We start from the raw sequence: 144,179 nt of genomic DNA, 5'->3' as shown, positions 1-144,179 counted from the left end.
AAGTACCCCCACTCTATGCTTGCGTCATGCTGCTCTTTCTACACAAGGAGTCTATGCATACTCCAATACATAGAAAGTTAGCGTAGTGCTGCAATTCACATGATGGATGACTGAACCCTATGCATGTTCCCATTGCTGCAGTCCTGTCACTGTTCTTGTAAATCACCCTTCTGCACTAGGCTGCTTCAAAGATAAGTCCAGCCCGTGATAGCAGGGTAAACCCTTGCTCCCTCCTAAAGTAAACCCATCCATGTCTTGCACATGGTCATATATAGTGAACCCTGCTGCCCCATGGGAGACTCTCTCAAAAAGTGTGGGGCACATGATATACTATATAAATCACTGCCTCAGCAAAATGGTCACCCAAAACTTGCAAGATTTCAGTGTCATTCACACTGCTCTTTCCAAGGAGGCCACTAAGATGGCTAAATCAGTCTTCTGTAGTGTTCCTCTGTTGCACAGAGTCTGGAAATGGTCATGTGAATGCTCAATTCTCTGTACATCAAGTGATCACCGGGTGTAGTACTGCCAAACATTACCAGATGGTGGATCCAAGGATGAAGTGCCGCAACTAAAGGTACCATACCTGCCCCCCATGTGACACATTCTTACACTCTCATTCTTACACTTACATTCTTACCAAAAGTCCCTTTTGGTTTTGAGGTTTGTAAAGGAATTCTAGAGGCTTGCAAAGAGCTCAGACCTTAACCTTAGGAAGAAAAGAACAGTGATTGGAACCGGGTATTTACATCCAGCATCGGTAATTGACCTCATAAATGCCCTCTTGGCTGAATGGGCACTAATTAATACAGATACACTGGAGAATCTAGTGGTAAGCCTTCCAGCCAGAATGAAGGCTTTTTATAGCCGCAAAAGAGAGTTCTGGTGATTTCTCCTTATTAACCTCCCTGACGGTATTCCCGAGTGTGGCTCGGGGTTAAATTTCAGCACCATTAGCGGTAACCCCGAGCCACACTCGGGATTACATCTCAGGATCCTGGTGCGGTGTACTTACCTTGTCCCCAGGATGTCCCCCCATGGTGTCTGAGGGCTCTGTCCTCCTCCGAAGCCTCTCTGTGCCAGGCTCAGTTCCCTGCGAGCATCGCAACGCACGGAGGCAGAGCCTGGCGGCAAATTTTAAAAAGTGTAAAAATCATAACACATACAGTACTGCAATCTTACAGATTACAGTACTGTATGAAATTATTTCACATCCCTTTTGTCCCCAATGCTTGGCCCATGCCCTGCATGTAGTTTTATATTATATATACTGTTCTTTCTGGCTGGAAACTTGAGATTGTCCATAGCAACCAAAAAGTGTCCCTTTTTACGTCAAAAGTGGCTTTAGACCAGCTAGAAAACAGCGATAGTAAATTAGAACACTTGCAGAATTGAGCGATAGTGAATCGCAGGGAAATTTATTATAATATTATTATATTATTTTTTTTTATTATTTATATTTATTTATTATATTATAATTTATGATTTTGTGTTTCAAACTTCATCATACCCGGGATCTCTACTAGACTCTTGGTGGACAGATCTAAGTGTGTTATTGCTAAGAATTACAGGCCTACAATATAAAACGCCAAATTTCTATGCAAAATAATTGTAGCGCTTTGAGACGCAAAAATCTGAAATAATCATACCGCCAGGGAGGTTAATGCCTGTAGTTTTGGAGTTGGATGTCCAACAAGCATAGGTGAGATGGTCAAGTGTCCACAAACATTTGACCTTACAGTGTAAAGGAATACCTATTGTGATGTTATGGAGTCCCTGATAAGATATTGCTATATTATGGTCTGTTAGTTACATTGCAAATGTGTGTAGCTGATAATATTTGGAGAAGTGTGACTTGTTGAAAGTCAACGACCACAATCAGTTTCCCAACATTTCATATCATGAATCAGTTGATATATATTTTGATCCACATCACAGGTTGTATTTGCAGCTTAATAAGAAATGATGTGTGCGAATATTTTATAGAGTATATACTATATATATAAATAATGGTGTGGGCAAATCTATATAAATGCCCCAGGTTTTGGACTGAGATGTGCAACAAGCTTGTATCGGTGTGATGGTTAGGTGTCCACAAATATTTGACCAAACAGTGTAGATATACTATATATTAGGCATGAGTCAATCTGCAAACTTTGAGACAAACTCCATTCAAGTCTTTGAGTGATGAATCCTGTTATTCAATTCTGGCCATTTGTAGGGCTAATAGGCAAGCTATTGTCAAACATAGGTATAGAAAGTTGGACACCAACATGGTGGGCATGTACCAATGCTAAAAAAAAAAAAAATACCATACAAAAAAGAAAGAACCTTTTCATGAGGCTTTGAGGGCTACATTGAAAATTCGGAAATCCATTCAATTTCAGGTTTGGAGGGATGCCTTAAAGATATACGACAATACATGGTTTTACAACAGCACAATTTTCATGGACAGCCTTAGCGAAAACACACTCTGGCAGTGCATATTTGACTGTGGAATGGCTTTTTTTCTTTTACTATTAGCTTGGCTTATACACAGCAGCAGCACTCCAATCTGATTAATTTTTTTTTTTTTTTGCAGTGACACATGCATTTTCATCAAGCTGTAATTGGCCCACTTCGATCATTGGATAGAAATCAGCCACTAGGTTCGCTGAAGTCGATCTTCTTGGTGATAAAAAGCTGTTCTGCCACTGGCCAATTTCTATCAAACTTACATTAACTCCTTGGAGCTGGCCGCACGCATATATACGGCCTCTTAGTGGGCCTTAACGCAGAGAGACCGCATATATGCGTACCTAAAGGTAAATGGACCTGTGCCGAGAGCGCACGTCGTGCGCGCTCCTAGCACAGTTACCAGTGGCTAACAGAAAGCTCCCAATCTCTACTTGCAATCAAGAGCTTTCCAATCATGTGACTGCTTTGACAGCCAATCATGGTGGTCACATGATCACAAACCACCTCCTGCCATTTAATAATACCCCTTAAAATACCAGGAGGTGCCGGCGCCAAGGGGTTAAGAATTAGGAGACTGCAGATGGTATAATAGTGTAAAACTGTCCAGCAACAGCACATTTTGCATGAGGGAGAATTAGATGAAATCAGATAAAAACACAATGAACAGGCAAGGGCTTTAATACAAGAATTAGGAGACTGCAGATGATACAGCACTGTAAAGCTTGCAAGACTAAGCTCCAATGTAGTTGTGACAATTCATGTAATGGCATCCCGGCCAGTGCTCTTTAAGATACCACAGAGGATACAGAGGATGTAAAATTGGCCAGCAACAGGACAGTTTTAATCATGTATAATGGGTTCAATTGGTGTGTACCTAATTTTTATTTTTACTATGTGGCTTAGCAGTGGTGTAGCGTGGGTTGTCAGCATCCGGGGCAAGGCAAGTAATTTGCGCCCCCTAACCTGCGGACTTTTAGCACTCCCCGAGTCCCTTCAAATATAATAGTACTGACCTACCTGATTCCTATACTGACCACTACACTGTCAACTACACTACATTGTCCACTACACTGACCACTATACTATACTGTCCACTATATTACACTGACCACTATACTGTCCACTACACTGTCCACTATACTACACTGACCACTATACTAAACTATGCTGACCACTATACTAACCACCATACTACACTGACCTCCATACTAAACTACACCATACTGACCACTATACTATACTACACTAACCACTATACTACACTACACTGACCACTATACTACACTAACCACTATACTACACTACACTGACCACTATACTATACTACACTGACCACTATACTACACTGTCCACTATACTATACTACACTAACCACTATACTGACCACCATACTACATTACACTGTCCACTATACTACACTGACCACTATACTATACTACACTAACCACTATACTATACTACACTAAACTGACCACCATACTACACTACACTGACCACTATACTGACCACCATACTACACTGACCACTATACTACACTGACCTCCATACTAAACTACACTATACTGACCACTATACTATATTACACTAACCACTATACTACACTACACTGACCACTATACTACATTACACTGACCACTATACTACACTGTCCACTATACTGACCACTATACTACACTATACTGACCACCATACTACACTGACCACTATACTACACTGACCTCCATACTAAACTACACTATACTGACCACTATACTAACCACTATACTATACTACACTAACCACTATACTGACCACTATACTACACGACACCATACTGACCACCATACTACACGACACTATACTGACCACCATACTACACTACACTGACCACTACACTGTTCACTATACTATACTATACTGACCACTATACTACACTACACTGACCACCATACTACACTACACTGACCACTACACTGACCACTATACTACACTACACTGACCTCCATACTAAACTACACTATACTAACCACTATACTACACGACACTATACTGACCACCATACTACACTGTCCCCTATACTACACTGACCACTACACTATACTGTCCACTACACTGACCTCTATACTAAACTACACTATAATGACCACTATACTGACCACTATACTACACTGTCCACTATACTACACTGACCTCCATACTAAACTACACTATACTGACCACTATACTATACTACACTAACCACTATACTGACCACTATACTACACGACACTATACTGACCACCATACTACACTACACTGACCACTACACTGTCCACTATACTATACTATACTGACCACTATACTACACTACACTGACCACCATACTACACTACACTGACCACCATACTAAACTACACTATACTGACCACTATACTGTACTAACCACTATACTACACGACACTATACTGACCACCATACTACACTTCCCCCCCATACTGACCACTACACTGACCTCTATACTAAACTACACTATAATGACCACTATACTGTCCACTATACTGACCACTATACTACACTGACCTCCATACTAAACTACACTATACTGACCACTATGCTAACCACTATACTACACTAACCACTATACTGACCACTATACTACACTACACTGACCTCCATACTAAACTACACTATAATGACCACTATACTACACTACACTGTCCACTATACTGACCACTATACTACACTACACTGACCACCATACTACACTACACTGTCCACTATACTGTCCTGCCTACAGTCTCTCTCGCCCCCCCCAGCCAGTAACAAGACTCTCACTCACGTTCTTATCCTGGCTGCATCGATCCGGAGGAGGAGGAGAACACAGCGGCGGCTCACGTTGTTTCTTCTCTCCCCTGCGCTCTGCCTGCTGCCATGTTCAGTGCCCGGCGCCCTGTGATTGGGCGTATGGGGGGTCATGTGCGGAGGCGGGACTTCAGGAGGACAGGCCAGCCCAACGCCTCACATGACCCCCATACGCCCAATCACAGGGCGCCGGGCACTTAACATGGCGGCCGGAGCCCGGGGACACAGGAATTTGAAATTAGGACGAGGCAGCCAGTGACACATACTGGCGCCCCCCTAAATGTCGCGCCCGGGACCACGGCACCCCCTGCACCCCCCACGCTACGCCACTGTGGCTTAGGGATAAGCTGAACTGCAGTGAGTTTGGTTGGAGCAAGGTTCAGTGAATGTCAAAATAGAAAACGCTAAGTTTCTGGGCTAGTTAAGTGGATGTCAGAACAATAGCTTGGGGGGAAGTGCCCTAAGGGAACATGCACCAATGCAAAAATATTTCTTTATAAATTCCATTTGGCCAAAAGCAGTGATTTTTTTTTTAGATGCTTAAAGTTTAAAAATTGTCTAATTCCTTTAAATAACATAAGGGGGCATCCTTATCCTGCCTGGGTTGTGGGGAAGAGGCCCTTGCCCTCATCAATATGGTGGACAAAGTGCTTTTTTGGAGGGTTCCCCTTTGCAGGGTACACACCAATTTTGAGAGAATATGGCATGGTATGGTTCAGAAGAGGGGCTCGCTCACCCCCCCCCCCCCTTTCCTGACCTGCCAGGCTGCATTCCCAGATAAGGGTCTGGTATGGATTTTGGGGGGGACCCCACGCCGTTTTTTAAAAAAAATGTAGCGAGGAAGCCCATTGACAGCTGATGACTCATCAGTTGTTAAGGATGCCGCGGCCAGCTTCCCGGCCCCGCTACTTAACAACCTGCTTACACTGCGCCTTGACTGGGCAAAGTGCAGAATGCACTGTGCAGCGCAGGATGTTTGGTGGAGTGAACAACCTGCTAATACGGGTGTTGGGTGAATGGTTCAGCCCGAGCATGATTTCGGGCTGAACATTTGCCTGTTCGACCATTCGCCAAACACTACAGGGCAGTGTAAAACGGGCTCAAAGTGAAAAAAAATTTAAAGGTAGAACAATTTTATTTTCATTGTGGGTAAAGTAAGGGAAAGTTATAACCCTTATCAGTTGTTTTTCTTTCTTTTTTGCCATCCGTGTCTTATTGGGGAGATTTCCCTTCACATCCTTTCCCATAGTCAAAACAGGAAATAAAAGGCACAGCCATTCTTTTCTAGGCGTAGCTTTATGCAAAACTTGGACTAGCTAAGCTGGAAAAATACACCTGAATTTACAACGTACATCACAGGGTGTCTATGTGTAGGAGGCCTAATGTGTCAAGAACCTTTACCTTTGTGCTGTTGTTACCCAGATACAGCTTCTGTGCCAGGAGTGCAGTACTACTGATAACTCAATGGTCTGTGCACTTTTGTAATAAAGGTTTATTGTAAGGTTAAGATCAAATATATTATACAGCATATAGACATCATTAACATAGATATGTACAGAATACAGTTGCAACAATATTAAGATGCTTTGTATAAAATAATCAATTTGTATAAAAATAATACAAATAACAGGTCATGGTTGTAGCAGCAATACAGTAATACATATTAGACTTTCGAGTCAAATTAGGTATATAAAGAGTTCCTAATGGTTAAGATGAGTTTTTATTCGGAAAAGGGAAATTAACTTAAAAAAAAAGAAGTAAAAATGAACATACAGTATTTGATAATCAGTGGTACTTAGAATTTTGGTGTAATAGTTTGTAGATGGTAAATTGTGAAATGTAAGGCCTTCAGATCAATTAGTTTCTTGTAATCCTGTGAAAAGGTACCAGTGTCTCCACATTTTATGAAAATGAGATGTGGATTCCTCTTTAATTGCAATGGTTTCTTCCATGTCGCATATTGAGTTTGCTTTTAGTAACCAGTCTTTAATGTTTGGAAAACTAGACAAGTGACAATGTATAAGTATTAATGCTTTGGCTGCGTTTAGAAGGTGCCTAGCCTTTTAATTTTTATATTTTCTGTAGAAAAAAAGAGTTGATGTGTAAGAGACAGCAGACATGGTTGAGATTGAGTTGTGTGTCGGTGATGTAAATTATCAATTTTTTTATTTGTTGCCAATATTGTCTAATTAAAGGGCATGACCACCAGATATGTAGGAAAGTCGATTTGCCTGATTGGCATCTCCAACAAATTAGACCAATTTTTGACTTTGGTAGGAGTGATATACCATTGGGTGCATATTTTAAATGAGGCCTCTTAAATGTGAGTACTCAGAACATTTATGGGTGAAGACACATGCCTTCTCTCATTGTTCTTGTGAACTTTCTTCTTTACTATTTTCTGAATGGAGTTAAGGCTAGCATACATTATACCATTTTCTGTTCCAATTTCCTTTAGATTTACCTTTATGTAGTTAAAGGGCCTGCCTGACTGCAGCAAGCTGAAAGTGTTTAGGTTTGACCTCACATTATATGGTTGTGGTAAATCTAAAGGAAAATTGTATAATGCATGGCCATTTGCAAAAGTAGACTGTGTTTTGGCTGCGGGAACCCCATCCCTTAATGTGGGGTGAGTCAGTAATGTATCCATGTATGTTTATAAATTAAAGATGATAAAAAAGGGAAATAAACATCACTTGATAAGTTTAATGTATGGCCAGCCTTAGTTGCTCCACGTTACTGTTGCCCAGATTTCTTTTGCAACACCTAATTCCATTCCGAAAATAGTGGGGACTAGATGTAGGAAGTACACCTACTGGAAGCATGGGCTAATGGTAATGCTGTGCTGCACGTTTTTCAGGGAGCTATAACTGTGAATTGACATAATGGATGTAAATGTAATTGAAATGTCACATTGTCCCAATGCTGCCTTTATAGTAACTGTTTATTGTTCCATATGGTATGGTATATACTTCTGAATAGAATACATTTCCTGCATATAACACTTTTATGAGCTCTTTTATTGTTAGTTTAGGGGCAAGAAAAAAAAAAGTTGTGTTTACAATTTCCAGTCAAGTATTAGTATCATTTTAAGTTACCGTATATATTCGAGTATAAGCTGAGTTTTTCAGCCCATTTTTTAGGCTGAAAAACCCCCCCTCGGCTTATACTCGAGTGAGCCGTACAGCAGCCGTACCTTTGATTGCTAAAACAGCAGGTGTCTCCCGCTGTGTTATGCAGTCTCTTCGGCGGCCACCCACTGTAACAAAGCCCCGCCTCCTCCTCGTCCGTGATAGAGTAACACTGATACAATGCTGGGAAACTGCTGGGAAAATCAGTGTTCCTCTATCACGGATGAGGAGGAGGCGGGGCTTTGTTACAATGGACGGCTGCCGAACAGACTGCATAACACAACGGGAGAAACCCGCTGTTTTAGTAATCAAAGGTACGGCTGCAAATGGGCACAGTGAGGCTGCAAATGGGCACAGTGAGGCTGAAAATTGGCACAGTGAGGCTGCAGATGGGCATTGTTTACTCAGTAGCTGCTGCATTTTCCCACCCTAGGCTTATACTCGAGTCAATACGTTTTCCCAGTTTTTTGTGGTAAAATTAGGTGCCTCGGCTTATATTCGGGTTGGCATATACTCGAGTATATACGGTAATTGAAATTTTTTTGGGTTAGTAGGTAAAAACAAACTAAAAACTACAATCACAAAAGAATAATAATAAGAAGAAGAAAAAAAAGAACAAATCACAAACATAATATAGTAATATATGAACACAGCCCAGCCAGTAATTGACCACGTCTAATCTACCTACAGTATACGCTAATAGTAAAAAAAACTGTATTTTGTTAAACCCTAGATAAGATATTTCTTTCCTACATATCACATTTTTAAGAACTCCGTTTTTGTAAATGAAAAACCTTTTGTGTGCAGAGTTCTTAAAAATGTGATATGTAGGAAAGAAATATCTTATCTGGGGTTTAACAAAATATGATTTCTTTACTACTAGTACCTTATTACCATTTGACCACATCTAATCTACCCATTTATGTAATTACTGATCATGTTCATGTTTTATCCTTATTATTATTATAATTACAGTACTTTATGATTGTAGCTTTTTGGAGTTTTTATTGTAACTGCTCAAAAAACAATTAAAACTCACTTAAAATGATTTTGATGCTCGATTGCAAACTGTCCTCAAAAGGTTTTTAACTTACAAAAACAGAGTTCTTAAAAATATTATTCTTTCTCCTCCCCCCCTTTTTTCTTTTCTTTTCTCTCTCCCTCCTTCCTTCTCCTTTTCCTCTCTTTCTCCCCCCCCCCCTCTTTTTTCCCCCTTTCCCTCTTCCCCCCATTTTTTCCCTTCTTCTTCCCCCTTTCTCTCTCCCCCCTCCTGTGTTTATTTCTTCCCTTTCCCTTCCCAGTCATTCTTTTCTTTTTCTCATCTCCTTCCCTTTTCCTTTCTTCCCTCCCCCTCTCCCTGCCTCGTCATTCCCTCCTTGGGTTTGCCCTTCCCCTCCCTCTTTGTCTCTACCTCCCAATTGGCCCTTATGGTTATATACTTTCTTATACCTATACCATTTTTATCTACTTCAGATAGCCACCCATTCCTTGCATGTCCCCTTTAGTCGTGGGGGAACCCCGGTGGTGCATTGACCCCTATCAGGCTTGGGTCCCGGGTAAGCGACACTGCCTTCTTTTTCCCCTCCTTTTTAAATTTTTGTAAAAAACTTTTGGTGCCGTCTATCTTATACACTGTTATAATATAAAATCTGATATTTACCATTTTAATGATTGTGGCATTTAACCACTTCATCAGAAGAATATCTGTAATCAAACTTTGTTGAGGATAATGATATCCGTGAAAATCCATCATATCCTGATCCTCCTTACTAGGGGACATGAATGCTGGTGATCTACATGGATCGTTTATGTATACCTTTTATGATATGTATCCCTAAATATTTGGATATTTTGTTATTATAGTCCTTTACATTAATAAAAAAAAACAAACTCAAAGTATGATAAAAAAAAAAAATATTTTATGTTAAGTTGTACTGAGATAGCCCTTCATACAACTTTCTTATAGATAATCGAGTGGGGACCGATCTCCCAGTCTTTTTCCCATATGTAGGAAATAAATATTTTATCTGGGGTACATATTAAATATAATAAGATTTCTTTGTCATTAGCTCCCTTTTACCATTTGTCCACATCTAATCTATATAGTTATGCATTTGGTAGTCAGGTTCATGTATTAAAATTATTAATATTTTATTTATAATTATATAATTATTATTATTGTGATTCTAGTTTTTTTTTGTTTTGTTTTTTTGCTACTCGCTTAAAATGTTATTAATGCTCGAATGTAAACTGCACACAAAAGCTCTTTCGTTTACATGTTACATAGAGGAAAGCAATACCTTATCTAGGGTTTAACATAATATGTTTTTTTTGTTGTTAGTTCCTCTTTACCATTTGCCCACATCTAATCTATTTATGTAATTACTGGTCTTGTATTACTATTTATTTTGCTGTTTTCAGAGTTCTTTTTTTTTTAACTACTCTAAAAATTTGAATTCACAAAAAAAAAAAAAAAATCATAAAATGATATTATCGCTCAAATGGAGACTGCACACAAAAGGTTTTTCATTTATAAAAACAGTCTACATTTGTGCATCAATGAACCTGACTACCAAATGCATAACTAGATAGATTAGATATGATAAATATCATAAAAGGTATACATAAACTATCAATGTAGATCACCAGCATTCATGTCCCCTAGTAAGGAGGATCAGGATATGATGGATTTTCACGGATATCATTATCCTCAACAAGTTTTGTGGCATTTAACAGCTTCATCAAGAGGAAATCTGTAATCAATCATTAAAATCGTAAATATCAGATCTTACAGTATCACAATATATAAGATAGACTGCACTAAAAGTTTTTTACAAAAATTAAAAAAGAGAGAAAAAAAGAAGGCAGTGTCGCTTACCCGGGACCCAAGCCTGATAGGGGTCAAGGCACCACCAGGGTTCCCCACACGGCAGCCAAGGGGGACGTGCAAGGAATGGGCAGCTGTCTGAAGTAGATAAAGACAGTATAGGCATAAGAAAGTATATAACCATAAGGGCCAATTGGGAGATAGAGACAAAGAGGGAAGGGGGGGAGAAAAAGGGAAACCCTAGGGAAGGAAAGACAAGACGGGGGGGGGGGGGGCAAAGGAGATGAGGAAAAGAAAAGAAGGGAAGGGAAAGGGAAGAAAAAAAGCACAGGAGGGGGAGGGGTGAGAGAAAGGGGGGGGAGGGGGTAAAAGAGGAGGGGATAGAAAAAAGGGGGAAGGAAGGGAAAAAAAGAGGGAAAGGGGAAGAAAACAGGGGGAGGGAAGAGAAAAAGAGGAAAGGGGAAGGAAGGAGGGAGAGAGAAAAGAAAAAAAAAAGGGGGGAGAAAGAATAATATTTTTAAGAACTCTGTTTTTGTAAATGTTTTTGTAAATGAAAAACCTTTTGAGCACAGTTTGCATTCGAGTATCAAAATCATTTTACGTAAAGAAAATGGCTCATGGCGCCCAATGATAGACGTAACCTACTTGATCAAGTTTACAAAGTATTCAAGATTCAAATGTAGACCCTGTCTACCATCCAACAAACCATGCAGCCAGGCGACTGGCTAGTCACTGAAGAATCTGAAGAATTACCGACAAGCCTTTTTGATTCATAGGCGTATGTTCTATTGAATCCACACTCTCTGGTAAGCCTCAGTGTTATTGGTGGCGGTGCTCCATCTCCCCTTTTCATGCACGTTTTGCGGTGGCTTGAAAATTACCATTTGGGGGGTCAAGATACATAGGTTTTGGACATTTCCATTTATCAAACACTATATTTTTTTTTCTTCCTCACTCACATCACTCAGTGGATTTTGCTTTATTGCTTTTGAGTTTATAAATACTGTAAGTTGTTCACTGTAATATATACATTGGTTTAATCACCTGATATCAGGTGATTAAACTAATTTATACCATATATATATAAAATGCAGTGATATCATTGCATTTTATATGTTTGGTATACATTGGTTTAATCACCTGATGTCATTATTTCAATACTGCACATGTATACTGTTAGTTTGATATTTTCACTATTATTCTAATTTTGATATATTTAGATGTTTATTAGGTTATCTATGCACTTTAGATCACCCATTTAACCACTTAACAACCGGCCCATAGCCAAATGAAGGCTACAGGGCGGTTGCTTAACTCTGGGAGGGCGTCCAGGGACGCCCCCTAGGGCGCGCACTCGAGAGCATCCGTGACCGCCGGGTCACAGATCTCGGTAAATGGCCGCTGATCGTGGCCGTTTACCATGTGATTCCTCTGTCAAATGACAGAGCGATCACATGTAAACAAACCGGCATCATGTCATGACGCCGGTTCCTCTCCTCCCCTCCTGTGTACCGATCGGTACACTGTGAGCGGAGAGGGGGATGGATGGATGGTAGCAGCGCTGTGGGCTGCATCTGTAGTGCCCACAGCGCTGCACAGTGACATCCAGCCATCCATCCATCCATGCTCAGCCATCCCTCACTACTCTGCAATGCCCTGCAATGCTGTGCAATACTCTGCAATGCCCCACAATACTCTGCAATGCCCCACAATACTCTGCAATGCCCTCTGCAATGCCCCACAATACTCTGCAATGCCCCACAATACCCTGCAATGCCCCACAATACCCTGCAATACCCCACAATACCCTGCAATACCCTGCAATACCCCGCAATACTCTGCCATACCCTGCAATACCCCGAAATACCCCACAATACTCTGCAATGCCCCACAATACTCTGCAATACCCCACAATACTCTTCAATACCCCACAATACTCTGCAATACCCCGCAATACTCTGCCATACCCCGCAATACTCTGCAATACCCCGCAATACTATGAATGCCCCACAATACTCTGCAATACCCCGCAATACTCTGCCATACCCTGCAATACCCCGAAATACCCCGCAATACTCTGGAATACTCTGCCATACCCCGCAATACCCAGCCATACTCTGCAATACTCGGTGATACCCAGCCATACTCTGCCATACCCAGTCATACTCGGCGATACTCTGCAATACCCAGCCATGCTCAGCCATGCTCAGCCATACCCGGCCATGCTCAGCCATACTCGGCCATGCTCAGCCATACTCGGCCATGCTCAGCCTTACTCGGCCATGCTCAACCTTACTCGGCCATGCTCAGCCATGCTCAGCCATACTCGGCCATGCTCGGCCATACTCGGCCATGCTCGGCCATGCTCGGCCATACTCGGCCATGCTCGGCCATGCTCGGCCATACTCGGCCATGCTCAGCCATACTCTGCCTCTGTATGTGGCCAGGCTGTGGAAGTCTCACACATGTGGTATCGCCGTACTCAGGAGGAGTAGAAGAATATATTTTGGGGTGTCATTTTTGGTATGTACATGCTATGTGTTAGAAATATTGTATAAATGGACAACTTTGTGTTAAAAAAAAAAAGCGTTTTAACCACTTCCCGCCTGCCGTCATACGACGTCCTTGACTTTGTGCGGGGATATCTGAATGATGCTTGCAGTTACAGGCATCATTCAGATATCAGCTTTTTCAGCCGGCGATTCCCTACATCATAAGAATGATCATAGTGGCTGTTACACTGCTTGATCATTCTTATGGGAGGCGAGAGGGGACGACCCCCCTCCCGCCGCCCTCTGGTGCTTCTACCAACTCACCGCTACGATCGAAGCCAGGATCGTTTTTTTTTTGTTTTTTTTATTTCAGGCACAGCCTAGAGGTGAGATGTGGGGTCTTATTGACCCCATATCTCACTGTAAAGAGGACCTGTCATGCCATATTCCTATTAAAAGGGATGTTTACATTCCTTGTAATAGGAATAAAAGTGATCAAAAAAATTTTTTGGGGGAAAAAAGTGTCAAACTAAAATAAATAAAGTAAAATGAACAATAAAAAAAAAAAAAAAATTTTAAAGCGCCCCTGTCCGTGTGCTCGCATGCAGAAGCGAACGCATACGTAAGTCCCGCCCACATATGAAAACGGTGTTCAAACCACACATATGAGGTATCGCTGCGATCGGTAGAGCGAGAACAATAATTTTGGCCCTAGACCTCCTCTGTAACTTAAAATTTGTAACCAGTAAAAAATTTTAAAGCGTCACCTATGGGGATTTTTAAGTAGCGAAGTTTAGCGCCATTCCACAAGCATGTGCAATTTTGAAAGGTGACATTTTAGGTATCAATTTACTCGGCGTAACTTCGTCTTTCATATTATGCAAAAACATTGGGCTAACCTTACTGTTTTGTTTTTTTTTAAAGCACAAAACATTCGAAAAATTGCTGCGCAAATATCGTGCGAGATAAAAAGTTTCAATGACCGCTATTGTATTCTCTAGGGTCTTTGCTAAAAAAACATATATAATGTTTTGGGGTTCTATGTAATTTTCTAGCTAATAAATGATGATTTTTACATGTAAGAGAGAAATGTAAGAATTGGCCTGGGTGCTCCAGAACGCCTGAAGGTGCTCCCTGCATGTTGGGCCTCTGTATGTGGCCACGCTGTGTAAGAATCTCACACCTGTGGTATTGCCATACTCGGGAGTAATAGCAGAATGTGTTTTGGGGTGTAATTTCTGGTATTCATATGCTGTGTGTGAGAAATAACCTGCTAATATGACAATTTTGTGAAAAAAAAAAAGAAAAAAAAAAAAAAAACTTGATTTTGCAAAGAATTGTGGGAAAAAATGACAACTTCAAAAAACTCACCATGCATATTTCTAAATACCTTGGAATGTCTTCTTTCCAAAATGGGTCATTTGGGGGGTATTTGTACTTTTCTGGCATGTTAGGGTCTCAAGAAATGAGATAGGCTGTCAGTAATTCAGGTGTGATCAATTTTCAGATATTGGCACCATAGCTTTTGGACTCTATAACTTTCACAAAGACCAAATAATATCCACCGATATTTTTACCAAAGATATGTAGTGGTATAAATTTTGGCCAAAATATATGAAGAAAAATTACTAATTTGCAAAATTTTATAACAGAAACAAAGAAAAATGCATTTTTTTTTACAGATTTTTCGGTCTTTTTTCTTTTATAGCGCAAAAAATAAAGAACCCAGCGGTGATTAGATACCACCAAAAGAAAGCTCTATTTGTGTGAAAAAAAGGACAAAATTTTCCAAAAAGTGTTGCATGACTGAGTAATTGTCATTCAAAATGTGAGAGCACCAAAAGCTGAAAATTGGTCTGGTTATTAAGGGGGATTAAGTGCCCGGGTTTAAGTGCCCAGTGGTCAAGTGGTTAAATTTCAATTTGTAACTAGCTCTGCACCATCACTTTTTCACTTTTACTATTTTCAACTGTCATTTGCGGTGCTGGCAGAATCCCCCTTTCTTTGGACAGCACGGTATTTAGCACTTTTTTTGACTGGCTAGTTCCAATCGACTTAAGAGAGGACTATGTCCACGTGCCTGTAGTGGAAGAGTTTTGCAAATACCTCTGGTTTGCGGTCGGGCAAGATCATTTTTAATCCACTGGCCTCCCTTTCAGGCTGACAACCTCACCTTGGTTTTTTTCTAAAGTTCTTCTGCCCGTGGTGGCACTCATCAGAACAAAAAAGATATAGCTATACCATTAGCTGCTCTTTGTCTTGGGATAGTAACAGAAGGTCGTCGAGAAGCTGTTCCACAGAGCTCAATTCATCACCACACTGCTCGAGTTTGGTTGGTTGCTAAACCTAGAGAAAGGTCATCTGGAACAGTACAGCGCCTGGAATAACTAGGATCCCAGTTTGACATTATCGAAAGCACTTACTCTCTGCCAGAGGAGAAGATCCTGGTCATATGGGAAAGGGTGTCATGAACTCTAACTTCCTCATGCTTGAGGGCCTCGCAGTGCCTCAAAATCATCGGCAGGTTGGCCTCTGCGACCCCTATGGTCAAATGGTCTCTTTGGAGGCTGCATCCCTTTTTCAAACAGGGTTTCTCCAGCAGTGGGACTCAGTAGACAGCAACTAACTCATCTGCATAACGACAGTTATGAGGAACAGCCTTTTCTGGTGGCTACAATGCAGGAACCTGCTCACATGCCACTCCATCGCCCCCGTCTCATGGGTCATGGTCACGACTGACACTGACAATACCAGCTGGAGAGTCCATTGCCGGCCGGAGCTTGCTTAAGGCTGTTGGGATGCCTGTCTCCACATACCAGGCTCGAATGTCCCAGAACTGCAGGCATCCTGCGACACCCTTCAGGCCTTCACTTATTTCCTGAATGGGGAATCAGTTTTATAGAGAATGGTTGACACCACAGCGGTCTCCTAAGTGAAGAGACAAGGGGGGATTCGGAGCTCCACCCTGCCCTGAGAAGTCGAGCCTATCGTCTCATGGACCCAGAAGAATCTGACCAATATCTTGGCAATCTTCGCTTCTGGAGCCTAGAACATCCAGGTGGACTCCCTATTCCATATGCAGCTGGACAAAAATGAATGATTTCTCCACACGGAGACGTTCAAGTGGATCTTGTCTGTGGACATCGATCCCAAAGTAGACCTGTTTTGCATCCTCCTGCAATTTCAAGATCAAAAAGTATTACACCCGGGGCCGGTACAGCCAGGCCTTTGGAGTGGATGCCCTGCCTGATCGGTGGAACTTCAACAAGGCATATGCCTTCCCCCCATACCCGGTCGTTCTCATTTTTCTGCAGAGACTTCGAGCAAAGGCCGTAGAGATGGTGGTAGTAGCCCCTTACTGGCTGATCAGGCTGTGGCTTCCCCTCCCGAACCTGTTCAGCTTTTGGGATCGGGACCTGGTACCCCTTCCCCTCAGTCTGGATCTCTTATCCCAAGGGGCAGTCCGGCATCCTTGCCCAACGCTATTGAAGACTGCCCATCTGGTTCTTGGGAGGAAGAGGCTGGAAGCCCTTGACTGTGCATCAAGCGTAATTTCCACCCTCATGAGTTCTAGAGGAGCAAGCACGGACAAAGTCTACGGAAGAATTTGGGCCAAGTTCTTGCAATTTTTCATCCTCTGCAGGAAGATCATTCAGAGATCCTGGAATTCAGGACATCCTGGAATTTTTACAGTTAGGTCTAGATCTGCCTCTGTCCATCAGCTCCCTCAGGGTTCAAGTCTCAGCCCTGTCAGCCTTCTCTGGAGTATCATGGGCCATTCACCCTCTGATCCAACAGTCCTTCAGTGGGGCGGCAAGACTCAGGCCCCAAAGGAGGCCAAGGTTCCCCAAGTAGGATCTTTCTCTTGTTCTCGACTCACTTGCTGGACTTGATACCACGAGAACCGACCTGGTTTTTATCTAAGATCTCTCCGCAGGAGCCGTCTTCCTCGTGGCCATCACATCGGCCAGGAGGGTCCCAGAGATCTGGGCTTTCAGCCATAAAGAACCATTCTTGACTTCCTTTCCGGACCGGGTGGTGCTCATTCCTAGGCTCGGTTCAAATCGATTCTCATGTCAAACTGACATGACTTTAAAAGAGATTATCCTGCCTACATTCAGGGCTCCAAGGGCCGCAAAGGCTCACCCACTGGATGTAGGGAAAATACTGAAGGAATACCTGCAAGCTACTTCCTCCTTTAGATGCTCAGATCATCTGTTTATCCTACACTCCAGGAGTAACAAGGGAAAATGTGCATTGATCAAAACGATTGAGGTCTTGATCATCCAAACCATCCAGCAGCCTTATAAGGCTAAGGGCTTAGCTCCTCCTGAGGCGGCGATGGCAAATTCAACCAGGGGCATGGCGACGTCCTGGGCAGCAGCCCGACACATGGCTCCAGAGGTCATCTGCAGGGCAGCCTTGTGAGCCTCCAATATTACTTTCATGTCACATTATTGCATAGAACCTGCATCCTAGTTTTCTATAAAATTTGGGCTTAAGAATCTTGTTGGTTGACTGGGCAAATTGAAGCTCTGTTTCCTGAGCAGGATACCCACCCATGTGGTCTGGCTAGTTTTTTCCCACACGTAGTCTGCCATGGAGTCTGTCAAGAAAACTGAAGATTTTCTATTAAATACTTACTGTAATTTTCCTTTCCTGATGGACTTCATGGCAGACGGAGTTCCCAACCATCTGTCAAGAGTTTGCTAGTTACGGAACGCAGTCTCTGGTCAAATTTATGGGAATGGGGTCCTATAGCATTGGAGAGGAGACGGGTTTAACCCACACATAGTCTGCCATAGAGTCCATCAGGAAAGGAAAATTATGGTAGGTATTTGATAGAAAATTTTCCATTTGAGCATCAATATTTTAAGAATTATTTTTGTGAATTTTCATTTTTGTGTGAGTAGTTAACAAAAAAAAAAAAAACTTCTAAAAATACATGACCAGTAATTACATAAATAGGTAGATTAGATGTGGGCAAATGATAAAGAAGAACTAATGATGAAAAAAACGTATTCTGGTAAACCCCAGATAAGATATTGCTGACCTATAAGTAATATGTAAAAGTAACAGCTTTTATGTGCAGTTTTCATTCAAACATTAACAACATTTTAAGTGAAATTTTATTTTTTGTGAATAACTTAAAAAAAAAATAAAATCATAATAATAATTTGTAATATATGAAGCTGGCTACTAAATGGATTGGGGTATAATCCCCAATCCTCATTAAATTAGTAGGTACGATGCCCGGCGGATGTGGAGATGCGACTCGGTGTACATCTTGCGGCATGTAGGCATTCCTTGATCATCCAAGGGGGAATACTGCTGTGCAAAATGTAAGCACATTGTTTCCCTGGAAGCCCAGGTTCTGAATCTGGGGAAGCAACTGTCAGCACTGAGAAGACCCTCCATATTAAAGGAGAGCCAGGAACATACACGGCAGGGGCCAGCACAGAGGCGGGTGGAGACAAAGAGGTGCAGGCACTAGGAAAAAGTAGATGGGTGACAGTCAGAAAGGGTAGAGGGGAAAGTGCCAGGGAGGCTGATCCAGGGCTGGAGCATCCCAATAAGTACGCTCCATTGAGTGACATTGGTGAAACCAGTCAGGGACCAGCACTGCTGGAGCTGAGGGACTCTCCTAGCTGCCAGAAGAACTCCTCCAGTGAGAGTGGGGGGGTTAGTGAAGGGGAAGAAAAGACAGATTCTGGTGGTAGGGGACTCAATTCTTAGGACAGAGAGGGCAATCTGTAACAACATACAGCTCGGCGCTTCAGGTCTTTGTCTACCAGGCGCTCGGGTTCGGCACATCACGGATCTGGTGGACAGATTACTGGGAAGGGCTGGGGAAGACCCGGCTGTCATGGTGCACATTGGCACCAATGACAAAGTCAGAGGCAGATGGAATGTCCTAAAGAATGATTTTAGGGACTTGGGAGCTAAATTTAGTAAAAGGACCTTCAAGGTAGTATTCTCAGGAATACTAACTTTACATTGAGCTGCACCAGAAAGGCAAAGGGGGATTAGAGAAGTAAACAAGTGGCTAAGGAGCTGGTGTAGTAAGGAGGGGTTTGGATTCCTGGAGGACTGGGCCGACATCTTAGTCGATCACCAGTACTATAGAAGGGACGGGCTGCACCTAAATGAGGAGGGTGCAGATCAGCTAGGAGTAAAGATGGCCAAAAAGTTAGAGGGGTTTTTAAACTAGACGACGGGGGGGGAAGGGCCCAGAGGGAGAGATAGTCAGAGCAGAACATATTCCAGAAGGTAGTATTGGGTTTATGTGCTTTAGTCAACCTATCACTAATGCCCCCAAGGTAAGTATAGTAACAAGTCCTAGTTGCAATCTCGGAACACCCAATAAGAGGATAGTATGTGACCTGTCTAAACTACATGGCATGTTCACCAATGCCAGGAGCCTGGCGGACAAGATGGATGAACTAGAGATACTGTTGTACGAGGAGGATTTGGATTTTGTGGGAATTTCAGAGACTTGGTTCAACAGCTCTCATGATTGGCTGGCAACCATTCAAGGGTATACCCATTATCGCAGGGATAGAGAGGGTAAAAAAGGGGTAGGGCTATGCCTATATATCAAGAATAATGTACAAGTGAATGTGAGAGATGACTTCACTAAGGGAGCTAGAGAGGAGGTGGAATCCTTATGGGTAGAGCTCCAAAGGGATGAAGCTAAGGGGAAAATAATACTGGGAGTATGCTATAAGCCCCCTAACCTGAGGGAGGAGGGAGAGACGGATCTCCTATCACAAGTTGGATTAGCAGCAAGGATGGGAAGTGTTTTCATAATGGGGGATTTTAATTATCCAGACATAGACTGGGCGGAGGGAACCATGCATTTGTCTAAGGCTCGCCAGTTCCTAAGTGTCTTTCAGGACAATTTCATGGTTCAGATGGTAGACGCACCAACTAGAAATAAAGCGTTACTGGATCTACTGATTACCAACAATACAGATCTGATCACAGATGTGGAAAAATAAAAAATACAATGTTGAGCGATCATCATCAGCATTCAGACTTTATAAAGAATGCAACAAGAAATTTAAGGGTGCAATTAGAGCAGCTAAAATAGAACACGAAAGACGCATAGCGGAGGAGAGCAAAAAAAATCACAAGAAATTCTTTAAGTACATAAACAGTAAAAAAGGAGGACAGACCATATTGGCTCCATAAAGAATGAGGAGGGACATCTGGTTACAAAGGATGGGGAGATGGCGAAGGTATTGAATTTATTCTTCTCCTCAGTCTTCAAGAGGGAATCAGGTGGCTTCAGTAACCAAAACTGCAGTGTTTATCCTCATGACACATCACAGGAAGCACCTCCATGGTTAACAGAGGACAGAATTAAAATTAGACATGGGAAACTTAACATTAATCACGGAGACCAGGTGGCTTGCATCCGAGGGTACTTAGGAACAATGGTCTGGCAATTACTTGACTGAGTTCCCTAATTTTTACTGACAGTCTACTGACTGGAATGGTACCAGCTGATTGGAAAAAAAGCCAATGTAGCACCAATATTTTAAAAGGGCCCAAAATACATCCCTGGGAATTACAGACCAGTTAGCCTAACATCAATAGTATGCAAGTTCTTGGAGGGGATGATAAGGAACTATATACAAGATTTTAGTAATGAAAACGGTATCATTAGCAGTAATCAGCATGGATTCATGAAGAATCCTTCTTGCCAAACCAATCTGTTAAATTTCTATGACGAGGTGAGTTGCCATCTAGATAAAGGAAGGCCATAGACGTGGTGTATCTGGATTTTGCAAAAGCATTTGACACAGTTCCCTATAAATGTTTACTGTACAAAATAAGGTCCATTGGTATGGACCATAGTACATGGATTGAAAACTGGCTACAAGGGCAAGTTCAGAGGGTGGTGATAAATGAGGAGTACTCGGAATGGTCAGGGGTGGGTAGTGGGGTCCCCCGGGGTTCTGTGCTGGGACCAATCTTATTTAATTTGTTCATAAACTACCTGGAGGATGGGGTAAACAGTTCAATCTCTGTATTTGTAAATTATACTGAGCTAAGCAGGACAATAACTTCTCCGCAGGATGTGGAAACCTTGCAAAAAGATCTGAACAAATTAATGGGGTGGGCAACTACATGGCAAATGAGGTTTAATGTAGAAAAATGTAAAATAATGCATTTGGGTGGCAAAAATATGAATGCAATTTATTGGGGGGAACCTCTGGGAGAATCTAGGATGGAAAAGGACCTGGGGGTCCTAGTAGATGATAGCAGTAGCTTGGTATTGCATGCCATTGCTGAGCCTAACAAAGCAAACAGAATATTGGCATGCATTAAAAAGGGGATCGACTCCAGAGATAAAGTGGTAATTCTTCCACTCTACAAGACTTTGGTCCAGCGGCACCTAGAGTATGCTGTCCAGTTCTGGGCACCAGTCCTCAGGAAGGATGTACTGAAATTGGAGCAAGTACAAAGAAGGGCAACAAAGCTAATAAAGGGTCTGGAGGATCTTAGTTATGAGGAAAGGTTGCAAGCACTGAACTTATTCTCTCTGGAGAAGAGACACTTGAGAGGGGATATGATTTCAGTATACAAATACCGTACTGGTGACCCTACAATAGGGATAAAACTTTTTTGCGGAAGGGAGTTTAACAAGACTCCTGGCCACACATTAAAATTAGAAGAAAAGAGGTTTAACCTTAAACTACGTAGAGGGTTCTTTACTGTAATGCCCCATACACACGGTCGGATTTTCCGACGGAAAATGTGTGATAGGACCTTGTTGTCGGAAATTCCAACCGTGTGTGGGCTCCATCACACATTTTCCATCGGATTTTCTGACACACAAAGTTTGAGAGCAGACTATAAAATTTTCCGACAACAAAATCCGTTGTCGGAAATTCCGATCGTGTGTACACAAATCCGACGGACAAAGTGCCATGCATGCTCAGAATAAATAAAGAGATGAAAGCTATTGGCCACTGCCCCGTTTATAGTCCCGACGTACGTGTTTTATGTCACCGCGTTCAGAATGATCGGATTTTCCAACAACTTTGTGTGACCGTGTGTATGCAAGACAAGTTTGAACCTAGGATTTTGTTGTCGGAATGTCCGAACAAAGCCCGACCGTGTGTACGGGGCATTAGAGTGACAAAGATGTGGAATTCCCTTCCACAGGCAGTGGTCTCAGCAGGGAGCATTGATAGTTAAAAAAAACTATTAGATAAGCACCTGAATGACCAGAACATACAGGGATATACAATGTAATACTGACATATAATCAAACACATAGGTTGGACTTGGTGTCTTTTTTCAAACTCACCTACTATGTAAATGCATAAATAGGTAGATTAGATGTGGACAAATTCTAAAAAGGAACTAATGACAAAGAAATCATATTATTGTAGTTTGCATTCAAGCATCAATATCATCTTAAGTGAATTTTAATTTTTTGTGAGCAGTTTAAAAAAAAGACAAAAAGCTACAATCATAAATTACAATATTAATAATAATACATGAACATGATCAGTAATTACATAAATAGGTAGAATAGATGTGGGCAGATGGTAAAGAGAAACTAATGACAAAAAAAATCTTATTGTGCTAAACTCTAGTTAAATATTTTTTTCATATATATATATATATATATATATATATATATATATATATATATATATATATATATATATATATATATATATATATATATATATATATATATATATATATATATATATATATAACACTTTTAAGAAAAATTTATTTTGTACATTAAAGAAATGTTGTGTGCAATTTCCGTTTGTATATATGAACCCGGGATGGAAGCATGCCATTGATATTTAGTTCATGCGACTGGTCACTTTCTTTTGTTTACAATTTCCGTTTAAGGATTAATAACATTTAAGCAAACTCTATTTTTTATGTTTTTTAAATGAAATACCTTTTGTGTTTAGCTTCCATTAAGTGAAATTTAAATTTTTAGCTTAATAGCTTAAAAGAGTTTCAAAAAATTCAATCACAAAATACTACTTCTACTACTACTGATAATAATAATAATAATAATAATAATAATAATGTAAAAATAGTAGTATATGAGCACGATCAGTGATTCCATAAATGTATAGATTAGAGGTGGGCAAATAGTAAAGAGGAACTAATAGCAAAGAAATCGTATTCTGTTAAACCCCAGATAAGACATTTGGTACAACCAATAAGTATAATAAAGAGAAGAACTTATGAAATTATAACTGAAGTTCACATTATCTCAACAGCAATAAAATAAAGCTAAGGTCGTTGACCTCCTGCAAGGGTTTATTTATCTACACAACACCTAAAGTATATTAAATAGAGATTCAGATGTAGGTTGCATTGCACTGCATTTGGAAAAATAGCACAGAATCTACTTTTATTTGCATTGAGGGGTGCATAATGTAATCCTTTTCAACACACAAAAGCGCATTCCTTACAGTGCACTGTAGCATGTCAAAAAGGAACAATAAGTTTTTTATCCAAGGATGAGGGGTTCTCATTAGAAGGCACCACCTCCCCATAATAGAAACATTAATAACAAAGTGCGAAAATTGGAGTTTGTTGATTAATTTGGCACCTTAACCGCTTCAGCCCCGGAAGATTTTACCCCCTTCCTGACCAGAGCACTTTTTGCGATTCGGCACTGCGTCGATTTAACTGACAATTGCGCGGTCGTGTGACGTGGCTCTCAAACAAAATTGACGTCCTTTTTTTCCCACAAATAGAGCTTTCTTTTGGTGGTATTTCATCACCCCTGCAATTTTTATGTTTTGTGCTATAAACAAAATAAGAGCGACAATTTTGAAAAAAATGCATTATTTTTTACATTTTTGCTATACTAAATATCCCCAAAAATATATAAAAAAAACATTTTTTTTCCTCAGTTTAGGCCAATCATATTCTTCTGCATATTTTTGGTAAAAAAAAAATCGCAATAAGCGTTTATTGATTGGTTTGCACAAAAGTTATAGCTTTTACAAAATAGGGGATAGTTTTATGGCATTTTTATTAATCATTTTTTTTTTACTAGTAATGGCGGCGATCAGCAATTTTTATTGTGACTGCGACGTCATGTTGGACATTTTTGACACATTTTTGGGACCATTGTCATTTATACAGCGATCAGTGCGATTAAAAATGCACTGATTACTGTGTAAATGACACTGGCAGTGAAGGGGTTAACCACTAGGGGGCGGGGAAGGGTTAAGTGTGTCCTAGGGGAGTGATTCTAACTGTAGGGGGGATGGGCTGTGTGTGTGTCACTACGCCGATGACAGGGAGCTGTGATCAGTGACACTTGTCACTAGGCAGAACGGGGAGATGCTGTTTACATCAGCATCTCCCCGTTCGTCCTCTCTGTGAGGCGATCGTGGGTATCCCCGCGGCGATCGAGTCCGCGGGACCCGTGACCCGACTCACGGAGCTCCCGGCCGGCACGCGCCGCCGGCGGCGTGCACGCAATGGCACGGAGGGGAATTCAAATGGACGTACCTGTAAGTCCATTTGCCCAACCGTGCCATTCTGCTGACGTACATTGGCGTGCGCCGGTCGGGAAGTGATTATTTAATAAAATTTTGTAAATTTTGATTTAAACAGTAAAAAAAGTTAAAATCATCATATGAAAATTCATACGATAGTAATATATGGTATTTTAAGATCTACATGTTTCGCCATCAGCATGGCTTCCTCAGGAGCTTATTATAAACCTTGTGTACAATATCACCAAACTGCAAACACCTCTCCAAAGGACTACCAGAACCCCCAAATGGACAGTCTTTGGCAAAGTATAAGTATGTCACAGAGAGGCCATATACTCCTTAATTGAACCCTGTAGTAAACCCAGGGAAGCAGAAAAAGGCCTCACTAAGCAAACACCATGTCAGAAAAGCCACATCAAATAAACGTGTATGACTTGGGGAAAGCATATAAACTAGATACATTAATCTTTGAATGCCAAAAAAGCAACGATTCTCTTCCTATGGCATTAACAGACCAGCAGGACAAGATAAATCCAAATCACTAGCCAAGACAATGAACAGGAAACAAGGCTCCATCCAAAGAAAGAACTTTCTCCTGCAGGGATCAAACACGGTGGACGGTAGCATCATGTCAATAAGACTTTTCTTAACCACGCCAGCTCCGGGAGTTTTACCCCCCCTTCCTGGGCCATTTTTTGCGATATGGCACTGCGTTTACTTGACAACTGCTTGGTCGTGTGACGCTGTACCCAAATAAAATTAATGTCCTTTTTTAACCACAAATAGAGCTTTCTTTTAGTGGTATTTAATCACCTCTGCATTTTTGTTTTTTCTTGCACTTTAAATAAAAAAAGACCAACAATTTTGAAAAAAAACCCCAATATTTTTACTTTCTGCTATAAAACACATCCAATAAATAAAATGTAAAAAATCTAATTACTTCATAAATTTAGGCCAATATGTATTCTGCTACATGTTTTTAGTAATAAAAAATCCCCAAAAGCGTATATTGATTCGTTTGTGCAAAAGTTATAGCGTCTACAAACAATGGGATAGATTTATGGAATGTATTTTTTTTTTTTTTTACTAGTAATGGCATGGATCAGCGACTTTTAGCGAGACTGTGACATTGCGGCGGACAAAGCGGACACTATGGGGTTTATGTACTAACACTAAAAAGGGCAAAATTAATCACAATTCTGCAGAGAAACCAATCAGCTTCCAGGTTTTATTGATAAAATGTTTAAACAAGATGAGGTTAAAAGCTGATTGGTTTCTCTGCAGAATTGTGACTAATTTTGCCCTCACTAACTTTAGTAATAAATGATAAACCCCCAAGGGACACTTTTGACACTTTTTTGGGAACCAGTGATACTAATGCAAAGCGCATGCGCGCAAAACGCGTTGTCATGCCAACATATTAGCTTGCATTTCACGCTGGTCCCTGGGTTTTCTCCTCCCCTGCACTTCCAGTTGATACCGCTCGTCATCCACCGAAGATTCGGCTCCTCCTGGCTTCTGAATTCTGGATCAGGGCTTCAGCCGATCTGATGGCTGATCCTCTCAGGCCATGATCAGCATCTATCAGGTAGTACCATCAGACTACTCTCCCCGGGCTTTTGGATTTACTTAACATCCAGTGGTCCGTAACAACACCAACCTTTAAGCCAGTCTGCACTACCATCTGCTGCCAGTGAGCCCCCTTCCTGCTACTGCTTTCATCCTGCACAGCATGGATATTGGCGCCCCCCGTGCATTGCAGATCTCCGGATGATGTTAACTCCTCACTACCCAGGAGACCTTCAGTGGTATCGTAAGCTCTTTTTTACCCACATTTCTCTATTGGAATTTTCACAACAAGTTTTTACTGTGCATCTAAGATAATAAAAATTGTCTTTACATTCATCATTTAATGGTCCTATTAATGGGTTAAGTCTAATGGTAATCCCAAACGAGTGCTGTCCACCCACAACCTTCTTGTATGCCACAGTTCCTTATGTTTTTCGGTCAGCTGCACTGGGACTGGTTATTCTTCAATGATTCTACCATACTTTTATTCCCGTTCCATGGTTTTAGCGCTTGAGGTTTTTTGTTTCCTTTTAGTGATACTAATACAGTGATCACACATTTATTTATGATAAAAATTGCACATGTATACATATCGAAAAACATACAAAACACACAAAGGCTGCACATAAAACATAACCAAAACCATCTAGTACTCCTTGAATACAGATTCTCGGTGGCTCCCCAATAGTAGAGCACAGTGAGTTGCTGTATTTTCAACGCTGTTTGCGTTTCGCAGGAAGTAACCCCCTTCTTCAGGAAAAGTTTCAGCAAGAACACTCACAGTTAATAGTCAAAAATGTCAAAATAGAAACACATTGAATGGTCCTCCTACACATGGTTAATCGTTACCCAACGAATGCCACAGGACGGTCCTCCTCGTTTTCCAACATAGTCATTAGATCCAATGTAATTGGAACTAAGTATCCATAGTCAAATCGTATAGTGTGCACCTAGTGATATACAAGGTGTTGTATTAGGTAGGTAAAGAGGTTCCCATCATGTCGTTCCTCAGATCAGCATGGAGTGTGATAGATTTGACTATGGATACTTAGTCATTAGTTCCAATGTAATTGGAACTATCTTGGAAAACGATCACACTCCATGCTGATCTGAGGAACGACATGATGGAAACCACTTTACCTACCTAATACAACACCTTGTATATCACTAGGTGCACACTATACGATTTGACTGTGGATACTCAGTTCCAATTACAGTGGAACTAACAACTATCTTGGAAAATGAGGAGGACCGTCCTGTGGCATTAGTTGGGTGACAATGACCATTTTTAGGAGGACCATTCATTGTGTTTCTATTTTGAAGTTTTTGACCATTAACCGTGGGTGTTCTTGCTGAAACTTTTCCTGAAGAAGTGGGTTACTTCCTGCAAAATTACAGCAACTTACTGTGCACTACAATAGGGGAGCCACCGAGAATCTGTATTCAAGGAGTACTAGATGGTTTTGGTTATCTTTTATATGCAGCTTTTGTGTGTTTTGTAGGTTTTTCAATATGTATACATGTGCAATTGTTATCATAAACAAATACTTTTTGATACTTTTTACAAAAATTGGGTACCGTTATAGTCCTTATACAAAATAATGGACCCTAACAAACTAAATAGATCATTGATTAGGATGAGGTACCAGATCTACAGGGTCTATCAAATGAGTGTCTCTTATGGAGGCCTTCCTCTCAATCTTCTATTTTTCATAATAGAAAATAAAAAAAGTATGTATAGGGCGCACAGGACTAACGTAGTCTGAATAATGTCTCTATGTAAAAGGCAGTCCAAAATAAAAATGAGGGTGCTGGTAAAGGTGATAAAAGTTGAAGGATGATAATCTTCAGCACGAAGGGCTGCAACTTTAAAAGACTGAAGCAGGATCTATAGGAACACAAAAAAACAAACAAAGGCGCCTCTAAGTGCAGAAGAAAAACAAGTTTAATGCCCCAACTGGGTTCAAAAACACTTACAAGATGGAAGGTGTATTCAGGCACATCATAAGTAAGGCTGCATTGGAAGGGGTCACGGTGGGAGGAAGCATACAGAGCGGATGGATGTTGTAACTAGCAGCAGCAGAGTGGAACACAGGGAGCCGCTGTGAAGCCGGCGTCGTCAGCATGGAGAGACGGCGTACCCGGAAGTGATGTCATCCACTGTGCGGCTCCTTGACCAGCCTGGACCGCAAACAAACAGCCAAAGGGAGGATGTGATGTCATCAATGAGGGACGCGTTTCGGAACCGTCAATCGTTCCTTTTTCAACCTATCTTTTTTTTTTTTTGTATTTTTCATAATACACTGATCAGTGCTAAAAATATGCACTTTCACTGTACGAATGACAGTGGCAGGGGAGGAGTTAACATCAGGGGCGATCAAAGGGTTAACTGTATGCCTAGGGAGCGCTTGGTTACTGTGTGGGGGGTGCTTGTACTATGGGAGGGGAGGGATCCGTGTTTCTGCTTTTTAACATGGAAGAACCCTTGAAAAAATGATTTGGCTTCAGGGAAACACTGCTAATTATTACATTTACAGCTCACAGTATATTAGCATGACGGTCAGAAGGAAGAATGCTTCTTGCTTTTGTGGTCATTGAGAGGAATCCCCCCCCATACAGATACTTTAGCTAAAAAGATCATTGGTATCAGTGGTTACTCAAAAAAGACAAAAAATGGAAGGCGCACACACCTAGTGCATTACCAATGACATTTAATAAATAATAAAATTAATAAAAGGTGAGGCACCCTCTTCCTCAGAGCTAGGTTCTAGGCTTATCAGTGGTTACTCATCTGAGAGGCAGAAATTGCTTATTGATCAAGGGTGATAACACTCACTCACCAGACTGGAGTTTCGGAATATTCACCACATAATGGGACTACAGAACACATTCCCCTCTTCTTGTGTCGATACCACAGGGGGAGGTGTTCTGTAGTCTCAGTGGTTGGGACCAATTCAGCTGATAAAAGTACAAAGCAGGCAAGTTGTCAGCTCACATGACTTATGGCAGGATCAGCAGGTATTTTTTTTATTTCAATAATTCTTTATTAGAAATTGAGTATTAAGAGGTGAAAATCAAAATCAACACTTTAACTTTTCTTTTTCTTTTCTAACAGATATAACAAAACCCATTCAGCTGTATATTTAACCAAAATGGAACACATAAGAAAAGTTCTTTGTCAGGCTTTACATACACTTTAATTAGACTGGACTTTTCTCCATGTAAGAAACACACAGCTAGTCTTTCTCCTAGGTAGGATACAGATTACATTACAACAGCTTTTGTAACCTGCTACAATAGCGGCAGGTGTGAAACATTAATAACTATAGAATGACAGGATATGACTGCCATAGAAACCTATGGGACCACAAACTACAACACTAGAGTACATGTAATAAGAACCAAATGCCTGCTGCTGAACGTGTCTGTATATCATCAATGATCAGACCTGTTATCATTGAAGTAATATATAAGAAGTACGGTTTTGGAAGGCCGGTCTACCTTGCAGTCTTGACCACCAAGAGGTAAGTCTCTTCAATTTTTTTTGATCACTTTGATTGCTGTAACAATGAATATAAACATCCCTTGTGATGGCAATAGGCAGTGACAGGTACTTTTTATGGGGAGATCTGGGGTCTATAAGACCCCCAATCCTTCCTGTGTTTCTGAATGCTTGTGATTTTCAAAAAATGGTGCTAATGGTTCATGAGTATATCTGAAGTGATTTCATGTCATCACTTCCAGGTTACTATTATGTATTCTTGAAGAGTAGAGATTGCGCTGGACTGACTTGGTTGGTCACTGGTTGTAGATAGGAGGTCCAAAAGGCAAGGTAAGAAAGGTTTCTTTCCAGAGTTTGATGCCCGACTGTTTTGTGAAGATGATAAATCCTGTTATGGGTATGGGCTGCTTCCTCAAGTGTGACCAGGTGGTCACTTCCATAGTGATCAAAGGAGCGCCCAAAATGCAGTAGTTGTGAAATAAACTGCTTTATGTGAAGTACAGATGGTAGAATATAGCCAATGCATTTTTGGTGGACAAAGGACTCCCCCTTCCTCAGGGCTGATGTTTGAATATGGATCCCATTAGGTTCTGTTTGGGATCTGAGCATCAGGTCTGGGAATGTCCAACCATTAACTGAGGCTTGAGAGGCAGCATTGACTCAATGGAAGGGGGAGTCCTTTGTCCCCGAAACGCGTTGGCTATATTCTACCATCTGTACTCCAAATAAAGCGGTTTAAGGACTCCCCCTTCAACTGAGTCAATGATGCCTCTCAAGCCTCAGCTGAAAGTCGGACATTCCCAGACCTGATGCTCAGGTCCCAGACAGACCTTAACAGGATCCATATTCAAACAGCAGCCCAGAGGAAGGGGGAGTCCTTTGTCTGCCAAAACACGCTGGATATATTCTACCATCTGTACTTCAAATAAAGCGGTTTATTTCACAACTAATGCATTTTGGGCGCTCCTTTTCATTCACCTCCTTAGGTTACTATTATGGACTGCTGATAAAAGCCACTCCTGGCTTTGTTCGGCTGTCCGGCCAGCCGGTGGATGCATTGGCTGGTCACTCGGGTCTCTCAGTGGGATGGGAAAGCCTGAGGGAGCCGTGGAAGGTGGCGAGTGGGACATCCCCTCCTGCTGCATGTTATAGCAATCGAAGCGGCTCATGAGCCACTCGATTGCTATTAGAAGACAGCCAACCGCTGGCTCTAAATAAAGGGTATGTCGCTGGATGGGAAGTGCCTAATGTCATTTCAAAGGTCATTTTCATTACCTTTGCTAATGTCAATACAGTGTTCCAAAATGACAGTGTAAAACAATGAAATGACAGTGCAAAGCAGCGACTTAACCATGTGATATCAGCACTAGACATGTGCAATTTGTTTCGTAACGAATCAAAATTTGGCTGACTTTTGCATCTTTCGGACATTTGAATGCATCCGAATGTCCAAAGAAAAAAAAAAATGAATTTCAACTAATAGGAAAGAAATTATAGTGAACATAACGAATTAATTCTGGAAGATTCATTAATTTGTTAAAGGCCTAATTAAACTGCAGGTTGACTCGGAGTAAATCTTACAGTCCAATCAGCTGATTTTGTGCTGGAGGTTGGATTAATAATACTGACAAAGTGCATTCCTGAGAACCGAGTAAGAAGGGTGTTGTATTTGAGCAGAGGAGACGGGTTTTCAGAAGCAGCAGAAGAGATATTGTGTTTGTGTGTGCTAATGCAGTGCTTCTCAACCTCAGTCCTCAAGTACCCCCAACGGGCCATGTTTTCAGGTTTTCCTTTAATTTGCACAGCTGCTTTAAATCAATATCAATGACCTGGTATTGATGAGAGCTATTTTATCTAAGGGGATTTCCCAAAACAGTCCACAAGTACCCCCAACGGGCCATGTTTTCAGGTTTTCCTTTACTTTGTACAGCTGCTTTAAATCAATATCAATGACCTGGTATTGATGAGAGCTATTTTATCTAAGGGAAGTTCCCAAAACATGACCCGTTGGGGGTACTTGAAGACTGAGGTTGAGAACCACTGCACTAATGGATTCAAGCTCTAAATATCAGGTTTCTCCTAGTTACCAGCACCATTGACACAGCACAACCACTGGCAAAGAGCATTCTTGGGAAGGATGTTGTATTGCATTTGAGCAAAGGAGACGAGTTTTGAGAAGCAGCAGAAGAGACATTGTCATTGTGTGTGTTAATGGATTTCAGAATTACAATTCGTTATCACAAACATGTATACATAAATAACAAATGATCCAAAAACAAAACAATTATTCAATAAAACAAATCGATTTGTTATAACGCATATCTATACTAACAGGAATAACAAATTATCTGAAAACTAATTAACGCAACATAACGAATATAACAGAACTAAATTATGTATTTTACGTGGCCATTTACTTGGTTCAATATATTTGTCTCAATAGTCTAGCGCTCTTCCCTTTTCTGTTTCTCTTGCATACCAGAGCCAGCTTACTGCTCCATGCAACAGCTTGCCCTAATGAATCGGCTTTATGGGAAATGCTAATGACGTTTATATTGCTTAACTGATATTGTCTGTGATGAGTGCTTATCCATATGTGCCTACTTCTCTCTGTTTTTTTCTTTTACATACTTCCTACTCCTGCACCTTTTATGTAGGCTCAAGTTCAAAGTTCCTCCCACCGCACAATTTCGAAAAACCAACCATTTGCTGCAGCAGGCTATTCTGGCCACTCTGCTCCCATTCTTATTTAAAAGCTCCCAAATAAAAGTTTTTTGTAACTGTGAGTGGTAAGGGAAGGGGGTTGGCACAGTTTTTTTTTCTTTTTTTTGTGGCCTGAATTGATATTTTATTTTCGCAGTGGGTCCTAGACTAGGCTGTATTGCATAGTCTGTAGGAAGGTCTTGTCTGGACTTTACCAAGTGTAGTATTTAGCTGTTTGCCTGGAGTTCAGACATAAACAATTCCGTCATCCCTGTCTTTTACATATTACACACAATTATTATGTGTTTAAAGCTTTGCAATACATCTCACTTATAAAATGGTACCAAAGAAAATTATATAATGAGACGTTGTTGTCATCTTATGGTCAGTTTTAAAAATGCATGGATAAATCTTATTATTATAGAGAAGCATACATTCTTATTTTTTTATTTATTTGAATGTGCAACACTTTTTAAAGTTAATGTAAATATAACAAAGCCTTGCCTTATGTTTTAAGTCTAAAAAATAGCATTGTATAATTTTATTTATTTTATGCTATTATATGTGGAGCATTCTTGTCATCTAGTGGTTCATATAATAAACCCATAAAACAAAATGTATTATTATATAATGATATATTTCTAAATTAACATTAGACATGCGCATTTTGTTACGAATTTGTTTTCGGATGAAATTCGGCATATTCATTCATTCGGAAGCATCCGAATGAACGAAAGACTCTTTTGACGAATGCACACGAAAATGAATTGTCAGAAAGAAGGAAAACCTGAAAGATTGAAAATCCAAAAAAATAAAAATACAAAAATCCGGAAGAACAAAAAAAGATTCAAACTACGAGTTTAAAGAAACAATTACATTTGCATAATTTTGTTTTTCTTATTTTCTATTATAATTAAATTGTTAACTATTATTATAGTTTTTATTATTGTTATTATTATAATCTATTAAATTATAGGTAAAATAGCTGAAGTCAGTAATTATTTTATTCAGGTCTCTGCGCCATAGCAGCTAATTTGGGATAGATTAGATTTACATTTTTATGGGAATTTCTTTTCAAATTTGGCTAAAGTAACTGTTAGCAAACGTAACGAATATGAATGCAACCGAAGTTATGAATTATCCGAAGTAACGAATGCCACATTTAAACAAATGGAATGGAACAAATACGTATGCATCCGAAGTAACGAATGGTGATCATAACAAATGAACTGATAAGCGAAAAAAAAAAACGAATGAAACGAAAACTAAGCTAAACAAATTTTTCGGTAGTGCGCATGTCTAATTAACATTACCTTTATGCATAATAACAGGATTTGTTTACTTAGCAATGTCTTGTTTTCCTCTTTTAGGACATTTTAACAATGGCCTTAGCTCTAAATGCTGTTCGGATACCCTTTGTTTTGGCCCCCCAGTGGAGCACATCTTTAACATATCCAGCTGCATATACGAAAACATATTTCAAGGTATTTCTGAATGGACAACCAAAAGCTCTGGGGGTGAGTCACAGGGAAACAGATGCACAATAGAAGCTGTAAAGGGGTTATATTAAAGGGAAGCCCTCTCTGAAAATGCATGTTTCCTGTAAAAATAGAATTGATTGATATGATTATATAAACATATAAATATTCCCTGAAATTATGTATACACCTAAAAAATCCCTGGCACGCTGCGCCACTTTTAGAATGCAGGCAAAACAATTTTGCAAAATCTGTCTGTATGCCAAAAGAAAGTTGATCTTAATCTTAATTAGCTTTACTTTTGTAAGATAAAAACTGTTGGCATTTTATTTTAAAATTGGCTCAGGTGTTGCACCACAATGGAGAAGTGTTGTTGTCAGAACCAAAACAGTTTTTTGAATTATGTTGCGTACACACGGTCGGACTTTTCGACCGGACTGGTCCGACGGATGCCGACGGACCAAATCCGGCGGACAATCCGATCGAGTGTTGGCTCCACCGGACCTTTAGTTGACTTTTCCAGTTGCAAATCTGACGGACTTTAGATTTGAAACATGCTTCAAATCTTTATGTCGTAACTCCACCGGACCCAGAAATCCGCTCGTCTGTATGCTAGTCCGACGGACAAAAACCGACGCTACGGCAGCTATTGGCTACTGGCTATCAACTTCCTTATTTTAGTCCGCTGTACGTCATCACGTACGAATCCGTCGGACTTTTGTGTGATCGTATGTAGTTAAGTCTGTTCGTTAGAAAGTCCGCCGCAAGTCCACCAAAAGTCCGTCGAAAGTCTGTCGGACGGGCTGTCGGACTTTTGTTGCCGAAAAGTCAGACCGTGTGTACGCGGCATTAGGCGCAACATATTAACAAGATCAATTAACACCAGGAAAGCGGTGCAGCAGTTTTTTAAATTTCCCCCATTATCTTTCTTGAGTTTATATTTCCTAATCAGGGTATAAATGCGTGTATGCAGGGTACAATATTTAATCTAAACATATTAGTTACAATGGGGAAAATAATTATTTATCTACTGTATATACTGGTCCTTTTAGATCAAATTATATACAGTGGAGGAAAAAATATTTGATCCCCTGCAGATTTTGTAAGTTTGCCCACTTAAAAAAGGGTCTATAATTTTTTATCATAGGTGTATTTTAAATGATAGAGACAGAATGACAACCAAAAATCCAGAAAAAAAGCAAATGATACAAATGTTATAAATTGAGTTCAGTGAGTAAAATAAGTATTTGATCCCCAAGCAAAACATGACTTAGTACTTGGTGGAGAAACCCTTGTTGGCAAGCACAAAGGTAAGATGTTTCTTGTAGTTGGTTACCAGGTTTGCACACATCTCAGGATGGATATTGGTCCACTCTTCTTTACAGATATTCTCTAAATCTGACTTGAAATTTCAGCTCCCTTCCTAAATTTTCTGTAGGGTTAAGGTATGGAGACTGGCTAGGCCACTCCATGACCTTAATATACTTCTTCCTGAGCCACTCCTTTATTGCCTTGGTGGTATGTTTTGGGTCATTGTCATGCTGGAAGACCCATCCGCGACCCTTCTTCAGTGTTATGGCTGAATAGAAGGTTCTCATCCAAGATTTTACAATACACGGCCCTGTCCATTGGCCTCTCAGTAGAGCAAAGTCGACCTGTACCTTTAGCAGAGAAACAGCCCCAAAGCATAATGTTTCCATCTCTGTGCTTGACTGTAGGGATTATGTTAGGGTCATAGTCAAAATTTTTCTTGCTCTAAACACGGCTAGTCAAGTTAATGCTAAAGAGCTCAATTTTGGTCTCATCTGACCACAGCACTTCCTTCTAATCATTCTTTGAATCATTTAGATGTTCATTGGCAAACTTTAGACAGGTCTGTACATGTGCCTTCTTGAGGAGAGGGACCTTGCAGGTGCTACAGGATTTCAATCCATGGAGGCGTATCCGAGGCTTTGTTTAATCTCAAGGCAGTTGGGACCACAGTTACCATTCACAAGCTCCTACTGTGTAGTTTCACAGCATTAAAAAAATTACTGCTCCCGAAAAAACAGCAATTTTTAAAAAAATATTTTGCATTGATACATGTCCCCTGGGGCAGGACCCGGGTCCCCAAACCATTTTTATGACAATAACTTGCATATAAGTCTTTAAAATTAGCACTTTTAATTTTTCATGTACATGTTCCATAGACTTTAACAGTGTTTGTGTGTTCTGACAAATTTTTTGCCTGTTCGCATGTTCTGCTGCAAACTGAACAGGAGGGTATTCGGCTCATCCTTACTGTCTACCTATAGAAGTCTCAGAGTCTGACAATTACCATTGCATCTACTCAAGGGTGTCCTGGCCCTAACCCTCTCTCCCACAATTCTGCTAAGAGACAATAAATCTCTTGTTCGCATTCAAAAAGTGACTGGTGCCCATTATTTCACCTTGCATTACACACACCATACATGTTAACCACCTCTACAATGAAAGATGTCAGCTCTGCCTAACTGTTGAGGTCACCATTAGGCCTCTGGGGCCCTGTGACCTTGCTACAAATATAATTAAATATATAATATAATATAATATAATATAATATAATATAATATAATATAATATAATATAATATAATATAATATAGATAGTGTGGGGGAAACCTTACAATTTCTCTTAGTTCTATTATTTCTGTCTGTGACCTCACTGGGAAGATTTTCTTCTCCCTAGGATGCCTATACAAGAAATGGGGGGCTGCGGCCATCACCGGTACAAGAAGGAATGGGCAGGAATGAAAAAAATTGCCAGGTGCTATAGCCCTCAATATAATACAATATATTATAATATAATATGGGAAAGTTACAATTTCTATTAATTATGTTATTTCTGTCTGTGACCCCAGGGGGGAGAATTTCTTTCACTTTCTCTCCCTGGGGTGCCCATACAAGAAATGGGGGGCTGTGGCCTTCACGACAGGAAAAGAATGGGCAGGAATTTAAAACTTGCCAGGTGCTCTAGCCCTCACTATACTAAACATGTGTTTTAGAATTTGTCCTTGCTTGAAAGATTTTCCATCACTTTTATTTCTGAGAGGAAGCCTGGGCAAATGTCTTCGTAGGAACAGAGGAATAAATAAAAATGGAAAGAGTATCTACACCCAAAACTTTGTTGTTCAGTTTCGGATGGCGTAGGCAATGAATAGGACTCCTATCAGGTTTTACCGCTGTCAGAGGCTCTATTGGAGAGATTCCTTCACGTCCGATCTGGTAAAAAGGTTGTCCCTGATAAAACATTTGGGATACACTTTAACAGAGAATTCCCTGCTTTAACCAAAATGAAGTAAAAGATTTTGGCTAATGTTGGGTTTTAAATGTGAATACAGAGATGGCTCTTAGGCTATGTTTACATGGACATTGAGTGTAAAAACTGAAATGCCTACAGCACTAGACTGCATTTCAGATGCACTTCGGAGTTGGAAGGAATTTTGATGCTCTCAGAACATTTTGGAAAGAAAGACAGGCATAGTGCCTAGCCGTAGTGGTAAGACGAATGGCAAATTCTAAGGACGGCTTAAGCCCCATACACACGATCGGACTTTGTACAAACTTTCCCTTGGATTTTTGTACAAAGGGTGTTGCCCAAAAGTTTGTCTTGCATACAGACGACAGGACTTTTCCAGCCAACTTTCACCGAATCACGTGGTTTTTCAGCTCTTTACCACCACCCTTTGGTCAACTTCTTTATTGTTGTCTGATATTGTGTCAATCTCGCCACTTTTATTGGCGAGTTTGACATCTTGCGAGCCGGGTAGACACTGGTGCGGGGATCCGACTTGGATCCCCGCCAATACCAGGCACTGTGTTTGGTATGAATCTTGAGGGGGAACTCCACGCCAAATTTTAAAGAAAAAACCGGCATGGGTTCCCCTCCAGGGGCATACCAAGCCCTTCGGTCTGGTATGGATTTTAAGGGGAACCCCCTACGCCGAAAAAACGGCATGGGGGTCCCCCCAAAATCCATATCAGACCCTTATCCGAGCACGCAGCCTGGCCGGTCAGGGAAGGGAGTGGGGACGAGCGAGCGCCCCCCCCCCCGAGCCGTACCAAGCCGCATGCCCGCAACATGGGGGTTGGGTGCTTTGGGGGGAGGGGGGCGCAAACACATTGTATGTACCAGACCATTTGCTATATATTTAATAAGCAGGCACTTGTTTTTCAAAGCCTTTGTAAACCCACGTACACACAAACGGGATTTTGGTCGGAAAAAGATATGATGGCTTTTCCGACAGGATTCCGTTCAAGCTTGCCTTGCATACACACGGTGACACAAAAGTTCTCTGAACTTTCGACCGTCAAGAACGCGGTGACGTACAACACTACGACGAGCCGAGAAAATGAAGTTCAATGCTTCCGAGCATGCGCCGAATTGTTTCCGAGCATGCGTAGGAATTTTGCGCTTCGGAATTGCTACAGATGATCGCAATTTCGCATAGGAACTTTTTCCGACCGAAAAATTAAGAACATGCTCTCAATCTTTTGCTGGCCGAAATTCGGCCAGCAAAAGTCTGATGGAGCATACACACGGTCGCATTTTCCGACCAAAAGCTCTCATCGGTCTTTTGCTGGCCAAATTTCCGATCGTGTGTACGCGTCATAAGACATTATTAATGGGAAGCAAATGTCGGTTTATTACACCAATGTGAATGAAGCCTTATTCAATCAAATTCCTTTGGCTAGTTATAAATTGCCAAGATGTTTCCTTTTCAGACTTTGCAGATTTCAGCGGCCTTCATACAGATCTCACTCGGGGTGATCCTCTACTTTGTGTCCTTCTTCAGCTATACAGACCTTACCATAAACAGTGGCATTCCTTTCTGGGGACCATTTCTTGTAAGTAAAATCTGGAGTTAATCAGACACTTTTCGTAATGAAGCCAAACTTTAAAAAAAAAAAGAAGAAAAAGAAAATGAATTAATCAGCACAAGGGACTATACTTACATTCAAGTGTTTCTTGTGCTGCTTACTGCTCTCTTAGTTTAAAGTGATACTAAAGTCTCTGTTTTTTAGTTAAAAATAATAAACATGTTATACTTACCTGCTCTGTTTTAGTGGATTTGCACAGAGCAGCCCAGATCCTCCTCTTCTCAGGTTCCTCTTCGGTGCTCCTGGCCCCTCCCCTCCTGTTAAGTACCCCCACAGCAAGCAGTTTGCTATGGGGGCACCCAAGCCGAGCCACAGAAACCTGTGTCCATTCAGATATGGAGTCGCAGCCCAGCACCACCCCCTTTCTCTCCTCATTGGCTGACTGACTATGACAGCAGCGGGAGCCAATGGCGCCGCGTTGCTGTCTCAGCCAATGAGGAGGGGAGTCCTGGGCAACCGAGACACTCCTGCAACATTGCTGGAACTAGATGGGGCTCAGGTAAGTATGAGGGGGGCTGCTGCAAACAGAAGGTGTTTTATCCTAATGCATAGAATGCATTAAGATAAAAAAATCTTCTGCTTTTACAACCACTCTTACTTTTAATCAGCACAAGGGACTATACTTACATTCAAGTGTTCCTTGTGCTGCTGGCTGCTCTCTTAGTTTAAATCAAATGTCCTCTGCCCCACCCCCCTTACCTGTAATCTACCAGTGCCACAGGGTTAATGTGAGCACTGCATCTGTTGTAGGTACTTGTCAAGGAGTGTTGACTATGTCCACCCTTTCCATCCTCTCCTCCCCTGATAGAAGCTTTGCTATAACTCCATCAGTGAATATCTCTGTATGAATGGAGGAAGGGTGCATGAATAAAACGTCAACTTCCTCCATTCATAGTTCCTTTTTTTATTGATGGAAGCTATAATACAGCTTTTAAGAATGGAGGAGGGAGCCGGAAAGGGCAGACATAGTCAACACTTGTGATTAGTGCCTATGACAGGTCCAGCGTCTCATATTACCAACACACTGTCGTAAGATTATGGTTGCATGGGGTATGGTGGTGGCAGAGGACTTTGGATTTTAACTAAGAGAGTAGCCAGTGGCGGTTGGTGCTCAAATTTTTTTTTTTTTGGGGGGGGGGGGCGCCAAAAATTTTTGAAAAAAATCATCAATTGCAGCCACTGTGCCATCAAACACTGCCACTGTGCCCATCAAATGCTGCCACTGTGCCATCAATTGCAGCCACTGTGCCCAAACGCTGCCACTATGCCATCAAATGCTGCAACCGTGCCCTCAAATGCTGCCACTGTGCCATCAATTGCAGCCACTGTGCCAAACATTGCCACTGTGCCATCAAATGCTGCCACTGTGCCCAAACGCAGTCACTGTGCCCATTAAATGCTGCCACTGTGCCCATTAAATGCTGCCACTGTGCCAAGCGCTGCCACTGCGCCAAACACTGCCACTGTGCCCAAACATTGCCACTGTGCCCATCAAAAGATGCCACTGTGCCATCAAATGCTGCCAGTGTGCCCATCATATGCTGCCAGTGTGCCCATCAAATGCTGCCAGTGTGCCCATTAAATGCCCCCAGTGTGACCCCCGCCTGCTCGCCGTCTGCCCGGGACTTACCCTGTCTTGGTGGGGCAGGGGGTGATGGCGACAAGCGGGGTCCTCCATGTATCTCCTGCCGTCCTCATCTCCCGTCCTCTCCTCCTGATAGGCGTCCAATAGCAGCGCCTGTCGTTTCATCCAATCAGGTGACAGATAACAGATCCAAGTACCTGATTGGCGGAGAGGCAGTTTAGTGTTAGAAAAGCGAATGACTTTCCTAACACAGGTACTTTCCTAACACAGCTGAGTGACCTGCAGGCGCCATGCTGGGTCACCTTTTTTGACGCCTATTAGCCTATGGCTCTAATCAGGTGCTTCAAAAACACCCCCTCGCCGAAAAGGGGCCGGGCGTCTGAATGGGGTGGCAGCGGCAGACATAGATAGATTCATGCAATGCATGAATATATGTATTGGTGCTAGAGGGGTGGCAGGAGAGAGTGGTGGCCCATGGGCCGCCACTGAGAGTAGCCAGAAGCACATGGGACACTTTGCTTTGAATGCACATGCCATTCGTTGTGCTAAAATAAAATAATAATTGTTAGCTTTTAAGAAACTTGTCTGATAAGACCAAAACATTTTAATTTGGCTTGTTGAACCAGTTCTGGCAGTTTTAGACAAATTGACAAAGTGTGAAACTGTTCTTGTAAAAACTTAGCACCACTTTTTGTAATTTCAAATATAGCAGACCATACACTAATCAAGGCAAGGACCCGACTAATTTTGATTAGTGTGTCGTTGTCCCTGCTCATCAGAAGTCAATCATATGTTGGACTTCTTTTAAAGGGGCATGTTGGAAATGAGCCATAGTCAGAATATAGGGGTTGATTTACTAACATTGAAGAGTGCAAATTCTGGTGCAGCTCTGCATAGAAACTAATCAGCTTCCAGGATTTTTGTCAAAGCTTAATTGAACAAGCTGAAGCTAGAATCTGATTGGCTACCATGGACAGCTGCAACAGATTTTGCACTCTCCAGTTTTAGTAAATCAACCCCATAATGTCCCAGTGGGGGGGATTCTTCCATCCACCCCATTTGTGTAGATGGAGGAACCTAGGAACCTGTTCATTTTTCTTAGCCAGCTTATGTTTAGGTGTGTGGGCTGATAACTGTTTTGTGTGGATTGCTTTGCTCAGAGAACAGGTAAATTGTCCAAACAAAAAGGGACAAGATAGGTTTAAAAGTTGCAGGTATTAGGATTTGTTTAAAAGGAAAGAGAAAAGCCTTGAAGCATAGAAAGGAAAAAAGTTACAGACATTGTCCTTTTTGCAGCTTTAGAATTTAGTCAACCCCACCCTTAAATTAAAGGTGTAGGGAAGAGGAACGAATTGGTTAAGGATTAAGGGGCAATTAGCCAAGAGTGTGGTTGGCATTCATATTGGAAGGATTCATTTTTTTTTTTTGTCTCAGGAGGGTGAAAGGCAGGTCCTTGGTGGTACATAAAGAAGGTTGAGTATAAATTTGGAGCTTCAGGACAACTTGATTTATTGTCAATGGTCACCAATTTATTAACCTGTATAAGGGCTAATGTCACATGTTTGCAGGTTGCAGTGCAGAAATGGTATAGTGTAACTCAGCCATTGAATGTACAGGTATATTCATGTGTGTGCCTACTGAGCTGGTTATGTATGTCAAGTGGCTGATATGGGTCTTCGTCTTCAACATAGTTTACTAAAAGGGGGCCTTGTCAAGGACCAGCTTTACTGTTGTAATACTGTTATTATTTAATGTTATTTATTGATATTCATGGTTCGATGAATAAACTTTATTGGATCTGGATATGGCCGAAAATTTTCAACAGTTGAATTGAGTGTTTCTATTCAGGGCTTTTTTTCTCAGAGAATAGGTGCAGGAACTCCCCTTTTCTGACCCACCCCTTTTCTCCACCCCTACCCACCTCTGAGCAACATTCCTTGGTTCCATACCTACCCACCTCCCAGTACTGCCCTTTTAGACAATACAGAACCAAATATCAATTTGTGGTGATAATTATAACAAGAAAAGCAGTAAAATAGATCCCCTGCAGCCAGTAACAATAGAGCCCCCACCAGCAACAATAGACCACCCCGCACACAAAATCCCCCCCAGCAACAATAGACTCCCGGCAGCAATAGCAGATCTCCTCACAACCAGTATCAATAGACTCTCCGGCAGTCAGCAACAATAGACCCCTCCCTCAACAGTAGATTTCTCCCAGCAACAACTGACCCTCCCAACAATATAAGACCCACCCCCAGTAACAGTAGGTCCCCCACCAGAAACAATAGACCCCCATGAAAAAATAGATCCCCTCCAGCCAGAACAGATCCCCCAGCAGTGAGCATCAATAGACCCTATAGCACACCCCAGCAGCACTTGCCATTACATACAGTCAGTGGTGAATGTCCCGGAACTGCGTTCCCCCGCGTTCCCACTGGAAAAAAGGCCTGTTTCTATTTCAAGGAAGTCTTCCTAGATTAGATGCGTCAATTCATGCTGGTGACAGAACTTTAATATAAAAGGAAAGACACAACAATTTAGGGAATTATATACTACAGATTGAAAATAAAGCACCCTGATTTTTAGTTCAATATAACCAAATCTTTATTCTTCTTCCCAGTATATCATTTCAGGCTCTTTGTCTGTGGCTGCTGGAAACCGTGAGTCTAGTTGTCTGGTAAGTCATGGAACTTTCTAAAGAACATTGTCCACCATCCATAGAATGATCACAGCTTGGTACCCCATTTTTTTATGTGTTCTGTACAGATTGAAGGTTGTCTGGCCATGAACGTTATAAGCTCTTTGGCATCCATGTTGGAGCTTGGTCTTCTTATTTCAGACATTTCTGATTTTACCAGTGACTGTAATAATTCAGCTCTAACTCCCTGTGTGGACCACGTGGCTGAAGCAGGGGTGAGTGTACTTGTTTATGATTTTTTTTTTTGCACTGATCGTAATTAAAATATGATCAGCTCCTATACATTTGAGGGCATCAAGATAAAATTAGTTTCTAACCACCAATCTTAAATATAAGCCTCAGTATAAGCTTCCAACCCATACCATCAAGCTTAACCTTCTTCCTGTGCCCTGGACTTCAAAAAAAACAAGACTTGGCCTAATCCTAAATACTTTCTCCAACAGTATTTGGTAAACACTACCCTTAACCTAACTAAAACCCTTTGATTTCACCCTCTGTCTAACCTAAAGGAGCATCAGAGTTAGAAGATCAAAATGTGAATGGTTGCTCCACTTTCTTGGTAATAAATATTGCAAAAAAAAAAAAATATATATAGAGATTCCCTGTGAATGTGCATGCCATCATTTAAGTATGCTGCTCAATATTTTTATATTTGAGGAAAGTGCAAAGGTATTATATTTTTTATTCACCGATACGTGTTCAATGTATACAGTTCATATTTTTTCCTGGGTGGCCATACCATCTTATCACTGTAGACCTGAGCAAAACTTATCTCCCAGGAGTCAAAGAACGCTTTGCTAGCTTCGTCAAGTAGCTGTTGTTAGTCTAATTGATATAATGAGAAAATGGATGGTTATTCATATTTTGTTAGGGTGTCAGAACCACATATGTATTGGGCTTCTATGGAAAGGAAAGTCAGTTTCCGTTAAAAGTGATCCATATAGTGAACTTGGTGTTGAGTTATTCACTTTTAGGTCATCACAGAGGACAAGGGGAAATCTGGAAGAAAAAAAGATTTAACCTTCACATAATGTATAGAAAGGCTTCCTCACAGTAAGAGCTGTAAAAATGTGAAATAGTCTTCCTCAAGAACCAATTATGGCCAGATCAGTAGGTTGTTTTTAAAAAAGAGATAATTGCATTCCTAAAGGCTGTACACATGGGCATAATATCAGTCGGTTCAACAGAAACAGTCCGACATTCAGCCAGTGTGTACAAAAGCCTGTCCAGCTTTTGTCAAATGGAAATGCTGGAAAACCTTTGGCTGTGATCAATGTATCCTGGCAAGGGCGGCAGTCCCCCTGTCAGAACACAATAGCTCAGCTGGGAAAATTGCTGCACTAACATCAATTAGCTAGTACGGCAACCTCTCAGTTTTTTTTTTTTTTTCTTTCATTCAGCTCGCTGGGTTGAACGAATAAAAAAACGTATCATGGGTATCTATTATTAATGCACAAAATATAACTGGATATTAACCACATGCCGAACCAGCCGCTGCAGTTGAACTGCAGCAGAATGGCACGGCTGGGCGAAACACAGTTATGTAATGTTGCTTCGCCCTGTGGCCACTAGGGGGCACGCGCGCCCGAGCCGATGCAAGTGCCCAGCGGTCTCGATCACCGCCAGGCTTCCGCGATCGCTCGGGGCACACGGAGAACCCGGAACTGTGTGCGTAAACACACAGTTTCTAGTTCTCTGAGGGGAGAACTGACAGATCGTCTGTTCATACAGAGTGTGAACAGCGATCTGTTAGCTTCCCTGCACAGTCCACATTCCCCTTCAGTTAGAATACAAACTAGGACACACATTAACCCCTTCACTGCCCCCTAGTGTTAACCCCTTCACTGCCAGTGACATTTTTACAGTAATCAATGCATTTGTAATCACACTGATCGCTGTATTAATGCCAATGGTCCCAAAAATGTGTCAAAATTGTCCGACGTATCCGCCATAATATCGCAGTCACAATAAAAATCGCTGATCGCCACCATTACTAGTAAAAAAAAAAAATTATTAACAAAAACACCAAAAAACTATCCCCTATTTTGTAGATGCTATAACTTTTGCGCAAACCAATCAATATATGCTTATTGTGATTTTTTTTACCAAAAATATGTAGAAGAATACGTATTGGCCTAAACTGAGGAAAAAAAAAGGGTTTTTTTATATATTTTTTGGGGATATTTATTATAGCAAAAAGTGAAAAATAATGCATTTTTTTCAAAATTGTCACTCTTTTTTTGTTTATAGCGCAAAAAATAAAAACTGCAGAGGTGATCAAATACCACCAAAAAAAAGCTCTATTTGTGGGAAAAAAAGGACATCAATTTTGTTTGGGTGCAACGGTCGCACGACCGCTCAATTGTCAGTTAAAGCGATGCAGTGCCGAATCACAAAAAGTGCTCTGGTCTTTGGCCAGCCAAATGGTCCGGGGCTTAAGTGGTTAACATTTATAGGTAATAACACCAGAAATTGTTGCTCCAGGGAATATCTGATTGCCGCTGGCATAAATTGGACCGTGACTTTTGGGGTATAGGATTCTGTATATGAAGGCCAACTGTGGGTATAGGATTCTGTATATGGAGGTTTTCAATGTATTTTTTTTTTCCCTTTGGTTGAACTAGATGGACTTTTTTCAACCTGACTAACCATGTAACATTCTCTTTTATTGCTTGTATGTTTCTGCAGATTTTTTATTATAAAACAATTTCCTGCTTTTTGAAGGTGATGAGCTTTTAATATATCATTTTTTTTTTTTTTTCAGATCATCAGAATTATTGTTTTAATATCTTTGATAATTGTCAGCTTGCTGGAGTTCTGCGTGGCCATTTCGATGTCTTCTTTTGGCTGTCATGCTCTGAGTTATAGGTCCGTTGACTCCTTGCCGCAGGTGAGCTAGGTGGAATTAATGTGATCATATACCATCTTAACCATCTTTAATTTTTTAGAATTACATCTAAATGATTCTCTCTCTCTTGCCATCCCTCCCCCTCTTATACATTTTTCTTCATTCTCACACTCCTCTCTCTTATTTTTCCTTCACTTCTGTCTATCTTGCTTTCTCACAGTTTCTCTATACCACTCAAGCTTAATTGACAGGACCTACCATATTTTATAACTGCCAAAATAATTGGGAATTAATTAAATGTTAGATGAGGATTGCCATAAGAGTATAGGGCAGTGATGGTGAACCTTGGCACCCCAGATGGTTTGGAACTACATTTCCCATGATGCTCATGCACTCTGCAGTGTAGTGGAGCATCATGGGAAATGTAGTTCCAAAACATCTGGGGTGCCAAGGTTCGCCATCACTGCTATAGGGGATATTAAGGGATGAATTCTAAGCCATCATACTCTTACACATACTCACAGCTATCATTTGTTATGTGCAATGCCACCACTTTCTTGTCTTCCATTAAACAAACAGTTATGCCGCGCACACACGGGCGGACTTTTCGACCGGACTGGTCCGACAGACTTTCCAGCAGACTTTTGATGGACTTTTGATGGACTTCTGACGGACTTTCTAACGAATGGACTTGCCTATACACGATCACACCAAAGTCCGACGGATTCGTACGTGATGACTTACACCGGACTAAAATAAGGACGTTGATAGCCAGTAGCCAATACCTGCCTTAGCGTCGTTTTTTGTCCGTCGGACTAGCATGCAGACGAGCGGATTTCTGGGTCCGGCGGAGTTACGACGTAAAGATTTGAAACCTTTTCCAAATCTAAAGTCTGTCAGATTTGCGACTGCAAAAGTCCACTGAAGGTCCGGTGAAGCCCACACACGATAGGGTTGTACGCCGGATTTGTTCTGTCGGCGTCCGTCAGACCAGTCGAAAAGTCCGACCGTGTGTACGCCCCATAAGAATACAAAGAATATTTACTTTATTTAAAAGTACAATGAAAGTCAGTGAACAAAGCCGACATATGTTGGGATTCTCAACATCCCCATTATTGGGGTTTGGAAAAAAAATGCGGACAGAATGGACTCTGAAGAAGTCCAACAATGATAGAGCTTTACTTCAGTATATGTAGAGATTAGAGAAGACTCATCTATGACTCAACTCTTAAAGTCAGAATAAACTGTAGAAGTATCTGGACCAACACAATATTTTTTTGGGCATCTTGGCTTACCCTTCAGAGTACCCTACAGAAAAAAAAAAAAAGGAGTGGACACACATTGAGTGGCCCATTTATAATGGGGAGCAGATATTACTATATATGTCATGGTGTCCCAAGCTCTCCTGGTAACGCTTGCTAAACTGTGTGACTAGGGGAGAGGCTCTCCACCTGGAATTATTTCACTCTAAGGCTGGCCATACATGGTCGAATCTCAAAAGAATTTTCTAGAGAAAATCAGAAATTTCATGCATTTTGTCATTCGAAGGTGCTACCATTGATTTTTTGAAATTTGACCAACCAAGCCTTCAGTTTCACCTCCTGTTGCTACAGAAAATTATTTTTGTGGCTGTGAATCTTTTCTTTATGGGAATTTTCTTTTCTTGCACATGCGCATTTCTTTTTCGATTACATTTCTCGCACGATTCTCCCCATCATTGATTAGAAAATCGTTCGTTTTTAAAAAAAATTTCCAACATGCCTGATTACTCAAACTCGATGGCTGCACGAAAATCAGCTGTTGCTGCAGCCCACTAATGGTGCGAAATTTGAACGAAAATTGTTAGGGTTGAGAACCACTGATCCATACCACTCCTTTATAAATAGACCACTTAGAGTGCAAATGGACATTTGGACAACAGAGATTTGCACCCCAAGGTTTGCTTTTTAAACAGTTTACTGCCTTTTTTTCTTTCTTTTATAATTTTTCTCTCCTCCTCTTTACACAAAGCAAACAAACCACTACCACAGAAAGACACGTAGAATATTTATGCTTGAGAATACTTTATAGATAAAATTTACAGAGCAAATAGAGTTTACAATATATAACTCTACTTATAGTTAGATAGACAAAGTAGTATCCTTGATTGAAAGCAAACCTTCAGCTCAGTGGTGTAACTTAAACCTTCAGGGCCCTGGTACAAGAAACCATGAAGGACTTCCCTGTGAGCATAGTGGCTGAACACCAGGGCCCGGTCACAAGTGCAACCTTTGTGACCCTGGTAGTTTCACCACTGGTATCAGTAGTTTTTAATTTTTGTTATTTACTTATTTTTTTTTTTTTTTTTTACAATGGTATTGTTTCAATTATTTTTTACAATTTTTTGGGAGCTCCGTTGGGAGCTTTGGTGAAATATCAGGGATCTAAACAGACCTCTGATGTTCCACTATTTAGACAGAGAAAGGAGCCCTCTGTCCATCTCTGCAGCCTCATCGGCACTGAATGAATGCTCAGGGATAGTCCTATACATATACAGAGCTTCCCTTCCATTTACAAACTGAAGCACAGTACAAGGAAGGGGCCAAAAAATTACAAATTTATTGGCCCCTTTCCCCACTCTCCATCCTGACATATCCCCAACAGCAGCCAGCGAGAGAGGGGAGTGGGGAACCCGGCAGAGTTGCAGGGGACGAGGGAAGGAGTCAGGAGAGAGCACGGGGTCTCGAGAGCACACAGGGGACAGCAGGAAAAAGTTGGATAGGAGGAGTGTTGGAAATGATCCCTCCATATTCCTCCTGCAGCCGCTGAATGACTGCAAAAGAGAGAGAGAGGAGGAGAAGTGGCCATTCAGAGGCTGCAGGAGGAAAATGGGGAGATAATTTCCTCTATATGCAGCTGCCTTTACTGCTCCTCCTATCCAGATGTACAAGGGGGCCACATAGGCCCCCTGCAGCATGGGGGTCGGGTCGCAACTCTTTAGGTACACCCCTGCTTCAGTGCAAAATAGTTTTAAAGTGGAATCCTGGTCCGCTTTTAAAAATTTAATTTCGGTATCCCCTCCCCATATTCTAAGGGTATAAAGTATGTTTAGTCTAGGGGATGTAACAAAAGAATCCTTAACTTATTTCATGCTCCCAAAAAGTAGGCATTCTTCAATTCCTCTCTAGCTCCAGAATGTGGGTAGGCCCTCAATGCCCTCACATTCAATGCAGGACTGCTGGTTCTGCATTGTATGTTATGACATCAGTGATGGGCCAGATGCATAACCAACAAAAAGGAGTGGATACTTGGAAAGGTCATCCGGGGGGGGGGGGTTACAGGAACAAGGAGGTGGCCACACAACCAGCAAAGAGGAGCAGCTACTTAGGAAGGTAGTTCAGTGGAGGAAGCCTGCCGGACCAAGGAGGTGGTTGCATGATCAATAAAGAGGAGTCTTATGGAGCAGGAAATAAGGTCCTTTACATGCCCCCTAGACTAAACAAACATTAGAGCCTTACTATTTGGAAAAAGCAACAAAAGATAATTGTTTTCAATAAAAAGACAGTTAAAAAAATATGGTAGTCTAGGTCCTATTGGGAAGAATACCTTCATTTCCTGTCCTGACAAAAATGGCAGAAATAAGAAGGCTCTATAAAATAAGAGATATTTGTTCCTAGATGGTTGACATGGGGACAAAAGTTCAAATTAAAAAGAATTCTCTCTATTCCTGTTCTGGTTACAACTTAAAGCTGAAGTTTAGGGATTGATATTTTTGGATAGTTACATTGGTCCAACTTGAATGCATGTGCCACACCTGTCCGATACCTCTGGAAGCTGGAAATAACTGCACCACTACTACAGTGATTGGCTAGGGACCAGGAAGCCAGCGGCAATCAGCTGCCCTGCTGCGTAATGAACAACAGGAGTTTGCTTTTTAGACTTTTTAGATTTTTCCTCTCTCACAGACCCAATGACATTAGACAAAAGGACACATAGCCATCTTTAAAATAAAAATGAGTATTTAATCTTTTATAAAAAAAATATTCTCCACCCTCAATGGCTTCCCTCCTATTTCTAAATGTCTTAATCTAACAATCTCCAGCTTGAATTATTTTTTAAACCAATAGCAAATTGTGCTGTCTCTAGATTCAAGGAACGGAGAGATGTTGAGGAGAATTGTTTAGGGCATCTATGCACAGCTTTGACATAGACTAAGGGTGCAGAGCGGTGACCATACATAGAAGTAGTTCCAGACTCAGAAAACGTGGTCACATACTTTTTAGACTTAAATAGCCATAATGCATGTAGAATGCTGAAGTAGCTTTAATAATGCATGTGTACAGAATCTTCTCACTCTTTTTTCATTTTTATAGTGAGAACTATCACTGTAATCTGTATTATTATTTAATGTTTCCAGCAGGCACTAATAGTCAACAATGAATGTTGGATGAGACAAGTTCAGCCTACCTATCCTTACACTTTGATGCCGAACCCTGCCCCTGTTATTTCTCCTCCTCTGTATCCAGCCGTTCATGGAAGTCAGAATTGTACCAGCAACTCCGTACCAAACCCCATCATCCCGCCACAACTTATCTTTCCTTAACCAGAATCTACTGGTGGAAGAAAAATATGCTGTATGTGTGCAGTGTGCTTTTGTTTAATGCCTTAGTGATAGAATTATCTTCCTAAAGTAAGACAAGCCTTTAAAGGTCTCATTGAGTTTACAGAAAAAAGAAACTGCCAGCTGCTTTGCTTATAACAAAGGAAAGTGAGTGTGGAAGGGGCAACCATACTGTACAATTCTGATACTTTTTTAAAGTGGTTCCAATGTCTAAAGGTTTTCTACCTTAATGCAATCTCTGCATTAAGGTAAAAAAAACTCCCCGTTACCTATCCCACCAGCCCCCATCCCTAAACTCCTACCTGACTTCTGTCAGGGCTCCAGTGTGGTCTCCAGCTCCATTACCACTCCCTCAACTTCCTACTTTCACAGGAGAAGCTGAGGGTAGCAGAGCTACCTCTCTGTGCAATATCGATGCACAGATTGGGGATTACCTCTTTTTTTTATTTTGAAATAAAAATATAACCTTAGTATCACTTTAAGGACTCGGTTAAGCATTTTATGTGTCTAAAATTCCTTTTATGTCCTGCAGTGGAAAACGCATGATAATGGCTCAGTTGTTCTTAGGTGAGCATTTAGTGAAATTGGTTTAACCAAGTGTGAACTGTCAGTATTGTTCATAGATATGTGTTTTTTAAGGGCAATAATTAAAGCCCAGTTCTAGGATATTAGCAACTCACCCCTCCCTCTCTAACTAAACCACTGGTATGAAAAAAAAAAGCTCTAAATGCCCATTTTACATACCTGAGATCACGCACGTTCATGTGATGATCCTTCTCTCTACTTCTTGGGATTCTCCTTCAGGTGTCCACATCACTGCCTGCTTTATGTGGACATCCCCTATTGGCAGGGCCGTCTTTAATGTTGATTGGACCCTGGGCAAAATTTTTCTTGCCCCCCCCCCCCCCCCCAATGCAATTTCACTCTCCACCTGCTATGAGACATACAATAAATAGCAACTAGACTTAAAATCAGTTTACTGTATCAGATCAGGCAGCAATTGAGATTGGTTGCCAGAGGTTACAGTGTATCAATACTGTTTACTGACTGGTTGCTAGAGGTTACTGCACACATTACAGCTCACTGATTAGTTGCTTGAGGTTACAGCAAATGATTTCTGCTTGTTAAATGGTAGCTAGAGATTACTGTATAGTATTACTGCTCACTGATTGGTTGCTAGAGGTTACAGCACATCATCTCCTCACTGCAGGGGGGCATGATCTACATATGAATGCTGCCTTTATTTACATATCAATACCGCCAGCCGCAGCTATTTACTTATGAATGCTGTCGCTATTTACATATGAATGACGGTTATTTACATGTAAACACAGGGTCAGCAGGTGAGTCATCTGTACACAACAATAAGGCAGAGCTGGGCAGCATTAGTACCAGCACTTCACAGTGAGATATTGGGACACAGCACAGGACTAAAACTTCAAAGGACAAGGGAATTTAAACTTGGATAGTTGGCAAGTATGAGCTGATTTGGGCCCCACAACAATGACAGGGCCCAGGGCAGCTGCCCCTTTTGCCCTGCCTTAAAGACGGCCCTGCCTATTGGTGGAGGCGACACTTGCAGTGGCAAGGGTTTCTCTCATAGGCAGAACAACTCATGGGGGAGACCAGTGCCCAAAAGGATAACAAACAGAGAAAAATACCTGGTCTCCAGGGCAGGAGATTAGTTTGGCTTATAGCTGAAATTGTGACTTTGATCCATTATACCATAGGTTGGCTTAGGAAGATGGTTTTGAAATCAGGACTGATGAGTAAGGTAACCGGTGCACAATGTGCCCAATATAAATGTTATTTGTGCTTGGATTTGGTCTTTAAGGTAGTTTCATTCACTCTTTATAGTTTTCTTTGTATTTGTAATGTTTGCACTTTAAAAAAAAAAATATTTGCTACGAAAGGTGGTTACAGGGACAAGGGAGGCCTGATGCATTCTTGGAAATTGACCAGCATGCTAGAAAAAATATCACAAAAACCCCAAATTCCCCAATCCAGGCTCAAAGCAACAAAAAAAACAGCAAACACTAATCCCCAAGCTAATATTATCCACAAATTACAGGCTTTGGAGAAACCTTGCTTCTGACACTTCCATCCGGTACCCTCTGCTCTCTGGTAGACTGGCACACAGTGTTTTGCAGACCATACACACAGCTCTCACTAGGAATTATAGGTTAGCTACACCAGGCAATACCATTTATGAGTTAGTGAAATAATCCTTCACATTGTCTTCAGAGCTATTTTTTTAACATAAAAAAAACAGGTTATTAATTGTATATGATATGCCTAAGCAGACAGTGTTTAAAAAGTTACAAACCCTTCAACTATGTAGTGCAAGGGCCTGCCTGATTATATACAAATTGAAAGTGTTTAGGATTGACCTCATATTATATGGTTTTGGTAAATCTAAGGAAAATTTGTACAAGAAAATTATATAATGTATGGCCAGCCTTTTTTTTTCTTTTAATTAACCACTTGCTGACCGCATAACACATATATACAGCGACAAGGTGGCTCTGCTGCACAGGATCACTTATCTGGGGAAAGCATGCGTGCCGGCAACCCACTCCTGCTGTGATAATACAAGGTGGGAGCTGCTCTGTGGGTACCGCGGACTTGATGTATGTTGGCACCCACTGATCATTAGGCAGAGAGCCAGAACGATGGTCTGCCTATGTAAACAAATAGGGAAGGCATTGATCCTGTGTTCCTGCAAAGCAAGAACATGGATCAGTAACCTGCCCCATAGTACACAAGCACTGGCTAGGCACACAGTTAAACCCTTTAATCACCCCTGATGTTAACCCATTCCTATCCAGTGTCATTAGTACAGCGACGGTGCATTTTTTTTAGCACTGATCATTGTATTAGTGTCACTGGACACTAACTGACACTTTTTGGGGACCAATTTGTCCTCCTGCAATAACGCAGTCATACTATAAGTCACTGATCATGGGCATTACTAGTAAAAAAAAAAAAAAAAAATCTATAAATATATCCCATAGTTTGTAGACGCTATAACTTTTGTGCAAACCAATCAATACACACTTATTTGGATTTTTTTTAACAAAAATATGTAGCAGAATACATATTGGCCTAAGTTCATGAAGAAATTAGATTTTATACATTTTTTTATTGGATATATTTTTTAGCTGAAAGTAAAAAAAAAAAAATTCTCAAAATTTAATTTTTTTTTTGTTTATAGCGCAAAAAAAAAAAAAAACGCACAGGCGATCAAATACCACCAAAAGAAAGCTCTACTTGTGGGAAAAATAATTGGGGTGATTTTTATTGGGGTACAACGTTGCACGACTGTGCAATGGTCAGTTAAAGTAATGCAGTGCCGTATCACCAAAGATGGACTAATCATGAAGGGGAGGGGGGGGGGTTAAAACTTCCAGAAGACAAGTGGTTAACCACTTCAATACTGGACACTCTCCTCCCTTCCTGTCCAGGAAAATTTTCAGTTTTAAGGGCTGTCGCATTTTGGGTACAGTGTTGCATGACTGCGCAATTGTCATTCAAACTAAATTTTTATAATTTTCTTCCCACAAATAGAGCTTTCTTTTGGTGGTATTTGATCACCTCTGGGGTTTTTATTTTTTGCGCTGTAAATGAAAAAAGACCAACATTTTTGAAAAATAAAAAGGCTTTCTTTGTTTCTGCTATAAAAAATTTTGTTTTCTCCTTCACTGACGGGCACTGAGGAGGAGGCACTGATATGTAGAATTGATGGGCAGCACCGATGATGAGGTACTGACAGATTTTACTGATGGGCACTGTGGTGGCCACTGATTGGCACTTTGAGCATTGACAGGTGTTTCTGATGGGGCACTGACTGGCAGCTAATGGGTGCTGATTGGCATTGTTGGTGGCACATCTGAAGGGGCTGTGCTGATGATCAATGTTCTGATTATCAGCACAGACCCCCACTCTCTGACAGGGAGAGCCACCGATCGGCTCTCCCTGTCAGCGCGAACCGAGGAAATCCGCTTACCGGCACTTCCTGGTTCACAGTGTTTCCCACAAATAGAGCTTTCTTTTGGTGGTATTTAATCACTGCTGAGTTTTTTATTTTTTGCCTAACAAATAAAAAAAGGACCAAAATAATAAAAAAAAAAAAAACATTTTTCTTCGTTACTTATTTACAACAGAAATGTTTCTCCTTCACTGGCGTGCACTGATGAGGTGGCACTAATATGCAGCACTGATGGGTGGCATGGATGGGCAACATTGACAAGGAGGCACTGACAGGCCTTACTGATGGGCACTGATTGGCATCCCTGGTGGGTCTGCACTGATAATCAATGTGCTAATTATCAGCCCAGACCCACTTTGTCAGGAGAGCCACTTATCGGCTCTCCTCTACTCGCGCCTTTTAATGTGAATAGAGGAAAAGCAGATAACCGGGACTTCCTGGTTACCATGTGATCAGCTGTGATTGGTTACAGCTGATCATGTGCTAAGGAGCCTCCATCAAAGGCTCTTTACTATGATAGGAGATTCAGTGTGTAAGAGTGACACACAGCACCACTTGCGCGCCGGCATGTTATCCTGCTGGATGTCCTATGACGCCCAGTCAGGATAACTGAACCACCTCCAGGCTGTCATTCTGCTATAGGCCGGACGGGAAGTGGTTAAAATTATCACATTGCCATCATCCACTTAAAGAAGGGAGGATAGAAGGGACAATTGAACAGTTTGTTTAGTATCACTTTAACTCTCCCATGTTCTACAATAAAGTTGGCAAGTTTGGAGGCTAACATCTCATGTCATCAACCAGGCCTTTGCAGAATGTTTTACAATTGTGCAATATACTGTATGGGTGCTATTGGTTGTTAAACTTTTCAGAACTTTCAGGGATGGAAATAAATGTCTCAGAGAGTAGGTGCCCTGTGAAAACACACCCAGGATCAAAAAAGTCTCCTGCTGTGAAGATATACAAATTAAACATTTAGCCTTCTTTTGACACGGTATCATTAAAATGTAATTTATACTCACTGGCCACTTTATTAGGTACACCTTTTTAGAATGGGTTGGACTTCCTTTTGCCTTCAGAGCTGCCTTAATTCTTCATGACATAGATTCAACAAGGTGTTGGAAACATTCCTCATTGATTGACATGATGGCATCACGCAAGTTGCTGCAGATTTGTTGGCTGCACATCCATGATGTGAATCTCCCCTTCCACCACATCCCAAAGGTGCTCTATTGGACTGAGATCTGGTGAGTGTGGAGGCCATTGGAGTACAGTGATCTCATTGTCATGTTCAAGAAACCAGTGGTGAGATGATTTGAGCTTTGTGACATGGTGCATTATCCTACTGGAAGGAGCCATCAGAAGATGGGTGCACTGTGGTCATAAAGGGATAGACATGCTCAGCAACAATACTCAGGTAGGTCATGGAATTTAAATGATGCTCGAATGGTATTAAGGGGTCCAAAGTGTGCCAAGCAAATATCCCCCACACCATTACACCACCACCAGCCTGAACCGTTGATACAAGGCAGGATGGATCCATGCTTTCATGTTGTTTACACCAAATTCTGAATATCGCAGCTGAAATTGAGACTTATCAGACCAGACAATGTTTTTGCCAAACTTCTATTATCCAATTTTGGTGATCCTGTGCGAATTGTAGCCTCATTTTTATTTGAGTAATGCCCAGTACACACGGTCAGATTTTCCGGCCGAAAATGTGTGATAGGACCTTGTTGTCGGAAATTCCAACCGTCTGTAGGCTCCATCACACATTTTCCATCGGATTTTCTGACAAACAAAGTTTGAGAGCTTGCTATAAAATTTTCCGACAACAAAATCCGTTTTGTCGGAATTTTCTGATCGTGTGTACACAAATCCGACGCACAAAGTGCCACGCATGCTCAGAATAAATAAAGAGATGAAAGCTATTGGCTACTGCCCCGTTTATAGTCCCGACGTACGTGTTTTACGTCACCGCGTTCAGAACGATCGGATTTTCCGACAACTTTGTGTGACCGTGTGTATGCAAGACAAGTTTGAGCCAACATCCGTCGGAAAAAATCCATGGACTTTGTTGTCGGAATGTCTGATCAAAGTCCGACTGTGTGTACGGGGCATTACTGTTGCCTTTCTATCATCTCAAACCAGTCTGCCCATTCTCCTCTGACCTCCTGACATCAACAAGGCATTTTCCTCCACACAACTGCCACTTGCTGGATATTTTCTCTTTTTCGGCCAATTCTCTGTAAACCCTAGAGATGGTTGTATGTGAAAATCCCAGTAGATCAGCAGTTTTTGAAATACCCAGACCAGCCTGTCTAGCACCAATAACCATACCACGTTCAAAGTCACTTAAATCCCCTTTCTTTCCTATTCTAATGCTCGGTTTGAACTTCAGCAAGTCATTTTCACCATGTCTAGATGCATTGATTTGCTGTCATGTGATTGGCTAATTAGCAATTTGTGTTATCAAGCAATTGAACAGGTGTACCTAATAAAGTGGCCGGTGAGTGTGTATTTCAAATGAGCTATGCCCGGAGTGGATCACGACAAGCCTGTGCTATAATCTTTTAAATTATTTGTTTTTCAGTTTTTTTCACTATCTTTGAAAAGAAAAATATTTTTATTTCTCGATCACTGATCAGTAGACTATGCTTTTTCTAGAATTCTTGTTATATGTCTTTGTTGCATATTAACTTTTTATGTTTTTTTTCTTGTGTTATTGCCCAGATAAAGGTGGAGTGTCTAAATCCCCAAAATGCATTGGCTATATTATTTTGTTATTACCTGATTCATTTAACCACTTCAATACCGGGCACTTATACACCTTCCTGCCCAGACCAATTTTCAGCTTTCAGTGCTGTTGCACTTTGAATGACAATTGAGCGGTCATACAACACTGTACCCAAACTAAATTTTTATAATTTTGTTCCCACAAATAGAGATTTCTTTTGGTAGTATTTGATCACCTCTGGGATTTTTATTTTCTGCTAAACAAATAAAAAAATGACCGAAAATTTTGAAAAAAAATGTTTTTCTTTGTTTCATTTACAAGACTTTGTAAATAAGTTTTCTCCTTCACTGATGGGGCTGCACTGACAGGCACTGATAAGGCGGCACCGATGAAGTGGCACTGATATGCGGCACTGATAGGCGGCACAGATGGGCACTGTTGGGTGGCACTGATGTACTGTAATTTATGTCACTGATGGATGCCAATCAGTGCCAAACAATGCCTGCCAATCAGTGATGCCCATTGTGGGCACTGATTGGCATCCATTGTGGGCACTGATTGGCATCCATTGTGGGTACTGATTGGCATCCCTGGTGGTGACATCCCTGGTGGTCCTAGTGGCGTCCCTGGTGGTCTTAGTGGCGTCCCTGGTGGTCCAGTGTGGGCATCCTCGGGGGGGCTACACTGATAATCGATCAGCACAGACCCCCCCCTGTCAGAGGAGCAGCCGATCGGCTCTCCTCTACTCACGCCTACAGACGTGAGTAAGGAAAAGCCGATCATCGTCTCTTCCTGTTTACCATGTGATCAGCTGTGTCCAATCATGGCTGATCAGAGACTCTTTACTTAGATTGGTGTTTCGGGGTGTCAAACTGACACCCCGCAACAATGATCGCCACGATGCGCGCCCCCGGGGGCGCGCAGCGGCTCAATATCCCAAAGGCATCATATGACGTCTGGTCAGGATATTGATACCACTTTGCCGCCGTCATTTTGCTATATGGCGGGTGGCAAGTGGTTAAAATCCTTTCTGGACTTTACGAGCGTTTGTGTGGCGTATCCAATATTTATTTTTTATCAATTTATGACTTATTCCAGGACCCCTAATTGAGGCCACATGAGAGCAGCCCCAACAAAGTTAGTGAGCGTGATTAACTGAAAGGGTCACTCACAATATTGGGTAGTAAAAACAAGAGATCTATCACCTCTTACATGACTGCTTCAAATTATAGCAATAAAACCTGATAGGGCTTCTAAACTTTTCACCACTTTAACCACATCACAAAATGAAACCCCCGCCCAGCTGTCATTTTGCTATAGGCCAGACGGGGTTTTCATTATCCTGGCTGGGAGTCATATGATGTCCAGCAGGATAAGAAGCCCGAAGGCACGCAGCACGGCGATTTGGTAGTGCGGTGTGTGTCGCTCTGAAATACCGCATCTCCAATCTCGGTAAAGAGCCTATGACGTAGGCTCGTTACCATGTGATCAGCTACGTCCAATCACAGCTGATCACATGGTAACCAGGAGGTGTCGGTTATCCGCTTTTCCTCTATTCTCGCTGACAAGGCGCGAGTAGAGGAGAGCCGATAAGTGGCTCTCCTGACAGAGGGGGTCTGGGCTGATAATTAGCACATTGATTATCAGTGCAGACCCATCAAGGATGCCAACCCGTTCCCACCAGGGATGCCTGTCAGTGCCTCCTTGTCAATGTCGCCCATCAGTGCCACCTCATCAGAGCCCACCAGTGAAGGAGAAAACTTTCTGTTGTAAATAAGTAATGAAGAAAAATGTTATATTTCGATTTTTTTATTTTTGGTCCTTTTTTTATTTGTTAAGCAAAAAATAAAAAACCCAGCAGTGATTAAATAGTAAATACCACCAAAAGAAAGCTCTATTTGTGGGAAAAAATGATACAAATTTCACATGGGAAGGGAGAGCGAATAAAAAGAAATCACCTTCCTTACCTGCTAGAGAAAAAAATCAAATGTGCAGAGGTTAATGTGGGAAGGTCAGTATTATACAGTAGAAATTGTTAAATGAATTGTCTGTAAAATAATCTAAAACGACTAAGCAGAAGTGAGAAGTCAGAAGTAAAATGTCATCATCGTGACAGGTGGAGAAGTAGAATTAAACTATGAAATAGCATACGTGTTACTATTAAAGAGGGGAAACAAAGAAACAGGAATGGAAACAGCTGAGAGGACAACGAGATTGAAGATAATACATTATATGAATTGGATTGAGCAGCAGAAACAGATGGACAAGTGGAAAAGATTACAGTAATGCATTGGGGGAAACTATTGTATTCTGGATTGTGGAGATTAATTAAGACTGATGAAAGGCAGTGTAGAAACAGGGGAATAAATGTGGAACTGAGCCTATCACCCAGAGAACCAGTAAGACCAGCAAAGAGCCGGCTTTGACACCAATTCCAGAAGGTTCCCAGGTATGTTGCCAAATAGGTTGCAACACCGCTCCAGGGCTGGGGACTCCATTTAAAAAGTGGGCACTTTTTTCAGGTACAGGCTTCAGTATTTGGGGAGGTTTGGTCAGCTTAGTTTAAGAAGCTTTTGATTTCATCCAGAATTCATGGATAGGTAATTGATCTCATTCTGTCCTGCATTTGCCTGCTTCCAGCTGGTTTTGTATTTCTATAGATCAAGGGAAATGTAAAGCTGGCTTGAAGTCAATAAAAGGCCATCAACTAAAAGATGTTCCTCCATAAATATAAGCCAAAATATTCCAAAGTAAAGGAACCCTATACATAGTTACATAGTAGATGAGGTAAAAAAAAAGACACAAGTCCATCAAGTCCAACCTATGTGTGTGATTATATGTCAGTATTACATTGTATATCCCTGTATGTTGCTGTCATTCAGGTGCTTATCTAATAGTTTCTTGAAACTATCGATGCCCCCCACTGAGACCACCGCATGTGGAAGAGAATTCCACATCCTTGCCACTCTTACAGTAAAGAACCCTTTACGTATTTTAAGGTTAAACCTCTTATCTTCTAATTTTAAGTGGCCACGAGTCTTGTTAAACTCCCTTCCGCAAAAAAGTTTTATCCCTATTGTGGGGTCACCAGTAAGAGAATTACAAAGGTTGCCATTGGTGACCAATGTTTGAAAATGCTAGTTACCTGTCTGTCTTTGGCTTGAATACTTTCTGATTCAGAGCTCTCCATTTGCATATTTCTTCTTCAAGTATATGACCTGCCCACAGGGCCACTGTAAGGGACACAGGAAACCTCAGGGTGGAAGCAGGGAACCAGGAAAATCTGATGATGCCATGGGGGTGTGGCAACACGTTTGGGTGGTACTACCTCTTTGTCAAGGCTGCCATACACACTGCTCCATCCAAATAAAAAGGACTCCAGGTGCCATTTTGTAAAAGCTCAAAATGGCCATCTTAGTGAAGACCAAAAAGAAAGCTCAGGGCACCATTTTAGAGCAGCTCCCTATTTTGAGCTGCTCTAAAAAGACTCCATAAGATTTCACCACTATCAAGTTGTCCTGCACATGCAGGAGAATGCCACCTTATTAATTGGTTCCAATCTCTGCAGCATCAAGGACCTATCCGACGTATTCATCAAGATGAAGAAGACCCATGATGTCACGTGACTGGATTTAAGATCCATGGAAAAAAATAAAGGAGACAGGGGATGCTCCAAGGGGGCTGGGGGCAAGAAACATGGGAGAGGGATTGGGGTATTAACATTTTAAATAAACACACATGGGATTTTCCAGATAGGTCACATAATTGACAGTTGTGGACATGTGTGGTCCTTTTGGTATAGTTGTGGCAGCGACCTTCAATTTTCCTTTACCACCTCTGAGAATACCATCGAGTCTACCTATAATATCCAACTTGTACAATCAAATAAAGTAACAAATTAAGTGCCCAATCAGAGATGGTTCCTCATCGCAGCCAAGGTATTAGTAGATCGTGAATGCGTATAGAGTGAAATCAGGGATGCTGATTTTATATGGTACACAGCTACACAATCCTCCTAAATTAAAGTGATGCTAATCTCTGGTTTTAAAAAATAACATTCAAGTATGTGTTTCTGTCTCAAAAAAGTACAGTGGAACCTTGGATTAAGAGCATAATCGTTCCAAAGCACTCGCATATCAAAGCGAGTTTCCCCATAGTCAATGGAAACGAAGATAATTTGTTCCACATTGACTTCTATTGCATGCAATACCGCATGTGACCAGAGGTGGGGGGGCGCCGGAGAGATTCGGAAATACTCGGAGACCACTCGGATGCACTCAAAAACCCTTAGAAGCACTCCGGAACTGAGTATTTGCAAGTGTTCCGAGTATTTCTGAGTGGCTCCGAATGGCTCAGAGTGTCACTGGAGCCCCCGCACCTCTGCCCAAATGCAATACTGCACACCGCAGAGGCCTGAATCCTGCTTGTTTTGCTAGACAACACTCGCAAACCGAGTCAGGATTTAATTAAAAAAAAAATTTTAGCTTGCATTGCGAAACGCTCGTTAATCGCGTTACTCGAAATCCAAGGTTCCACTGCACCTTCTATTGCTCTCAGCCTCCTCCAAGTCTCTACATTCCTTCTTTTTGCTGTTGTGATCTGACTTTTTGATAGAGGGTGGCTACATTAATTCTCTGTGGCCTCACTGTATGTAAGAATGTAGCCAGCCTCTCTTTCTCACTTCCGAGATGGACTATGGGATTTGCAGTGTGCATAGAGCAGATTACATGACTGCAACTAACATATACTGCTTGTTCAAAGCAAATGGAAGGAAAAAAGAAATGGAGAGATTCAGGAGCTCATGGAGGATGTTACTAGGAGACTCGAACATCGGGTGTTCGCCTATTCGCAGGAAAGGCTAACATTATGCGGTGTTCGCGGCAAATTCAAAAGCCATGGAACACTGTTAAAGTCTATGGGACACAAACATGAAAAATCAAAAGTGTTCATTTTAAAGGCTTATATGCAAGTTATTGCCATAAAAAGTGTTTGGGGACCTGGGTCCTGCCCCAGGGGACATGTATCAATGCAAAAAAAAGTTTTAAAAAAGGCAATTTTTTCAGGAGCAGTGATTTTAATAATGCTTAAAGTGAAACCATAACAATTAAATATTCCTTTAAATATCGTGCTTGGGGGATGTCCTTAGTATGCCTCTAAAGAAGTGCATCTTTCCATTTAGGACAATACCACAGCAAAATTACATTTCTAAAGGAAAAAAATCGAATTTAAAACTGCTTGTGGCTATAATGTATTGTCAGATCCAGGCAATATAGATAAAAATCATTGTAAAAAAACGTCATTGGGTTCCCCCCCCTGTCCATTACCAGGCCTTTGGGTCTGGTATGAATATTAAGGGAAACCCCGCACCAAAAAAAAAATAAATGGGGCCCCTCAAAATCCATACCAGGCCCTTCAGGTCTGGTATGGATATTAAGGGGAACCCTGCATGAAATTTTCTTTAAAAAAAATGGCGTAGGGGTACCCCCAAAATTCATACCAGACCCTTATCCGAGCACGCAACCTGGCAGGCCCCAGGAAAGGGGGGGGGCTGGAGGGAAGTTTAAAACTAATCTTAGAAAGTAATATTTTACTGATAGTTAAACTACCAGCAGAGGTAGTGAGACAGTCAACAGTAAATGGCTTCAAAACATGCTTGGGATCAACATAGATTTACAGCCACACAACAAAGTTAACGAACAAAGATTGGCAGACTCGATGGACTATTTGGTCTTTTTCTGCTGTCACTTTTCTATGTTTCTATGTATTGTGCTTACTCTTACTACATCTACAGAGGCATAAGTAGTGAAGTTGCCCGGGGAGCTCTGGTGACAAACTCTATGCTGACCTTCCTCCTCTGTAACCTCTCCCTATGCTCTGCCCACACTAAGGAGGACCACAGAGGTCATCTGGGTGGCAGCATCCAATCAGACAGCAGCCCACCCGATGACATGTACAGAGGCCTAAGAGGAATGATAGGGTTGCCACCTTTTCTTCAAGCCAAACCCGAACACTTTAGCGACCTGGGACATCTTTGGGTGCCCCAAGGAGCGTAATTATGTGGTGTGCATAGTGTGACACAGCAAACAGCATTTGTGGCCAAATTGCTATTGCTGACATCATCACCCTGCCCCCACACAGACGCACGCAGCTCCCAGACAGCAACAGATTTGTGTGTGACTATCTTGTCTTGTCACATTTCAATCTAAATGAAATCAGTATTTGGTGTAACTGCCATTTGACTTCAAACCAGCATCAATAATTACACTTGCACAAAGTCAGGGATTTTGTAGGATTAGGCTGAGTTTCCCCGCATCCAATTCGCATTACAGGAGAGTGTGACTGGCTTTCAATGGAGCCAGTTAAAACACCTCCAGTGCGGCCGCGGTCTGAATTTGGAAAGGGTCCTGTGCGACTTTGGCTCCGAATCAGGTGAGAATTCAGGCAGAAATTCGGATTTGATTTACACCTGAATCGGTGAACAGGGACGCACCGGAGCCACTGCTGTGAGCCGCGGTCGCAGCATGTCTGAACCCAGCCTCAAAGTCAGGTGTATGCTTAACCAGTTAAACCAGGCAGGTATTATTAATGATCAATTTCATATGTAGGTTGAAACACAGTCATTAACTGAAAGAAATACAGCAGTGTAGGAGGTTTAAACTGGGTGGGGAACAGTCAAATTCTGCTACTAATGTGAGGTGGTGGAAGACAGTTTTATGTCACAGGTCATACAGCATGGCAAGACCGAGCACAGCAAAAAGACACAAGGTAGTAGATAGATACAGCATCAGCAAGGTATCATCCAGGCAAAGATTTCAAAGCAGACCGGGGTTTCAAGATGTGCTGTTCAAGTTCTTTTGAAAAAGTACAAAGAAACAGGCAACATTGAGGACTCTAGATGCAGTGGTTAGCCAAGGAAACCTAATGCAGCAGATGAAAGACACATCATGCTTACTTCCCTTCAACATCGCAAGATGTCCAGCAGTGCCATCAGCACAAAACTGGTGGAAACCAGTGGGACCTAGGTACACCCATCTAATGTCTGGAGAAGTCTGGCCAGAAATGGTCTTCATGGAAGAATTGCAGGCAAAAAGCCATACCTCAGATGACTAAGCGACTCAACTATCCAGGGAATCCATTTACAGATGAGCCTATTATTATCTATTTTTATATATTTATTTATTCTGTCAGTGTTTTTAATCCTGCCTATGTATTAAACCTTTGGGATACTACACTTAGTTGGCACGTCCTTCTCTCTCTTTTGCTTTCTTTCATCAAGTGTGCCTGACAATGCCAACCCTTTCTGCCTAGCTGCACAATTCACAGAAGCCGTACTGCAGCTTCCAGGGATAAAATTAGATTTCTGAATTGGGTGGACCCTTAATATCAATCATCTGGACATCCTCTAATATAAAAATTGGACAGTCATCACATCAAAGATGGCTTGAGTTTCTTCTAATCATTTTCATGAGAAAGATATGGTTGTGCAGTTTGGACCACTCAGAGATTCCGCAAAGATAATGAATAGAAGGAACTAGGATAAGAATGAGCTAGGAAGAAACACTGTTTCAGTAAATCTCCCCATGTATGTCTTGATTGTTTTCCTACAATTGTAAGTAGTTTATATGTGCAGCATTCTCATTTGGTAAAAGCACATTAATAAAATACAGAGGTTTCTGCTTCCTTGCTTTACCACAAAGTAAACTAAAAGAAATAGGCAAAAACTTTGGCATCTATGCAAAAGGGCAGGTATAGTTGAGCTCCCTTGATGAGAGCCTGTGATAGCCCCTGACACACTGGAAAGGTACGATGGCAGGGGTCGGGTGGGATAGGGGGCAAAATGCAGAGACGGAAGAAAATGTCAAATAAATCAAAAAGAATCAACACAAGGGACATATCCCACTGACTGTAAATTATGTCTCTTGTGTTGATTTTTTCATTTTTAAGTTTAGCAACACTTAGACTATAAGTTTGAAATAAAGCTTTTACTCAATCTGCAATTTTAACAATAAGTTTTCATATCTCCTTCTTAATAAGGTGGTGGTAAATCTGATGGTGAGAAAGATGGAGGTGCAGGTGGCACAGTTCCAGGAGGCATTGGATACAGAGTTCCATTATGCAGAATGAATACCTGTAACAAAATACAGCATTTGTTGTAAAAGGTGAAAAAACAGACAAAGATGGCAGTGTAACTGACAGCACAATGGCACAAATTTCAAATGGTTTCTATAGGAGCTTGAGACGTAGCCATTTTAGTGTCAGGCAACGTGGCATCTTCTTTAGGAGCAGTTTGGTGGTTCATTATGTTTTTTCCCCCATACAGGACCAGAGGTGGCCCCAGTCCCCATATTAAAGGTTAGTACATCCAAAACTGATATTTTAGTGTTTAGTGGGTGTTAGAGGGAGTTATCAGGGGGTTTAAATCTCTATCTCATTGGGACTATTTTTTTTAGATTTCTGTACTGAGTTCATAGTTCTGCATACCCATTATGAGACAAGACTGTAACAGGAAGAGGAGCTGGAACACGCAAAGGTGTGCGAGAAACCCAAAACAGTCAAGAATCATAATAGGAAGATCTCACTGTTGGAAGTTTCTACAAATATATATACAGTAGAATATCCATGCTAAAAAAAAATCACTTTTGAGAGGACTGATCCTTTACAGTGCATTAAAAAGTACAACTCAGACTCTTTCACTTGTGTGTAAAAATTGCAGCTTAAGCTATTGAGCTCACTAAACAGGATTCTTCCATCAAAGAAGGCTATGATAGATAGAAAAGGCTTGAAGAGCTCCTTCTTCTCTCTGTGTGTTAATATACAGGCTATTCATATACAATTTTATTTTTTACAGTTACTTACATAGAGCCGTCAATTTACGCAGCACTTTACACACAGGTATATATTATACATTCATATCAGTCCCTGCCCTTAATGAGCTTACAGTTAGGTAACTAACTCCCATTCATACATGCACATAATAGGTGCAATTTAGACAGGAGTCAATTAACCTAAAAGGATGTCTTTGGAGTGTGGGAGGAAGCCCGGGCAGGCACAGGGAGAACAAACTCCAGGCAGTAGTGCTGTTGTTGGGATTCCAACCGACGACCCCCTAGTGTTGTTAGGTGGAAGTGCTAACCACTTACCCACTGTGCTGCTGTGTTATTACCCAAAAAATGTATTTTAATTTTTTAGTAATAAGTTAACAAAGAAGAAATATACAAATCCACTGCACATTCTCTTTAATTGAGATTTCTTACCTGAGGAACATTAGTATTAAGGTGACAGAGAGCCCGGCAGCTGAAGGCAGAAACAGTAATTGCCACACAGCACAGTGTCAGATTTAAGAGAAGGAGCACACTGAGAACAACAAGAGAAGAAGTCTGTAAAGAGACAGAGATAACACATTAACCACTTCAGCCCCGGAAGGTTTTACCCCCTTCCTGACCAGAGCACTTTTTACAATTCAGCACTGCGTCGCTTTAACTGCTAATTGCGCGGTCATGCAATGCTGTACCCAAACGAAATTTGCGTCCTTTTCTTCCCACAAATAGAGCTTTCTTTTGATAGTATTTGATCACCTCTGCCGTTTTTATTTTTTGCGCTATACACGGAAAAAGACCGAAAATTTTGAAAAAAAATGATATTTTCTACTTTTTGTTCTAAAAAAAATCCAATAAACTCAATTTTAGTCATACATTTAGGCCAAAATGTATTCGGCCACATGTCTTTGGTAAAAAAAATGTCAATAAGTGTATATTTATTGGTTTGCGCAAAAGTTATAGCGTCTACAAACTAGGGTACATTTTCTGGAATTTACACAGCCTTTAATTTATGACTGCCTATGTCGTTTCTTGAGGTGCTAAAATGGCAGGGCAGTACAAAACCCCCACAAATGACCCCATTTTGGAAAGTAGACACCCCAAGGAATTTGCTGAGAGGCATGTTGAGCCCATTGAATATTCATTTTTTTTGTCCCAAGTGATTGAACAATGACAAAAAAAAAAAAAAAAAATTACTAAAAGTTGTCACTAAATGATATATTGCTCACACAGGCCATGGGCATATGTGGAATTGCACCCCAAAATACATTTAGCTGCTTCTCCTGAGTATGGGGATACCACATGTGTGAGACTTTTTGGGAGCCTAGCCGCGTACGGGGCCCCGAAAACCAATCACTGCCTTCAGGATTTCTAAGGGCGTACATTTTTGATTTTACTCCTCACTACCTATCACAGTTTTGAAGGCCATAAAATGCCCAGATGACATAAAACCCCCCCAAATGACCCCATTTTGGAAAGTAGACACCCCAAGCTATTTGCTTTGAGGCATGTTGAGTCCATGGAATGTTTTATATTTTGACACAAGTTGCGGGAAAGTGACAAATTTTTTTTTTTTTTTTTTTTTTTTGCACAAAGTTGTCACTAAATGATATATTGCTCACACAGGCCATGGGCATATGTGGAATTGCACCCCAAAATACATTTAGCTGCTTCTCCTGAGTATGGGGATACCACATGTGTGGGACTTTTTGGGAGCCTAGCCGCGTACGGGACCCCGAAAACCAATCACTGCCTTCAGGATTTCTAAGGGCGTACATTTTTGATTTTACTCCTCACTGCCTATCACAGTTTCGGAGGCCATGGAATGCCCAGGTGGCACAAACCCCCCCCAAATGACCCCATTTTGGAAAGTAGACACCCCAAGCTATTTGCTGAGAGGCATGGTGAGTATTTTGCAGCTCTCATTTGTTTTTGAAAATAAAGAAAGACGAGAAAAAAAATTTTTTTTTTTCTTTTTTCAATTTTCAAAACTTTGTGACAAAAAGTGAGGTCTGCAAAATACTCACTATACCTCTCATCAAATAGCTTGGGGTGTCTACTTTCCAAAATGGGGTCATTTGGGGGGTTTTTTTGCCACCTGGGCATTCCATGGCCTCCACTGCCTATCACAGTTTCGAAGAGTGAAATCAAAAATTTACGGCCTTAGAAAGCCTGAAGGCGGTGCTTGGTTTTCGGGGTCCCGTACGCGGCTAGGCTCCCAAAAAGTCCCACACATGTGGTATCCCCGTACTCAGGAGAAGCAGCAGAATGTATTTTGGGGTGTAATTTCACATATTCCCATGGCATGTTTGAGCAATATATCATTTAGTGACAACTTTGCGCAAAAAAAAATAAAAAAAATAAAAAATTGTGTCTTTCCCGCAACTTGTGTCACAATATAAATTATTCCATGGACTCAACATGACTCTCAGCAAATAGCTTGGGGTGTCTACTTTCCAAAATGGGGTCATTTGGGGGGGTTTTGAACTGTCCTGGCATTTTATGCACAACATCTAGAAGCTTATGTCACACATCACCCACACTTCTAACCACTTGAAGACAAAGCCCTTTCTGACACTTATTGTTTACATAAAAAAATAATTTTTTTTTGCAAGAAAATTACTTTGAACCCCCAAACATTATATATTTTTTTTAAAGCAAATGCCCTACAGATTAAAATGGTGGGTGTTTCATTTTTTTTTTTCACACAGTATTTGCGCAGCGATTTTTCAAACGCATTTTTTGGGGAAAAAACACACTTTTTTACATTTTAATGCACTAAAACACACTATATTGCCCAAATGTTTGATGAAATAAAAAAGATGATCTTAGGCCGAGTACATGGATACCAAACATGACATGCTTTAAAATTGCGCACAAACGTGCAGTGGCGACAAACTAAATACATTTTTAAAAGCCTTTAAAAGCCTTTACAGGTTACCACTTTAGATTTACAGAGGAGGTCTACTGCTAAACTTACTGCCCTCGATCTGACCTTCGCGGCGATACCTCACATGCATGGTGCAATTGCTGTTTACATTTGACGCCAGACCGACGCTTGCGTTCGCCTTAGCGCGAGAGCAGGGGGGACAGGGGTGCTTTTTTTTTTTTTTTTTTTTTTTTTCTTTATTATTATTATTTTTTTATCTTATTTTTAAACTGTTCCTTTCATTTTTTTTTTTTTTTTAATCATTTTTATTGTTATCTCAGGGAATGTAAATATCCCCTATCATAGCAATAGGTAGTGACAGGTACTCTTTTTTGCAAAAATTGGGGTCTATTAGACCCTAGATTTCTCCTCTGCCCTCAAAGCATCTGACCACACCAAGATCGGTGTGATAAAATGCTTTCCCAATTTCCCAATGGCGCTGTTTACATCCGGCGAAATCTAAGTCATAAAATGCTCGTAGCTTCCGGTTTCTTAGGCCATAGAGATGTTTGGAGCCACTCTGGTCTCTGATCAGCTCTATGGTCAGCTGGCTGAATCACCGGCTGCATTTTCAGGTTCCCTGTTGAGACAGGAGAGCCAGAGAAAAACACGGAAGACGTTGGGGGGGGAGGGGCATTCCCTCCCACTGCTTGTAAAAGCAGTCTAGAGGCTAATTAGCCGCTAGGATTGCTTTTACATGAAAGCCGACCGCTGGCTGAAAAGAATGATACCAAGATGATACCTAAACCTGCAGGCATCATTCTGGTATAACCACTCAAAGTCGTGAATGGCGTACCTGAAGACAAAAAAATGGTTAACAATAAAGCACAGTAAACGGTAAGGTATAAAAAATTGCATACCTGAAAAGCAAACATGATAAAACATAATAACAATAAAACATTGCAGAATAGAATACAGTAAAAAAGAACAGAACAATAGAGAGAGAGAATAGAGAGAGAAAGAACAATAAAACGACAACTATTTTTTTTTTTTTTTATATTTTTGTATGTGTTTTTTTTTTTTTTTTACACTTTTTTTTGTAACTAACTTTTATAACTGTAACCGGTTCCAGGTTCGGGTCTCTCAAAATGCGATGGCATCTTGGGAGACCCTGTGAAAGTGTGCCTAGTCTGTGGAATGCTGTACCCTACGCTAATACTCAACTAGTGCATGGTAGCGTTCAAAATATTCACCAATGCAAAGACCAGGATTGTCAGGACAGGAGGGACAATAATAGCGGGTGTCACGTCTATATCCGCGCTTGCTGCAGACACGACATCTTTTTTGGGGGGGTTCGTTGGGTAGGGGTACTCGGGAGGACATAAAGAAAATGCCTCTCATGCAGCCGACTGCATTTGGTTGGGGATGTGAATGGGGGAAGTACGGGCGCCGCAGAAGCGGTGGGTTCCCAATTAGGATTGGCGAATGCAGCAGGAAGGGCACTATGGGCACGACGGGCCTGTGTTTGTCTTCTTGGTGGCAGCGGGACACTACTTGTGCTTGCCACCTCACCAGCTTGAACTGCACTTATGGGACTCGCCACGTCACCAAGTGTTACTGCAGTGCTGGTTTGACTACGACCGGGGTGTACTAGGCCGCTGGTGCTTGCCAGTTCACCAAAACGCTACCAAAAAAACTGTTAGCGATCGCAAGGATCAGGCCTGACTCTGCGAACGCTGCAGTTATGTGTTTAGTGTTTTGTAAGTGACAGTGATCGATCGATACTGCACTTGGGTGGGCTGGGCTGGGCCGGGCGGAGGGGCAAAACGCAGGTGCTAGCAGGTATCTGGGCTGATCCCGCTAACACTGCGTTTGTGGGAACCCTAAACTGCTGGGGACGCTAGTATAGATCTGATCGGATCAGATATTGATCCGTTCAGATACTATACCACTAAGGGAGGCGTATGCTGCGTGCGTGGGTGTTAGCGGTACTGGCGCTAACCTGACGCTGCCTGGGGCTGGTGCTTGCCAGTTCACCAAAACGCTACCAGAAAAACTGTTAGCGATCGCAGGGATCAGGCCTGACTCTGCGAACGCTGCAGTTATGTGTTTAGTGTTTTGTAAGTGTCAGTGATCGATCGATACTGCACTTGGGTGGGCTGGGCTGGGCCGGGCGGAGGGGCAAAACGCAGGTGCTAGCAGGTATCTGGGCTGATCCCGCTAACACTGCGTTTGTGGGAACCCTAAACTGCTGGGGACGCTAGTATAGATCTGATCAGATCAGATATTGATCCGATCAGATACTATACCACTAAGGGAGGCGTATGCTGCGTGCGTGGGTGTTAGCGGTACTGGCGCTAATCTGACGCTGCCTGGGGCTGGTGCTTGCCAGTTCACCAAAACGCTACCAAAAAAACTGTTAGCGATCGCAGGGATCAGGCCTGACTATGCGAACGCTGCAGTTATGCGTTTAGTGTTTTGTAAGTGACAGTGATCGATCGATACTGCACTTGGGTGGGCCGGGCAGAGGGGCAAAACGCAGGTGCTAGCGGGTATCTGGGCTGATCCCGCTAACACTGCGTTTTCGGGAACCCTAAACTGTTGGGGACGCTAGTATAGATCTGATTGGATCAGATATTGATCCGTACAGATACTATACCACTAAGGGAGGCGTATGCTGCGTGCGTGGGTGTTAGCGGTACTGGCGCTAATCTGACGCTGCCTGGGGCGACGCATATCACCGCCGGGCGATCAGGGGGCTAAACCTTTATTCGGTAATAAACGGCGGGTGCCCTGACACTATAAAAAATAAACAAACTAACCAGCGTCACTCGTAACAGTTATACGGTGATCAGTGGTGAAAGGGTTAACTAGGGGGCAATCAAGGGGTTAAAACCTTTATTAGATAGTATATGGGGGTCCCTGTCGCTATAAAACGCTGACGGCGAACCTAAATATTTACGTCTCTAACTAGCGTCACCAGCGACACTAATACAGCGATCAGAAAAATGATCGCTTAGTGACACTGGTGACAGGGGGTGATCAAGGGGTTAAAACTTTATTAGGGGGTGTTAGGGGGGTATCCTAGACCTAAAGGGGGGTAATACTCACTGCCCTAACACTGTAACTGTCACAAACTGACACTATGCAGTAATCAGAAAAAAAAAAAAAAAAAAAAATACTGCTAATGTCAGTTTGTGACGGGGGGGGGTGATTGGGGGGGGATCGGGGGGCGATCGGGGGGGGATCGGGGGTGTAAAGTATGCCTGGCATGTTCTACTGTGTGTGTTTGTGTTGTGTGGACTTACATGTCTTCTCTCCTCGGCGCTGGACGGAAACTGCCAGACCGAGGAGAGATGACATCACATCCTCTGCCTGTGTGAAACTATACACAGGCAGAGGAGGATTCCCATTGGCTGGGAGCGATCGCGAGGGGGGGGCCACGATCGGATGGTCTCCCCCTCGCCTCCCGACGCTCCCAGACAGATGCCGACCGCCGATGGCACCGGGGGGGGTCCGATCGGACCCCCCGCCCGCGGGAGGCAGATCACGTACAGGTACGTGATTCTGCCTGCCCGTGCCATTCTGCCGACGTATATATACGTTAGGCGGTCGGCAAGTGGTTAAAGAGTAACTAGAATTCTCTTAAAGCTTTAGTGATACATGGGAAAGTGATAATTTTTAGTGAAAACAGTTTAAGTGTATGTTAGTGTCAGGTCACCTGTATCCAGGTGAAAGATGCACCCTGTTAGGGTCCACTATCATAGCGGTGCACTCCTGACCCCAAGGCTGACTGCTGCAGATGAAACTCGGGGTGGTTCAGGAAGGCAGGTCCCCTGGAGCACCAACACGGACCCCACAGTGAGTTAGAGCATAGATTTCCCAGGGCGTGGAGTCTAAGAGCCAGCAGGTGTTCACCAGAGCCTCTAGTGGTGAGGATGGACTGGGCTGCAACTGGCTCCAGGTCGCGGCCCCCGAGGTCTCCCAGCTCACGCTCACGGTAGGCTACAGGAGGGTGGAGCGGAAACAGCAGCCCAGGACAGCAAGGGATAGTAAGAAGGTAGCCAAATGTCGGGGTGACTAGCAGACAAGGATAACAGAGAACGCGCCAAAAGTCAGGGTCACAGGCAAACAGGGATAGTCGAGAACGCGCCAAAGGTCAGGGTCACAAGCAGACAGGGATAGTCAGGAACACGCCAAGATCGGTAACAGAGACAGAGACAAACTTAGGGCAAACAGGAAGCCAAACACACAATATTGCACGGCAAGGCAGGCTTGGAGAATACGGTGTTAAATAGTGGTTCCTGTTGAGGCTAGGGTGGAGCCACACAGAGGGAAGATTACTTAAGTATGCAGGTGTGAGAGTACAAGCCTCAAGGCTGATACACAGACCAGGTAAGAGACAGACAGGTCATGAATGTATTACTGCAAGGTCATGACAGTTAGTTTATTAAAGTTATTTTTTTAGTTTTTAATCAGGGGTGTGCCCAGGTTAATTGAGGTGCCCCTTTGGTTGCTAGGACATCAAACCAAAAGAGGCTATGCTTCATTGGTTGTTATAGTGAAGGTGGCGCCAGCGTCCTAGCTCAGAAAGACTGCCCTGTGTATATAGGGCAACATTACTGAGCTTCAGGGAGGACAGAGTGTTCATTATGGATGCTACCTCAATGATGCCTCCCAGGGCCACCAAAGGTGGTTGCCTCAAATGTTTTCATTGGTAGAACGCCCCTGCTTGTAATTATATACTGTATGTACATAGGGACAGCCATATCCGATCATTACATTCAGTAATCAGTCTTTGTTTACTGATAGGCAGTGCTGCATACTGATTGTATCTTGCAGACAGCAAGTCAGACAGCTCAAACCATAGAAATCCAGAAGGGAGTCAAAACCGGATGAAAGAGTCAAAAATAATTTTAATTGTTAGCAGAAAAAAGTAATTAAAAAAATTATACGCGTCTCAGAGGTAACACCACTCCCCCTTCATCAGGGATCAACACAGGATAAAACCTGGATGGACTTCACAGATCTATATTAGAATCAACATTGATCTCTCCGCATGGAGTAACAACTTGACAGCCTGGGTCCACCCAAGTTTTATTCTTTGTTAGTCCCTAATGAATGGGGAGTGGTGTTGCTGTTTTGCAGTTCTAAACATTTAATCCAATTTCTAATTTGTTGCATTTGTAAATTTCAAAAACCAGTAAAAGAAATAGTGGTACAATAGTGGTAGTTGTTGGTTTAACCAATCTTTTTTTGTATATTAATTCTTCATGTAACGGGGGTGTGGCAGGGGTGTGTTCTTCACCTACATACCTTTTGCTAATGGTGTCCCTGTTTCCCATCTCAAAAAGTTGGGAGGTATGCAGTTAACTGAAATAAAATGGTTGCTGGATTCACCTTATGTGTCTTAATGAAGACTTGATGTTGAGGCTGCCTGTAGATGATGCTAATTCAGCAGATGACCACACTCTCTGGCCATACTGGGTCTAAAGGAGGTATGTCAATGCATAAAGTGGCCAAAAGTTTGTGAGCACTAGGTCTACAGGTACGTCATTTCAACTAAGCTCAATTTGTCTGTGGTGCACAATGTTTTTAACTACTCGTCCGTTGTATAGACAAATGACAGCAGGCGGGATCCTCTCTCGTACTGGGATGACGTCATATGACATTGCCCCAGTCTTACTGCGCTTGCAGGAGCTCCCTGGAACCCGGCGCAATCTCGATCTTGGTAAAGAGCCAATGAAACGTGTAAACAAGGAAGTCCCGGTAATTGGCTTTCCTCACCTCACACTGACAGAGTGTGAGAGGAGAAGAGCCGATCAGCAGGATCTCCTCACAGGGGAGACTGTACAGATAATCAGGGCATTGACCGTCAGCGCCCTGATTATCAGTGCAGCCCTAAGAGTGCCCACTAATAATGCCAGTCAGTGCTCAGGAGTGATGCCAATTTGTGACCATTACTGATGCCAATCTGTGCCGATTAGTGATACCAGTCAGTGCTGCTGTTTGGTGCCTGCTCATCAGTGCCACCTATCTGTGTCGCCTATCAGTGCCTATCAGGCTGCAGCCCATCAGTGAAGGAGAAAAGTTACTTATTTACAAAATATTCTGACAGAAAAACTTTTTTTTTTCAAAATTTTAGGTCTTTTTTCATTTTTTTGGCAAAAAATAAGAAACCCAGCAGCGACTGAATACCACAAAAAGAAAGCTCTATTTGCTTGAATAAAATGACAAAAATTTCATTTGGGTACAGTGTTGCATGACCGTGCAATTGTCATTCAAAATCTGACAGCACTGAAAGCTGAAAACTGGCCAGGAAGGGGGTAAAAGTGCCCTGTATCGAAGCGGTTAAACTACTGGGCCTTTTAACTGCATAGTAAATTTTTATGAAAAAGGCAAACTAACCCTTTAATAAAAGAGCTATATGAATTGAAGGTTTGACATAAAGTCCTTTGTGTGGATGACTTTTAACACATAGTAAATCTGGCCCTGTACATGGCAATCTACATAACACACTTACAGCGAAAGTGGGTGCGACTTGGTAGGAAGAGGTGGGGCATAGTAGAAAGAGGTGGGGCTTAGTGCCAACAGGATTTTGGCACAGCTATGAGATATCAAGTGACTTTTCATGTATGCAGAGGAGTCTATATGGCAGTTGTTTGACTGTCAATTTCAACTGACCTTGAAATATAGCTAATATTTACCCTCATTAGTAGACACTGTTGATACTCATAGTAGATTTCTGTATGATAGCATTCGGTATGTGTATAATCTATACAGATCAGTATTATTGCTGCCAAGCTGATCAATGTTGTTAAGATGCTAAAAGCCAATGAATATTTTACCTGTAAAACAAAAGAAAACAATCATGACACAAAAGCAGCATCTGTTACTAAAATGTAAATTAAAGTCTCAACCCCTTTATCACTTTATGGTCCTGGATATTATAATTTGTAACTGTATTTGATTAGAAATGCAACGAAAAATGTTTTCTCTCTGTGAAAATGCTTCTTCCTGCCCTCACACTGCAGTGCCCTGTGCTGGCAGAGGTTAGTAGCAGCCACACCCCTCAACACAAGTGTTCTAAGGCCAGCCATAGATGGTACGAACGTTTGTGGCAGGCTGAATGTAACAAGTTGATCGATCAACTTGGGTACAACCAGCCAGCCGGATGCAATTGTGATTACCACTAGCAATAACCACTGTCTTCTCCCGGTGGGGACAGCTTCAACCTGTGGTTGCAGGAAAGAATTTCACATGGTCTATGGCCTGCCGTACATAGACTTGTATTGCAGAGAAGGGGAGGGGGCATGTCTGATCAGGTTTTTGTAAATTGCTGGGAATGCTGATGCCTATTGGACTGAACAGTCATATTTGAATGTTCAATTTACATTTAGACATCCTGCACAGCAACTGTAAAGGAAAGAGGTTGTTAATGCAATGTCTGTCTGGCAGATTATCAATGGTTCTTTGCCCTGTGGCAGGATATACTGTACATATATCAGTCTGACTACTTGCCCTCTTGTAGTTGCTAGACATGTGCAATTCGTTTCATTCCGAATTTGTTTAATGAATTTCAACAAATTCCTTAATTTGGAAATATCCAAATTAACGAAAACCCGTTTAACAAATTTTTCCAATTATTCGTAAATTTGAAAATTCATAAATTCGAAATTTGAAAATCTGAAATAACTAACAATAACTTAACTACTACTAACTACTAAATTATAGGTATTGTAATTTTCTTTCAAATTTGGCTGTTAGTTTGTAACTTCGGATAAATTCGTATTCGTTACATTAACTATCTGAAATAACGGATGCCGTATCTAAACAAATGGAACGTAACAAAATAATAATAATAATAAATAACAATAATGAATAATAAAAACTTTTTATTATTATTATTTATTATTAATTAATTTTGTTTCATTTGTTTAGATGCGGCATTCGTTGTTTTGGATAATTCTTAACTTCGGATGAATTTGTATTTGTTACAATCACTAACAGCCAAATTTGAAAGGAAATTCAAATACCTATAATTTAATAGTTAGTTATTAGTTAGTTCGTTATTTTTTCAAATTTTCTTCCTTATTTTCGGATTTTGAAATCTTAGAATTTTCAAATTTACGGATCATAATGAATGACCCAAAAAACGAAACAAAAATACCCAAAAATGAATACAACGAAAACAAACACATTTTTCAACAGAGCACATATCTAGTAGCTGCATCTGACAGTAAAGGTACTAGGAAAGAGAATTTAAGGTGAGAGCCTGGGCAAAACAATAAAATGATGCTTGGAGTCCTGCAGCACCAAGATTAAAGGAGCTTTTCCCCAGTGCTAAGGTCCTGATGGGTTTTGATGTAATTTGTTCCTGGAACCCATGGCTACCAGCTCAGCCTATCCACGCTGTTTAATGTGGATGGTGTACCTAAGTAACTTTTCTCATTCAGCCAACTAGAAATCTATGTGTGGTTAGCCTAAAGACTCGTACACACGATCAGACTTCAAACAAACTTTTCCAAGGATTTCTGTCCAAAGGGTGTTGGCCGTGAACTTGGTATGCATACACACGGCAGGACTTTTTCAGCCAACTTTCACCAAATCATGTGGTTTTTCAGCTCTTTACCGCGACCCTTTGGTCAACTTCTCTATTGTTGTCTGATCTTTTGCATTGGTTCTGAGCATGCGTGTTTGTACTTTGGACTAAAGTCCGATGGATTTGTGTACACACCATCGGACTAGCCGACCTAGGACGTTTGTTGCAGGAAAGTTTGTCTGTTTGCACAGCCAACATTTGTCCAATGAAAACTGAATAGGTTTGTCCGATGGAGCGTACACACGGTCGGATGTTGCCTTAAAACAGGTAATTTGCATGTTTGTTGTCAAAAAGTCCGATCGTGTGTACGGGCCTTTACACAAATACTCTCTTTAAACTTGACACTATTTCCCAAAAACACTAAGCATCCTTTTAACCCTCACAACCAACCTATATAACTAACACTAAACCCCTATACCCCTAATATTAACACTCCTGATAACCCTAACCCTCCCAATAATCCAAACACTAAACCCCCATAACTGTAATATTAACCCTCCCTAACTTGATAACTAACACTAAATCCCCTGTAACCCTAGCATTAAGAGTCCTAATAGCCCTAACCCTCCTGATCTGAACACTAAACCCCCATGATCCTAACATTACCCTCCCAATAACCCTAACAGTAAATCCCTGTAACCCTATCAACAACCCTCCTGACAACCCTAACACTAACTCCCTGTAAACCCTAACATTAAAGTGATTGTAAAGCTTTGTTTTTTTTTGTTTTTTTTTACCTCCACTGTGCAGCTCGCTTTGCACAAAGTGGCCCCGAACCTTGTCTTCTGTGGTCCCCCGGCAGCTCTCACGGCTCCTCCCTACATCAGGTAACCCCCTAGGAGAAGCGCTCTTCCGGGTGGTTATCTTGCGGGCGCGCTCCCGAGTCCAGCATTTGTGTCCATAGACATGAATGCTGGACTCAGCCCTGCCCCCCGACGCCCGCGTCATTGGATTTGATTGACAGCAGCGGGAGCCAATGGCTGCGCTGCTATCAATCTATCCAATCAAGAGTCGGGACCCCGTGGAGAGAGGCACAACGCATCTCCACAGTGTGAATTCCAGGGCTCAGGTAAGTAAAACGGGAGGACTGGGGGGCCGGTGACTGCCAGAAGTTTTTTTCACCTTAATGAATAGGATGCATTAAGGTGAAAAAACACGAGAGTTTACAACCCCTTTAACCCTCCCGATAACCCAAACACTAATCCTCCTGTAACCCCAACAATAATCATGCCTTTAACCTTAATGTGCACCTTGGCCCACCAATGTAACACTTACACTAATGAAAATCTCAATTTACCCATTTTATCTAATTAAAGTACATTTTTACAGAATTTGCTATGAACATTCTCAAGGCTTTTTTATCTGAGAATTCTGTGTTAACTATGTTATAATTCTGAAATAAAAAATATATAGTGTAGCGCTATGTGTATATACAAATCATATATATAACATATATGAACAGTGTGTCAGATTGTCCTATACGGGACAAAACCAATATAAAAACAACACTAAGTGATAAAAATAGACATATGAAAGTGACTACAATAAATGAGTAGTATAATCCGTGTTGTAAACACAAATGTTTGGTATATAGAAACGTATAAATATAATAAATCAAATAATATAGTCCATTAATTAATTGTTTAGGTCAATAATGACTAGTGGAACAGAAAACCACCACCAAAAGTCTATAAAGACAAAAATGAAAAAGGTAAAAATGTATAATAAAAATTGAGAAATTCCCGCGGTTTCCTCCTAAGCCAAGTGGTTCACTTCTAGTAGATGAATAAATAGATCACAGATGGGTGAAAGGTCTAGATAGTGGCAGGACCAACACCGAGGCATCTAAGGAGGCTTACCGGAATCAGGTGACCTGAGAAGACTTACGTCTCACAAGTCAAAGAAAACTTAAAGACCACCAGGTCTTGCGGGGTAAAAACGTCAGATGGTCCTCGGCTTCCAAAGGAAGGGGGGGAGGGGGTTCCACCACAGCTTCAAACGTCCCCAAGACACTCCAACAGGCCCAATGGATAATTCAAGTATCATGCGAGAAAGAAAGCTCACATGGCATAATAATGTTTTTTTAAAAGGACATCAATTTATTAAAATAGCAAAATGAACACTCACATGATAGGAGATCAGAATTAGCTCATATAAAATCATTCGCGGTAATAGTGAGGGGTCCACCCAACATGTTTCGGCTACCAAGCCTTCATCTGGTAGGTGAACCCCAGACGAAGGCTTGGTAGCCGAAACATGTTGTTCGCTTAGGAGGAAACCGCGGGAATTTCTCAATTTTTATTATACATTTTTACCTTTTTCATTTTTGTCTTTTTAGACTTTTGGTGGTGGTTTTCTGTTCCACTAGTCATTATTGACCTAAACAATTAATGGACTATATTATTTGATTTATTTTATTTATACGTTTCTATATACCAAACATTTGTGTTTACAACACGGATTATACTACTCATTTATTGTAGTCACTTTCATTTGTCTATTTTTATCACTTAGTGTTGTTTTTATATTGGTTTTGTCCCGTATAGGACAATCTGACACACTGTTCACATATGTTATATATATGATTTGTATATACACATAGCGCTACACTATATATTTTTTATTTCTGTCTTTGCCTATGTCTAGGGGTGTGTTAGCTGCTAACTGTATATTATAATCACCTCTTGTTTTATTAACGTTTGGCGCAGTGCTGTACTCATTTTCTTTTATGTTATTTTCTCAGAATTATAAGTTTATAATAAATAATAAAGTTTTTCTTTTTTTTTTTTTCTTTGGCTCCAGTGCTTTATCATAATACAGTATTATAAAATTCAACTGGGATTTTTAAAATGTATCCCACACATATTCTAATACTCACCAGGTGAATTTGAACATTTTTCTTACTTCTAATAGTCACAACTCCAGTCATGATGTACTATGAGATAAAACACAATTTTTGGGATTTGTTTTGTCCATACTATATGGAGTTTAATATATATATATATATATATCCTTTTCTCTAAAGCTGGCCATACATGGGTAAACTTTCAAATTAAAATTCTAAGGAAAATAATGTTCTAAGAAAGTTTGTTCATTTTTCTAATAATTTCTAAGAGGAATCAAATTGACCTTCATTTTCAACCACAGAAAAAACTAAAATTTGAAGGAGCAGGATGGAAAAGGTTTCTCGAACAAATTAATTTCTATCTGGTGTTCATTTGGGTAAAGTCCATTCATTCCAAAATCAAAAATTAAAAGCAAATTAAATGCTTTGAAAGACTTTTGATTGTACTAAGAACTTTTGTATAACGTTTCCTAAGACTTTGATAGAATTTCAAACAAAAATTCTTAGGAAATGTCCAGCTTTACTCACTGTATACAGTACGTGACTTTCGCTTTGTGATTTTTTTTTTTTTTCTTCTGTATGTTATGAAACTCTAATAAAAACTTTATGGAAAAAAAGACATAAACATGAACAAATAAAACACATAGGCACAGGAAATTATAGTTTAAAGTCTATGCAATCAGATAAATGCTGTACAAAAACCAATAAAACAGGGATGTGGGCCACATGGGTGTTTCGGATGGTGGTGGCAGCATCAATAAAATAAACTCCTGTGATGGAGTCATCTTTTTTTTTTTGGTATTCTAGTATGGAATTTTATGAGAGGCTTTGTTGTCGAGGCTAAAAAAAGAGAAATGGGACTTTCCGGTGTTTTGAAGGTTACTCTATAGGGTAAAGCAACCAGGAGCAAATGGTTACAAGGAGGCTAGCGTTGGTATTTCAGTGGAAGAGTTCAAGGAAGGGTTAGTATAAAAAAATTTTTTAAATTAGCTTATTACAGGCATTTATAAAAAAAAAAATTCAAAATTTTAAAGCAAGCAACATATTGTACATTAACTTCGGTGGGAGGTTAAGCAGCCTATAAATGAGTTGTTTTTTTTTTTCTTGTTCAACCGGCAGGTTAAACGGAAAAAACTGACTCAATTTCCCCATCCACACATTTGAGATGGATGGTGGAATCCTCCTGCTGAGCTATTGTATTCTGATGGCTAGGGGACTTCCCCATTGTTAGAACACACTGATCAGCACCGCCAGCTTTAGCGGCTGGCACTTATTGAGTAGACGTGAAATTCGTTTTGGTCTGAATGTAAATTCAGACACATTTTTGGTTATTCAGAGATATGGATGTATCCGAGTCTCAGAAAACTAATAGTTATGAATTTTGTTGAAATTGGTTTTATCTATTTCATTCAAACGAATTACAAGTTTTTGTAACGATTTGAATTTGGATCAGTCGAAAAAAAACGATCGACCGATTCTAGATCTGTGTGAAGAATATCTGGTTGTTAAGGACATTGTGGCCAGCTTCCCGGCCCTGTCCTTAACAACCAATGACTCATCAGCTGTCAGCGGGCTTCCCTGCTGAGAGATGAAATGTAAATAAAAGAATGCCGGCAATAGAAAATTCAGGAAAAAAAAAAAACGGAGTGGGGTCCCCCCAGTCCATACCAGACCCTTCGGGCCCCCCAAAAATCCATACCAGACAGTTATCCGAGCATGTTCGGATAAGTCTGGTACGGATTTTGGGTAGGGCCTCATGCCAATTTTAAAAGAAAATTGGTGTGGGGTTCCCCTCAAAATACATATCAGACCCAAAGGGCCTGGTATGGATTGGGGGGACCCCATGCTGTCTCTTTTCTGACTTTTCTATTGCCGGCATTCTTTTGTTTACATTTCGGCTCTCAGCGGGGAAGCCGATGATGAGTCATCGGTTGTTAAAGACGGCTTCCTGGTCCGCTCCTTAACAACAAGCTATTCTTCACACAGAATTAGAATCGGTCGATCATTTTTTGACCAATTCGAATTTGAATCATTCCAAAAAATTTGGAATTTGTTAGGAAATTTATAAATAAAATGAAATTAAACAAAACAAACCTAAACTAAACAAATTCCAAAATGAATCAACTAAATTAAATTAGTATTATAACAAATTTGAAATAAAACACATTTTACCGTTCTGCACATGTCCATTATCAAACGGCTAAAATCTGACAGGGTGGGTACATAGTCTATCGGTAGATCGACTTCTGTGAAACCACCCTGCCCATACATGGATAGGATTTTGTCCGATCTCTGCTAAACTGGCCAAATATCAATCATGTATGACTGGCTTTAGAGTTAGAGAATAGGCTAGTTTGAGAGTTAGTTATAGGGTTTGAGTTACAGGAAGGGTACATTTTTAGGTTCAGGGAGGGATAATGTAAGGGTTAGTATGTGAGTTACAGAGAGCATGAATGTTAGGGTGAGGTGAGAGTCACCAGAAGTTTTATAGAAGGGTTAAAGAGATTGTAAACCCATACACATACCCAGTGAAGTGATTGGCCTCAGGTGATACACAGTAATGAAAGGAATCTTCCTACATAAGTTGTACCTGATTATCTGCAGACACAGCTTCTTTACAACTGTTCAAAGTCCAGATTGTATACACCTTGTCTGAGCTTTTAAAAAACAGGGGGCGGAGAGATGAAGTGACGCTCAGTAGGGAAAGCTATGAGCTGATTTAAGGGAAGGGACACACCCCCTTCATACAGAATACAGGAATAGAGCTGAGACTGTCAATCACAGGCTGTGTGCTGGAACTCCCCCTTACCTTTTTATCTCTTGGTGTCAGGAAACCAGTCAGAACTTAGTGACCTATACAGATAGAGGAGGAACGAGGCAGCAGACAGAAATTACACTTAGTACTTTGGTCTGTTCTAGATATGTTTCTAGTGTCACCACCATCCATTCTTTTCTCTCCATTTATAGTCATGTTAGCTCATTTTCCATAGCGAGGCTTGAATGCCTCCCATTAGAGTTCCGGGGTGCATTGATCTGATGATGTAATTACGTCATCGCGCCATGACGGCAATGACGCTCACGCGCTCTTTGGCGAGTCATATGGGGGGCGGACTTATGAGATTCTGGGAAGGTCTCACAGGAGGGTACGACGTCGTCATCACGTTTATGTTACTCCATGATAGCGGCGGGATGTTCCCCTCTGTGGGCGCGGCTCAGATGTTCCTTATGGTATAGATGTTCTCTTCCGCCCATCCAGTTTCAGAGTGAGGCGTGCAACTCACGCTGGCGGCGAAGTTTTCTGGTCATGTTACTGTGGGCAGAAATATGCTTTCTCACTCTTAAATATCAGACCATTTAGACACTTTATAAATATGGGTAATGTGGGGGAGCTATGATATGCCCCAGTTGAAGTCCATTGGGACGAAACGCGTCAGTTTGCATTCATCGCTTCCCACATTGCTTTTTTAACCTTGTGACCACATTGTTGTATATATATGTGAATCGATGCTTGTACTTTTTTTACAATAAATCCCCCTTTTGACCTGCACCATATGGAGCCTTTTTGTTTCTCATAATCTTTATGTTGGTCCGGGTGAGAGCATCTTTTTATCCACTATCCACATCTGGATCGATCTCCAACCGGATTCCAGTTCCATCTATGTCTCGTGCAGCATTGGACTCCAAGGCTCTGACCAATACATGCTCGACTGACTCACTGCCGCTGGCATATGAGTCCACTCTGTCTGGTAAGAGTATATATCTTATTTCCTTGGTGGAAGACACACTATCTCTGGCATCCTAATGGCCAACCACTTATTTCAACTTTCTAAATGTCACCTCAAGAGTGGATCCCAAGTCCTTTACATGTACGGACATTTGCTTTAATGAGCTCACTATAGTAGTGAATTCACATTCTCACTGTTTTTTTTTAGACACTAGACTTTATCAATATTATGTTTTCAGTATCATTATTCTTTGTTTTTACATTTTCAATGCACTGTATTATGCTGTTTCTTTGATGGTTTTCTAGCGCTACACTGTGTTTTCACATACTTTGGATCGAGACAAGTATACACTATAGAGGGCTATGCTGTGTTCATATTTTATGTCAGAGGTTGACAACCGCTTTAAGCCGGGTAGACACTAGTAGAATTTCGAATGTAACTTCATAAGGACATTCTAAGGAAAATGTGAACATTCGAAAGTCATTAGAAAATACTGTGGGAGGTCAGCTTCAAGTTCGCAGAGAGGTAATCCAGCCATGCGTAAGGCTAAAGGCTTCCTGCCCGTGTTTATTTGGTCAGCATATACAGCAAAACAAAAAAGGATTACCGGGATAGAAAACATAGTCTTAAAGCAAAAGTCCATCAATATAAACCTCCCAGCTACTAAATAGACCTCACAGGGTCTACTACAGTCCTGCATGTTCCCTCACAGCCTGCATATCTCTTTTCTCTGCACCAACCCTGATTAACCCAGGGAAGACCAATTAAACCCCAGGTGGGGAGCAAGGTGTGGCCAGTGGCCCCTAGCATCCTGCTACAGACCTCTCACTGCCACCCATTTATCTTATGAAACTTAACATTCGGTGTAGCAGATACACTCCATCTACCACTGACAGGGGCTGTCTGTCACAATATTTGATTGTGTTTTTTGTTAGGTAAAGTCCATTAATTCCAAAATCGAAAGCAAACAATATCTGTCACATATACCTTTAGAAATTCTTACATTAAAGAAAAATTGTCATCCTGCTCCTTCGAAATTTCTCATCACTGTGGTCAAAAACGACAGGTCCTTTGACCCCACTAATGATTAGAAAAGAAATGAATATTCTTACAATGAAAAATGTCCAATGAGATTCTACAAGTGTATACCCTTTAATGTGGGAGGTAGGGTTAAAGGAATATTAATGTGAGGGTTAGTAGAAGGATTAATACTATGGTACACGGGTGCTCAGTGTTAGGGTTACTCATATAGCCATAAAACGTATATTTTATTGCAAGCCTAAACCTGTTTTTGTCCCAATGTGTATATATATATTTTTTTTCACAATATGTGTATTCTTCTGGAAGCAGCGGATCTCCGGTTGTTTTCTATCTGAGATCAGCCATAACATCTACTCTGATCAGCCATAACACTATGACCACTGACAGGTAAAGTGAATAACCTGAATTATCTTGTTACAATAAATAGAGTGGGTTATTTTAGGTGGCAAGTGAATATGTTGTCCCTGAAGGTAATGTGTGGAAAGCAGACAAGCGTAAGCATTCGAGTGACTTTGACAAGAGCCAAATTGTAATGGATAGACTACTGGGTCAGAGCATCCTCAAAACTGCAGCTCTTGAGGGATGTTCCCGGTCTGCAGTGGTCCAAGAGAGGTCCAAGGAAGAAAAACCGCCGACAGGGTCATGAGCAGCCAAGGCTCATCGATGCACATGGGGAGTAAAAGCTGGCCTGTGTAGTCCGATCTAATAGTCGTCACCGGCCTATGGGCCCATGCCATTTAAGGGTCCAGTGACAACAGATCAAAATAATATTTAATTAATCTTGAAAGAAAATTACAATGAAGCTTTCTTAATTTTTTTACAAAAATGAATCAACTAAAAGAAACAAAAACTTAAAGTGGTGTTCCGGCTGAAATTATACTTTTTAAATAAAAATACCCCTATAATACACAAGCTTAATGTATTCTAGTAAGGTTAGTCTGTAAACTAAGGTCTGTTTTGTTAGTTTATAGCAGTAGTTTGTTATATTATAAACTTACAGCAGGCCGTGGCCATCTTAAGTGTGGGCATCTGAAGCCATACTGTATTTCTTCCTGGATCTCATCCTTGCAGATCTCGCACATGCTCAGTGCACCACAAGCAGTGTAATAGGTTTCAGGTTAGGTTTCCATAGCAACTGCAGTGTCAGAGGAAGTTGCCGCTCCTTCCCAGAAGGCATTGCAAACAGGAAATGATGTGATGGGCCGTGGCCAGGAAGGAGGAAGTGAAAAATGAATACAGCAGATATACAGTAAGTACTGAGAAAAAAAAAATTAAAAATATCCAATTCGTTTACAGTGCACAGTTTAGTGAGGGATGCTCAAGAGTTGTAAAAGTGGGTGTAACTCCACTTTACATTATAGAGAAAATACTGTATCAGAGACTTTAATGTTAAAGTACATAAACCAGAGACATCAGGTTCAAATTACAGTTTAGTTACTACAATAGTGATGGTCATCTTCATCTAGCGACCAATATGCACACTACTTAGGTAAATGTTATCAAACTAGAATGTTTCGACTGCCTAGGGGCCTTCACAGAGTTTAACCACCAGACTTCTGACACTTTTAGTTTAAATCAGTATTTTTTGCTAGAAAATTACTTAGAACCCCCAAACATTATACTTTTTTTTTTTTAGCAGAGACCCTAAGGAATAAAATTGCAATCAGTGCAATTTTTGATGTCACATGGTATTTGCACAGCCGTTTTGCAAACGCTATTTTTTTGGAATAAAATACACTTTAATGAATTAAAATAAAAACACAATATATACCTAAATTTTTTTGTAAAATGTGAAAGATGATGTCACGCCGAGTAAATAGATACCTAACACATGTCATGCTTTAAAAGTCCGCATTGCTCATGGACACTACGGTACTTAAAAATCCCTATTGGCAATGCTTTAAATGCCTTTACAGGTTACCTGTTTAGAGGTACAGAGGTCTAGAGCTAGAATTATTGCTCTCCCTCTAACGTTTGCGGCGAAACCTTACATATGTGGTGCGAATACCATTTACATATGCATGCGCAACTTACAGATGTGTTTGCATCTGCATGCACGCAAACTTTCTTTCTTTTTTTTTTTTTAATCGCTGTTATTCCTATTACAAAGAATATAAACATCCCTTGTAATAGAAAGGATGACAGGTCTATCTTTATGGAGAGATCTGGGGTCAAAAAGACCCCAAATCTCTTCTTTATCTTACAAAGCAAATGATCAAAAAAATACAAATTTTGATCTTTTGGTTTAAAAAATTAAAAAATGTAGTTTACAAAAGGATCTAAACTTGAATCGCCTATGAGAACAGCCTGCCACACCATCGGAACGTTTCTCGGGCGAACCGGCAGAAATGGTAAGCCCAAGAGACACTGGCATGCAGCGAGAGGGGGACTTCCCCTCACGCCGCTTCTGAAAGTGTTCCAGCGGCTCATGAGCCACTCAGAGCTTTTTTATGAGAAAGCCAGCCGCCGGCTGTAAAAAACGATACCGGGGTTATGGCTGATATCTACAGTCATAATCCTGATAAACCACTTCAAAGCTGCAACGTATATATACTTATTGCAGTCTTGAAGTGGTTAATCTTGTATCGCCGCAGACCCGTCAGGGTAGCCATGCTGACCAGTGTCCATAGTCAGAAGCATATACAAATGGGCATGTGAGCATCAGAACTGGACCCTAAAGCAATGGAAAAAGATGGCCTGGTCTGATGAATTCAAGAATGGTTTGAGGAACACAACAACAAGTTTGAAGTGTTGACTTGGCCTCCAAATTCTCCAGATCTCCAGCCAATCAGCCAAGCATCTGTGGGATGTGCTGAATAGACAAGTCTTAAATGATCTACTGCTGACTGCTTGGTGCCAGATACCACAGTTTACCTTTAGGGGTCTAGTGTAGTCCATGCTTAGATGGATTATGGTGGGTGGTCATAATCATATGGCTGATCAGAGAGAGAGGTTACCCTTACATCAAGTTCTATGATGGGATCAGGTTTAAGATACCAGTGAAGCTCAGGTCCCTAATTGTGGTACGTTTTTAAAGATGGCCATACAGATGGCAATTTTCAGGAAATTTCAACCTCTGTTAATCATCAGGGAATCGAACATAGCTAAAATCATGCAATCTACCACTCAGGGGTTTAACTGACCATTTGAATTCAGTTAATTGAACTAGGCGCTAAACCGACAGCTTCAATCAAGGTTATTAAAAAACAATCCAAATGAGAGAACAATATGACAGGTTTTTCAAAAGCTGTTTTTCTCTTGCTAGGTTCCATTGGGGCAATTTTGATCCTATCATCTTGAGGTTCGAAATCACCATTTCATGTCTTCGACTGCTTTGTGATTAAAAAAAAAAAAATGAATGAAAAGTATGACTTCTTGAATAAAATGCCCCATGTATGGCCAGTTTAAGTCTGTTCTAGAGATGAGATTTTGTACAATGTTGCAGCATAGTCAGTTTGGTGAATATGGATACTTACAACCACTAATCCCCAGAATGGAATGTAGCTCTTCCATGTGAAGTTAGCTATAGTGTAAAATAGACAATATCCAATTCCAGCTTGTAAGAATGCCAAAGCCACCAGTGCTGACTAAAATAAAAACACAATTATTGGTTAGATAAAATTTTTTTAATGTCTTCTTCATTAATTCTGTATGTTAGAATAGATAAAAGCAGTAAGTAAAAAAATATTCAGCATAACAAACTAATAAAGAGTTTTTTACATTTCAATGGGTTCCTAGGATGAAAAATAAAAAAACGTGTCTTAAGCTAATTTTTTACTCCTGAGCATTTCTCCGCTGTAATTTTTGCCCATAAGTGGTTCTCAGTCTTCAGGAAGACTGAAAGGATACTATGAATGAAGGATGTTATGGCCCTGTCCCTCTTCATTCAGTGTCAATCTCTCCATCTGGAGGACTGCTGGGAGAAGACGGAAGAAGACGACCCAGCGAGCTAAATTACTGGTCTGAAGACTTCAGAAATTGACAAGTACGTTATTATAAAAAAGCATAACATACTGTGAGGGTACTCAAGAGGAAGGTAGGATCCAATGGTGGTGGGCTGAGTTTACAGAGTAAAGTCTTATTGAAGAGCAGATGTAAATGAACTAAGTATACAATAAATAGATTTCAATATAATAGACAATCAGAAAATGTTGTCCATGTATCCATCAAAATGAAAACTGAATTACGGGCAGCATGCAATTAAATCATGTGTTAGTGTAGCGTTACCTTCCAAAGGAGCCGCTGAGAATTTGACAAGTTCTCCCTATGTAGTACAGTGGCTGCCAGTCACACAAGCAACAATCCATTCACTTGGACACCATTAAAGGATAAGTTCACCTTTCGTAACATGTTACACCCATATTCAGGGTGTAACATGTAACATGTTATAAAGGGACTGGCCCCCCCACCTCCCCCATCCCCGCTGTGACAGCTAACGGGGTTCTTCTCCCTCCCAGCTGTCACAATTTTTAAAAAACGTGGCATGCCTGGCCGCGCCACTTATTGACAGGGCTCTGTGCATGGAAAACGACAAGGTCCGGCAGCCTTTGTGGTTGTGCACTGTGGAGCGCCATGGTAGTTCATTCATGCTTCCTGTCAGATTGGATCTGCTTACCCATACAGGATGTACAGGCAATCAGATAAACTGGCAGATCTGCTAGAGACCTGCATAGCTTTACAAGCTCCCAAAAAAGAAAAAAAAAAGCTAATTTTTTTTTACCCGCAAAAAAATGTGCATTTATTATTTTTTTTTCAACAAAAATTAAACGAATCCTTTAAACAGTCTAGGAGATGTATTTTTATGATTTATTGCCTGCAGAACTTTAACAGAAGAAGGATAAGGGGTGTATGCAATACTCCAATACACTTATGGAGCGTACACACGAGCGGAATGTCCGACAGAAAAAGTCCGACGAAAGCTTTTCATCGTATATACCGATCGTGTGTATGCCTCATCTGACTTTTTTTTTTTCGAAAATTCTGACAGACCTAGAAATGGAACATATTCTAAATATTTCCGACGGAACCAATTCCTTTCGGGAAACCCGCTCGTCTGTATGCTGTTCCGACGGACCAAAAACGGCGCATGCTTTGAAGCAAGTATGAGACGGAAGCTATTGGCTACTGGCTATTGCACTTCCTTTTTCTAGTCCCGTCGTACGTGTTGTAGGTCACCAAGTTCTGGACGGTCCGACTTTGGTGTGACCGTGTGTAGGCAAATACAAGTAAAAAGGCGCAAAGCACAGTTACCTTGAAAGTAAAACCGATTAGTCCAGAAACTGAAAACTGTAAAAATGCATGTGTAAGTTCATGCATATATACTGGGAGTATATACAAGAGGTCAGTCAGGGCGGCCACCAAAGGAACCAAAAGCAGGGTCCAGCAAGCTAAAACAACAACAAGGAGAGGGGCGCCTCTGAGTATAAATCATAAATACATTTTATTAAAACAACAATATCCACTCACATGGAAGTTGGAGAAGTTGCATTAGGGTCGGTTGGCTGGGCTGGAGAGATGCGGTGGAACTACAGGTCACAGCGGTTCCTGCAGGGCATGCCAGGTCCAAAGAGGATTAGTTCTTGCAGCCAGGTTCAGTCTCTTGCAGCGAACAGTGGCTGCCATGGAGAGTGTTACTACCGGTTTTAGTCAATATATTGACCTATATCTCCAGCCCATTGTTAAACAATTACCGTCCTATATCAGAGATGGTTCACACTTGTTGGAACTACTTGCATCTTACAAGTGGGAACCATCTTACCTCTGGTTATCTCTGGACGTCACATCACTTTACACTTCAATCCCACACTCTTTTGGTCTACTTGCGCTAGAATTTTTTCTCGCACAAGATCCCTTTATCAACCCCAGACAAGCTGCATTCATCTTGGAGGCAACCAATTTTTGCCTCACCCATAACTATTTCGATTTCAATGGTGACTTCTACCTACAAACTAAGGGAACTGCGATGGGAGCGAATTTCGCTCCCTCCTACGCCAACCTGGCGATGGGTTATTGGGAAAAGAATTTAATTATACAAAACAACCCCCACTGTGCCAATATTGTATTTTTTGGCCGCTACATTGATGACATAATCATCATTTGGGATGGCCCTGTCGACCTAGTTTCCCTTTTTGTCCAACATTGCAATTCCAATCCATACGGCTTGTCTTTCACTCACGTTGTCGATCCTACTAATCTGGCCTTCTTAGATTTAGATCTGGGTCATTTAGACAACATGATTATCGCAAAAAACCACATCAAACCTACCGCTGGCAACTCCTATTTGCACTATAGGAGTTGCCACTATCCAAAATGGACACAAAACATACCTAAAGGTCAGTTCTGCCGCCTACGACAGAACTGCACCCTAGACAGCGACTATGACACCATGAGTATACAACTTAAAAAGAAGTTTGCCGACAAGGACTATCCTAAAGATCTAGTTGATCAAGCATGCAACTATTACGCTAAAGGCAAACCTGCCAAAAAAGATAAAGAGATAACAGATCATTCCACTAGGTTTATCACTACCTTCAATTTTCAGTACAAAAAAATGGAAAATATACTAAAGAAACACTGGTCCATTCTGCTACAGGATCCACTTCTGAAAACCTCCCTTCCGCTTATACCCAGAATCACGTACCGAAAGGCTCCGAGTCTCAAAAATAGGATTGCCCCAAGTAAATTGCCCATAGACAAGCCCATTTCCAGCCCCACCACCCTCATACCACTAGTCGGCATGTATCAGTGTAAGAAAGCCCGCTGCAAGACTTGTATGTTTGTGGAACATGGCAAAAAATCTTTTCTATCTAAAGGCAGAATTTATACATTGGAACAATTCTATAACTGCTCGTCTAATTTTGTAGTGTATGGCCTCACGTGCCCTTGTGGGTTAATCTATGTTGGGCGAACTATCTGCCCACTCAGGCAGCGGTTCGGCCAGCATCGACGACTCATTGAGGGTGGTAAGGACAAACACAGTGTCCCTCGGCACTTTGCCGAGTGTCACAACAAATCTACCACCGGTCTGTCTGTTTGGGTTATTGAACAAATCCCTAAACACATGTCAGAAGCTGAACGGTTCAAAAAGCTTTGCGCCAGAGAGACTTTTTGGATATACTGCTTATATGTACTCTCCCCTGGCGGCCTCAATGAAGGAATAGAGATATCCACAGTCCTATAACAACCTTTCCTCTTACCACTTTACAGCTACCATGAAATTTTGTCTCAGTTGTAGGTTTTTTTTTTTTCCCTTTTTTTACCCCCCCCTTTTTTACCCCCCTTTTTTTCCCTCTTTTTACCCCCCTTTTTTTACCCCCCATGTGCATGTGCATCTCCCCCTCACACATTTATATATGTACATATCTCCCCTCCCCCCCTCCCCCCACTTACCCTGAAATACTAAAATCCATCAGTGTTTATTTCCATATTCTCTGTAATCATAGTCCCAGGATCAATTTATAATTTATTAATTAAATTTACATTGTTTTATTCCATATTGCACGCCAGACGGTGCAGACTACAACTATTAATCCCCTATCCTTGACAGTCATCTCCCACTCTCTATACATAACATCTTATGGCAGTCTATTGTATTTACTGTATATTTATTTATATTTATTTGATCTATTATTGCACTGTACCTTATGATTTATTTCCTCATGATGTTTTAAATGCTTGTTCCTGAATTTATCTTACCTTATCTGGTTTTATTCACAATGTTTTGTCTTAATTGGAGCCCTGTTGTAAAATTATATACATATATTCTCCCTTTTATTTTTTCTGCACTATGTCATTGTAAGGTCCTTTTGTTTTTATCCCCCCTGCCATCTAATGCCGCCCATTACCTATTTTTTATGCAAATCACGGACTTTCCGGCCCCGCCCCCCCCTCTTTTCAGCTTATATAAGCCCACTGTGTCCTCCTCTCCCTATGCTTGACAAAGGAATGCGGCCATTCGTCCACCAATGGCAAGCCTATTCTGAAACGCGTCGCATGCGTGTGACGTCATCACCGGGCACCACGCTGTACTTGCTCTCCAAGCCTCGTTTGAGATCTTCGGCTCGGCCGGCCTTTTTCCCTTCCTAGAGGCTTCACACCATTCTATCAGTGAGCAGCAGCACGGCTGAAAGGATGCTCTGGCGTCCAACACATCTCTCCCTTCCTTCCCTGGAACCCCTATCTGTGCATCTGGGACATAACCTGGCTCCCAACCCAGCAGGTTTTGTGTTGGACTGTTCGCTGCAAGAGACTGAACCTGGCTGCAAGAACTAATCCTCTTTGGACCTGGCATGCCCTGCAGGAACCGCTGTGACCTGTAGTTCCACCGCATCTCTCCAGTCCAGCCAACCGACCCTAATGCAACTTCTCCAACTTCCATGTGAGTGGATATTGTTGTTTTAATAAAATGTATTTATGATTTATACTCAGAGGCGCCCCTCTCCTTGTTGCCGTGTGTAGGCAAGACCGCTTGATCGGAATTCTGTCAGAGTTCCGTCGGAGAAACCTTCAGAGTTTATTCCAACGGCAAAACCAGTCGTGTGTACAGGGCATTAGAGAAAAGTGTCCTCTGTCTGCTTTTCTTATGTAAAGATAGCACAGTCCAACTCTGGGAGCTGGGAAACATGAGTTACTTGGGAATAGGTAAAGTCCAGTGGTGGCTGCTCCCTTTTTATGGGGGGGTGGTCTTTGGAATCCATGCGTTCGGCACCCTGCATGTAGATTAGGGGCCGGGCCCATGGATTAGGGCGGCAGAGTCCCTGTGCCCCTTATGCATGGGCCGGCACTGGTAAAGTCTCATAGTTTTGAAACATGATACAGTATAGCTCCAGAATAGTTAAAGTCTCATAACTGGGGACCTCTGATTAAGCTAATAGAGGGAGACAGTCAGGGTTTCTCATTACAAGTCTTAGAGCATCCATTTCTTCAGGCTCGATTCCTTGATAGTGAAGTCCACCATTTGGTCCAAAGATGTTTCAGGGGCAATCATCTCTCTGAAACTCACAGATCCTTCCCTGATGGGAAAGAGCCAGTCTGCCCAGGGATCCAGCCTTTTTGCAGCCTTCCTGACCACCTTCTGGGCACATCTCCCCAGGGATTGGCCAGGGCATAGTAAATATTCAGGCCAGTCATTTGAATTTCCCTCCCTATGCTCTGGAAGCTCTTCCCAGAGGCAGGGGAAAACCATGAACAGACCGAGGCAAGAAATCACTGCTCCTCTGATTACAGAACAAGCCAAAAAACTAAATTTACCTAGCATCCCATCTTAGGAGGGTGCTACATCAACAAATAAAAACAAATACAAGGGCTGTACCAAAATGTGGCCATAACTTTTTTACTAACTTACATAGGCCATTCAAAACTCAAATGTTGGTAGAGTAACTCTTCCTCTAGAACAAGTAGTCTTCTCTTTCATTGCAGGTAAATAATGGATTCCAAGCAGAAGCAACATGCCATCAATGAGTTCTTGATGAAAGAGAAGGTGCTTGCTGTTCGACTTCCGCAGAATGCTACAGAATGTTTAGTGAAATGACACATTGAAAAGAGCAATGTGCACAGATGGGTCAAGAAGTTTAAAAGGGGAAACCAGCACTAGAGACAAACTGTTAAGTGGGAGACCATCAATGTTGGACAGCCTGCACCACTCCTTCATCAAGAACTCAAAGATGGCACGTTCCTTCTACATGAGATCCATTATTTACCTGCAGTGAAAAAGAAGACAACGGATTTCATACACATACTATAGAAATGTCCTAAACTAGTGAGATATTGCAAACAGGTGGTAACAACTATTAACCATGTATATCAAGTCCAATCGGCCGCTGATGTGCTTGTTGGGAGGTCTGGACAAGGAGCTATACTCTACTCCTATATATATACCGCTCTTTCTCTGCTGCTTTATTTAGCTAGAAAATTGATAGCAAGGTTTTGGTTATCAACTCAGTCTCCGACTTGTACACAGTGGATCCAACAGTTCAATACCATCCTCATTCAGAAAAAGAAACACTTATAATCATAGGAATTCACCAAAAGTAGTAATGAATATGTGACAATGTTGGTTGGACACCCCGGGAGACGCACCCACACAGTTGGTTCCTCTTAGATTGTTGCTACAGTACATGCCGCTTGGAAGGTTTCTATTATAAGAATGGAATAGTCGGCTACGTTTTTCATGGATCATTAGAACAAAAAAGGTGTGTGCTCTTGGTTTAGTGTTGCCTTACATAGGGCAGTTGTATTCCAGGATGTCTCTCTTTTTTTTTCCTTGTTCGCTTTTCTTTTTACGTTCTCTTATATTATGTAACCCTAAAATATTATGCACAGGAAATTGTTAAATCACTGTGAATATTTACTGCTAGAATGTATTTAAAGTCATTCTACACGCTTTATAATACTTACAATGGAGATGGTAGATGGGCTTAATGCCTGTTTATTATAATGCTCTTTTTTCTAATAAAATTAATTTCTTCTTTATTTCTTTATTTATGTCTTATTTATTTATTAATATTTATTTCTTCATGTTTTTTTTTCATTCTTATTCATTGGATTATGATTTTCCGTTGATCCAAACTACATAATCATGGCTCTTGATTATGACTTACCCCCATTACCTTTGGTTTACCCTTTAGGAACGCCTCCTGGAAGAGTGTTAGATCTCTATTTTGAGGCATAACAGTTCCCGGCAGGACATTCTGAGACCGGACCATAGAAGGCAATGTAGCAGCAGGATGAATGTTCCACTGTTGAGGGTTAGTGACAGTAATAGGCTGTGGTGCTGCATTGTAGATGTTCCATGCTGGGTTGGCAGGAGGAACATTAGAGGAATAAATGGGATACTCAGAGGGGGCAATGCATTGATAAGGGGGTGGGTCTATCTGATCCAAAGCTTGAATTCCGATCTGTTGGTTACCATTGTTCACTTGCGAAGTCATCTATGAAATTTCCTGTAATAAAAATTTACAATTAAACAGGACCTGTGCATGAGGTAGTTTTGCAAATTTTCATAAAACAGTTAAAGGGGATGTCCATGTAAATGGAAGCCCCTAGTCCCCTGACGCTTTGAAGTCCTCACACACCTCTTGAAATCTGGAATTTCCTGTTAAAACCAATTTAGCTGAACTCACTCTTCTCATTCCTAATAAAGACGCTTTGATGCTTTACATGTATTGACTGTTTTATGCTTTAACACTAGTTAAAAAAATGATTGCAAATGAATCTATGGCAGATCCTATCTTCACAGTAGATCATACATGGGTTCCTAGGAAAATCAGCTTGAATGGAATAAAACTATGAAAGTGCCAAGCCATAGGGATTGGTCCAAATATTTGTATTTGTCAAAAAAAAAAGGTCTATGAAATGTGGACAGCCAGTGTGTTTTGGTGATAATAAACAGATCCCCCTTGTCAGGGCTACAATAGAAAACAGGTCTCCCGCCCCACCGTCGATGTTATCCTTAGCAGGGCATAGGGTAGGAGGAGCTGTAGATCTGCACAGAGAGTGGGTGTCTTTCATATTAACAAGCGGGTAATCACTGCTGCAGAAAACAGTAAGGGGATTTCAGTGAGGTTCGGTGAGGCAGAGAGTCTGAAAGGGTGTATATGGAGCACCAAGATGGCCGCCGGCCTCCAGAGGTAGGCCGGAGCCGCGGACTTTCCTAGCGGTCCCGCCCGACCGGGTGGGCGCCGCTTCTAGAAGAGGAATCTAGTGTCCAACTTAGGTAAAAGGTGGATGCTGTTACTCACTGTGTCCCAGTTAATGAAGAAGGCCGGTCTGCTTCTGATTGATGTCCAGAGCCTGGATACTACAGGCCGGAGGCTCCGATCGAGCCACAGGCTGCAAGATGGCGACCGGCCTCAGGGAAGAGAAGCTGCGGATTTGTAAGCAGATCACCGCCGCTGGTCCCCGGCAATCTCCGGTGGGACGGGAGGCCACCGACCCAGGGCAGATGCCCGCTCAGCGCACGGGTCACAGGGACGCCAGGCCGGAGGCCCCGTGCAGGCAGTAGGCCCCAAGATGGCGACCGGGACCCCGGCGCGGCGCGATCCGTAGGCCCGGGTCAAGATGCGCAGCTGGAGCCAGGAAAGACCCGTCCCGGAGTGTAGCAGGGGGGGTCCGGGAGGCTGTACAGAGGTGATGGGGCCTCAGGAGGTAGTTTGGTGTCCGGATGGCAACAGATTCCGAGCGCTGTTGAGGAGCTTAGCTAGCTCGCGTCCTCCTCGGTGCTCGTCCAGACACGCCCCCCCATAAACTATCATTATATATCTGAGTGCAGATCCCCCTAACATCAGGATCCTCAGAAAGCCTCCCTACTTACATTAGGATCCCCAGAGAGCCCCCCATACATCAGGGTCTCCAGAGGGCCCCACCTTATATTAGGTTCCCCAGAGGGCACCCCTTACATCAGGGTCCCCAGAGAGCCTTCCTTACATCAGGGTCCCCGGAGGGCCCCCCTTACTTTAAGGTCACCGGAGAGCCCCCCTTACTTTAGGGTCCCCAGACAGTCACTCCCCCTTCCAGAGGCTCCCCTGTACCTGGATGGTCTCCGCTGTGCACCATTGACCCCCAGCACATCTCTGTACCCCCCACCTGGGGGGAGGTGGGAGGCGGCGATCGGCAGCTCTATGGTGTCCATGGGCGGCAGAATCTCCCTGGGGCTAGTAGTTCTCTCTCTGAATATATACAGTGGAGAGGGGAGGGGCCTCTCACCCGGGCATGTATCAAGAGTGTAGAAGCAGAGCGACTCACTGAAGAGTGAAGCTAATACATGCTTGGGTCAGAGGCCCCTCCCCTCTCCACTGTATACATTCGGAGAGAGAACTACTAGCCCCAGGGAGATCCCATGGCTCGCGGGCACCATACAGCTGCCGATCGCCGCCTCCCACCTCCCCCCCTACATGTTAAATAGACAGCCAGAGGTGCAGCCAGGGGGAGATGTCGGGTCTTGCCCCCCCCCCCACACAGTAGCAGAACGAGGGGGCCCAGTCACAAGTGCGACTGCAGAGACCCCTATAGTTCCGCCACTGATATGGGTGTAACATGTTGCTAAAGATGAACTTGTCCTTTAAACCAAAGAATCAGGCATAGCTTTATCTTTTGTGAGATTATTGAAAAGGTAGGTACCCCTTTCCCAGCAGCTGCACAGCAACCACAAAGTGTCACAGTAACTTTGCAGCGTTTATAAAGTCAAAAGGTTTTTTTAATTCTGATTAAGGAAGACTGGTTGTAAAGGCGCAAGGTTTTTTACCTTCATGCATTCTTTATATGAAGGTACAAATCCTTCTGTGTGCAGTAGCCCCCCCCCCCCCCATACTTACCTGAGTCCCATCTCATTCCAGTGATGTCCACGATAGCCTTGTCTCTCCAGGGACTCGCACTCCTGATTGGCTATCGGCAGCCAGTGAGCCAATCAGGAGACAGAGGGGGTAGGGCCGAACCACGGCTCAAAGTGTCAATGGACACACAGAGCAGAGGCTCAGCTCGGGTGCCCCCATAGCAAGCTGCTTGCTGTGGGGGCACCCGAAAGGAGTGTCAGCGTGGGATCCGAGAAGAGGAGGATCCAGGCTGCTCTGTGCAAAACAACTGCATAGAGCAGGTAAGTATAACATGTTAATTATTTTAATCAAAAATGAAAGCTTTACAATCACTTTTAAGACTAGTCAACTTATATTTTGCTGCCTGTGTCCCACTGGGGCAATATCACTTACCTTCCTGTTATGGAGACACACAATAGAAGTCAAAGGAAATATCTACAACCTAAAAGGGGAATTTCCACCTTAGGTAGTTGTCACCAGAACAGGTGACTCCATTGGAAGAGTTCCCCCCCCCCCACCTTTTGGTCTGCTGACAACTGTAAAAGGGTGACTCTTCGCAGTGAGGACACAGACAATAATTTTTAATTCTACTGTTACTCTTTGAATTCATTCAACATGTTATCTATTTATTCTACAAATATATACAGTGTATATATATATATATATATATATATATATATATATATATATATATATATGTGTGTAGATATTCATTTTTTATTTTATTTTTTGCTATAGTACTACTATACTATATATAATAGCTATACTTTTAATATCTGTGTCTGTATCTGCACCTGCCTTCCTAGTTCCCCGATGAAGGAAGACCATTTGAACCCCCAAACTCCTTGGCTTAGTATAGCATAAGAGTAGGAATAAAATATATAAAGTCCAATTTCAAATCTGCTTTTGGCACTTTCTTTCCTGCATACCCAGCTCTTGCTCCAGCGCAGAGCTGACCTTTGTTCACCACTCCTGGGAGAGCTGCCTAAGAATAATCATTCCCTCCACATTTTTTAAAACAGAGAGCACTTTTTTTACCTCCTAAAAATTAAAACAACTTTACAGGGATTTTAACCCATCCATACTCCATCAAAAAAAAATTGTCTACAGTGGTTATAGAAAATAATCACCCCCTTAACAAAATAATCACATTTTGTTGCTTTGCAGCCTGAAATGAAGACAGACACGGTTTTTGTTTCATCCAGCTGTATTTACTCAGTGCAACTTATAATATCCAAGTGAGAAATATATTTTCTGACATGTTGGTATTATAATACCAACATGTCATTAAAAAATAAAATAAAAATAGAATCACCGAGTTGGAAAAAGGATCACCCCCTTGCGTCAGTATTTTGTAGTACCACCTTTTGCTTTAATTACAGCCTTTAGTCTGTTGGGATATGTCTCTACTAACTTTGCACATCTAGACTTTGCAATATTTGCCCACTCTTTTTTGCAGAACTGCTCAAGTTCAGTTAAATTTGATTGTTCCCGTTTGTGAACTGCAGTCTTAAAGTCATTCCACAGATTTTCAATGGGGTTTAAAGTGGTTGTAAACCCTGTTCAACCACTTTTACCTACAGGTAAGCCTATATTAAGGCTGCTTTCACACTGAGGCGCTTTACAGGTGCTATAGCGCTAAAAATAGCGCCTGCAAAGAGCCTCTCCTGTCTCTCCAGTGTGAAAGCCCGAGGGCTTTCACACTGGAGCGGTGCGCTGGCAGGATGCCAAAAATTGCCGAATTGCCGGCAAAGCGTTTAACACTTTTTCGGCTGTTAGCGGAGGTTAAAAGCGCCCCGCTAGAGGCCGCAAAAACAAAAGGGCCACAAAAACAACGGTAAAACGCCACTAAAAATAGCAGCGCTTTACCGCCGACGCCCCCAACGACCCAGTGTGAAAGTAGCCTTAAGTTTACCTGTAGGTGCTGGAAATATCTCCCAAACCTTCACGGTTTAGGGGATATTTACAATATATGCTTGCGCCGATGTCATTGACACATGCACACTTTGGAAAGGGTGCGATCATGCAGTTTCTAAAGGGGTTGTGCTGTGACTGGTGACTCACGAGAGTAATGTCATACGACTCCGGTTAGTCACAGAGCCGAAGTCCGTGGCCCCGGAAGGAAGAGGGCTGAAGATGGATGCTTCCAGACAGCAGTGACATCGCAGGCTTCATTTTTTTCTAACCTGACAAGTGCTCCAGTCCCTGCTGCAGAAAAACACCCCCATAACAGGATATTACCACCTCCATGCTTTACTATAGAATGGTGTTATTTGGATGGTGAGCTGTATTGGATTTATGCCAGACATATCATTTGGTGTTGAGGCCAAATAATTCAATGTTAGTCTTATCTGATCATAACTAGAGATGGGCTCGGGTGTGTTTGAAATCCCATGTGCCGTTCCCACCAGGAAGCTAACACTGAACAAGGCTGACACATTTCCTGATCTCTGCGAACCAGGAAATGTCTCACTGCCTGTGATTAGCCGTGTGCAGTGTCGGCTTCCTGGTGGGATCAAGCACGTGGGATTTCAAACACACCCAACCCATCTTTAACCATAACACCTTTTTCCATGTGGCCTCAGAATCTTCAAAGTCCGTTTTGGCAAAGCTTAGTCATGACTACATGAGGCCTTTCTTGAGTGGCTTTTTTCTTGCAACCCTCCCATACAAGCCACATTTGTGTTGAATTTGTGATATTGCACACAATGACCACTCTTTGTCATAAACTCCTGAAACTGCTACAGAGTTGCTGTAGGCCTCTTGGTAGTCTCTCTGACCAGTTTCCTCCTGGCTCTTTCATCCAGTTTGAAGTGATGTCCTGATCCAGGGAGGGTCTGTGTTGTACCAAACACCTTCCACTTCTAAATAATAGACTTCACTGTGCTTCTAAGCATTGATAAAGCCTTTGAAATGTTTTTGTATCCATCTCCTGACTTGTGCCTGTCCACAACTTTATCTCGGAGATCTTTTGGCAGTGCCTTGCCACCCATAGTTGATTGTTTGCTTCAGCTGCACTACCAGGGACTGAAGTGCTCCAGGAAAGCTCTTTTCATGCTGAGCTAATCAAAATGATCACAGTTGAAAGTCAAATAGCATTGTTTGCTATTGAGAAGGTGATTAGCTACACCTGAATGAGTTTCTTTTAGGGTTTTTTTTTTTTAGGTTTTCCTGACACGTTGGTGTTATATCTTTCACTTGGATGTTATAAGTTGCACTGAGTAAATACAGCTGATAAAACAAAAACTGTGTCTTCATTTCAGGCTGCAAAGCAACAAAGGGTGATTATTTTAAAGGGGGTGACTTTTCTGTATATACTGTATACACTTTAACTTTTCTGCAATTATTGCTGGTTGGCTGCTTTAGCAAGTGGCACAAATGTGGTAGTAAATGGCGATGGCAATCTAGTCTCCTCTGGACATCTTTCTGCTCGTAAGCCCTGTTCTTTTGATTTGCTTTACATGTACACCTTCACGACTGCCCTATAGCAATTTTTTTGCTACAGGGCAGCCGATGTGCGCAGGTGCACTTCCAGGTATCGGGCGCTAATGTGTCCCGCTGGTGGCTCACTCCGCTGTGATTATACACAGCGGGAACTGATCAGCGGGTGCCGCAGACTCAATGTCCACAGGTACCCGCTGATCGTTCAGTAAAGAGGCAGAACTGCAGTCTGCCTATGTAAACAAGACAGGTCGCCGTTCTGTCAGTAGGGAGGGCGTCGATCATGTGTTACTGCAAAGCAGAGACAAGGATCCATGTCTTCCCTTAGTAACAAATACAATGGTTAGGCACACAGTTAACCCTTTGATTACCCCTGATGTTAGCCCCTTCCCAGCCAGTGTCATTAGTACAGTGATTTTTAGCACTGATCACTGTATTAGTGTCACTGGGTGCCATTACTAGTAAACAAAAAAAAAAAAAAAAGAAAGAAAAATTCCATAAATATATCCTATAGTTTATAGACACTATAACCTTTGCGCAAACCAATCAATATATGCTAATTGGGATTTTTTTTCACCACAAATATGTAGCAGAATACCTATTGGCCTAAATTGATGAAGAAATTTGATTTTTTACATTTTTTATTGGATATGATTTATAGCAGAAATTTATTTATTTATTTATTTTTTTAATTCTCTGTCTTTTGTTTATAGCGGAAAAAAAAAAAAAACAAAACACAGAGGTGATCAAATACCACAAAAGAAAGCTCTGTTTGTACCCAAATAAAATGTATGTCCCTTTTTTTCCCCACAGTGTCGCACGACTGTGCAATTGTCAGTTAAGGTTATGCAGTGCCGTATCGCAAAAAATGGCCTGGTCATGAAGGGGAATAAATCTTTTGGAGCTGAAGTGATTAAAGACTTTAAATCAGGCATTTTAGATGAACAATAAAGATCTTTTACTGAGGTAGTTGCAGGTAACACACAAACAGTTTTCAAAGACTTCTTCCATACACCTTGCTGTACAAAGTCCTCTAAGTGCCCCAAAGTAGTGCCCAACAAGGTAGTCATATCTTAGACAAGTGGCTAAATCCATAAAGAATCCTTCTCAAAGCAAGAGTCCACAACTGGCAGTAATCCACAAAAAGTAGCAATAATCCGTAACAGTTAAGGTAGCGAAAGTCCACGTAATCCATTTAAGGTAGCACAAGTCCATATAGATCCACAGACTCCAGACCCCACTGGGAACCCCGACTGGACTCCTCCAAGGGGTGGTTCAGACCGACAGCATAATGGCTTCATTTTGTCAGTATTTCCCCAGGGGACCCTTCTAGGGTACTTATTGAGCCCTATTTTTATGGTATGACCTGCAGAGGGTGCTATCTCAAAAAAAGTGAAAACACCTGTCCAGCAGTATTAACCCTTCCTCTACCAGCTCAACAATTAGCTCCCTCACATAAACATAGTGGACCTGATTAACCTCAGAGCATAAACACAGTAAATGAACATACTGAACCCTTTGGTTGCACCTGTTAACACTCATTTCTACACAAAGCACTTCCAGCACTGTGACCACAGTATTTCTCCAAACTGCACCACACTAAAACATGAAGATGAAGAGGGTTCTATTCAGAAACCTGTACATAACTTATTACTATTACTTATTCATTTTAAACATGTGCAGTATGTAGAATGCATGGCAATATGTAAATAAACAGTTATGCTGCAATATTACTTATCTGGTGTCAAGACCATTTTAGTAAACAGGGCAGTAAGAGATCTAGCAGAGGATAGGGACTGTCTGCAAGTTCACTGTGTGGCTTTTCCAAAGGTTGTCACCCTCTTCTACTTGCTCAACACGCATCTATCTTTTCCTGCCGTCACGTCCCCAGGCCAGCAGTCTTTCAATAACTTCTGTATCAAGGGCACCCAAGATGTGGGCTCTATCTCCTTTTTCTATATCCTTTTCACCATGCCATACCAACACAACACAACATACCAACACAATATCCCCTAGCAAACTAGATCTTCAGGCACTGCTTATTATATCCAGAATACAGCTCCAAGAATATACTCACCTTGCTCTGTGCTTTGCTGCGTATTCTTTCTGTGCAAACTTGAAGATTCTCTTGTTAATAAAGGTCGCTTAATATCGTAAAGAGAGCTGTTGCTTTCTCCTTATCAAGTAACATTGACCTCTGATGTAAGAAAATCAGTACTGATTAATTTATTGAGAATAAAAATAAAAGGCAGTAAAGTTGTATTACATGCAGGATAAAAAAGGTAACAGAGAGAAATTCAAGCAATGGAACTACGGTATGTTTAAGCTGGTAATTTCCATCATCCACAAGTTGTAATATTATCCACTTCCAGCCCAGGCTAATTCTGGCATTCCTCTCCTACATGTAAAAATCATATATTATAATAAATATATATATATATATATATATATATATATATATATATATATATATATATAATATGTTGCACAATTTTAGAGTTACAGAGGAGGTCTTGTGCTAGAATGATTGCTCTCGCTCGATTTCTCGATTTGTTTTTTTAGTTTTACACCGTCCCTTTAACCTTTTTTTTTAACACTTTTATTCCTATTACAAGAAATGTAAGCATCCATTGTAATACAAATAAGGCATGACAGGTCCTCTTTATGGAGATATCTGGGGTCTATAAGTATATAGCTTCTGGCCTCCCAGGGTCATAGAGCTGGCCAGGGACCATCTTGCCCCTGGCCAGCTTTATGGTAATCTGGGACCGCAGCCGGATCAGTAATCCGGGTTCCTGGCCACACGGGAGAGCCCGGAAAGGCACCGGAGGAGCTGAATATCTGCTAGGATGGCTTTTATATTACAGGGAATCGCCGGCTGAAAACACAGATATTGAAATGATGCCTGGTACTGCAGGCATCATTCATTCAGATATCACCACTTCAACCTAAGGACATCATATGACGTCCTACGGGCAGGAAGTGGTCACAGAATGTATCTAACAAGATCGATTTGCATGCTGCCTAAACCTGTTAAGTGCTCTAACAGCCAAAACTTGCCTCCAAAAAAATGAAACCTCAGTGTATAATTCTATGCCTTTATTTAACAATATATAATCCAGTTGCACATCTACAATGTTAACTGATAAATTGCAATGCAAAGTCCATAAGCATTCCCACCACTTCTTCATAACAAGTTCAATGCTGTGAAAAATAGTGCTACCACAACTTCCTCACACAATAGGTCCAGAAGTATTTGAAATATAATGTGCATCCACTGATAAATCAATCTCTTTAATGTGCCAATATTCAGGTACCTGAAGAAGGAGGCCACACCTCTGCAACATGTAGTCTTGGCAACCATTTTTTGTTAGCTAAAGAGGAGACATCTCACTCACCTTGTCCTTCCTCAAGTGACGTCATGCAGCGCTGGCTGGACCATGCGCGTGCCCTACAGCAGACACAGCCTGACGAGACGAGGAAACAGAGTTTGCAGTGACTTCTCATACCATCACCACTCGTTCTTGGGAGCCAACCCAGTTATACAGGCCAGAAAGGGAGACATACATCCTGCTGTACATGCGATCTAAGTCCCATGTTTGTGAGTGCAATCCTCTATTGTTTGATTTTGCATTTGTATCATTAAAATGGAATTACACTAGGGCAGCCGTGCACTCTCTTTTCCTTGTATATTTCAGATTAAGTCCGCCACCCAGTGGATCTTTGAGAGAGCTGCAGCACCTAGAGCCATGAGAACTTTTTCTATATAGACTGTGAACATTTGAGAGTTGGTTGTGGGGTCAGCGCTGACTTTGTTTTTTTTCTGTTTGGACTTTTGAAAGGGTTTTGCTTGCTTTGGAAACTGCTGCTTGGCATTGCATGAGATTATTAAGCTTATGATTTACCAGAACACCCAGACCCTTCTCCACCATTGATTCTCCCAGGTGTACTCCCCCTAGTATGTATGATGCATGCATATTCCCCCAAGTGCATAACTTTACATTTATGAACATTAAACCTCATTTGTCACATACAGGTAGTTGCCCAATTAAACAGTGCATTGAGGTCGGCTTGTAAGTTGGAGACATCCTGCAAGGACGTTATTCCACTGCATAGCTTGGTGTCATCTGCAAACACTGAAGTGGTACTTTTAACCACTTCACTCAAAATCACGTACCTGTACAGCTGCAGGCATCACCCGGTACCGTTTTTTTGAGCCAATAGTTTGTTTTCTTGTAATAACAACCGATGCGGCTAAGCAGCCACTCAGCTGGTATTACAAGCAATGGGAGGGGACTCCCACCGCTCCACCCGGGTTTTGGATTCTGCTTTGATCAGGTCTCGGATGTAGAAACCTGGAAGCGCCTGTGACAGACTCACCCGGGACAGAGGCTATTGGAGGGGACTGAACACAAGCCTCTTGCCAACAGATTATGGGCCCTGGATTTTAAGGGAACAATACTCTGCAAGGTAAATTAGAATCTAGTGATCTGTACTAATCAGACTCAATCGTGTATATATGTATATATTGTATGTTGTCTCATTCTGTTGTGGACTCTTTGCTGTGGTCATTTGGGATGTGTGTCCCTGTAGAGGGAGGGGGATTCCTCCAGCAGCCCCCCTGCTGATAAGACTGATTCATACTGTTGGGGCACATCCTGTGAGGAGATGCTGGTGTCATCAACTCCAACTGTCTGTCTGTTGCCTGCTAGAATGTGTATTGTAAATAAGTCTAGTATGGGATCTAAGAGTCATTAGATCCCCATTGTTGTTTGTGTTAATAAACTCTGCTATTGTGTGAAGAAGAGTTCGGTGTTGATTTGTTATAATGTTGATTCGGTTTACTGTGCTACAAGATGGCCAGTCTTGCCTAAAGGTCATGACTGAGTCATCTAGGCTGTCTAAAGGGATTAGTTAATTAGCCCATGTTAATTAGGTTTCTGGTCACAGGTGTATGTTCAGAGTAATATGAGCAGGAGGTATGCACCTCCTCTTTTACTGTATAAAAGAGCCTGTAATCCTTTCAATAAAAGAGATCCCTGTTAGAACAAACACCAGGCAGGCTGTAAGTTCAGAGCATCACAACTGCATTGGAAAGGCACATAGCTGTAGTTCCAATCCCGGAGCATCGGATGACTGAACCAGATGTTGCGATCTGCAATCTGATTCAATAGCCGCAGAGGAGTGTCGGGAGAGTGGAACTGAGCGAGCAGGGGCTCGTTTCAGCAACGCCACGACATCACTTCCAGTTTACTCAGCAGCCAACGGCACCAGTTTTGAAAAAGTTCCGTATTCAAAAACACTGATCTTGGATTCTTTTCTCGAATTTCAAATCTTTTAGACCCCAGATCCCTCCATAAAGAGTACCTGTCACTGCCTATTACTGTCACAAGGGATGTTTACCCTCCTTGTGACAGCAATAAAAGTGATCAGAAAAAACTTAAAGGAACAGTGTAAAATAAATAAAAATAAAATAAATAAGTAAAAAAAAAAAAAAAAATGTAAAAGCACCTCATCTCTCCGTGCTCATGAGCCAAAGAAAATGCATACATAGCCACACCCACAAATGTAAACAGTCTTCAAATTACACACGTGATCATTAGAGCAAGAGCAATAATTCTAGCACAAGACTTCCTTTGCAACTCTAAATAGGTAACCGTTAAAATTTTTTTAAAGTGTTGCCTATGGAGATTTTTAAGTACCATAGTTTGTCGCCATTCCACGAGTGTGCACAATTTTAATGCATGACATGTTAGGTATCTATTTACTCGGGGGAGCGGGTGTTTTGTTTCTTCCGTGAGCCCGCCAAGCTGGCTGCTGCAATGTACACAGGCTTTCCAGTCTGAAAGAGGGAGAAAGCTGCCTGTCAGTGTCTGCATGGGCTTTTTCATCACCATCCTTCTCCCTCTTTCACTGACTGAATCTAATGTAATATGAGCTGACTCACATAGAGCTGCAGTTCACTCTGCAGCCTCCCCTATGTCCCTATTGATAGGAGGGAGAGAGCTAATTAAAGGAGCAGTTGCAGGAGTCAATGAGAGGGGCTTTAACAAGCTGCAGGAAGCAGCTGCAAAGGACTCTGGAATATGAAGTTCCTGCACAGAGCGGCCCCATAGCCTTGAAAAGTGACAGAAACTACCAAGACCAGCATTCTCTGTGGGCAAGAAAGTAAAAGACTCCATTTTTATTCCTGAAGATGCAGTGAAGCGTTCCAGTGTGAGGTGACTAGTCGGGTCACCAGAAAAGCCTGCTGTTCTAGGACGTTCGTTTGGGCCTTGACCACAGGATTTGGTGAGAGGGCATTTTGCCCATCTGCAGGGAACCGAGACACTGCACCATAGAAGGAGTATGAACACTGTATACAGACATCGTTTCTGGTAGTCACCTTGCTGGCACTTCTAGTGACACAGGAATAAGGGATAGGGCTATCCATTTCTGGGATACTGTATACAGACATCATTGTCCTCTTACCTTGCTGAGGAGGATCTTGTCTGTTTTTTCACTTGATAAGCTGGGCCAGTTGTGTTTGGGCCCGCTATCCAGGAGTTTAAGTGTACCAACGAAAGTGGCTAGCTGAAGACACCAAATCTTATCTTTTCTATTAACTGCAGTTAATAGTGCCATACGGATCCGCACACTTATACTCAGGGCTCTGCATATGCATTGGGTGTGTGGGACAGTTTATCTAGAAAGTTAAGCCATTACTTGTTCACTTGAATAAAGTGTTTAAAGTTGGGCCTGTGGTGTCAGGGGACAGAAGAGAGAGGCCTGACACCAAAGAGAGTCATTCCTCTGCTCTCCTCCTGCCTGGACTCATAGAGCCAACCTGAGTAAAGATAACTAATCTGATTTAGTGTCATATTATGCTTTATTTGCTATTTAAGTGTGCCTCTGCTCTTGGGGACATTCTCAGGTTTGTAATCCCCTGAAAGCAGCTTGAACATAAGATTGAAAGCTATATTGCTCTTAAATCTCAGTTATTACTCTCTAGTTGATCACTTGAATATATATTGTTATTGTCTGTTATTATTCCACAGAAATATTGCAGTAAAAACAATTTCTGTGTTTTATCATAACTTGTGTGTTTCTCATTGTTCATTGAACTTACAGGGGGGGCCAGAGGGGGCTGAGGCTGTTATTAGGGTTACTAAGAAAGAAAAAAGATGCGCAAAAAAACACTACAAATAACAATGAATATTACTGTGAATAAATTCTCTAACACATAAACATGTGAAAAAATTAGTAGCGTTTCAAAACATAAAATCCATATGGTATGTGAAAAATAAATAAATAAACGAAAATTGAATTTATTAAAAACGGGAAATCCCACAGTGAATCTTCAAATTGGGAGATGTAAAGTCCTTCACTTATTCTCAGAAAGCAGGACACATATTCCTCATTCGAATCATCTGGGATACGGGGAATACAATGCAAATACAGGCTGCTTACCAGATCCGTTGGATCTCAAATCATAGAGATCAGAAGCGCTTGTGCATTAGCCTGCCGGCAGGTGAACTTGCTTCGATTGAAGACAGAGAAGGGTCCACTTGTTTATTCAGGAACCAGCAAGGACACAGACTTCACTTCCAGGACACTCTTACATAAGCATGGATCTGGAGAATCTCATGTGAGGAGGAACACAAGAGGGCTTCATGGTGCAGTATGTTCCAGCAGAGGTTTTTATTTAAAAACAAATCACACAAATAAAAAGTCCATAATTTCAAGCAGGTAAGAAAGGTTTGAATCAGCCGCGGTATCTACCAGTCAGCTGCTCAACGTGATGATGTCACAGGCTCATGCTCCACCCGTCATGTTTCCCCTTAACAGGCATCCACTGGGAACGGAGATCAAGACAATGTAACAGACTGAACAAACAAAAGCAGCTCTTTCGGGGGTATCGCTACATTGGTGTAACATCATCTTTCACATTATACAAAAAAAGTGGGCTAACTTTACGGTTTCATTTTTTTTTATTAATTGAAGTCTATTTTTTCCCAAAAATTGCGTTTGAAAGACCGCTACGTAAATACAGTGTGACATAAAATACTTCAACGACCACCATTTTATTCTCTAGGGTCTCTACTAAAAAAAATATATGTAGCACCCTCTACTTAGGTAGAACCATAGAGAAAACACCTTGTACCAAAGGTACGGTGAGGGACCCCTCAGGGTCGTTAATAGACAGATCAAACCAAGAGTAAAAAAATTTAAATTGTATTACAAATTGTCAATAGCATACATATAAGAACAATACATTTAAAGCATGGGAGCCATATTTGATACCCTGAATTTTACAATTGTCTAGATATGTCACCATCCAGATGCAGAAAGGACTGGCGGCGATCGACACAGTGCATAGAACACCTTACATGTTAGAGACTCAAAGTTCTTCTTCAGGAGGTTTTATGTTTTTAATTCAGATCGGTATGAAATTTCTGATTGTAATTGTAATATTCAGGGTATCAAATATGGCTCTCATGCTTTAAATGTATTGTTCTTATATGTATGCTTTTGACAATTTGTAATAAAATTTATATTTTTTTACTCTTGGTTTGATCTGTCTATTAATGACTCTGAGGGGTCCCTCACCGTACCTTTGGTACAAGGTGTTTTCTCTATGGTTCTTCATATTTGGGTCAGACAGACCAAACCTTTTCACATGCAGTCCCATCCCTCCACCATTTTTTGCCTCTACTTAGGTAGGTGCTAGAAGTTAGGATTTTTGTAGTACAGGCTAATTTAGGCAGGGCTAGGCCTGTTTTTTTTTATCTGTGTGGGCTGGCAGTGATTGATAGTAGCAGCTGTGACTCACAGACAGCATCACTTCACCAGCACCTCCCTCTTTCTTCTGGAGGATTCTAGAAGAAGAGGAGGGGTGGAGCTGTGTGGGGTGACTCAGAGAGCCCTGACCAATCCCCAACTAGGTTTGGCAGGGGGCAAACCTCCTTGAATTACCAAGGGTTAGCCCAGCTGGGGAAGAGTGGTCGGGTGGAAGAACTGAGGCTGTAGTACTAGGCTGTCGGGGCCTTTGAGGGAGCTCCCCAGTCTGGGGGGGTGACCTTGGGCCTGGGACTTGGGTGCAGGATGAAGCCCTTCAAGAAGGCATGAAGGGTCTGGACAGGAGGAGTCAGAGAGGACAGAAGGAGCTAGTACTGCTTGGCAAGTCTTCAGGAGGGAACCACAAGTTGCAGCCAGGAGGGCTGGTGAGTGGCATGTGCAGTCAGGAGGACTGAAGAGGCATGCCAGAAAGGACTGAGAGGAAACAGTCAGAGCTGGGTGTGGAGCCAGTAGGGTGGATTGCAATGTTATGGGCAGTGAAGTCGGGCAGCTGCAGCCAGGAGGGCTGGCAGGGCTTGAAGAGGACTGACTGGGAGAAGTAGTCCACCAGTAGGACAGCTAGCACTAAAGAGACTTTCTATATTTCTGCTACATTATAGGGGCCCGCGGTCTCTGACTGCAAAAAGCTATCGCTAAGGCCTGGCTGAGCCAGTGTCAGGCCTAACCACCATGTGCTAGCTGTTCCTGGAACCACAAGATAGGAAGTGAAGAGTTGTGCTGGAGGAGTCTTGAGAAGTGTACATAGTTGTCCCTAGAAACTTTGCTATTATTTCAATGGGCATCTCATATTTCCTACACCCCATCCAAGTTAAATTCCCTCAATAAAAATAACAAAAACAAAGCAACACACTGCTCCTTGTCTTGTCTGCAGTGTCAGGGAAGTGAATGCTGGGCCGGGCAGGGTGACAGGTGGGCCACATCACTTAGCAGCCCCTACGGGGGTACCGCTACATATATATAATATTTGGGGGTTCTAAGTAATTTTCTAGCAAAAAATACTGATTTTAACTTGTAAACAACAAATGTTAGAAATAGGCCTGGTCTTGAAGTGGTTAATCCCAGACCCTATATCATTTATAAATATATTAAAAAGTAAGGGTCCCAACACTGAACCTTGGGATACACCACTAATACCCTTAGACCATTCAGAATATGAATCATTTACCGCTACTCTCTGAATTCTATCTTTTAGACAATTTTCTATCCATACTGATTTTGCAGGCCTGTAGATTTCCCCACACACGGCTAATGTGTAATGTTAACTGTGTCAAAGGCTTTTTCAAAATCCAAGTATACTACATTCCACAGCCACTCCTTTGTCTAAGGTTTTACTCACCTCCTTATAAAAAAAAAAAAAAAATCAGGTTTGTTTAACAACTTCTGTCTTTTATGAATCCATGCTGTCTGGTGCATAAAATATTTTTTTCAGCAAGAGCTCATCTATGTAGTCTTTTATTAAACTCTTCAGTATCTTCTCGACTACAGAAGTTAATCTAACAGGTCTATAGTTACTTGATAAAGACTTTGATCCCTTTTTAACCACTTAACAACCGGCCCATAGCCAAATGAAGGCTACAGGGCGGTTGCTTAACTCCGGGAGGGCGTCCAGGGACGTCCTCCCAGGATTCCGCTCTCGCGCGCACTCGAGAGCATCCGTGACCGCCGGGTCCAGAGGACCCGGCGCATCACGGATCTCGGTAAATGGCCACTAATCGCGGCCGTTTACCATGTGATCGCTCCATCAAATGACGGAGCGATCACATGTAAACAAACAGGCGTCATCTCATGATGCGGTACCTCTCCTCCCCTCCTGTGTACCGATCGGTACACTGTGAGCGGAGAGGGAGATGGATGGATGGTAGCAGCGCTTTGGGCTGCATCTGTAGTGCCCACAGAGCTGCACAGAGACATCCATCCATCCATGCTCAGCCATCCCTCACTACTCTGCAATGCCCCGCAATGCCCCGCCATACCCCAAAATACTCTGCCATACCCCGCAATACTCTACCATACCCTGCAATACCCCCAAATACTCTGTCATACCCTGCAATACCCCGCAATACTCTGCCATACCCCGAAATACCCCAAAATACTCTGCCATACCCCGAAATACCCTGAAATATCCCGCAATACCCGCCATACTCTGCAATACTCGGTGATACACAGCCATGCTCTGCAATACCCCGCAAAAATCTGCAATACTCTGCCATAACCCGCAATACCCGGTGATACCCAGCCATACTCGGCGATACTCTGCAATACCCAGCCATGCTCAGCCATACTCGGCCTCTGTATGTGGAAGTCTCACACATGTGGTATCGCCGTACTCAGGAGGAGTAGGAGAATCTATTTCGGGTGTCATTTTTGGTATGTACATGCTATGTGTTAGAAAAATTGAATAAATGGACAACTGTGTTAAAAAAAAAAAAAAAAAAAAGCGTTTTAACCACTTCCCGCCTGCCGTCATACGACGTCCTTGGCTTTGTGCGGGGATATCTGAATGATGAGTGCAGCTACAGGCATCATTCAGATATCAGCTTTTTCAGCCGGCGATTCCCTACACCATAGGAATGATCATAGCGGCTGTTACACTGCTTGATCATTCTTATGGGAGGCGAGAGGGGACATCCCCCCTCCCACCACCCTCCAGTGCTTCTACCGACTCACCGCTACGATTTTTTTTTTTTTTTTATTTCAGGCACAGCCTAAAGGTGAGATGTGGGGTCTTATTGACCCCATATCTCACTGTAAAGAGGACCTGTCATGCCATATTCCTATTACAAGGGATGTTTACATTCCTTGTAATAGGAATAAAAGTGATCAAAAAAATTTTTGGGGGGAAAAAAGTGTCAAACTAAAATAAATAAAGTAAAATGAACAATAAAAAAAAAAAAAAATTTTAAAGCGCCCCTGTCCCTGTGTGCTCGCATGCAGAAGCGAACGCATATGTAGGTCCCGCCCACATATGAAAACGGTGTTCAAACCACACATGTGAGGTATCGCTGCGATCGGTAGAGCGAGAGCAATAATTTTGGCCCTAGACATCCTCTGTAACTCAAAATTTGTAACCAGTAAAAATTTTTAAAGCGTCGCCTATGGGGATTTTTAAGTAGCGAAGTTTGGCGCCATTCCACAAGCGTGTGCAATTTTGAAAGGTGACATGTTAGGTATCTATTTACTCGGCGTAACTTCATCTTTCATATTATGCAAAAACATTGGGCTAACCTTACTGTTTTGTTTTTTTTTTAAAGCACAAAACAGTTTTTTTCCCCAAAAAAACGCGTTCGAAAAATTGCTGCGCAAATATCGTGCGAGATAAAAAGTTGCAATGACCGCTATTGTATTCTCTAGGGTCTTTGCTAAAAAAACATATATAATGTTTTGGGGTTCTATGTAATTTTCTAGCAAATAAATGATGATTTTTACATGTAGGAGAGAAATGTCAGAATTGGCCTGGGCGCTCCAGAACGCCTGAAGGTGCTCCCCTGCATGATGGGCCTCTGTATGTGGCCACGCTGTGTAAAAGTCTCACACATGTGGTATCACCGTACTTGGGAGTAATAGCAGAATGTGTTTTGGGGTGTAATTTGTGGTATGCATATGCTGTGTGTGAGAAATAACCTGCTAATATGACAATTTTGTGAAAAAAAAAAAAGAAAAAAAAACAAAAAACAAACTTGATTTTGCAAAGAATTGTGGAAAATGACAACTTCAAAAAACTCACCATGCATCTTTCTAAATACATTGGAATGTCTTCTTTCCAAAAAAGGGGTCATTTGGGGGGTATTTGTACTTTTCTGGCATGTTAAGAAATGAGATAGGCCGTCAGTAATTCAGGTGTGATCAATTTTCAGATATTGGCACCATAGCTTGCGGACGCTATAACTTTCACAAAGACCAAATAATATACACTAATTTGGGTTATTTTTACCAAAGATATGTAGCGGTATAAATTTTGGCCAAAATATATGAAGAAAAATTACTAATTTTCAAAATTTTATAACAGAAACGAAGAAAAATGCATTTTTTAACAGATTTTTCAGTCTTTTTTCTTTTATAGCGCAAAAAATAAAGAACCCAGTGGTGATTAAATACTACCAAAAGAAAGCTCTATTTATGTGAAAAAAAAGGACAAAAATTTCATATAGATACAGTGTTGCATGACTGAGTAATTGTCATTCAAAATGTGAGAGCACCAAAAGCTGAAAATTGGTCTGGTTATTAAGGGGGTTTAAGTGCCCAGTGGTCAAGTGGTTAAATATAGGCACCACATCGGCTTTGCGCCAGTCCAGTGGTACTATTCCAGTCATTAAAGGATAAGTTCACTTTGGGAACATGTTACATTTTTAAAGTCAAACATGTAACATGTTCCCAATGCTGCAGCCGCTGCCCCCCCTCCCCCCTGTGGTGACAGCAGTATGGGGAGAAGTTCCCCATACTAGCTGCCACTGTTTGGCTCTGTGTGTCTGAATGAACTACAAGCCCTGACATCCTTAGCAGCTGGCATCAGTGACCTGCTGATCACAGGTGCAATGCTTTCCAGGCTCCTTCAACATATCAAATGCACTTTTTTTTACCTGCAAAAAATGTACATTTATTTATTTTTTTCAAAATTGAACTTATCTCTTATGCCGCGTACACACGACCGGACTTTACGGCATACTTTGCCCGGTGGACTTTTTGACGGACTTTACGAATGAACGGACTTGCCTACACACGATCAACCAAAGTCCGACGGATTTGTACATGATGACGTACGACTGGACTAAAACAAGCCAGTAGCCAATAGCTGCCCTAGCGTCGGTTTTTGTCCGCCGGACTAGCATACAGACGAGCGGACTTTTCGACCGGACACGAGTCCGTCAGATAGATTTGAAACATGTTTCAAATCTAAGTCTGTCAAACTTTTGATAAAACAAAGTCCGCTGGAGCCGACACATGATCGAACTGTCCGACGAAATCCAGTACGCCGGACCAAGTATGCCGTAAAGTCCGATCGTGTGTACGCGGCATTAGGCCCCTTTCACACATACGGACCATTCATCCGTTTTTCATCCATATGTTGACTGATGAAAAACGGACATCAATGCATTCCTAGCACTATTGGTCCCCTATGTGATAGCAATAAAATCATATGTAGCGCCCTGCTCCTGATAGGCAGGTGCTATCTATGTAAATTTAAGTTGTCTGAAGCTGTAGTTTAGCTCAGAATAATTATGGTAAATTTCCTGCCATTTGTACCAGTTCAGCTGTGTTGTGTTTTTCACTTGGCCGTGGGTGTCCCTGTGGCCACCGATAAGTGTTGGAAATGCAACAGGCTGGATGTATTGGGTACCCCTTTTACTCAGAAATAACCCGGTGGGAGTGGTTCACTCGCCGTGCATTCTGGGTAAGGGTACTTAAGGTACAGGCGTCATTTGGTCGGGGTTAGTTGTTCCTGACCTGGAGGCCCTCCTGACCCAGGGTGTGCCATGGCAGCTCTGCTGTCTCGGGGCCTTCTGGCCTGAGGCTTTGTTACTACAGAAGTAGGCCCAGGAGTTTTGGGGCCTACTGATCCAGGGGTTGGTCCTGTGCTGTCTTGCCTGCGGGGAGAAGCCGATCGATTGAAGGAGACCAGGGGAGGACTTCTCTAGAGGTGACCGGGCCAAGTACGCTGGTATCTCAGGAGGAGCCTGAAAACCCAATCGGGGGATGCAACCCGGATTATTTAACTCGCAGTATCGCCAGGTCAGCTGAAAGAATCTGGTACTGTGCAGCTAAACTTAAAATCTAATCAAAGTTTGGTTACACCATCCTGTGGCAGAGGATTGTGTAACAACCGCAACGATATTCTGTGTTTTTCATCAAGTCTGTGGCAGAGACTGTGTTCAAGCATTGCCCCCGGCTGCTAGGTCAGTGAGAGAGACCTATCCGGTGGTTGCTATATCCAGTTGAGGAGACCGTTAGTCCTCTGGATAAGTAGAAATACCCTGACTCGCAATCTAAGGTACCTGAATCTCCCTTAATCCTCCATCCCTGTTCTTTTAGATAAAAGAATTGCAATGAAAGAAACTAAGTGTTTGGTGCAGACATCATTTAATACTCTTCTTTCCCTCCTCACCATTGCGACCCCTGTGATGGACACGAGGTAACGGTAAGCCCAATCAAAACCAGCAGCTCCTTCGGGGGTAAGTGATATACATAACTAAAAAAAACTCATGAAATGTAAAAAAAAAATTGAGCCTCCCCACCCCACATACGCAGGCATACATACAAAAATGCAATCGTTGGGATGCCTACATAAAAGAAAAAAAGGCACTTGTGCTACACATGTTACATGTCACTGCACACGCCAGAGTGAGTTCAATAATTTCAGCACCAAAGCTCATGGGTAACGATAAACTGTAGGGGCTTTTAAAGCATCACCTATGGAAAATATAGGGTTACCGTTGTGGAAAAATTTCCCCAGGGGGCTTTTAAGCAGCAAAATATTTCTGAAACAATGTTTAGAAACCATGTTTAGTAAAATTATTAAATTCAGACATAGAATGCATTACATAAATACAATCAATATCACATAAAATTTCCAGTAGTCGACATCAGCAACAACAAAGGACCATCTCCCATGGCAATCAATTCATTGAAAAAGTTCTAATTGTACAGTTACATTGTATCAATACTATCCATATGAATCCCCATGAATACCCCAATGCATTTCGACCCTTTTTCCTTTTCTGGTCTTCTTCAGGGGGGTTTTAACTTCTAAAGAGATACTTTAAAAAATTCCATTAGGATTTTCTACAATATATAAAACATAACAGATCATTTCGTGATATTTTGAAAGTTTTTGAAAGTACATCTCCATACATATGGCGAAGTATTTACCATTTGGGAATAGGAAAGTGGGCTTGTGTCGCATAGTTTTAATTAATAAAAACCGTTGCGTGCGGTGGTCCCACAATGTTTGCTCATTCCCTCTGTCGCGTCCATAGTCCACGGGGCTTGCAAGGAGCCACGCATTTGGACCCAGTGAGGAAGGTGTAGGGCGAGGCACCTGTAATTTGATATTTGTAAAAATTAGTATATAGTCAGCGGGTGTCGGGTGGGTGTTCCGTATTGTCCTATATAGCCAGACTGCTTAATATTCAAAACTATTAATAGAGTGGTCTCGACTAATATTGTCCCTTTGCTCATATTTTAATAATTTTTCAATCTAAATTGTGATATGTGAATGTATGATAGGTTGAACTAAGTGTATAGAGTACTTGATGAAAAAAAAAAAAAAAACACTTTAAACAAGCTCTATAGTTTCATGTCTCACCTTACAAAGGTGATAATACTGGGTGGTGGGGTAGTGTGTGTAAAAAAATTAAGTGAAGGGATCTATGTGATAAGGTGTGACATAAATTTAAATGTTGTTGACCAGTGCCAAAAGCATGGGGTCTGTGTAATGAAATATAGCATGATAAAGTGTTGTTGATGTGTGCCAAAAACAAACAAAGACTTGTAAAAAAATATAACAAACATGTGAAAAAGGGAAAAGAACTAAGAAGGCTAGTGATGTGTGATGGTGAAAACAATCTATACAAGGTGAAGTAATGTGAAGTGCCTAATAAAGGAATATCCAAGGTTATAAACAGGTGGTTAAAATGATAATACTGTTATTATTACTTATTATTGGGCTATGTGTATAAGATGTCAATGTGATAGATGTATTGAGAAACCTAAATCATAAAAAATATGAATGTATTCCATACTGTGTGAGCTGCGGCTGGCAGGACTCATCCAATACAAGCACTTACTTGTTGGTTCTGACCCTTCCTGCATGTGTTGGCAGCCATCCAGGGATCACCTCAAGATCCTCAGGAAGCTGCACCTTTATTTATAGGAGTTAATTGCCTCTTGGTCACAGGTGCTCATCTCCACCCCACAGCAGCAATCCAGGGATCATCTGAACATCCTCAGGAAGCTGCACCTTTATTTAATAGAGTTAATTGCCTCTTGGTCACAGGTGCTCATCTCCACCCCACATCCTCCCCCTGCAACTGGAGACCCAACCGCAGATTGGCAGTATTGGAGTGGCCCCCTCGGCGTTCCGGAAGGCGATGCCCCGGCGACAGCCGTCTTCCCCGATGCAATATGCGTGACGTCATGACATTTCACGCATGCGCAGGTCAAACCTTTTCCCTTTTTCACATGTTTGTTATATTTTTTTACAAGTCTTTGTTTGTTTTTGGCACACATCAACAACACTTTATCATGCTATATTTCATTACACAGACCCCATGCTTTTGGCACTGGTCAACAACATTTTATTTATGTCACACCTTATCACATAGATCCCTTCACTTAGTTTTTTTTACACACACTACACCACCACCCAGTATTATCACCTTTGTAAGGTGAGACATGAAACTGTAGAGCTTGTTTAAAGTGGTTTTTTTTTCATCAAGTACTCTATAAACTTAGTTCAACCTATCATACATTCACATATCACAATTTAGATCCAAAAATTATTAAAATATGAGCAAAGGGACAATATTAGTCGAGACCACTCTATTAATTGTTTTGAATATTAAGCAGTCTGGCTATATAGAACAATAAGGAACACCCACCCGACACCCGCTGACTATATACTAATTTTTACAAATATCAAATTACAGGTGCCTCGCCCTACACCTTCCTCACTGGGTCCAAATGCGTGGCTCCTTGCAAGCCCCGTGGACTATGGACACGACAGAGGGTATGAGCAAACATTGTGGGACCACCGCACGCAACGGTTTTTATTAATTAAAACTATGCGACACAAGCCCACTTTCCTATTCCCAAATGGTAAATACTTCGCCATATGTATGGAGATGTACTTTCAAAAACTTTCAAAATATCATGAAATGATCTGTTATGTTTTATATATTGTAGAAAATCCTAATGGAATTTTTTGATGTATCTCTTTAGAAGTTAAAACCCCCCTGAAGAAGACCAGAAAAGGAAAAAGGGTCGAAATGCATTGGGGTATTCATGGGGATTCATATGGATAGTATTGATACAATGTAACTGTTCAATTAGAACTTTTTCAATGAATTGATTGCCATGGGAGATGGTCCTTTGTTGTTGCTGATATCGACTACTGGAAATTTTATGTGATATTGATTGTATTTATGTAATGCATTCTATGTCTGAATTAAATAATATTTTTACTAAACATGGTTACTAAACATTGTTTCAGAAATATTTTTCCACTATGGTAATTTTGCAATGCTTTTTGGGGTGTGCAGCTGTGTCAACTCTTGCATGTGTTACTTTACTTTGGAAAATATAGGGTATCGACTTTTTTTGCTGTTTCACAGGTACATGCAATTTTAATGCTTGATATGTTGGGTATCTATTTGCTTGGTGCAACTTTTACCCAAAAAAATGTTAAAATATTGTGTTTGTGTACCCTAAAATTAACTTTTAAGTATTTTTTTTTTACGGAAATATTGCATTTTATAAACCGCTAATATCATGTGACGTAAAACTTTGGAACCTCCCCAAATTTTTTCTCCCCAAGCGATGTTTGCTTTCAGAAAATATATAATGGTTGGGGGTTTTAACTAATCTTCAGGACTAAAATTGTTTTTTAATCATGTAAACCAAAAATTTGACTAATTTGGTTAAGTGGATATAAAGAACTGATGAAACAAACTGTAGGCATGTGGGAAAGGGGCTTTAAAGAATCCCTAAAAATTAGAAACAATAGCTTTGAATTGCTTGCTATCATCCGGGGATCATCTTCCTGTACATCTAATAAACACATTCACAATGAAGGTATATCAATATAAATTTATAATTTATACATCTATGACATCAGTATAGTCAAACTACAGTGCCTTGAAAAAGTATTCATACCCCTTGAAATTTTCCACATTTTGTCATGTTACAACCAAAAATGTAAATTTATTTTATTGGGATTTTATGTGATAGACCAACACAAAGTGGCACATAATTGTTAAGTGGAAGGAAAATGATAAATGGTATTCAACGTTTTTTACAAATAAATATCTGAAAAGTGTGGCGTGCATTTCTATTCACCCCTCCTGAGTCAATACTTTGTAGAACCACCGTTCTGCAATTACAGCTGCATGTCTTTTTTGGGTATGTCTCTACCAGCTTTGCACATCTAGAGAATTACATTTTTGGCCATTCTTTTTTGCAAAATAGCTCAAGCTCTGTCTTGTCACAGATTCTCAATGGGATTTAGGTCTGAACTTTGACTGGGCAATTTTAACACATGAATATGCTTTGATCTAAACCATTCCAATGTAGCACTGGCTGTATGTTTAGGGTTGGTGTCCTGCTGGAAGGTGAACACCTGCCCCAGTTCCAAGTCTTTTGCAGACTCTAATGCCCCGTACACACGATCGGAAATGCCGCCAGCAAAAGACTGACCTGAGCTTTTGGTCGGAAAATGCGACTGTGTGTATGCTCCATTGGACTTTTGCTGGCGGAATTCCAGCCAGCAAAAGATTATGAGCAGGTTCTCTATTTTTCGGTCGGACAAATTTCCTATCCGAAAAAGCGATCGTCTGTATGCAATTCGGATGCACAAAAAAAATCATGCATGCTCAGAAGCATTGAACTTCATTTCCTCGGCTCGTCGTAGTGTTGTACGTCACCGCATTCTTGACGGTCGAAAGTTCAGAGAACTTTTGTGTGACCGTCTGTATGCAAGACAAGCTTGAGCGGAATCCCGTTGGAAAAGCCATTATATCTTTTTCCGACCAAAATCCCAATCGTGTGTACGCAGCATAACAGGTTTTCTTCTAAGATTGCCCTGTATTTGGCTCCATCCATCTTCCTATCAACTCTGACCAGCTTCCCTGTCCCTGCTGAAGAAAAGCACCCCCACAACATGTTGCTGCCGCGTTCAGGGGATGTGCAATGTTAGTTTTCCGCCACACATAGTGTTTTGCTTTTAGGCCAAAAAGTTTAATTTTGGTCTTATCTGACCAAAGCACCTTCTTCAACATGTTTGCTGTGTCCCCCACATGGCTTCTCGCAAACTGCAAACGTTACCTTTTATGGCTTTCTTTCAACAATGGCTTTCTTCTTGCCACTCTTCCATAAAGGCCAAATTCATACGACTAATAGTTGTCCTGTGGACAGATTCTCCCACCTGAGCCGTGGATCTCTGCAGCTCCTCCAGAGTTACCATGGGCCTCTTGGCTGCTTCTCTGATTATTGCTCTCCTTGCCCGGGCTGTCAGTTTAGGTGTATGGCCATGTCTTGTTAGGTTTGCAGTTGTGCCATACTCTTTCTATTTTCGGATAATGGGTTGAACATTGCTCTGTGAGATGTTCAAAGCTTGGGATATTTTTTTAAAACCTAACCCTACTTTAAACTTCTCCATAACTTTATGCCTGACTTGTCTGGTGTGTTCATTGGCCTTCATGATGCTGTTTGTTCCCTAAGGTTCTCTAACAAACCTCTGAGTGCTTCACAGAACAGCTGTATTTATACTGAGATTAGATTACACACAGGTGGACTCTATTTACTAATTAGATGACTTCTGAAGGCAATCGGTTCTACTAGATTTTAGTTAGGGGTATCAGAGTAAAGGGGGCTGAATACAAATGCACATCACAGTTTTCAGATATTTATTTGTAAAAAAGTTTGAAAACCATTTATCATTTGCTTTTACATTTTTGATTGTAACGTGACAAAATGTGGAAAATTTCAAGGGGTATGAATACTTTTTCAAGGCACTGTATATATGTTTATAGGCACTCACTGAACCAGACCTATTATACATCTGAATTTGAAATTGAGTTATTTAGTATCACCGAAGCATGGTGCTGTGATACCAAGGTAGAAATGTGCCACGTCCTGATTAACTGAAAAAACTATTGCAAAACATTGAAAATTGGACTTTATAGGCACAACAGTAACCAATATTTAAAAGTTAATTATCTTTATTTAAGCATGATTAAAAAGAAACAATAATTCAAGTCTGGTATGGATTTTAAGGGGAACCCTGCACCAAAATTTAAAAAAAATGGCGTAGGGGTCCCCCCAAAATCCATACCAGACCCTTATCCGAGCACTCAACATGGGGAGGGTGCTTTGGGGGGCTACCCATGTTGATGGGGACAAGGGCCTCATCCCCACAACCCTTGCCCAGTGGTTGTGGGGGTCTGTGGGCGGGGGGCTTATCGGAATCTGGAAGCCCTCTTTAACAAGGGGACCCCCAGATCCCGTCCTCCCCCCTGTGTGAAATGGTAACGGGGTACAAATGTACCCCTACCATTTCACAAAAAAAGTGTCAAAGTGTTAAAAAAAAACAAGACACAGCTTGGGACAAGTCCTTTATTAAAAAATAAAAAAATAAAAATGTCCCACGATGTCCATTCATCTTCTTGTATCGCTCTGCCGACGGACCGAAAAATAAAAAATAAATCCGCCACGGGGAAGGCCCCGTGGCGTCAGAGGGGGTGGGGTCACCCGGGTACATCCCCGGATGGCCCTGCCCTCAGTTATATAAGAACGAAGCTTCACACGGCAGGAGCCTCCCATGGAGGAGGATCGGTGGCAGATTTTTTTTTTGGTACCCCGTTTGTCCCCCGTTACCATTTCACACAGGGGGGAGGCCAGGATCTGGGGGTCCCCATGTTAAAAGGGGGCTTCCAGATTCCGATAAGCCCCCCGCCCACAGACCCCCACAACCACCGGGCAAGGGTTGTGGGGATGAGGCCCTTGTCCCCATCAACATGGGGACAAGGTGCTTTGGGGGGCTTCCCCAAAGCACCCTCCCCATGTTGAGGGCATGTGGCCTGGTACAGTTCAGGGGGGCGCTCTCTTGTCCCCCCCTCTTTTCCTGTGGCCTGCCAGGTTGCTCGGATAAGGGTCTGGTATGGATTTTGGGGGGCCCCTATGCCATTTTTTTAAATTTTGGCGCAGGGTTCCCCTTAAAAGGATCTGGTATGGATTTTGAGGGGGCCCCTACGCCATTTTTTAAAAAAAATTGGCGCAGGGTTCCCCTTAATTTCCATATCAGACCCGAAGGGCCTGGTATGGATTTTAGGGGGACCCCCACGCAATTTTTTTTTAAATTTTGGTTTGGGATTCCCCTTAATATTCATACCAGACCCGAAGGGCCTGGTAATGGACTGGGGGGGATCCCATGCTCTTTTTTTCAATGAGTTTTTTCTATATTGCCAAGACCGGACAATTCATTACAGCCACGATCAGTTTTACATGACAATTTTTCCTTTAGAAATGTCATTTTGCTGTGGTACTGTTCTAAACACGGGAAAAATGCGCCACTTTATAGACATACTATAGACACCCCCGCAGGCACGATATTTAAAGGAATATTTAATTTTTATTGTTTCACTTTAAGCATTAAAAAAAATCACTGCTACCGAAAAAATAGCCGTTTTTTAAAAAAAGTTTGCATTGATACATGTTCCCTGGGGCAGGACCCAGGTCCCCAAACACTTTTTATGACAATAACTTGCATATAAGCCTTTAAAATGAACACTTTTGATTTTTCATGTTAATGTCCCTTAGACTTTAACGGCGTTCCGGCGGCTTTTGAATTTGCTCTGAACACCGCATATTGTTCGGTGTTCGCAGAACATCTGAACAACCAAAGTTCTACCCGAACTTATGCTCGGGCCGAACCGTTCGCCCATCCCTAGTGCTCACGCGCAAGGGCGAACGCAAGTGTCGGTCTGGTGTCATATGTAAACAGCAATTGCACCATGCATGTGAGGTATGACTGCGAAGGTCAGATCGTGGGCAGTAATTTTAGCAGTAGGCCCCCTCTGTAAATTTAAAGTGGTAACCTGTAAAGGATTTTAAAGGCTTTTAAAAATGTACGTAGTTTGTCGCCGCTGCACGTTTGTGCGCAATTTTAAAGCATGTCGTGTTTGGTATCCATGTACTCAGCATAAGATCATCTTTTTTATTTCATCAAACAATTGGGCAATATAGTGTGTTTTAGTGCATTAAAATTTAAAAAAGTGTTTTTTTCCCAAAAAATTGTGTTTGAAAAATTGCTGCGCAAAAACCGTGTGGAAAAGAAAATTGCAACATCCATCATTTTAATCTGTAGGGCCTTTGCTTTAAAATATATATATAATGTTTGGGGGTTCAAAGTAATTTTCTAGCAAAAAATAAATACATTTTTTCATGTAAATAAAAAGTGTCAGAAAGGGCTTTGTCTTCAAGTGGTTAGTGGTTGATGTGTGACATAAGTTTTTAATGATGTGCATAAAATGCCAGGACAGTTCAAACCTCCCCCCCCCCCCCATGACCCCTTTTTGGAAAGTAGACACCCCAAGCTATTTGCTGATAGGCATGTTGTGTCCATGGAAAATTATATTTTGCCACAAGTTTCGGGAAAATGACAAACTTTTTTTTTTGCACAAAGTTGTCACTAAATGATATATTGCTCAAACATGCCATGGGCATATGTGGAATCACACCCCAAAATACATTCTGCTGCTTCTCTTGAGCACAGGGATACCACATGTGTGAGAATTTTTGGGGGCCTAGCCATGTACAGTAACCCGAAAACCAATCACCGCCTTCAAGCTTTCTAAGGGCGTAAAATGGTAATTTCACTTCCTCACTACCTATCACAGTTTTGGAGGCCATGAAATGTCTAGATGGCACAAAATCCCCACAAATGACCCCATTTTGGAAAGTAGACACTTCAAGCTATTTGCCGAGAGGCATGTTGTGTCCATGGAGTATTTTATATTTTGCCACAATTTTCGGGAAAATTAAAATTTTTATTTATTTTTTTTTTTTTTACACAAAGTTGTCACTAAATGATATAGTGTTCAAACATGGCATGATTATATGTGGAATTACACCCCAAAATACACTCTGATGCTTCTCCTGAGTATGGGGATACCACATGTGTGAGAATTTTTGGGAACCTAGCCGTGCACAGGACCCCAAAAACCAAGCACCGCCTTCAGGATTTCTAAAGGCATAAAATTGTGATTTACTCCTCACTACCAATCACAGTTATGGAGGCCCTGAAATGTCCAGATAGCACAACCCCCCCCCCCAAATGACCCCATTTTGGAAAGTAGACACCCCAATGTATTTGATAAGAGGCATGGTGAGTATTTTGCAGCCCTCATTTGTTTTTTGAATATGAAGAAAGAAAAGAAAAATGTATTTTTTTAATTTTCAAAACTTTGTGACAAAAAGCGAGATCTGCAAAATACTTAACATGCCTCTCAGCAAATAGCTTGGGGTGTCTACTTTCCAAAATGGGGTCATTTGGGGGGGGGGTTGTGCTATCTGGGCATTTCATGGCCTCTGAAACTGTGATAGGCAGTGAGGAGTGAAATCAAAAATTTACGCCCTTAGAAAGCCTAAGGCGGTGATTGGTTTTCAGGGTCCTGTACGTGGTAACCCCATACTCAGGAGAAGCAGCAGAATGTATTTTGGGGTGTAATTCTACATATAACCATGCTATGTTTGAACACTATATCATTTAGTGACAAATTTGTTTAAAAAATAAAATAAAAATTTTAATTTTCCCAAAACTTGTGGCAAAATATAAAATATTCCATGGACTTAACATGCCTCTCAGCAAATAGTCTTCTTTCCAAAATGGGGTCATTTGGGGGGGTTTTGTGCTATCTTGACATTTCATGGCCTCCGAAACTGTGATAGGTAGTGAGGAAGTGAAATTTTACGCCCTTAGAAAGCCTGCAGGCCATGATTGGTTTTCGGGGTCCTGTACACGGCTAGCCTCCCCAAAAGTCTCACACATGTGGTATTCCCGTACTCAGGAGAAGCAGCAGAATGTATTTTGGGGTGCAATTCCACATATGCACATGGCATGTTTGAGCAATATATCATTTAGTGACTACTTTGTGCAAAAAAAAAAAAAAAAAGTTTGTAATTTTCGCGCAACTTGTGGCAAAATATAAAATATTCCATGGGCTCAACATGCCTCTCAGGAAATAGGTTGGGGTGTCTACTTTCCAAAATGAGATCATTTGGGGGGGAGGTTGTGCTATCTTGGCATTTTAAGGCCTTCCAAACTGTGATAGGCAGTGAGGAGTGAAATCAAAAATTTACACCCTTAGAAATCCTGAAGGCGGTGCTTGGTTTTCGGGGTCCTGTACACAGCTAGGCTCCCAAAAAGTCTCACACATGTGTTATCCCCATACTCAGGAGAAGCAGCTGAATGTATTTTGGGGTGTAATTCCACATATAACCATGGCATGTGTGAGCAATATATCATTTAGTGACAACTTTGTGTAATTTTTTTTTTTTTCATTTTTCTTGTCTTTACTTGTGACAAAAAAAAAAAAATATATTCAATGCTCTCAACATGCCTCGCAGCAATTTTCTTGGGGTGTCTACTTTCCAAAATGGGGTCATTTGGGGGGGGGGGGGTTGTACTGCCCTGCCATTTTAGCACCTCAAGAAATTAGATAAGCAGTCATAAACTAAAACCTATGTAAATTCCAGAAAATGTACCCTAGCTTGTAGACGCTATAACTTTTGTGCAAACCATAAATATACGCTTATTGACATTTTTTTTACCAAAGACATGTTACTAAATACATTTTGGTCTAAATGTATGGCTAAAGTTTGGTTTATTGCATTTTTTTATAACAAAAAGCAGAAAATATCATGTTTTTTCAAAACTTTTGGTCTTTTTCCATTTATATAGTAAAAAATAAAAATCGCAGAGGCAATGAAATACCATCAAAAGAAAGCTTTATTTGTGGGAAAAAAAAAGAATGCAAATTTAGTTTGGGTACAGCATTGCATGACTGCGCAATTACCAGTTAAAGCAGCGCAGTGCCAAATTGTAAAAAGTGCTCTGGTCATTGATCAGCCAAATCTTCCAGGGGTGAAGTGGTTAAACTGCAACATTTTAACTTTGTAGCAACTCACAGGCTGGGAAGGTTCTAAAGACAGCCAAGAACTGCACAGGCACCTGGATTTACAGTATATGATAGTGTCATAAAAAAAAAAATTTGAATTTCCATCCCACATTATACTGTAATCATCCATCATATGCCTGCTATTACAGCCATCCGGTATTGTATATAACATCAACAAAATACGTCATTGGAACACAAATTTTTTTTGCGGTAATTTTGTTTTTTGTGCCATAAAATCACAGCAAAATATGTGCAGGATTTAACTCCATCAAGGCATGTGTGACATGACATCTATTGATGTTTGGGCCAGTAGCTCAGTCCAGGAAGTAGATGCTGACTGGGTGAGGCTTAAACAAAGAGACACACTGTGTTCTCTATGGGAGGTAATAAATGGCTGGAAATGTAAAACTTGCACAATACTTAGAATATACTGTATACACCTAATTAAAAAAAAAAAGATTCTAGGTCAACTTTAACTGAAATAGAAATGGCTGTACAAAGGTAACAAACTGGGCAAAGGGCAATCAAACTAAAAAGGTAAAACTGCATTACATGTGGAAATATCGCATCAATGCAAAAATGAGCATAGCAATAAAACAAGTCATGGAATATATATATATATATATATATATATATATATAAAAAATATTTTTTTTTATGTTTTTTTCAAGAATCTTTTTCCATTTTAACCAGTGTTAAAACATTCGGTCTGCTGGACACTAGAAAAAAATCCACAAACTCTGACCATACAGTCCAAACCCCAATGAAGTCTAATAAACCAAAATCTTGTAATTTTTATGCCTTTTTTCAAGGTCAATTTGCAAGCTTTTGGCAAATGGCATGGATAGGTCGGTCCTGCTAGGAAGGAATGGAAAAAAGAACCAATGGAAAAAAAATATTTTGAAAATACCTTTCAGTGGGGAGTAGGTCTTTTAATGAGGGTTAAAGGGTAACAATAAAGGATACGTTCACCTTTCATAACATGTTACATGTTAAACCCATATTCGGGGTGTAACATGTAACATGTTATGAATGCACTGGCCCCCACATCTCCCGCTCCCCCCACTGTGACAGCTAGCGGGGGCTCAGCCCACCTGGCCGCATCAATCATTTACAGCACTCTGTGAATGGAAAACTACAAGGCCCAGCAGCCTTTGCGACTGTCGGCTTGTAGTTTGAATGAACTACCACAGTGCTCACAGCCCCGTGGTAGTTAATGGCATTTTCCTGTCAGCATGTATTGGCTTCCTCATACGAGGTATGAGCAAGCCGATACAGTGACAAATCTGCAGGAGACCTGCATGACATCAACAATCTGCTGATCACTGGTGTAATTGCTTACAGGCTCCTGCAACAAAAAGTAATAAATGCACATTTTTTACCTGCAAAAAAATGTGCATTTATTATTTTTTGTGAACAGGTGAACTTATCCTTTAAAAGTACACAATTCCTTAAAATAACATGCTTGGGGGATGCCTTGGGTCTACACCTGTGGAATGTACTCCAGCAAAAATATGGTTTCTTTTTTCATTTTTATTTTTTTTAAAGAATTCTGTCACTATGGGTGTGTTTATTGACTTTGCCATTTTTTTGTTATTATTATTATTATTATTATTATTATACAGTATTTATATAGCACCAACAGTTTACGTAGCACTTTACAACTTGTGAATGATTATTAAGGGTTACTATGTAAACCTTATTCATTGATGTAGGAGGAGGGCTTAATATTTGGGGGCCAGATCCAGTGGTGGCTGGTGCTCAAAATTTTTGGAGGGGCACAAACAAGCTGAAAAATTCTGAAAAAAAAAACATCAATTGCAGCCACTGTGCCCATCAAACGCAGGCACTGTGCCCATCAAACGCAGCCACTGTGCCATCAATTGCAGCCACCGTGGATATCAAATGCCACCATTGTGCCCACCAAATGCCACCACTGTGACGCCCACCCGCTGTCTAACTGCCACTTACCCCAGCTTGGTGGCGGGTCAGGCAGAGGCGAGCTGTGTCCTACATGTGTCTCGTCTTTCTGCTTCCTGATAGGCGTTCAATAGCAGCACCTGTCCTTTCAGCCAATCAACTTATGGGTATCAGACCTGCGCTACCTGATTGGCGGAGAGGCGGTTCAGTGTTAAAAAAGCAAATATTCATTTGCTTTTCTAGCACACCTGAGTGGGCTCAGAGCGTAATGCTCTGCGCTCCGAGTCCACCTTTTTTGAAGCCTATTAGAGCCTATGGCTCTAATCAGGTGCTTCAAAAATACACTCCTGTAATTCAGATGCCCGGCATCCTAAAAGGGGCTGGATGCCTAAATAGGGGGTGGTCATGGATAGATTCATGCAATGCATGAATCTATCCATTCTACATTCCTTAATAGAAACCTCGCCACTGGCCAGATCCCAATAACTCCCCTCCCCTCACAGACCCCTATATCCACTGGGCCAGGGATGTGGAGAAGAGGCTCTTGTCTCCATCAACATGGGGACAAGGCACCTTGCCAGGGGGGACTACCCTTGCAAGGTACAGTCCCCAATGTTGAGGGTATGTAGCAGGGTGGAGTGCCCTGTTAGTCAGGATTTCCCACCTTTAGAAGTAATGGCCCTGTCAGTCAAGTGATTTGCTTGCAAGGTATTTAAGGAAGGAACTGAAGTGGGTAAACGTTAATACATGCGGTTTCACAACACAAGGTGTAGGGTGCAGAGAGTTTATGACTGCTTTTCCCTTTGGCAGAAAGTTGGAACACAGCTGGTCCCTTAGATAGGAAAGAAGCTGGGATGGAGATGCTTCTTTGAAATTATGCCAGAGTTTCATGAGTACCACAGCACCCCTAATTTTATACCCAACAAATGGGATGAGCTACATTCAAACTATATAATTATTTAATCTCTTGACCATATTTTTTGGAATGTGGAAATGTGGTGAACCAAAGGGATGGTTACCAGAGTCTCTTCCTGGCAGGAACTGGTTGAGGAATCCCCCCTTTTTGGTTGTATTCCTGACATTTAAACTAGAAGAGGCTCTCTCTATTTTGCATAGCATCCTTTCTAGAGAGGGAACTGCTGGTAAGTCCTGGGTGGCTGCTTCCTGTGTGGATGAAGTGGAGGGAGATGAATGGATTAAGTCTCTGGAGAAGTATTCACAGTATGCTCTTGTACGGCAGATTGGGTCAGAGACTGGTGAACCAGAACAAAAATTGTCTACCGCTGCTGAATAAGGGACTCCTAGTCCTAATTTGGGTTGCCTCATGGGGTGACTGGACTGGCCACTGCTTATCATGATAAACCATTCATAACAGCTTAAGACTTCATCATTCCTATTTGGCAGTCTGAGAAAGCCTGTCTTCCCCAGGCGGTTTCTTTCCTGGCTAGCTCAGCTGCAAAGATACCAATATTGTATGACTGTCTGGAATATGGGTTCAACTTTTCTTATATGCTGGAAACGTTGATTGATGCCCAGGACCAGGATTGTCAAGTGTTTAGGACTTTAAGTGTCTAAGCTGTACCATCATGCAAAGCCATGCAATCTGGCCTATAAAGATTTTGCCTGATGCTTTCGGGTCTTTAAATTATGGTCAGCTATTCTGGAAGGACAAGGTGCACCCAATCAGCCTCTCTGTAGCTTATTAGTTGTAGTAGTGTAATAGTTTTGTGTTAGTTAACATGTGAAACGCACATATCAGGGCGTGCTTAGTGTTCACATATGGCATGAGGTTTAAGAGGGGTGGGCATGTAGCAGTATGGAGTTAGGAGTGATGACCCTTGTCACTTAGGGATTTGACCTAAAAGTAAATAAGAATGGAGTAGGTGGGGGTTTGTATGCTGGGTGCCATGATGAAAGCTGTCGGGGGAAAGTTGGGACACAGCCAGTCGTTTAGATGGGGAAGAAGTTGGAATAAAGTTGCTTGTTTACAAATATGCCATAAAATAATGCAAGTCAGTATCGTGAGTACCACAGCACCCTTCCTGTTACACCTGACACTGAGATGAGCTAAGTTCAAATATTATAAGGTATGTTCTTGATCATATTTTTGTAAAAATCTATGTATGCAAATGACTATTTGCTTAATGTGTGAAATATCACAAGCAAAGTTGTTTCAAAGGAACTGTGTCTTTGTGATGTATTCAGTTGGAACTGTCAGCATAAGTAAGGTGAGGCTTGGTGAGAATCTGCCTGCAGCTGTGAGGGAAAGGTTCATACTGCTGCTATTCGTGCTGGACTGGGCTCTTCCTGAGAAGATAGTGGATCAGCCAAAACCTAGGGAGTTTAGACATTAAAAGCAGATCTAATTTGGGAATGAGTGGTAGGCTTAGTAGAGTAGAGTCCACCTGCTTGACAGTAGTAGGGAAGGTTATTTCTGGGTGTTCATGCCTGGAAACCTAGGCCTTGGGTGTTCAGCAGGACCCCCTGAGCATTAGGTCTGGATTCCCTTAAAATGTAGAGGCCTCTTGTAAGTATAATTCAGTGTTTGCTGGCATTGCCTAGCGCTGAGATAAGTAGGAAACTTAAAAAGTGAAAAGCTAGAGGCATAGTTACTGGAGTCTCAGACCCTCCATCATGTGGAGATTGCAATGCATGTAGCCCGGTATAGTTAAGGGGAAAGGGAGGGGGGTGACTCATGCACGCCCAGATAAGGGGCTGGTTTGGATCTTTAAGGGGGACTCCATACAGCAAAAAGAAACTAAAAAAAAATGGCATGTGGTCCTCCCACTCCCCAAATCCATACGAGACCCTTATTCTAGATAGGAGTCTGCTATAGATTTTAAGGGGGATCACATGAAAAAAATAAATACACAAACCTGCATAGGTCCCCCCAAAATAATACCTCATCTGGGCATGAATCCTGGCAGGCCATAAAAAAAGCGTCGCAGTGAGTGTGCACTCCCTTCTCCTGACCAATATCAGGCCACATGCCAACATCATAAGGATGGGGCCATAGCCTCATCCCCACACTCCTGGCCCAGTGAGTCTGAGGGACTGTGGGGAGGGGGGACTTATCTAAATGTAGAATCCCACTTTAGAGTGGGGAGGTCCACAGATATCTTCCCCCCTATATACCTCTTGTTACTCATTCCCAAAAACAAATATAAAGTAAACACACATCATGACAAAGTCCTATTAAAAAAAAAACTGTCCCACCATGTAGATCCAATGTCAATCACAATTATCTGAATGCATGACAACCCATGCTACAAGAAACCTCTTCTGCTGCACTCCAGATGCTAAATGACAGCTTCCTGACCAGCTGCTTAATTCAACAAACCAGTGATGCTGGCTGAGTTCAATAACCATATTTCATCATTTATGTCAGCCAGGAATCCTTGCTACTTACAATTTAAAATAAGTGAGCAGGTGGTGAGCCAGAAGTTGTAATTTTGTGGCAGTAGTAATACCTAACAGTAAGGTATATCTCTGGAGATGATGTTAATACTTTGAAGTAAGGAATGTCCCTGTAGGGTAGGTAGCTACTGCAAAGTAATAGACTGCTGGGAAAGGTTTTTTTATATTTTATTGAGTTTTTAAGGGGGGGGACGACACCATGAATCTCTAAGCTCAAAAGAGCGCGCCTTAGGCGTAATTAGCCTAAGGCACGCTTGGTATCTATAGAAGTTTTACTAAGACAATACTCTGAACTATCTCAAGTGTCCCACATTTTGGTAAATCTCGCTATCGAGTCCTCAGCTAAAGCAGCTAAATTCTCCATCTTATGAGTATCTTCGATAGCAGACAGTAACTGAAAATGGGTAGGGTTAGAAGTAGATAGAGAAATTATATGGTATAACTCGCTTGGCTGCTAATAAAACATAAGCCATTACCGCCTGCTCAGGCTTGGAGATTCCCAAGATAGGCAGACTTAGCAAATAATGAGTAGGATTTAAAGGTATATTCACATTCAAAAGATTTTGCAAGAGTCTGAACATAATACCAAAAAGGTTTAAGAATGGATGGTAATGGATGGAAGAAAATATGGTAATGGGTGCCTATATCACTAAGAAATCTCCAGCACAGTGTTTCAAGCCATCAGGGTTTTGAACATTAAGAATATCAGGGATCCTATACTAGAACATATTTACCTTGAAGGGTGTTTCTCTCTGCGCCACGGGAATCCCAGATTTTACCCCATTGTGCCAAGGAAATAGATTGGTGAAGGATACGGGACCATTTACTCATATATGCATGGCTGGACTCAGTCGCCAGGTTAGACTCATGGAGTAGTTCATATATAGAGGAGATTAACTGAGGTTCATATGGACCTGTAGTACATATTTGTTCAAAACTAGATGGTTTGTCTAGTGATAAAGAAGGGGAATTGGAATGGAAGAAATGCTTAATTTGTAAGTAAGAATAAAACAGGTAATTTGGGATATGATATTTGGCTTGAAGTTCCGTAAAGGACAGAAATTTACAAGTGGCAGTATTAAGTGGGAATCTTCCAACTGCATCACTTAGTTAAGTCCAAGGAAGCATACAAGCATATGATAAGCTATCAAGGATATCTGGATTGAAAAGTACATTCAAAAGAGGAGGGCATGGGGAAGAGAGAGAGAACCTTTAACAGCAATATTCCTGAATAAATAAAGTAAAAAGCATTGGGGCTAAACACAAATTCCTCAATTGAGATATATGTTTTGCAAGAGCTGACCATTACATAGCACATGGATGTACAGGACTAGTGATACCCATTTCAATTTCAAACCATCTGTTTGGAGGATAACGAGAGGACCAAAAGATAACAGTACGTAAATGGGTGGCATAATAATATTTATGTATGTCTGGAGCTCCGAAGCTCCCTCTAGATCGCAGTGCCAGCACAACTGAGCTAGCGATATGGTGGTAAGCATTTTGCCAAATGAAGTTAATAAAACCTCTCTGAATCAGTTTCAATTGTTATAAAAAGAACAGGTACAGGAAAAGTTTCAAACAAATACAATAATTTTGAAAGTACAGACATTTTGAGCACATTAATTCTCCCTAGGAGTAAGAGAGGGAGAATTGTCCATTGTTTTAACAGGTGGTTGATTTTTGAGAATAGGGGAAGATAGTTAACTTAAATAAAGAGTTGACCAAGAAGGGGTTAGACTCCTAAATATTTCAGAGAATGGGAACTCCAGTGGTACTGAAAGGCCTGTTGTAGTAGGGAAAGAAGAGGTGGGGGGATATTAATAGGGAGATCCTCTGTTTTGGTAGTGTTAATCTTAAAATTTCGATAGCGAACCAAGAGAGTCCAAAATGTTATGCAGGGTGGGGAGAGAAGTGAAGGGGTGGGTCAATGTTAATAGAATATCATCAGCAAAAAGGGATAATTTATATTTCTGTTGATGCAGAAACCCCCCCCCCTAACATCAGGGTGTGAACGAATGGTAGAAGCAAGGGGCTCTAGACTAAGAATAAAAAGTAGTCGTGAAAGAGAACATCCTTGTCTAGAACCATTGCTCTATGGGAAAGAATGCGACAATGAGGAGATCATTTGTACCTGGGACGTGGGCTTATGACCCGTACACTAGACATGTGCGATTAGTTTCGTATGAATCGGAAATTCGTACATTCGTGCGAATCCGAAATACGAATTTTTATGCATACGAATTCTGTACGAAATACGAAATTTCATATACGAACTTCGGATCCAAATTCCGTTACAATAGAATCGGACAGAATGTTCGTTAACTACGAATATTCATTATGATGAAGATAAAAACCCCAGGAAGTCAGCACAGCACAGAGATGGTGGGAGCCCCTCATAATGATAAATTCATCATAATGAAAATGCGAAATTTTTACGAAAAGTTAACGAACCTACAAGTTAAAAACCCAGGAAGTCAGCACAGCACAGGGATGGTGGGAGCCCCTCATAATAATAAATTCATCATAATCATTCATCATCATAACGAACATTCATAATTGTTACGAAAAGTTTACGACTCTAACAAAAATTTGTATTTGAATCCGAATTGAATTTCGGACGCAAATTATGAAATACAAATTAATTTTAATATGAAACAAAACAAATTTATTGACGGCACACATGTCTACCGTACACACAATCAGACTTTCCGACAACAAAACCGTGGATTTTTGTTTGAAGGTTGTTGGCTCCAAGGTGTCTTGCATACACACGGTCACACAAACATTGGCCAACAATTACGAACGTGGGAACGTGGTGACATACAAGACATACGACGAGCTGATAAAAAGGAAGTTCAATAGTCATGTGGTATCTCCATTACGAACGCTAGTTTTACAAGACCGATCGCTTCCGGCTCGTACTTGATTCCCAGCATGCGTGAACTTTTGTGCGTGGACTTGGGTACACACAATCAGACTTTCCGACAACAAAGTTTTTTGTTGGAGGAAAATTTGAGAACCTGCTAGCCAACATTTGTTGGCAGAAAGTCTGACAGCAAATGTTCGATGGAGCATACACACGGTCGGACTTTCAGCCAACAAGCTCACATCCAACATTTCCCATCAGAAAATCCGACCGTGTGTGCGCAGCATTAGAGTAGAGGGCTTGCAAAGCTTGGAAAAAAGAACCCGAGAAACCATAATGGGAGAGGGTAGTGAACATAAAAGGCCAAAAAACTCTATCAAATGCTTTTTGGGCATCTAAACTCAGGACAAGGGCAGGTCAATTTGTTCTGTTTAGGAGATCTATGAGGTCAATGATACTTCTAGTATTATCCCCTGCTGGAAGGTACAAACCCCGCCTGTTCTCTGTGAATTAGAGACGGGAGTACTTGTGCTAACCTGTTTGTTACATTTTGGTAACAACGTTATTGTCTGAATTCAATAACGCAATAGGGTGATAATTGCCCAGAACAGACAGGTCCTTACCTGGTTTTGGGACAACTGTGATGAAGGCGTGTAGAAATAGAGAATGGGAGACAATACCTTATAAGGGAAGCAAAAAAAACCTCACCAAATATGGAGATAAAATTGGAAGGAAGGTCTTATATTATGATTAAGAAGCCATCAGGCCATTAGCAGTTATAGTCATATTCAACTTAAATAGGTTAGCTGGGGATACTTTAGGCAGATGGAGAGAGACAAAAAAGGTGTAAAATGTTCTATGTGTAAAGTGGAATTGTGGATCTGAATTTAAACAGTTATAAAGCTTATGATAAAAAACTTTAGACATGGTGCGGGGACAATAGGTTGGAGAACCGTCTGGCTGAAGCTGAAAAGTAGGGGTAGAGAGGAAAGGACGTGGTTTAAGTCTGCGTACTAGAATCTTATGAATCTTATGAAGCTTATTAGCATAGTCATAACATTTTTGTCTAGACCATAACATAGACTTTAAAGCTTTCAGTATGAATAAGTTTTCAATCTGGTTGCATAAAGAAACAACAGCATGTAGACGTTCCACCATAGGACAGTAAAGCAAGTGCACAATTGTGTAATAAATAAAGATTGTTAAAGATTGGTCTCCTGTTTCAGACAAGACCCTGCAGAAATACACTTGCCTCTAAAAAAAGCCTTATGGGTTTCCCATGGGGTGGAGGCCCTCGACACCGTACCAGCATGAGTTGGAAAAATTCCAAAAGCTTCTCGGTAAGTTGGTCTTTAATTTTAGGAGTTTATAAAAGTGATTTATTAAGATGCCAATGGCAGGTCGTACTAGTCAGAGTAGACAGGGTGAGGTCTCAAAAGATGGGCAGATGGTCCGACCATATGATGGGATTAATCTCAGACGCTACCAAATGGGGAATCCCCAGCGATATATAACTTGATGTTGTAAGTGAGAGGTAATGGGGCATACATTCTGTCTCTTGGCTATAGTAATTGGTGACAAGTCACTGAAGATCTGAATCTTGTCCCCTTTGAAATCTAGATGGGTTTTAGTGTAAGTAGCCACTGTCAGAGCTTTTTTACTTTCGTAATAATGGAAATGGACAATAATTTCTCCAGGATCTGTGGGCTCTGTCCAGGCGCCAGTCTAGATTTGGACTATGAGGAGCCAATGTATTGAATATGCCAAATAGATGGGGGTGTATTTCTTTCTCACTTACAATTTCAGGGACCCCACAAATCCTCAGATTCTGATGCCGCTCCCTGTTCTCCAGATCTTCTTGTTGCGTTTGTAATTGAGACACAGTATGCTTCAGTGCTGCATTATCCTCTTCCAAAACATGTACATACTGCACTAACTCATCAAACTTATTTTCCAGTGTCAGTAAGTTCACCCAACTGATTAATCTCACCTCTAAGTTCTTGAGCAATTTTCCCCACTTCTTTAGATATATTGTGAGTTAAATTCTGCAGTAGGGTGTGTAATTTCAGGTCTAGGACCTCCACGTCACCATCGACGTGGGCTCAGCTGAAGGGGTGGAAGAAAAGGCAGAAGAAGACCCTGGGGGAGTCTCCTCAGCAGGTGCAAACAGTTCTGTGAACTCTGGCGGGTCCTCCTGTGCACTTGAGGCCGGGGATGCCAGCCTATACTGGAACCAATCCAGATTGGAGGAGGCCGCAGCTCAACGGGAGGCAGGGGGATGTTTTTTTGGAACCCTATTTTGCCCATGGGGTATCTGTTGGTAGTGTGAAATCAGGCATGTCCGGTGGATTTGATTTCCTACCTCGTCCTGATGAAGGCGAAGGCAGTTCACCTGAGACACGTTGGCTTTTTTTATAGTTACATAGTTAGTCTGGTTGAAAAAAGACCATCCAGTTTAACCAATCATCTGTAAACTAACTTCTAACTTTTTGAATATAACCGCAAGTGTGATATACCTTTAGACTGAGCATGTCTCTACATTCTTCCAAGATTATCCTGCAAAACATCTTTGCATTGCTTTCAGAGAAACAGCAACCTAAGACCTAAAAGTCTCACCAGTGTAGTATGCTCTAGTGTGTGCTACTAGTAGTGAGAGTAGGAAAAACTTAACTGGCTCTAGGTTAGACCTGAATCATTAAATCTGGGCCAGGGTTACTAGAGGCCAGGGCTGGACAACTTATCCTGGCAGATCTCTGGTGCCTTCCCCTGATTCTAGGACATTGGAGAATGTTCTGGAACTAGGAGGGGCTGCCATGAACATTTATGGGCCCTCAGCCAATCAACAGGAATGGGCCCAGTAGGTGACTGAGAAAACTCTTAAATAGACATGGCCCATGCCAGCAGGGAGTTCGGGGGGAAGATGGAGAAGCAGTGCTGAGGGAGGCTGTCGATGGCCCTTGAAGGAACCCTTACTGGGGGGGTGGAGTTTACCTTGGGCTGGAGCTTGGGAGGCTGGCCTGGAAGGATCCCACCATACAAGGCAGTTGGAGGGACTTAAGCCAGAGAGGCAGCAGAGAAAGCAAGGAAAGACAGTGAGCAGACCAGCACAGTGCAGGGGCAGACAAGGGAAGAGACTGCCAGCTGAAGCAGTGCTCCTCTGTGCCGGAGATAACTCGGTGGAGGTGGTCCTCTGAGTTGCATTCTGGGAGAGGGTATTTATGGGACAGACGCCATGTTTCAAGGTTTTTTTTTCCGTCCACCTGCTGGCCCTCCTGGCCGACAGGTATGCGCTAAGAGTACTACCTCGTGGTCCTCCGATCGGGAGGCCCGCGGCGCTGCGGCGTGTGGGTGGGCCCAGAGGCTTGTCTGGGGCCTACCACAGCGGCAGAGGAATGGTCCTGGGCTGTCTATCCTATGTGAAGAAGCTGGACAACTGAGAAGATCCCAGGGGAGGACCCATCATGGAAGGATCATGCAGAGTGCTGGTCTGGAGAGGGGCCTGGTGGCTCAGTTGGAGGACGTAACCTAAAGTAACCCTACCGCATAGTACTGCCGGGTTGGCTTAAAGGTCCTAGTCCTGTGTTCGTTGTTCATCGTAAACCAATACATCCTGTGGCAGAGGATCCTACGGGTTTTGTTCCAATCACGTCTGTGGCAGAGACTTTTGTTCGTGCTGCGTACTGGCTGCTAGGTTAGTGAGAGAAACCTATCCAGGCAGGCAAAGATTCAACTCTACAGAGAGAGTATATTCAGCTACAAGTTTTCAATCCCTAATGCTACACAAAGAACATTAGGAAAAGGTATTTGAGCTTCCCTGCAACTTTCCTTCTACCTCTTTCCTGCTACTTCCTTCAATTTACGTTTATTAAAGCATTGGAAAAGATACTCAAGTGTCCGGTGCCTACATTGTTTATGGTAAACTCAACGGGACCCTAGACCCGGTTCTGGTGAAATAGAGGTAAAGAAGGTAACGGTAACAGCCCGCTTAAACTAGCAGCTCCACCGAGAGTTATTGCTACATGTGGGGGCATCGTCCAGGATTTGCTAGCCGTCAACCTCCCGCAACCATGAGAAGTATTTTACCGGGAGTTTACATTATAATAAATTACTGGACTTTGTCATTTTTCAGAAGAAGAAGGGGTTAAAGTTGCAGGACTTTATTTCTGACTGCGTAGGCTGTGGGTGAGAAGTAAAAGCCCGGGAGCTATGTGATCAGAAGAACAAGTGGGAGGAGCCTAACCTACTTGTTACCGCGTGGGACGCGTGTGTGTGTGTTTGGCACCAGAGGAGAAGAGAGGCCTCATGATCGTGCTGAGAACATCAGAGTGCGGCCATGTCTTTTTCGTTGATACAGCCAACTGTGGGACCTAAGATGTTCCCTACGAGTACTGCTGCGGGTGCTATGCTGACCGGAACCTTGCTGACAGATACCGGTATTCGTCTGAAACCGCAGGGGAGGTTTGTTCTCTACACAGTCGGAGATATTGAAGGGCTGGGCATGCTTTGCCACAAGTGTGAAGGACTGGCCATACATCTCCGTCCATTTGTTCGTTGTTTGCAGTGCGGAGAATATTTGTTCATAGTGGAGCAACCTATGTCGCCCCGTGCTTATCGGCTGGACTGGGCTACAGGTATTGCCACAGCAGAAGCTGCTACTATTGCTTCTGGAGAACGACAGGCCGTGATTTCATCTGTTGTCACCGAGAGTGTTCCCGAGGGAGATACCGCTGTCACTACTTCATCAGCGGACCTTACTTTGATTTCTGCGTCCACTACACCTATCCCCGTTGCACCTGTCCAGAGGAAGGTGGGATATGTGAAGGCTTCCCACGGCCGTGGTCGAGGCCTACCCCAGAGACTACCCGAACCGGAGCCGTCAGGAACGGGTGAGAGATCAGAGGGAAACATATCTGGGACTCTTTGTAAATATTTGCCAGCAGAGGAGTTGAGAGATTCGGAGATAAATTCCATGTCGGATCTCTGAAGTGACGATGATTTATTTGAGACTATGTCACAGGAACTGTTATGGGCTCAGGGTGAAGATGTTGCTTCTGCCTTGACTTTCTCAGAGTGGACAGCCCTGGATTCTGAGAAAACATCACCTTGTGTGGAGCCACACAGTACTATCAAGGAGACATTTCCTAAAGTTGCTACTTTGCTTCCGACACCCGTCGGGTCTATGGTGAGCAAATCACTGAACTCTTGTGTGCCTCCTGGTTTGGGGAAAAATAGATCTTTGCCTAAACTTACACGTTTGCAGAGAGTGCTTAACAAACGTGTTGCTACGGAATATGGTCTGGAGTTTCCCTATGTTACTCAGGACATTATGCAAGAAATTGAGGCCAACCGGGAGCTCTGGTACCGTGAAGCTGTTTGGGACTATTTGTCTGGGCCTAAGCCTTTCCGGAAAACTGGATGTTCTGTTGCCATGGACAAACGCTTCAGTGGATGTTTCTTACACTGGAACTATGGTCGGCACATCTATGCTGACAAAGTGGTTATTTGCAGGCCCGGAAAAGATGATATTGTGTACTTTATCACTACAGTGGATAAACTGGGAAAGAAACTGACATTGCCAGATCCCCGGTTTTATTGGTGATTATAAACAAAGAACTTTGGGGTGTATAGTTAGATAGTGTCAGTGTCTAGAGATCTTCGTGGTCAAGAGAAAATGTTTATCCCAGCGCTTCTAAATCCAAAGACTCTTTGCTAGCTGGATTTTCTTTATTGAGAGGAGGTGATTTGCCTAAAAATAGGGATGGACTTCTAAAGTTACTTTAGTTTGTTTCATTAAAAGATATACAGGAAGAGAGTGTCATTCTTTTTTTGGAATGAGACTTTGCTCCTAAACTGTTTAATTTAGTGTGTGTCTAGCTTTGTTTTTTTTTCAGGAACAATTGGATCCCTTATCAAGCTGTGAGGCTTTTCAGCTAGATAGATAGTGGGGGTTGTGACAATTATAATGTGATTTTGTTTGCGGATGTGAACATATTGTTATATAAATGTTAAAACTGTAATATTTCTATACTGTCTTTCCTTCTTCTTTGCCTTTATCCAAGTTTTTAAGTTCAAATACCTACTCTTAGGCTTGGGAGCTATTTTGACAGACGTTGGGGACAACATCTATTATAGTGGGGGGAGTATGTAGTGCTGGTACATTTTTAATCTACTGCTGATAGGTAAATTTAGTGGGTTATCTGTTCATACATAGTCAGATTTGCCTCTGTTTCAGCTCGGCTGAGTTGCATGTAATTCCACACTGTGCCTGTGGGTGTCATTGTTACTATGGGCCAGTGTTGGAAAGGCAACACGTTGAAGTGTATAAGTGCTCCTCTGTCCCGGAGATAACTCGGTGGAGGTGGTCCTCTGAGTTGCATTCTGGGAGAGGGTATTTATGGGACAGAAGCTATGTTTCAGGGGTTTTTTTCCGTCCACCTGCTGGCCCTCCTGGCCGACAGGTATGCGCTAAGAGTACTACCTCATGGTCCTCCGATCGGGAGGCCCACGGCGATGTGGCATGTGGGTGGGCCCAGAGGCTTGTCTGGGGCCTACCACAGCGGCAGAGGAATGGTCCTGGGCTGTCTATCCTATGTGAAGAAGCTGGACAACTGAGAAGATCCCAGGGGAGGATCAGTCATGGAAGGATCATGCAGAGTGCTGGTCTGGAGAGGGGCCTGGTGACTCAGTTGGGGGACGTATCCTAAAGTAATCCTACCGCATAGTACTGCCACGTTGGCTTAAAGGTCCTAGTGCTGTGTTCGTTGTTCATCGTAAACCAATACATCCTGTGGCAGAGGATCGTACGGGTTTTGTTACAATCAAGTCTGTGGCAGAGACTTTTGTTCGTGCTGCGTACTGGCTGCTAGGTTAGTGAGAGAAACCTATCCAGGCGGGCAAAGATTCAACTCTACAGAGAGAGTATATTCAGCTACAAGTTTTCAATCCCTAATGCTACACAAAGAACATTAGGAAAAGGTATTTGAGCTTCCCTGCAACTTTCCTTCTACCTCTTTCCTGCTACTTCCTTCAATTTACGTTTATTAAAGCATTGGAAAAGATACTCAAGTGTCCGGTGCCTACATTGTTTATGGTAAACTCAACGGGACCCTAGACCCGGTTCTGGTGAAATAGAGGTAACAGCAAAGAAGGTGACGGTAACAGCCCACTTAAACCAGCAGCTCCACCGAGAGTTATTGCTACACATATATATATATATATATATATATATATATATATATATATATATATATATATAAAATTTTTTTTTTTCAAAATAGCCAAAAATGAAAAATGTCTGTAAACGAAATGCTAAACGCGAGCTACCGCATTTGGCGTCTGAAATGTCGGAAACTTCAGTGTCTGAACAAATTTTTTTGCCTTCAAAGAAAAGCCTATAAACGCAACTGCCTAAAAACGACATTAAACGAACATGTGTACGAGTTCAGGGGCAGTTGAAAAAAGCATCCAACTGCCTCTGAATGTCCATTTACCAGCAGCAGTGTACATGAGGCCTTAGTAGCACCGGGAGTGAGCAGCAGGTGCTGTACATAGGAACCAAGTTTGTGCAGGAGGAAGAAAGAAGAGTATCTTTGTAAATAAGGAGTAAGTTGTCCCTTGTTCTGCGATTTGCATGTTTTTGGGCATCCCATAATTCCCCTACCCCATCCAAGTTATCAGTAGAGTGAGGAATGTCTGTGGAGGGAATGTGGACACAGTAGAGTGAGGAATGTCTGTGGAGGGAATGTGGACACTGCAGAGGG

The 144,179-nt window shown here is 41.7% G+C and overlaps 2 protein-coding genes across 5 annotated transcripts; one reads left to right on the top strand and one right to left on the bottom strand.

Annotated features, from left to right (window-relative positions):
* The first annotated feature begins 34,390 nt into the window (after positions 1–34,390).
* LOC141105361 (membrane-spanning 4-domains subfamily A member 4D-like) lies at positions 34,391–51,100 on the top strand. The gene is made up of 6 exons (XM_073595224.1): positions 34,391–34,525; positions 39,229–39,351; positions 43,593–43,649; positions 43,739–43,885; positions 46,435–46,560; positions 50,915–51,100. The coding sequence occupies exons 1-6, from the start codon at positions 34,391–34,393 to the stop codon at positions 51,098–51,100; spliced, it is 774 nt and encodes a 257-aa protein (XP_073451325.1).
* Positions 51,101–65,822: 14,722 nt separating this feature from the next.
* On the bottom strand, positions 65,823–119,277 carry LOC141106378 (membrane-spanning 4-domains subfamily A member 4D-like). Of its 4 annotated transcripts, none has more exons than XM_073597110.1 (8): positions 119,109–119,277; positions 118,192–118,360; positions 96,340–96,681; positions 89,218–89,328; positions 81,009–81,065; positions 76,236–76,376; positions 67,098–67,220; positions 65,823–65,971 (listed from the first exon to the last, which is right to left on the bottom strand). In XM_073597110.1, exons 3-8 carry the CDS (start codon positions 96,667–96,669, stop codon positions 65,870–65,872), a joined length of 864 nt encoding a protein of 287 aa, XP_073453211.1. In that variant the 5' UTR covers positions 96,670–96,681; positions 118,192–118,360; positions 119,109–119,277; the 3' UTR covers positions 65,823–65,869. The 4 variants fall into 4 exon arrangements, with proteins under 4 accessions (XP_073453211.1, XP_073453210.1, XP_073453212.1 ...); XM_073597109.1 differs by lacking the exons at positions 118,192–118,360; positions 119,109–119,277 and adding exons at positions 104,567–104,686; positions 109,939–110,447; XM_073597111.1 differs by lacking the exon at positions 118,192–118,360.
* Between the last annotated feature and the right edge of the window lie 24,902 nt (positions 119,278–144,179).

Source organism: Aquarana catesbeiana, linkage group LG08 (assembly GCF_042186555.1).
Source record: "Aquarana catesbeiana isolate 2022-GZ linkage group LG08, ASM4218655v1, whole genome shotgun sequence".
Classification (NCBI taxonomy): domain Eukaryota; kingdom Metazoa; phylum Chordata; class Amphibia; order Anura; family Ranidae; genus Aquarana; species Aquarana catesbeiana.
The sequence above is the reverse complement of the archived record's forward strand: the minus strand, read 5'-3'. Positions and strand labels throughout refer to the sequence as shown.

Coding starts and splice junctions, on each gene's coding strand:
- LOC141106378 (XM_073597110.1), bottom strand. CDS start 96,669: ATGACTTCGCAAGTGAACAATGGTAACCAACAGATCGGAATTCAAGCT. Junction 89,329..96,339: donor GTAAACCAAAGGTAATGGGG/GTAAGTCATAAT, acceptor TTTTTATTTTAG/TCAGCACTGGTGGCTTTGGC. Junction 81,066..89,217: donor CATTCTGGGGATTAGTGGTT/GTAAGTATCCAT, acceptor TTTATCTCATAG/TACATCATGACTGGAGTTGT.
- LOC141105361 (XM_073595224.1), top strand. CDS start 34,391: ATGGCCTTAGCTCTAAATGCTGTTCGGATACCCTTTGTTTTGGCCCCC. Junction 43,650..43,738: donor ACCGTGAGTCTAGTTGTCTG/GTAAGTCATGGA, acceptor TGTTCTGTACAG/ATTGAAGGTTGTCTGGCCAT. Junction 43,886..46,434: donor ACCACGTGGCTGAAGCAGGG/GTGAGTGTACTT, acceptor TTTTTTTTTCAG/ATCATCAGAATTATTGTTTT.